This window comes from Megascapheus bottae, chromosome 17 (assembly GCF_031878675.1).
Source record: "Megascapheus bottae isolate mThoBot1 chromosome 17, mThoBot2.hap1, whole genome shotgun sequence".
Classification (NCBI taxonomy): Eukaryota; Metazoa; Chordata; class Mammalia; order Rodentia; family Geomyidae; genus Megascapheus; species Megascapheus bottae.
This window is the reverse complement of record NC_143525.1, coordinates 33,058,214-33,198,592: the sequence shown is the minus strand read 5'-3', so window position 1 is coordinate 33,198,592 and position 140,379 is coordinate 33,058,214. Positions and strand designations below refer to the sequence as shown.

The 140,379-nt window shown below is 53.0% G+C and overlaps 2 protein-coding genes across 7 annotated transcripts; one reads left to right on the top strand and one right to left on the bottom strand.

Annotated features, from left to right (window-relative positions):
• Positions 1 to 4,175: 4,175 nt before the first annotated feature.
• Srcin1 (SRC kinase signaling inhibitor 1) lies at positions 4,176 to 57,273 on the top strand. Its single transcript, XM_090350729.1, has 21 exons — positions 4,176 to 4,255; positions 15,642 to 15,943; positions 18,965 to 19,063; positions 25,286 to 25,309; positions 28,979 to 29,174; positions 29,717 to 29,915; positions 30,265 to 30,358; positions 30,769 to 31,643; positions 32,542 to 32,634; positions 32,886 to 32,929; positions 33,479 to 33,666; positions 34,709 to 34,884; positions 39,928 to 40,058; positions 40,205 to 40,352; positions 40,693 to 40,939; positions 42,546 to 42,780; positions 44,213 to 44,367; positions 44,652 to 44,804; positions 48,431 to 49,000; positions 50,106 to 50,252; positions 56,514 to 57,273. Exons 2-21 carry the CDS (start codon positions 15,665 to 15,667, stop codon positions 56,646 to 56,648), a joined length of 4,188 nt encoding a protein of 1,395 aa, XP_090206855.1. The 5' UTR covers positions 4,176 to 4,255; positions 15,642 to 15,664; the 3' UTR covers positions 56,649 to 57,273.
• A 4,733-nt stretch (positions 57,274 to 62,006) lies between these two features.
• Arhgap23 (Rho GTPase activating protein 23) lies at positions 62,007 to 137,323 on the bottom strand. Of its 6 annotated transcripts, none has more exons than XM_090350723.1 (24): positions 137,218 to 137,323; positions 111,962 to 112,123; positions 109,485 to 109,524; positions 108,179 to 108,274; positions 107,634 to 107,712; positions 107,474 to 107,558; positions 103,523 to 104,687; positions 101,599 to 101,754; positions 101,264 to 101,375; positions 101,058 to 101,115; positions 98,898 to 99,041; positions 90,556 to 90,876; positions 89,341 to 89,402; positions 88,977 to 89,107; positions 87,443 to 87,564; positions 86,902 to 87,057; positions 83,513 to 83,591; positions 79,919 to 79,992; positions 79,554 to 79,643; positions 78,908 to 79,033; positions 70,678 to 70,719; positions 70,093 to 70,189; positions 68,308 to 68,339; positions 62,007 to 64,283 (listed from the first exon to the last, which is right to left on the bottom strand). In XM_090350723.1, exons 1-24 carry the CDS (start codon positions 137,278 to 137,280, stop codon positions 63,288 to 63,290), a joined length of 4,488 nt encoding a protein of 1,495 aa, XP_090206849.1. In that variant the 5' UTR covers positions 137,281 to 137,323; the 3' UTR covers positions 62,007 to 63,287. The 6 variants fall into 6 exon arrangements, with proteins under 6 accessions (XP_090206849.1, XP_090206852.1, XP_090206848.1 ...); XM_090350726.1 differs by having other exon boundaries at positions 107,474 to 107,528; XM_090350722.1 differs by having other exon boundaries at positions 109,485 to 109,528; positions 111,963 to 112,123.
• Positions 137,324 to 140,379: the final 3,056 nt, after the last annotated feature.

Genomic DNA, 140,379 nt, shown 5'->3' with positions numbered 1-140,379 from the left:
CACTGACCTCCCAGAGTGGGTGACCTTTGATAGGGGAAGCAGGTGGTTCCTCTAACCTCTAAAGTGCTGTTATTTGAGGTCTTGCACGGGTGCCTCTGTTAAGAAATGGATTGCATTTCTGGGAGGACAAAGCCTGGCTTACTCTCTGTCCTGGGAATTTAGTTCTGGGGACCCCCCCACCCTGTTTCCTGTTTTGTCCTACTGTCTGTCCTTTGGTCTGTCACCTGTGAATGTCTCTGCCTCTTTGGTCCCTATTCTTCCTCCAACATCCAATCTCTACCCTGCCACCCCCAAGACTCTGGTGGGTCCCCAAGGGACAGCTCTTAAGGCTCAGCCTTGCTCTGTCCCTGACCCCCCTAATTCCCCTGGGCCCCACCCACCTATGTTGGGAGCACATGCCCAGTCCCCCCTTCTCTCCAGCTCCCTCCTCCCAGCCTATCTGGGCATTCATTCATTCATTTCCTCCTTTCCTGTCCCTCACCCAGGGCTCCAGCGTGCTTCCGGAGGGAAGTCTCCAGGACTCTGTTCCCTCTGTTTAAAGTCTCCAGGTTAGTAAGCCAGGAGGGGGCCTCCCACGTCCACCCCCCACCCCCTAGTCAGATGCCCTCCCCAGCCTAGAGGGTCAGCGTGGGGGAGGGGCTGTCCTTGAGGGGCTGGGAAGGGACAGCGGATGCCCAACTCTGGGAGGTCACCTTGCCTGGCAGAAAATGTGTTTGTGTGTACATGTGTGTGCATGTGTGTGTGTGTGTGTACAAGCACATGTGCATGTACATATATGTGCAGGCTGCAAAGCCTCTGTGTTATCTGGGCCTGAGGTGGGGAAGATGTTCCAGGGGTCCTCTGAGAGAGGCAGCCTGGGGAGAGAGGTCAGGTGCCAGTGGCATGCTGGGGGATGGCTGCTGTTCCTGGATGGCCAGAGGTGGGCGAGGAGATGCCCCATGTGATGTCAGGGCAGCGTGGTTTAGTTTATAGGCCATTGCAAATCTGTCCGTTCATTCATTTCATTTGTTCAGTCACTTCCTCCCTCCCTCCCTCCCTCCCCCATTCACTCAATGAAGATCTATTGAGCGCCTTTTCCTGGCCAGGCCAGCACCAGACTAGGTGCTGCTGGCATGCTGTGCCTCAGTGGGGAGCTAACATGGAGGGTACCATTTAGCAGCGGTCCAGGCCATGAGCTGTGGTGACGGTGTCCCTGATGCCCTGTGAGACCCTGTTCCTGCTATTATCTCTTTTCTACTTCATGCCCCTGTGGCGTGTCCCCTGACCCAAGGGTGCCTCCCTCCATCGTGGGAGCCTTCCATGAAAGCAGAGGGTCCAGATCCTGTGCCAGCGGGGGTGGCCTGGTTACTGGTTCCCTTTCTGTCCCACCCTTTGGGGTTCGCAGGGGGCTGTCTGGGGGAGGGAAGCTGCCCGCTGCCTTCTCCTAGGAAGAGGGGCCGCAGGAACTCCTGTCAGCAGTGCTCAGACCCCTTATCCTTCAGCCCCTCTCCAGGAGCTGACAGTCAGCCGCAATCCAGGTGGGCAGCTGGGGGAGGCTGCCCTCCTTGCCACTGTGGCTGCTGCCGCTGCCTTGATGGCTTTTTAATAACTTTGCTCTGAGACAATCTGCAAAGCACTCGTTTGTCTGCCTCTTAATTAAAATTACCATTTTCCTAAAAAAAGCAAGGATGTTTCCTGCTGCTCCCTCCCTCCGCCCCCCCCCCCCCCGCAGGGAGAAGGCAGAGCTCTGGAGACCCAGCCCTTCCCCCCTGGCCTTCCTGGTCACAGGGGCCACCCCCCCCTCCAGCAGCAACCCCAACAAAAACCAGGGGCTGGGGGCTGGGCAGGCTTTGGCAGGGACAGAGACAAGGCCAATAGCTGAGGTTTGGATGTTTTTCTTTCACCCACCCATCTTGGATACCCTCCGTGATGGAGCGCTCAGTACCTTCTGAGACTCATTGCCTTTCTAAAGAGGTGGAGCAGTCCAGGCCTGCTTTGTTACCTGAGTGGAATAACACCTGATGGCTTCAGAAGAGTGCCGTGAAGATCATGATCCCGCCTGTGGGGTGAGCGGCTTTGCCACTGTGGGTGGACGTGACTGCCCCCAGTGTCAGATCTACGAGCCCCATGCTCCCAGTGGGCCAGGAACGGGTGGGAGGGAAGCAGACAAGGGTGTGGGGTATATTCAGACATTGCTGAGCTTTCAAAGAAAAAAAAAAATCTCTGCTATTGAGCAAGCCCCATGGGCCAGCACTTATTGGGCCTGAACTGGGAGCCTTGTGCCAGCTTAGGCTCTGTTCTAAGTCTTTGGTTGTCTCCAGAGTGCTGTGCTAAAACTTCTGTGTTTTTTATAAGGGGGAAATGGTTCAGTAACCTTCCCCAAGGTTAGACAGATAACCCCAGGCTCCATTGGGCCTCTCCACTGGGCTCTCTCTGTTGGCCTTTCTCAGGTCTAGCTTTAATCCCTGGCTGTACATGAATAGCCTTCACCTTGTTTCTGTAGATGGAGTTCCTCTGTGGTCCGTCTCCTCCTGAGATGCCTTTTTTTCTTTCTTCTTCTTTTGGCGCTGGTTCTACATTCTCCCTTTGTCATGTATTCTTTATGCTCTTTCCTTGGCTAATTCTTTTCCTGACCATTTCTGATCTTTTGTTTTCCTGAGCCCTCAGATGCTGTCTCATGGCTCTCAGGATGTTCTGCCTTGAACAGTGTAGCTTTGTAGATCATCTCTGAGTCTGCTGGTCTGATTTCACTCAAGGGTACAGCAAATGCAGCACCCTCAGGAGCAGGACACAGCAGTGAAACAGTGGTGAGGACCATAGGGAATGGTGGAGATGGTGGTGAGGAGAAACACACACATGCTCCTCACAGGCAGTATAATTCAAAGAAACAACGATAACTATAAACCAGCCAGACAAAATGCCCAGACACCAGTGTGGCCTCAGTATGTATGACCCCCGCTAGACCATGTTACATTGCTCTTGTCACCCTCCTGTTGCCTAATACAGAGTGGATACTTATTGTTTGTTGAGTGGCTATGTGATTGTGCATGTACCAGGCACTGTGCTAGAGACTTTTTTTTTTGCCAGTCCTGGGGCTTGAACTCAGGGCTTAGGTGCTGTCCCTGAGTTTCTTTTGTTCAAGGAGAGTACTCTACCACTTGAGCCACAGTGCCACTTCTGGCTTTTTCTGTTTATGTGGTAGTGGGAATACAACCCAGAGCTTCACACATGCTAAGCAAGCACTCTGCCCCTAAGCCACATGCCCAGTTCCCCGAGCTCCTTTCATCCCCTCAAGGTTAGAATTATTTCCCCTGTTTTGCTACTGAGAAAACAGGTTTGGAAAGGTGAAAGGCCTTGTTCAAGGTCAGAGCCTTATGAGATTTGACCTTTGGCTTGCTGTATCACACAGAAATGGGTGTCCAGGTGACATATGACCCTGCATTCAGGGGCTATTGTGGATAACCGGGAGCCCGGGATGGGTAAAGGCCGCTTAGTTCACCATGGGAAGGGAGGGTTGGGGCTGAGAGTAGCAGAGACAGGAGGGAGCTAGAGCTCCTCACACAACTGCACCCCTCCCCTTCAGCTTCCGGCCCATCCCAGCGGTCTGGGATGGCGGCGTGGTGACAGGTGCCGAGCTATAGCGATGACAGCACTGCTCATCTCCCCCCATAATTACTGTCTGATGAGATGCCAGAATTAGCCACTGTGCGAGCATGGGATGCAGACACGGGCACGGTGTGGGAAGCGGCTGGGGGAAGGGCAGCCTCTCCTTCAGAGAGCCTGGGGCCCTCGGCAGCCAGGCTGGGGCCGCGCTGGGGAGGAGGAAGTAGGTTCGCAGGGAGGCAGCACTGTGTGGTTACTGTGCCTCAGCTATTGTCCTGTGGGCTGCGGTTTCTCAGCCCTCTGGGGAGGCTGAGCGTGCCTCCGAGATGGCAACTGGACAGGGCACCTAGGGCCCCAGCCCCCTAGCCAGAGAATGCCAGGCAGGGCAGCTGCTCCCTCAGACTTCTGGCACACCCTCTGGTGTCTGCATCTTAAGTGGACTTTGGTGGGGCTGCGACAGGCCAGCTGCTAGAGATCAGATGCAGAGCAAAGCCCTCAAGTCACTGGGCGAGGCTCATCACTGAGACAGATGGAAGAAAGTGTCCTGGAAGAGCAAGCCATTTTAGCCCACTCCATCAGGAGAGACGCCCAGCCAAGGCAGGAGCAGCAAGCTGGCCCCTAAGGTCCAAGGTTGGGGCGGCAGCCTGTGCCCCAGGAGCAGGCATCAGGGAAGGTATGTGCTGGGATTGGAGCAGGGGTGTTGTCCTCACAGGGGTGGAGGGAGGGCTGGTTAAGGCATTTAATAGCAGAAGTAAAAAGGGGTCATGCACTGCACTGCTGAGACCTTGTCAGGGCCATCGGAGCCAATCTGAAGGCCGCCAGCTAAGAGGGGTGATGACATGGTGGTGGGGGGGAAGCATCCAACCAAAGGCAGTACAGATGGCAGAGGCTGGAGGCCAGGCCACATAGGGAGGAGCTGGGCGTGGGAGAAGGTGTAGGGTGAAGAGGCTCTTGAAGGGACAGTCAAGACCTTCTTGTGGGCCCCTGGGAGGGCGCAGAGATGAGTGCTGTGGATCTAATGAGGTCTTCATTCTGGGAGGCTACTGCTGGGCTCAAAAATAGAAGGACTTGCCGTCTTGTCTTTATATGGGCTGAGGAGGCCAGCTGGATGGAGGCAACTTTGTGCCCACAAGGTGCCCACCAGGGGCTTGACGAAGGGGAGCCACAGGAGGCCTGCCGGGACGGTGAAGACCCTTCCAGCCTGGGCTCCATGCTTCTAGGTGGCTCCTTTGCTTGCTGACTTCTGCCCTTCTCTGTCCCGTCCTCACCCCATCCTGGGGACCAGGCCTCTGTTTGTGTATCTCTCCTTGAGGGAGACTTGGGAATTCTGGTCCTCATGAAACAAAGACAGGGGTGATAAGATGGCAAATCAGTGTGGGGGAGAAGAGGACAGCAGGAAAGATGGAGGCTGGGCTGAGAGCCTCGGTTACAATCAGGCTCCTCCAGTTTTACCCACTCCCACCTTGGACAACACCCTTTTCTGGGCCTCAGTTTTCTCACTTGCAGCCTCATGCAGTAACTATGAGAATTAAGGATTAGGTCCTGTTAGAGACTTGGACTATTTAGGGCCTGCTGGCCTAAATGAGTGCACAAAATTTTATAATTGTTCACCTGCATGCTTTTTCTTTACCCTAACTCATTCCTAACATGTAGGCTCCATTTTTTTCAGTATTGGGTTACTGGTTCCACAAAAGCCAGAAAAACAACTTTGTAGTAATCAGAATGTTACCCAACTGTATGTTGTTGTTTTTTTTTATTGTAAATAATGGTGAACAGTGGTCAATAAATAGTTTTATATTCCATTAAAAAAAAAACAAAAACCAGAATTAGGTCCTTCCGGCCGGGTGTGGTAGCTCATATCTGTAATCCTAACTACTCAGGAGACTGAGATCTGAGGATCGTGGTTCAAAGTTCAAAGCCAGCCTGGGCTTTGATGGACAGAGAGATTCCAATTAATCTCCAATTAATCACTAGAAAATGTGAAGTGGGGCTGTGGCTCAAGGGTAGGGGTGTAGCCTTGAGCTGAAGAGCTCAGGGACAGTGCCCAGGCCCAGAATTCAAGCCTTATGACCCACAAAGAAAAAAAAAAAGGTCCTGGGACAGGGCTATCAGAAGTCTCACTTTGCCACTACATTGTATTTTCCAGGGACCCAATAAGCCTGGCTGGATTGAGTCTTTCTCTCTCTCTCACTTTCTCTCTCTCTCTCTCTCTCTCTCTCTCTCTCTCTCTCCCTTTCTCTCTCTCTTTCCTGCCATTGCTGGAGCTTGAACTCAGGGCCTGTATCTTGAGCCTCAACACCACTTCCAACTTTTTCTGTGTATGTGGTGCCAAGGAATTGAACCCAGGGCTTTATGTATGCTGAGCGAACACTCTACCAGTAGGCCACGCTCCTGGCCCCTCTTCTTCTGGTTTTTATCTACCACTTCTTTTGTTTTTTTGGTGCTGGGGATCGATAGGCAAGCACTCTGTCACCAAATGCACCCCGAGCACTTGAAACCCTTCTGCCCAGGTTTTGGCCTCTTTACTCAAGATGGCATTGCAGATAGGAGAAAAGCGAGACTTGAATCTTCAGATGGAAGAGAGACTGACTGTTTTCCCTGCCCTTCAGCCTGGGCTCTGCCTTTCCAGTTCTCCAGGGATGGGTGATAGAAGGGTTTAGGTTAGAAATGGAAAGAACTTTCCCTGAGTTTCTCTGGACATAGTCGCCGGGCAAGGGAGTATCTTCTAACTCTGGGCACCCTTTCCCCCCATTTTAGGCTGCTAATTTGTGTACCCCTAGACAGAGGAAGTAATGGGGTACAGATCTGGTTGTTCTCAGTTGACTTACAGGGTGATAGAGGTGAGGGCTGAGAGCTCTTTTGCCTCTCCTTGGAAGCTGGAGTGATCACGTGCCCAGTGTCATGCCCTAGGGTGAGGCCCAAGCAGAGCTACGGTTCAGAGTACTCCAATCTCAGAAGAGAACTTCAGGCTTGCTGTTGCCTTACTGGTTAAGCATTGATCAGTCTGGTGGCCTGAGGTCTCCGGCCCCATCCCTCTAGTATATGAAATGGGATGGAAGCATCTTAGCAAGGAACCCCTGAACTTGAGGAGGTACCTGAGAGATCCCCAGGATGAGCAAATGCAGTTCTACACTATTTTTCACCCAAAGCTAGAGATGTGCCGGACTGACACATGAGGGAGCCCCAGACTCGTGTGTACCAATGTGTGCATATGGGTGTAGTGTGCCATTTATCCCAGGTGCAGGCAGGGAGTGGGGTGCTGTGTGAGCATTGACCTGGGTCCTGGCTGGGGACCCACCAGTGGGTCTCATTGAATGCTGGGACTGTGGACTGTGCAGGCAAGGCAGTCTTGGACTGGGCCTGTGCTGGCCACACAAGTATGACCACAGAAGTGAGAGCCACATGTAGATCTGAGCCATTGACTCTGTACTTAGAGCCTCTAGGAGCCCAGATTATGCTGGTGACTAAGGAACTGTCTGGGGTTGGGGCTGTGGGGCTGGGACAGGCCTTGGAGGAGAGCCTGGCCACAGAGAAGACAGTCTTTGGGGATAGAAAATGTTCTGGGCAAGGTGGGGTCTTCAGCTTAATCTGTATGAAGGTCTTTATGAATCCTTGATGTGGATGTCTGTTTGGTAGGCTAGAGTAGCCAGTGGGTCTTCACTGCTTGCAGCAGGTTGAGGTAAGCAAAGGTCCTCTGCCCATACCTGGGGCTCCAGGCCTGCACCCTGAGCTGGAGTGCTCCAGCCATCTCCCCCAAGCTAGGAGGGTAGACACCTTGCCTTGCTCTCCATCATCTCCTGTTCCTTCCCGCTTCCTCCCTCCCAGCCTGTGTTTCTCCCCACTGCCCCTCAGAGGAGCGGCTTTCAGGACACCTTCCCTGGGCGCGTGAGTGAGCGGTGGAGATGCCACACAGGGAGTCAGCTTGTTAACACAGCGTCACACGCCAGGGCTGTTCCCAGCTTTTCCAGCTCAGGCTCAGATTGGACACGCTCCTTCCTGGATCTCTACCCCCACTCCCTTCCAGGGAAGCCAATTAGGCAAAATTTTCATTAGATAAGAAAATGTAAAAGCCCACAGTCCCCATATGATGCAGCTCTGACAGCCCAGCGAAAGAAAATGAGGCTGTGGGGTAGATGGGAAGGAAGTGACCCCCACTCACCCCCTTGGCTGATGCCATTGTGTATAACCTACAGGGCTGTCTGAGATGGGCTTTGTTTGGTTTTGTTTAAACAGATGAGAGGACTGAGGCTCAGAGAGGCCTCTGACCTCCTCAAGGTCACACAACTAATCAGCGGCAGAGCTGAGTTTGAGCAGAGCTTTGTCATCCAGAAATTCAGTGACAATTTTGGCTAATGCCACAGCTTTGCCGGCTGTGTGTGGGAGGGGAGGAGCCGCGGGAAGAGGGAGGGCTGTGTAACTGAAATTCTGATTTGTGGGCCTTTTACAAAGAGGGGGTCTTGTCTGAGTGTGTGGTAGGGTTGTCATGTAGGGAGACCTTGACTTCAGTGCGGGGTACATCCCCCACCGGGCTGGACTGTGATCCCTGTACATACCTTTTGAGCCCCTATGCTTCTGCCTGTTTTCTGATTTGGAGGTTGTTCCTCTTGCTCTCCTGGGGCCTAAGGCCTGGCAGGGGTTCCCCTGGCAGTTGCTTTCTGGGAAGCGGCATAGTGAAATGGAAAAGTTCTTGTCTCCAGGGCCCAGGACACCTGGGTTTTGCTTCTGGCTCCACAGCCAGGGTCAGCATGGATGACCTGTCAGGTTTGTTCTGTGTGCCTTGGTTTCTCTATGGTGAAAGGCGTCTGCCTAGGTAAGAGCATGGAGTGGTTTTCTGATAGTAGGTCTGGTGATCTAGGAAGTTCTGGTGACATGTCTACCCAAGAGACGTGTCTCGGGCCACCAGGGTGAGAGAGCTGCCATGTGCTTGGGCTCCTGGGGAGTTGGATGGAGTCTGGGGAGAGTGCAGAGACTTCATAGCTACAGAACTAGGCAGTAAGTAGAGGTGGTAGCCAAGCCAGGGGCTGGCAACGAAGATGCCAGGCCCTCAATCCCCCCATTTCTATCCTTGGGACCACCTAATCTAGACTTCAGGGGTGTGCTCCGTCTAAGGTGGGCTGCCAGCCCATCCTGGGCCTGCCGCCACTCTGGGAGAGAGAACAGGGTAGGTAAGAAGGAAACGTCAGCAAGAGAGGCATCTGTTTCAGCCACCCCCAAGCCTAGCCCAAGTCTCCAAATGCTCTCTCCCTTTAGAAAGCTCTAGAAGCTCTGCTGGGAATAGCTGAAGCCCAGGCTGCACCCTCCCAGCTCCTAGGCAGGTGAGCTCTCCTTCTCCAGCCTTGATGAGGTCCTTTAATTAGATTCCAACTCGTTTACTAACTAAGTGGCCTTCGGTGGGTTTTAAATCTGCACAAATTGGTTTGTGTTTTTCTGCCTCCGTGAAGCTGTGACTGGCAGTGCCCTGCACCTTCCCTGCCTCCCTCCATGGCTCCAGTGCTCCTGGCTGCCTCCAGGGCTCTGTCATCTCCTGTGTCCTAAGTCCCCAATGCCCTAGCTCCTGGGGCTAGGAAGCAGGGGTCCTGGGCCTTGGTATGAAAACCCACAGGGACATAGGTCGCAGATTCACCAGTGCCCCACTACCTCTGGAGTAGGGAGTCCATATGGTGACTCAGGCTGTCAGCTCCCTGGCTGTGCCAGGAGGAGAGGCCTCCAGGTTCTGCAAACTTCTGGGGAAGGGGAAGGGACCTCAGGTGTGTCTTCTAGCAAGGATCCCCCAATGCCCTCTGACCTTGCCCACCTTCCCTTTACCACTGTCAGAGCCTGGGTATTGGGTAGGATCCACCTGCGTGGGGATGGGCTCGCCCTGGCCTCTTCTTTCTTCTCCATCTTCCCAATCATAGACCACAGCCAGAGAGAGGGGTCTTGACCTTCCTTGGGTACCCAATGATGATAGCTCATTTGGCCTTGCCTTGTCTCCTTAGCATCTCTGTCTCATGCCACCAGGAAGTCACCATTATTGTCTAATCTCCCTTAGGCTGTCAGTGTCTTTTCCTCCCAGACCTCCCCTCTGATGGCATCCCCTGCCTCTTTCTCCCCATTCTTGCTGCCAACTCAGACAAGCTGAGGTGGCTTGAACATTTTTGGGGGGGTTAGGGGGAGATAGTTGGGTTGGAAAAGTATGGGGGAATCCCAGGGGGTGCAGGTTTTGGGGACCCAGACTAGGGACTGAGAACCCCTTCTAAATCCTCAGTCCAGTTGCCAGCTCCCCTCAATCAGCTCTATCCTTTAGCCTCCCCCCCTCTCCAAGGCTTTTGTTAGAGTGACAGGGAGACTCAACAGGGTGCTGGGCCTTAGCAATTTGGGGGGATATTATACAGGAATGTTTACAGAAAGGCAATTGCCCGGAAAATGACTTTGGTTGCTGTGGTATGGGGCGGAAAAGCTGGTTCTAGAAAACAGACACAGATGATCTTCTGCTCCAAGGACTCACAGATAGCAAGGTGAGGGGCCTGGGCACAGGCCAGGCACCCAGAGGCAGAAACCGAGGCCTTCACTGGGTGGGTGCCGAGCTTGACTAAGAGCTAGTCCTGTGTAGCCTTTGGCCTTTGACCTCCAGCTTCCATGTTCAGCTTGCTTCCTGACCTGGTAGCAGGAAGGAGTTGTCAGGCACAATTGGTGGTGGCAGCGCCTCAGGGCTCCTCCTGGGTGACTCGGGCTCCTCTTGCTTCAGCTGTGGAAGGGGATGGAGGAGCCTCATGCTGTGTGTATGCATGTGCATGTGCATGTGCACGGACATGACACTGTGGAGTGTGAGGCCTTGTCCCCTTTTTAGCTACCTCCATGCACTCCTCACTCTGCCTAACGCCGGGTGCTCTGTGGATTCTCAAGTTGGTATCACTCTGAGAGCTTTCTGTCTTCCCTTCCTGCAATGGCTGCATCTCAGTCCCTACCTCTGCCCAGACAGGGGACAAGGGACACACTTGTGACAGACAGAGCCCTTGCTTGGCTTCTGATGTCCAGAGAGATGGAGACAGGGTTTTGAGCTTCGGGGTCCAGAGACTGCCTGCCAGCACCGTTCCTTCCCCAAAGTCCTTTCCTCTTTTCTGTAGCTGTGGCTCCTCTCCCTCTACTTTCTCTGTTTTGTCTCTCTCCTGCCTTCTCCCTCCTGCTCCCCTCTCCCCATTCTCTTCTCTGAAGATGATGTCATATACAAACATTGCCTGACTCTAGCTAGAGGACAGCAGAGTAGAGAGTGACATCTGGGGTAAAGATGCCAGGTGGGGAGAGCATGAGTGCTTATGACATGGTGTCACTAAGATGTTGGGATCTTGATTCTCATAATGAGCTTACAGTGATCTCATGTAAAAGAATGCGGTGGAGGATAAAAATAAGTCAGGCCCATAAATATACGTATAATTTGGAATCCGTGGAACAAATAACAATGTCGCTGTCTTCCCAAGCACCTGCACCTTTATCTGCTACTTTCCACTGGGGGGCACCCATTGCTTCCCACCTACCCCCACCTCAGCTGCTTTTACCTCCGTCGCCCAGGCTCAGTTTAGGATGACTGAGGGGCAGCCCCTGCCCTTCCCCACATTCAGATGCTCCAGTTTGTGAACGCCTGGTGACCAGGCATTATGCCCTCTGATCTTAGAGCTAGGTATGGTAACAAACAACTATAATCCCTGTCCTTGGGAGGTTGAGGCAGGAGGATTGGAGGTTCAAGGGTAGCCTGGGCTACATAGGAAGATCCTATATCAATCAATCAATCAATCACTGCAACATTAAACAAACAAAGCAAAAGTTTTTTAAAAAGACATGATAGTTGGCCTTGTATACTCCTTGGAGAGAAGGGAGACCCTATCACCCCTCCCTTATTTCTCTGGCTCTTAATCCCCACATTCCTGTCCCAGTATGCCCAGTTCTGCTCCCCCCCCACACCCCGAGTTCCCTGCTCCTGCCTCTCTACCACTGGGCCCTCAAGTTCAATCTCCTTCCCTCATGGAACACAGCCCAGATCCCTTAGCACCTCCTGAACACCGACGGGAAGCATTGATCTGCCCAGTGCCTGAGGCCTGGATCCTGCTGCTTGCTCTATTGGAATCAATCTCCCTGGCTTTTTCCCTGGGTTGCTCAGTTGGAAAAGGGTCAGGACAGCTTGAAGGACTGGTTGTTGGCTAAAATAGACTCTGAGGGAATAGGGAGCTCACCCTGCTGGGGGCCCAACATCCACAGGTCAGGAATGTCTTTCACTGAAAACAATGCACTTTCTCCTCCATTGTCAAAGCTTCTCACTCACCCTGGGGGCAGTGTTTTGGAGGTTAACCCCCCATTTTCCAGATTAGACCTGGGACTCAGTAGGGAAGAGGCTTATAGGTTGACCGAATGAATACCAAATCCTGAAAGGAAAGGCTGGCCTAGGCTCCCTGCAAGGAGGTACTGACTAAACTGCTGTCCCTGGCTGTGTGTCTCCCTCCCTGTTCTGACATCAGATATCCTCAGGCTCCAGAGCGATCCTCAGACCCAGGCTGTCCTAAGGACAACAGGACTGTTCCAACCAGAAACCTCTGCTAGGTATCCTAGCTCTACTTCCAGCAGTCTTTGCAGAGACAAGTTCAATGTGTAATCACAAGGGAGCCAGGGTGACCCAGGCTTCAGCCTTCTTGAGCCTCAGCTTCCCTCCTTTGTTTAATAAAGCCCAACATCTAAAAGGTTCTTAAACTGTAAAGCTTCTCAAATCTGCCTTTCTGAGACAGCTGCTTGTCTCTGACACCCTAGAGGCACCTCCTGTGTCTTGAGGGAGAAGTCCTGACCCACTAGAGGCATTGAGGGGTTCTTCCTTGCTCCACTCTTTGCCAAAGCCTACTCAACAGACCTCTCCCCCTGCCAGAAGGAAGGAGTCAATGAGACCTGAGTCAAGCGCTTCCATTTTGTTCTCCCCTGGACTGTTATCTACCCCCCCACCCAAGTCTCCCATAGTTACTGCCCACCTCAAACTTGCAAATCATCTCTCCCACCCCCCAGACACACTAAGATCTACAACCCCCTCCCCTCCAGGAAAGAGGACTGGCATGGAGAGAATATAGGGAAGCATGGAGTAGTGATAGGATAAGGAATTCTAGAACCAGAATGGAGGTATCCTGGTCCAACAAAGCCAGGGCTGGACCCAGAGCTAGGTCTAGCAAGGCCTGGGCAGAGAGGGCTCCTGGGATGTAGAGGTTTCCACTTGTTTATCAGTATGCAGTGGAGCTGCAGATTTCTATTCACTGGCCACCCCGGTTGCCACAAGCTATTAAGGATGAGATTGGGCTCTCGGCAAGATGGCCCTAGTATTCCTAGCCTCATTCAGTCCACAGTGGTCTTCCCCATTTCCTCTATGTTAGGGAATTCCATTTGCATCATATTAACTCATTGTTATTATCTTTCTTTCTTTTTTTTTGCCAGTCCTGGGCTTGAGCTCAGGGCCTGAGCACTGTCCTTGGACTTTCTCAAGGCTAGCGCTCTACCACTTGAGCCTCAGCACTACTTCTGGCTTTTTTCTATGTATGTGGTACCAAGGAATCGAACCTAGATCTTCGTGCATGCTAGGTGAGCACTCTACCACTAGGCCAAACTCCTGGCCCCTATTTTTCTTTGTTTTTGTGCTGGTACTGTGGCTTGAATTCAGAGCCTTGTGCTTTTTTTTTTTGGTCAGGGCTTGAATTCTGGGCCAGGGAAAGTTCCTGAGCTCTTCAGCTCAAGACTACCATCCTACCCCTTTAGCCACAGAGCCATTTCCGGTTTTCTAGTAGTTAATTGGAGATAAAGAGTCTCATGGACTTTAGTGCCCAGGCTGGCTCAGATCTCAGCCTCCTGAGTAGCTAGGATTACAGGTGTGAGCCACCACGCTTAGTGAGCCTTGTGCTCTTGCTTAGTATTTTCACTGAAGGCTGGTGCTTTTACCATTTGAGATACTTTCACTGATTAATTTTTTTTACTGATGGATTTGTCTGGGCTGGCTTTGAACCATGATCCTCAGATATCTATCTAGGATGACAGACATAAGCCACCCTGTCCAGTTGCAGGTTTTTTGTTTGTTTATTTGTTTGTTTTTGTTAATTCAACTCACTTTGAACTTAAAAACATTTGAGGGGAGACCTTATCTCACTGCCATCCCTAAGAACAATGAAGCCAGTGGTTTGACTTCTCATTGGGATTTGATCTAACCCTTATGAAAACACAGGTATGAATTGAAATTAAACACAATGGCTCTCTCAAAGTCAGCTCTGTATGTGGATCTCACTTTGGGGATGGTGACTAGGGAGAGAGCAGAGAACGGTGACTAGGGGAGAGAGAAGAATACTTGGGAAGAGAGGAGCAACTCCAGATTAGCAGATGTGATGGGGAGACCAGGAGCAGGTAAACAAGCAAGCCCACGCAGTGTGGTGCTGTGTGGTGCTGCTGGTCAGAGCCCGCTCCACTCAATAAACAATCGTCAATCGTCGTCTGTCAGAGGAAGCATGGCCATGCAAACCTAATGAGCACGAGGGTCAAAGCAGTTCTGCATCACTTGTGGCTTTGGGCTTGTCACTGGGCTTTGGAACCTCAGCAGCCATTTCTGAAAAGGGGGTTACACTAATACCCATACCACAGGAGAGTTGGGGGCTCTCAGGCCATGGAGGTGATAGAAAGGCTCTGGAGAGTAGTGTCCATGGTATCTACTCTCTATGGTCTTGGTGGAAGGTTCACGATCCTCTGTTCTCCAGATGTCAGATGTGCCTGCTCCAGCCTCAGCCCAGGGTACATGTGTGTGTGTGTGTGTGTGCTCGCGCGCGTGTGTGTGTGTGTGAGCGTGTGCGCGTGCGCGCGTGCGCGCACGTGCATGCACATGTGTGTCTGTCCTTGGAACCAAGCTGGCTCTTCTTTTCATCTGTGGTTGGGCAAGGGGTGATGACTATGACCTGATAGCAGGCCTGGCAAACCATGGCTTGTGGAGGAAAGAAGGTGCTGAGAACCCACTCTTCAAGGACCCCCTGGTGTCAGGTGGTAGAGGATATGCCTGGTTGGCAGAGCCTGATGCTCCAGTTCTAGGAGTTATTTGGGGTGTGCCACTCAGGTTGATGATGGTGGGGGAGACCCCAGCAGATTGTTTATTCCAGTGGGAGTGACAATTCTGAGAGAGAGCAAAGGCAAATCTATGCATCATGCCTAGAGATATGGTTAAGGTGGGCCCCCAGCCAGGCCTCCAGCCCCCAAGGGGTGAGGATTGGCTAGAGGGTGGAGAACAGCAGGGCTAGGCCTGGGAAAGCCTGGAGGGAGGGAAGTGGCTGGTTGGTATTTGGGTATTTCTGAAGGGGTTCAGAGCTTTGTATGGAGACCTCAACCCCCGGCCTTTTTAATTTTTCCTCATTTCGCACTGTCCTTTGTCCTCTGTGAGTCTCTTATGGGCCTGGAACCTGCCTGTGTTGGGAAGAAGAAGGGGAGGGGAGATGGGAGGGGCAGGGCTCAAGCTGTTCTGTCTGCTTTCTTCTGTAAGTTTGTCTTTAACCCATCTCTCACTGTTCTTTCTGTGACCAACCTCTCTTGTCCATCTGTCTGTCTGGGGAGAAGAGAGAGCTGTCCCTTGTCCTAGACCCTGGTCCTCCATCCCCTTGAGAAGTTCCCCAGAGGACTCTGGCCTCATTCCCTCCTGCCTCCTGATTCCTTTCCATGACCGCCTCAGTCTAAGGCTCCATGCACTGGACAGGCCAGTCTGAGGGAGGAGGCGAAGGCCACATTAGAGAATGTTCTGGAGAGGTGTCCGGGATGCCTTCCTGCGCCCTTTATTTACGCACCCCTTTCCCTGCTCTGAAGGACAGCACACCCGCAGTGACAGGCCCCAGACCCCCGGAGGAGGAGCAGGCTGCTTCCTGGCTTTGCTCCCCAGCCCTCCCCGGGGGGGCCCCAGGCGCACTTTCCACCTGGCAGCCCGGTTTAGGGTGACACCCCAGAAACCTCTGTGCTCCTTCAGGATCCCGGGTGGAGGCTGGGCCGCGCCAGGCCGGACGCGCCATGACCCACCGCGCCCCTCTCCCCTCTCGCAGATCCCGAGCGGAGCAGCCCCCCCATGCTGTCTGCGGACGATGCCGAGTACCCGAGGGAGTACCGGACCCTGGGGGGCGGGGGCGGCGGGGGCAGCGGGGGCCGGCGCTTCTCCAACGTGGGGCTGGTGCACACGTCTGAGCGGCGACACACGGTGATCGCTGCCCAGAGCCTGGAGGCGCTCAGCGGGCTCCAGAAGGCGGATGCCGACCGCAAGCGGGATGCCTTCATGGACCACCTGAAGAGCAAGTACCCGCAGCACGCCCTGGCCCTGCGGGGCCAGCAGGACCGCATGCGCGAGCAGGTGAGCGGGGGGGGGGGGGGGGGGGGGGGGGGGGGGGGGCTGGGGAGGCAGGTGGGGCTCAGGTTCCAAGCCTCTTGTGCTCACCTGGAATTTGGAGCACCTGGAGTTGGTCCCAGGCTGCTTGGGTACAAGTGCAGGAAGGTGTGTCTGTCCTAGAGGAGCCCTTGGCAGGGAGGGAAGGGGCAGCTTTGGGGGCCCGACCTGCTGCACCGAGGTTGTACCCAGTGGTGGGGTTGGGGAGCTTGGACCGGAGGCCTCAGGAGCCTGATTCGTTAGGCTGAGTCTGACCTGTTCCTAGTTCTTGCAAGGACAGAGTCCAGAATTGGGGTCTCTTAGAGCTCTTTCCTCTCTGATCTGGCCACCCCTCCTTCTCTATGCCCAGCGCCTTGGCTCTCTGGTGCCATCAGGAAGGTTGTGAGAGGGAGGGGGGCAGACCAGAACCTGTCTCTTCATATGGGTGCTTCCTGTTCGATCTTATCCACATGCTGATGTGCCCTGAATGTACCCCTCTACACAAGCGTGAGCTTCTCAGCTATGACTGCTAGTATTCTCAGCAGTGACCGCTAGTATTCTCAGCTATGACCACTAGTATTCTCAGCTATGACCGCTAGTATTCTCAGCTGTGACCGCTAGTATTCTCAGCTATGACCGCTAGTATTCTCAGCTGTGACTACTAGTATTCTGCCTTCAATCCTGTATCGGGGAAGGGTGGGGTGTGCCTTAATGGTTGCTGGTGTAGTGGCTGCTAGGACTCTGACATTGTCCCCTTTGGGAGACAGAACAAATGAATGGTAGTAAATCCCATCAGCATCTTTTCACTCACATTTTTGGGGTGTCGGATGCTGCTCCCTTTTCCAGGTAGTAGTGGATGTGACTGGGACATTGGTTCTTTTTTTTTTTTTTTTTTTTTCCTGTTCTGGAGCTTGAACTCAGGGCCTGGGCACTGTCCTTGGACACTTTTTGCTCAAGGCTAGCACTGTGCCACTTGAGCCACATCACCACTTCTGACTTTTTCTGTGTATGTGGTTCCAGGGAATTGAACCCAGGGCTTCGTGCATGCTAGGCAAGCACTCTACCACTAGGTCAGACTCCCAGCCATTGGCACATTTCTTGTATCCTGTCCATCCCCCTGATATCATCTCCTGTTCTGTCTGGCTTTTGCCTTTTCCTAGCCCCAGAGTCCTGGGAACATCGTCCAGGGTGGGACTAGGAGGAGTTGAGAGAGGAGAGTATCGCCTTGGTCCTCAGGGACCCCTTCAGGGGGTTCCTTCTGTGTGCTCTGGCTCAGGGGGAGGGTAGGACAGGGGAATTTGTCATCAAATGTCATCCTTTCTTCCCAGCTAAGGACATTTGCCATGAATACTACTAACTGGAGAGAAAGGATGCTTAAATTCTGTTATTAAGAGATGCAGCCCTTTGGGAGGGATTGAGGGGCGGGGACATCAGGTGAAAAGGCCTGCTCAGAAAGCTCCCAGAAGGGAAAGGTACCTACACAAACAAGGCCTAGAAAGACTGTGGGATTTGAACAGGCAGAGGAGGAGAATGTTTAGAAGGGGGTGGAGTCTTCATGAACCCAGACTTGGATGTTGGGAGTGTTACCCTCTGGCTGGTGCAGAACAGCGTGGGAGGGAGACTTGTGGGACCAGTTGACAAAGCAGGGCTGGAAGGTAGGGTCTGGAGATAGGCGAGGGGTCTGTGGTGCTTGGGGAGCTGGAAGCAGGAGGAGGGGAGAAAGAATCTCTAGGGGTTTGGGAGAAGAGGCTAAGCTTTAGGCAGCAATGATTGGGGAAAATATGGGGATGGGGACAGGGAGATGTCAGTGCCTTGGAGAAAAACAGAAGGGAAAGGATGCATATGGGAAGGCAAAGCAGAATGTAAGGAGTGGGTGGGGCTAGACACCAGATGTGCAGTGCTAGACTCCAGAGGGACCACTGCTGGGAGACCTGAGCATAGTTGAGGCAGATATGGACATGGGATGTGAGATCTGAGACTAAGCACCATCTAGGTCTAATGGAGTCTAAGAAGAGAAGGAAGCCTGTGATGATTAGGGAGCAGGAGAAAGGCCCCTGAAGGAGGAGCTGGCAGGAGAGTGATCTGGACTTCAGAAGTTGAAATGATGGGTCATTGGGCCTGGTAAGGAGCTGTGGGTCCAGTTGGTGCCGAGTGCTCATGTTGGGGTATAGTGAAGTAGAGGGTAATTTTCAGAGGGTAGACAGACTGGAGTGGTGAGGAACTGGAGCTGTCCAGGGAGGGGTAGCTGGAAAAAGCCGAAAATAGGTAGCAGCTTCAAAAGGTGGTAGGCTTGGAAGGGAAGATGTTTCCAGCCTCAAAGGCTGCTGGCATAAGGAGTTTGGCTGGTAAACATTCAGTAAGTACTCTGCAAATACTCAGGGAATGAACACAAGCACAACCCCATCACACGTTCATTCCTTTCCTCTGTCGTGAATCCATTCACTCCCTCAGAGGGTGAGTAGCAGACACCCACCAGGGCCTATTCAGTTGCCATGAAGTAACTGGTGCCAGAGCATGGCACTGGCTTGCCAAGTACTTGAGTGAGGAAAGGAGCAACGGAGAGGCAGGACAGAAGGCCACAGGGAACAAGCAAATTCTGGGGAAATCAGAGCAGATGGCCTTGGAGTAGAAGGAAGACACATCCACCAAGATGACATGGAAGAAGGATACGCTGTCTATACAGATAACTGGGGTGAGCCTGTCTTGCTCAGTGGTCCCCGTGTCTGTGAGGGTGAAGGGGACATACATAATGAGGAGTGAGAAGGCCCTTACCAGGGAGGAGCTGGTGATCAGGATGTCAGGGTCTTATATAGGGAAGACTCTACCCTGCCAGAGAGGAAGGACAGACACCCAGAAATGACCCAGGCTCTGGAGACCCAGCTCGTATGAGAGACCCATTGTCCCTCTATTGTGCCAAGGCTCAGGAATGCCCCTGCCTATCCTATCCCAGCCCCCCAGCGGCTCCTGCCCGCTCCCCCTAATGGGGTGTCCCTGGCTTCACACACACAGGTTGGTGGCTGGACCGTGGACCCTGTGTGCCTCCTCAGCTCCCTCTGCTCCCACCTCCATGGCGACTCCGCCCCCTCCGGGGCTGGCCAGCCGGCCCAGGTGAGTCACCCACCTCCACCCCGACCCCAAATCCATGCTGGAGCTTGGCTTTGGGAAGGCTTTTTTTTTTGGAAGGGGGACACTGAGAATTATTTTGCATCCCTTTCCTTTTATGTAGGAACCCCTATTTTCAGGAGACTTCCTATGCCCTCTACTCACATCCCCACCCCCTATTGTCTAATTGCTTACCTATGGCTACTTCCCCAAACCTAGTTGGTTTGAAGGAACAGACTTTTTGAGGGACAATTCCCTGGTTTAAAACATTTGCATATATACAAGAATCTCCTTTAAACAGGGGAACTTCTGTCTTGCTCCATGGCTTTTCGGGAGCTTCTTATTCTTTACTCTGCCCCTCCCCCCACACTGAGATCATCTTATCCCTCCCCACCCCCCATTCACATCCTACTCTTCCATTTCTGAACACACTCAACCTTCCCCTGTCTTCTGACCAGGAAGTGCTACATGATGTCTTTCTCCCTCTCTTCTTGCTATGTCAAGGTTTAATCTCCATTTAAAAAAAATTGGGGTATATAGCCTTTGGTTCTGAGTTGATTACCCAGTTCCTCACCAAACCTCAGTGTGCCTGATGGAAAGATAGATGTCAGCAGAGACAGTGGCATGCTTAGACAAGATGTAGGAGCTGAGTTTCTCAGGGTATTTATTGTCCAATCAGGGAGATGGGACCAGGGAGTGAGAGTTGCAATGGGAGAGGACAACCTGGGAAGGTCTCAGCTAGGGGAGGTTGATCTTGTACATGTGTGGGGAAGAGTGGGAGCAGCAAATCCAGTGTATGCTGTCCAGATCCTCATGCACCCAAGGGTGGCAAGGTTTGACTTTTTCAAGGACAAGTAAATGAATGGTCGTTGTGGCCACTCAGGAAATGACAAGCCTCTACAGTGCAGGCGTTTTGAATTGGGCATAACTCAACTCTAGTAATCTACTGACACATTTAGCATGACTTACAGGGCACAGAGCCCACTACAGCCCCAACTTGGCCCAACTCTGGAATAAGGATGTGTCTTTTCCCAAGACTGGAGGACAAGTGCAACACACTTGTCTTGAGTGAGAGCAAGTGTGCTGTGGAGACCAAAGTGGTTGGGACTAGGCTGTCAATGAGGCAGAAAACAGGGTGCAGTGTGTGAAGGTGTTTGGGGTTCCCCAGAGGAACAACCAAGGGAGGGGAAGGGTTGGGGTGACTGATGTGAGTGAGGCTGGACTCTGTGGTCTCAGTTATGGTCTGTCCACAGCTGTCTTCTGTTCTAATGGGGAGAGGAAACTTCGCTCAGGCTGTGTGCAGGATCTTGGTATTAACTTGATACTTGGAGCTTAACCCCCTCTTTGTCTCCGAGGATAACGCCGAGGTTTCTTTCTGTAAAGTCGGAGACATTTAGCAAGGGGCCACAGTCCCCCAGCAAGGCAAGATCAGAGCCATCCAGAAAACTTAAGCAGTCTCCGCCTTCCAGACTCAGCTGGGAATTCAGTCAGGGAAGAATGAAAAGGGCAAAGGTGCAGGGCCGAGACCCTGGCGAGGGGGGGTGGGTCGTGGGCTCTGAAGGTGCAGGCGGTGGATCCACCCGTGTGGGTGGAGGCAGTGAGGAGGACCCTGGGAAGAGATCCGGTGGTTCCAGCAAGCCACAGCCCCTCCCCCTGCCTTCCTCTGGGCTGTCTAACCTCCCTCCCTCCTGCTGCAACCCGAGTCCGGGCGGCGGGCCGGCGTATCGGGTGACCGCGGCGACGCAGCCACCAGCCTCGGCCGCCGCTCGGCGGGGCTGCGCCGGCGGGGCCGCGCCGGGGAGGGGGCCGGGGAGGGCGATGTGCACGGCGGCGGCGGGCGCGCCGCGCAGCGCCAGGTGGAGTCGTGGTTACCGGGGCGACCGGGGCCCGGGCCGGCTCGGTGGCGGTGGCGGCGGCCGCGGCGGCTCTCGCATTGCAGCAAAGGGCATCGGCGGTGGCGAAGGCTGCCGGGGAGGGGAGAGCCCGGGCGGTGGGCGTAGGGGGCCGCTCTCCCTTCCCCCGCCCGACGGGGGATCGGGGCTGGGGGCCCCGCGCTTACACCTGTAGCCGCAGGTAAGGTTGGGGGTGGGGTGGGGTGGGGAAGCAGCTCTGGGAGCCGGGTCTGCGCGGGGCGGGGACACGGACTTGGGGTTCGGCTTCGGAGCACCGAGGGGCGGTTCAGGGTTGGAGGGCGGGGGGCTGCGCCGTCATTGCGGGTCTCCCCGCAACGCCCCCCTCCCTTTCCCCCACCACATCAGGTGCTTTCCATGGGGGCCAGCCCCCACCCCCAAAATGCGGCATGCCCCTCCCCCCGTCGTAGCCCCCCCCCCCCGGCCTCAGAGAGTCATGACCTTCCCGGGGTGCACCCTCGCCCCCGCGCCGCTCCTGCAGCAAGCGCACCCCCTCTGCGCGCCGCGCCGGCGGGCGCGAACCGGGGTCGGCCTGGCGCGGGGGGCGGGGGGGCGAGGGAGGGAGGGTCGCGCGTGCGCGCGGGGCGGGGGCGCTGCGAACCCCCAAGCTTAGGGACGCCCGTTTTGGAGGGCTCGCGTTCACCGGAGCTGAGAGGTGGGTGTGTGCGCCCAGCTGGCGGAGTCGCATTAAGGAGCTGGGGGTGCGGACCCAATGGCTGTCTTTTTTTCCCTGGAGGGCGGGTGGTCGTGGGGCTCGGGGTCAAGGAGGGGTCACGCACTCACCTACCCCACGGAGGATGGTGGCCCTAGGGAGGTGCGGGGAGGACCCCCCCATTGGGCTAAGCTCACTGAAGGGGCTCGGTCCCGCCCCTCCCACTGCCTGGAGTGCAGGACTCGGCCCAGCTGTAGCAGGGGGAGGGACTGAAGCCCCAGGCCAGTGGCTGGGGAGGGGGAGAGGGTTGGGGCCCCTGCTCTTCAGGGAGTTAGTTCGCTTTCCCGGGTGGCTGCAGAAGTCCCCTCCCCCACGGATGACATCCCCATTCCGAGGCATGGCTGGCTTCCATATTCCCCTCCTCGTACCCTGTCAGTTCGCTCCAGCTCCTGTAAGACTCTTCTTTGCAGCTTTGCTCCAGGCATGGCCTTTACAGCCCTTTTCTTTTTTTACCTTCTCCCGTAGTTCTGGGAAGGCCAGACCCTTCCCCAGTGTAGGAGAAGGCATAGCTTGGCCTTGGTGTTACAGTTTTTGTGTTGTTGGTTTTGTTTCCCCCCCTCTTCCCCCTGGGGTGGTGAGCAAAAGGACCCCAGAGGCCCTCCTGCCCTCTGCCTTCCCTCCAGGGGCTTGTGCAGGGAGATTCCCAGGGAATGAGCCCAGAAGACTTGTGCCAGTAGATGGAGATGGAGGGAAGAGGGCCAGGCTGAGTATTCAGAACCACCCCTCCCCTGTGGGCTGATCTTATTTTGTTGGCATTTATTTCTTACCATCCATTTGTTCAGGGCCTGCAATATACCAGACTCTGTGTTGAGTACAGCAGGAGGAAGAGATAACCCAGAAAGGGGGGACTGGAACTTGGGTGAAGAATGACTGGGAGTGTCCCCTTGGAGAAGAGGGGAGAGGCCTCTGATCTCAGTCACCCAGGTTTGTCCCAAGGGTTGACTCCTGGAAAGAGACAAGAGGATGGTTGGTCTCAGAGGCCTCTTCCTTCTCCAAGGATAGTGGTTGCCAGGAAACTGTGCCTCATTTCTGGTGGGTCTGGTTGAAAGAGAATTCTTTTCCCCCGCTTTTTGGACACTGGGCAAAGGAAAGAGGAATTACTTCAAAGGCATTCTGAGGTTCGGAGACGCAAGTCCTGGGATGTCTTAGCATCACTCACTCATCCATCCATCCATCCATCATCCATCCATCCATCCATCCAGTTCACAGAGCACACTCCTCTTCCTTCTGTACCTTATCCTGGTGCTAGGCTGACTTGGAACACTGATGTGACCACAGCCTTTCCCTTGGGCCTATTTGTGACCTGTTCCTCCCAGGTGTCTACCCAGTGGGTGTAGGCAGGCTTAGGACTCCAAGCAAGGTCGTCATGGCCAGGGTTTGCCTCTGTCTCGAGGATCGCAGGGGATCCAGGTGATGGGTACAAGGTACCCTGAGTCCACTGTGCAGGACTGGGGATGGACCACCTGCCTCTTGATTCATGAGGTCACCTCTGTGAAACATCATGTCTTGGGACATAGTGGCTAAGGTGGTCAGAGGCTCCCTGGACAGCTAGTAGGGATTAAGAACTTTTTCTGTGAGGCCATGAGCTCATGTTATGTGTATGTGGTGGGGGGAGGGGAAGGTATCCATGTTTCTATCTGTGTTCAGCGACTTGGGAGTATCTGCCTGTGAGTCTGTGTGACTGAGTCACAGTCCTGGAGATCTTGGTGTGCATTGAGGTGGGGGAGTGGTTTCTGAATGGATGCCTCTGAGTTGCTGTTTGTTTCTAGGTCCGTTTCTCACAGCTTCTCTCTACATGCTGTGTGCCTTGGTGGGTTGGGTGTTCTTGCTCTCAATGTGTTTGTGATGTCCTTTTTGTAAGGATATATCCAAGAGTCCGTGTGTCCATGTGTGGAAAGCTCAGTGTTCCAGGGAGCTGTGCGTGGCCCCTGTGTCCCTTTCCTGAGCCTCAGGTGGTGGTAGGGATGGACGAGGGACAAGGCATACTCTCAGAGCCGTGTACCACTCCAGGTCTGCAGATGCTGGCTCTCATCATAAACCTTCCAGCGTCTTCCGCCCTTTTCTGCAGCCCCTTATGTGTCCACTCCCTTTGTTTCCCCTCCCTTCCAAGGCCACAAGCAACTCAGCCAGGGTCCACCATGGCCTCTCTCCTTGGGCTGAAGTCCTTGGTTAGTGCAGGCAATGGCTGGGGACATGCTTTGTGTCCCCTTCTTCTGCCTGGTGACTGCTTTTCTTCCATCTTTTAAAGTCAGCACTGTGGAGGAAATGCTAGCTGTGGCTTGGGGGCTGGGGAAGTCAACTTCTTTAGTTCACCACCAGCCCAGTGTCAGTGGGGTGCCTCTGCTAAGCCTGTATTTGGTGGTTCTGCAACTTCTTGCCACACAAGCATTCCAGTGGCACAGGCAACCCTAGCTTCATGTCCTTCCTCCTTCAGGGACGTCTCCTAATGTCCCTCTCCTCTGCCAGTGATGCTGAGGCCTAGGGAATCTTGTCTGTTTGTGCCAGGCACCCCAGGGCCAGGCCATCTGCTGCCTCTGTCCCGCTGAGGCTGGCACCGGTCAGCAGGATGCCCTCAGCTTTGCCAAGAACCAGCGTGCCCGCAGGACCGCTCCTTCCTTGTCCCTGGCCATCTGGAAGGGCCTTCTGGTCTCTAGGGAAGGCAGGGCAGCCCTGGGTGACTGTGAATGAGGGGGAGGAATCAGTTCCCTCCCCTCTTAGAACCCTCCTCCATTAGCTTGCCAGCTCCAGGCATTGCACTGTCTCCCAGGCACCTACCTCCTTTTGCTGCTCATTGCTCTCCATCCTTGCCCAGTGCAGGGAGGCCACTGGTATCCACTTTCTCCACAATCCAAACCCCTCCTGGCACACAGGCCTGCTTGCCCTGGGCAAAAACTCAGCCATTCTCTTCCACTCCCTGCCCTCAGGCCCAGTGTTGAGGTCCTGTTCTGATCCTACTCTGCCCCATTAGTGTGTCTCCCACCTAGTTAAATTAGGAACCTTGCATTTTTCTCAGTGTCCTGCCTCAGGGCCTTTGCATCCTCACCGGTCTGCAGACTATACTTCCTCCCTCTTTCTGCTGGCCTGCCCCAGGCTCCTCTCCTATGCTGTCCCTTTCCCTTCCAGTCTCCAGCTACTCCATTTTTAAGACCCAGCTCAAATGCTGTCTTTTCTGGAAAAATTTCCTTGGCATCCTCTAACCAGGTGCCATCTCTCTGGCCTCACAGCCCACATGAATTCTTCCCTTCTTTTAACTGTCTTGTGGGCTCCCTGCACTACAGTCATCTATGCTTTTTTTTCACCCTAGCTGTAGGTTTCCTACAACAGTTACTATAGCTAGAATGTGGCTTGAAAACATCTGGAATGTTCTTTCTTACCTTCCCTCTGCATCTGACATCCAGGAGACTAGGAACCTGTCCATCCTGAGAGCACCAGGATGTTGGGGTCTCAGTAGAGAATGAGACATACTTCCTAGAAAACGACATGGGCATTCCCTCCTTCCTGCTTTCGGGAGTGGGGCGGAGGGCCACGGAACAAGGCTGAGTTCTCCAAGGGTCTCTAACCTGCACCTTACCTCCTCATAACCATCTCTTCTCTTATTTCCATCAGCAGCCAAACTACTGGAGTTTCAAGGTCAGTGTGTGATGCTTCTGCTTCCATGACAATTGCATGTGCTGCCCCTCCCTGCCTCTCCCCTGCACATGCTTTGCACTGGGTGTGCATCTGCACGGGTCCCCTGTGATGTGGGAGGTGGACCCAGGGCTGTTGGCTGTGGCTGCTGCTTTGGGATAGTCTGGGTTCACCTGCCAGAGACTTGTGGATCCAGAATAAGGTCCTGGTGGACACCTGGACTGTAGAAGCTTAGCTCACTAGGGGCCTTTTGGAAGGAGAAAAGCTGAGAGAATGCTGGCTGGGATAGGGACTTAAATCCAGGATTTCATTTCATTTTCGATTTTAGGATCTGTTCCCAGCTAGGCCCTGGTGGCTCATGCCTGTAATCTTAGTTACTCAGGGAGGCTATGGTCTCAGGATCACAGTTCAAAACCAGCCTGGGCAGGAAGGCCTGTCAGACTCTTATCTCCAATTAATCACCAGAAAAACAGAAGTGGTGCCGTGGCTCAAAGTGGTAGAACACTAACCTTGAGCAAAAGAGCTCAGGGACAGCACCTGGACCCTGAGTTCAAGCCCTACAACTAACAACAACAACAAAATTCACTTCCCTGGGCAAAGTCCTGTGACTTCTTTATTTTGCTCTTTGTCATAGGGGAGCTGATTGGTTCCAGGAATGACCATTCCTAGTCTTGCACCCTTAAACCTTTGTCAACATAGAGGGCCAGACTTAGAGTTTGTGCCTAACCTTATCTCCTCCTGAAAAATTTATGTAATTCAGAGCTGGTGAGCTGGACATTCTGTTGACCCCCTGGGGGGGTCCCCTTAGACTCTTTATCTCTCTTTTCTGGTTAGACTGCTTTTTGTTTCCTGGAGTCTTTGGCTCTTAGAGTGCCAGGCCTCATGAGAGGGTGTGCGAGGCCTCCATTAAGACACACCAAGTGTCTTGTTTGCACATGTTCTTCCAGAACCATGCAAGGAGTGCTTGAGTCAGAGCCTCATGGACCCTAGAATCCTCGTGTCAGGCCAGCCTCTGGAGGAGGTGAAAGACAGTGATGTTAAATGCACAGGCCTGCAAGCTGGACAGTTTGATGGGGAATTCCATCTACTGTTAACTAGCTTGGTGATCTAGGGGGCAATTTACATAATTCCCTGGGCCTTGATTTTTCTTCCCTAAAGTGGATCAGTGTCTACATCATAGAATTATTGTAAAGACTGAAAAGATGACAAAATGTATGTCCTGGGCAGTGTCAACTCCTCTACAGCAAGCTTACCAGGACCTAAATACATCAGCTGTCAGGATCATGGATGCTGATCTAACACTTCGACACCAACATCATCTTAGGAATCTGCTTTTAAATAATCCTTAATCACAGGCTTCAGTCCACAGAGACTGATTTCATGAATGTGAAGTCCTGGAAGAGGGTGTTGAAAAGCACCTGGGTGCTTCTGCTCCAGTCCATAGACTATTCTTGGGAAGCTCAGGTCCTGGCAGTGCTCACTGCTGCCCAGGACAACCTCCTTCTTATCCTTGGAAGCTCTGCTTGGGACACTATTTCCTTCTCTTGCTTTCTCCCTATTGGTTGTGAAGTTTTTCTAACTTGTCTTACTTTCTTCTGCCTAGAGATGGAGAGCAGAGAGCAGAGCTCCCAGTCTCTGCCTCTCCTTGGGAGGGCTTTGTGTAGATGCTATGAGGATGGCAGTATGTCTGTGGGGCTTGGATGGAAGCAGGGACAAGCAGTAAAGGGGATGTAGCCCTCTGACCTCCTGGGGCTCCTTCTTCTGCAGCCAACCACCCGCAGAGACTCAGCCCCCTTCATTCTGCCTGTTCCAATTTTCCTGTTGTCTCACTTGTGCTCCTAACCTGGCCTGGTGGCCCCTCCTACTTTTTCTACTTGTGAGCTGCCTCATTCTGTAGTCCATCATCCACCCAGCCTGGCAAATGCTGACCTTTCAGTTGCCTGGCAACCTCATGCCCCTCAGCCCAGCCCTGACTCCCAACAACACTGTTACAGAGATCCCCAACTGTGGCTTCACTGGGGCTGAAGGTGAGAGAGAAAGAAGTGGGGGAGGGAGAGGAGGGAGGTGAAGGCATGGCCTAGTGGCCAGCTTAGAGCTGAGCCATGGGGTGTAAGTTTGGGCAAAGATCCCTCAAATGAGCCCAATTCTTACACTGCCTTGCTTCTTCCCAAGATCCATGCTCATCCACTGGTCAAGATACTGTGCTGGAGGCTGGAAGGCTCTTGCTAACCCTCGAATCTGACCTTCATGCCCCCAAGCCTTCAAGGACAGTTTCGAGACAGCTGGGCATACTGCCCATCTGAGGAAGATGCTTTCTCTTTTGAGAGTTATAATTTAATTGGAACAGTACACTGGGCTAATAGGAAAATGGAGATTAATTAGGGGTTAATCAGGATTTGAGGAAAGAGGGAGCTGAAGAGGAGAATAAATTATGCCTTTCTAGAGATACTTTTACTGTTGTCTTTTTTTAATTATGAAAGTAATATATTCTGATTGTGCAAAATCCACTTAATTTTGTATAGAAAATGTAGAAAATGAAAAAAAGAAAAGGGGAAGCTCTTTCTCATCCTGGATGTAATATAGCCAATGTTAGTGGTTTTTCTGGTATTGTTAAAAGTAATTTATTTTATAGAAAAATACTATTGGGTAGCATGCTCTTTTTTCTGACAGTAAATATATATATATACACATATATATAAAACATGTACATCATCTTACTGTTTAAGATATAATTCAGTTTATGTATAACAACTAGGTATTAGGGGGAGATATTGGGGCCTAAAGGCAGGTGCTGTGGTCTGAGTAACAGCCCCAGGCTTGAGTCAAAAATAGGCTCTTGGAAGTACAGTTGAGACTGTGGTGAGCGACATGGCCTCCTCCCATGAGACAGCAGTCAAGCTGTCCTGTGACACCCTTCCCAACCCTAGCCAGTGGCTACCCTCAGCTAAAGAGCAGGCAGGGTGTTGTCATGCTGGGCAGTGCTGGCTGTGTGAGCAAGCCTGGTCCCTGTGCATGTATTCATGTGTTCACTGTGTGTAGTCTGCAAGCTGTCTGCCTGATGCTGGGGCCCAGCTGGCTGGGGTTTAGGAAAGTTGTTCTAGCCACTCTAACTCAAGGACATTCTCACTACTCAGTTCTGTAAGGACCCTCAACTTCCACCACAGGGACCCTGGGGGCCTTCCATCACTCTGCTTTCTCCCTGGGCCCCAGCTTCCTAGCCCACCCCCAACCCTCTGAACTCTATGAAGAAAAATTTTCGCCGCTCACAAACCCGCCGTTTAATTAATGTCTGGAACTAATGTCCCAATTTGCTCAACGATTCTGCCGTTCACCTCGGTGACAAATTTGTGTTGTTGTTCTTTGCTGGCTTAAAATAGCAGGCATGCCCAGGGCTCCTGCTCAGGTGCTTCTTGTCTGGCTTCCCAGGGTACCTGACTCATTTGCCCATTGCTTTCCTGCTGGGGTGTCCTGGGGAGGCTAAGGCTCCAAGAGGTGGGGAAATTTACCTGCTGCTACCCCATGAGTCTGGAACCCCAGAGATTCTCCTGTGAATGTGTGTATGTGTGATGCTGGCAGGTGGGAGGGGGCTCCCTGAGCCTGGATGGATGGATGTGGTGATGGTGGCTAAGCAAAGCAGAGCTGATGCCATCTCACCCTGCCCTGCCCCTGCAGACCCGCAGCTCACGCCACACTCAGGGAGCCCAGCCAGGGCTGGCAGACCAGGCAGCCAAGCTGTCATACGCTTCGGCTGAGTCGCTGGAGACCATGTCGGAGGCAGAGTTACCCCTGGGTTTCAGCAGAATGAACCGCTTCCGACAGAGCCTGCCCCTCTCCCGCTCTGCCAGCCAGACCAAGCTTCGTTCACCAGGTACTGGCCAACCTGTCCATCTTCCCTCCAGGCCATAAGCTCCACCCTCCACTCTTCTCCCTAGCTCTCCTCTGGCCCTGAATCACTCAATTTCTCCTCCAGCACAGATCTACCTCCCCTACCAGCCCCCTGCTCTCTGGACCTCTGACTGTCTTTTCTCTCTCCTTTTCCTCTATTCCTTTCCTCCCCACTTCTTCCAGCCTTCCATCTTTTCCAAATACCTCTGTTTCTGCGGGGATCCTTTCCCTAAATCTATTTCCCAGGCTCTAGCTGCCTGGGGTTGCGCAGGCGTTGGTTTTTTTTGGGGGGGGGCGGTGACTGCCCGCTGACCCGGCGCCCCGACATGGACAGCGCTTGGGTGCACCTGCACTCGGGGGCGGCGTCCGGCCTGAGACCTTGCCACTGCGGGACCGGGACCAGCGCAGCTCAGGAGGCCCGCCCGGGCTCTCCCCGCGGCGGCGGCGGCGGCGGCGGCGGCGGGCGGCTCTCTCCCGGAGGGCGGCGTGGTGGCGTTGACCGCGGGGGCCGCGTCTCCTTTGCAGGGGTGCTGTTCCTGCAGTTCGGGGAGGAGACGCGGCGCGTGCACATCACGCACGAGGTCAGCAGCCTGGACACGCTGCACGCACTCATCGCGCACATGTTCCCGCAGAAGCTCACCATGGGCATGCTGAAGTCGCCCAACACCGCCATCCTCATCAAAGACGAGGCGCGCAACGTCTTCTACGAGCTGGAGGACGTCCGGTGGGCGTGGCCCCAGGCGGGATGGGTGGGAGACTTCCCCGGACTGCGACTGCGCAGTAGGACCTTAGACACCCTTCCCTGGCGTCTTCCTGACCCTCCTTCGGCCTGCATCCCCCTCCCTGCGAAACCCGCCACCCCTACTGGCCCACCAGGACCCGAGCTGAGCCGGAGGTGGCTCCTGGGGCTGAGGGAGAGGACGGGCGGAGGCTGCTGTGTGCGCCAGCGGCAGGCAGCCCCGCTGGTGAGGGACTTAGAAGGAGTTGGGTGTCCAGGTTCCCTCATCTCTTTCCTGCTCGAGTGCAGGGCGGATGGGCGGCACGGTGACCCTCTGCACCCCTTCCTCCCCCAGAGACATCCAGGACCGCAGTATTATCAAGATCTATAGGAAGGAGCCTCTGTACGCCGCCTTCCCCGGCTCTCACCTCACCAATGGAGACCTCCGGGTATGGCTGGGGGTGCCCAGGGCATCCGGGGAGAGGCCGGGCAGGTGGAGTCCAGACGGGCCAAGCGAGGGCAGTTGTCTGTCACCTGGGACCAGGGCCAACTCTGGAGATGGGAACCGGGGGACTGAAGCAAAGGGCCGCCGTCCTCCATTGTGGGGTGACGGCAGAGTCGCTCCCCTCATCTGCTACGGGGTAGGCCGAGGGTTGCTCTTCTGTTCTCCATCTGTCTCCCCCGCCCTGTGCTGGGAGCCCTGGCGGGAAGGGAGCCCAGATGCCGCGGGAGAGAAGGGAGGCAGAGTACAGGAGGGACTTCCTGAGAATCAGAGGAGAGGTGTGGGCTCCTCAGGCCGGGGGAGGGGGTCCCCTTCGTGATTAGCCCCCCTGGGGCTCCGGGGCTGTCTTCTGCGCAGAGAGAGATGGTGTACGCGTCGCGGGAGTCGTCGCCCACGCGGCGCCTCAACAACCTGTCTCCCGCCCCGCACCTGGCGTCGGGTTCACCGCCTCCCGGGCTGCCGTCGGGGCTGCCGTCGGGGCTGCCGTCGGGCTCGCCGTCCCGCTCCCGCCTCTCGTACGCGGGGGGGCGGCCGCCCTCCTACGCCGGCAGCCCGGTGCACCACGCGGCGGAGCGGCTGGGCGGCGCCCCGGCGGCGCAGGGCGTCAGCCCCAGCCCCAGCGCCATCCTGGAGCGGCGCGACGTGAAGCCGGACGAGGACCTGGCGGGCAAGGCGGGCGGCATGGTGCTGGTGAAGGGCGAGGGCCTCTACGCCGACCCGTACGGGCTGCTGCACGAGGGCCGCCTGAGCCTGGCGGCGGCGGCGGCCGCAGACCCGTTCGCCTACCCCGGCGCGGGCGGGCTGTACAAGCGCGGCTCGGTGCGCTCGCTCAGCACCTACTCGGCCGCGGCGCTGCAGTCCGACCTGGAGGACTCCCTGTACAAGGCGGCGGCGGCGGGCGGCGGGGGCCCGCTCTACGGCGACGGCTACGGCTTCCGCCTGCCGCCCTCCTCGCCGCAGAAGCTGGCCGACGTGGCGGCGCCCCCCGGGGGGGCCCCGCCGCCGCACAGCCCCTACTCGGGGCCCCCCAGCCGCGGCTCCCCGGTGCGCCAGTCCTTCCGCAAAGATTCGGGATCCTCCTCCGTCTTCGCCGAGAGTCCCGGAGGCAAGAGCCGCAGCGGCGCCGGGGGCGCCTCCACGGCGGGCGCCCCGCCCCCGGAGCTCTTCCCCGGGCCCGGGGAGCGCTCCCTGGTGGGGTTCGGACCACCGCCGGCCAAGGACGCGGAGACCAGGTGAGGCCCCCGGGAGGCCTCGGGGCTGGGTCCGTGCGTGGGAGAGGCACCCCCCGACGGCGGTGGACCCGACTCAGGGCCGCAGAGTCCAGCGGGGTCTTGGTGAGACGGGGGTCGGATCGTCTCCGAGGGGGCAGGGAAATGGCCTGCTATTTCCCTTCCATTTGCAAATCCCGAAGGGGCTGGTGAGAAGGCCCCGGATGGGGGACCCTGGAGCGCTAGCCTCAGTGTACCTTGCTGTAAAAAAATCAAAGAACTGGCCGAGCCCCCTTCGCTTAGTGCCTTCCGAATTTGTAGCTGGAGAGCTGTCCAGCATGGGCCCCGCTGAAGTCCACTGGGGTGAAGGTAGGAAGTGCTAGGAAGTTGTGTGGGGGAGAGAAATCCATCAGGTCGCCTAGCTTCCTGCTGGGGAGACCTGGCCCATCACTAAGTGCGGGACAGGGAGATACCCTGTGCCCTGGAACAGCACTGCGGAGAGGTGGGGAGAAGGCATGCGTTTTCACGCCGTTCTCTCCTGGCCTGTGCCAGCCCTGCACAGGGTTCTTGTTCTTATCAAGTTGGGAAAATCCAGCATCTGTTTTGGTCTATTAGGGAGACACACTTAAAACAAAACAAAACAACAACAACAAAAACCCCCAAAGCACTCCCTTTGGATGATTGGAAGTATTTCCTGGGTCTTTGGGATGGCTTCCTAGAGGAGGTAGAGAGAAAGAAGGTTAGAATGGCACCTCCTAGGAGGCAGTAGTGAGAATGGGGTGCTGTGGGCATTGAAGTGTGTGCTGGCTACCTGGAAGGGAATTGTGCTTCCTCTGGTGCCTCTGAGGGTCTGGGTGGAGGACTGAACAGAAGGTATGGCATGATCTGAGGTGGGGATGCTTAGAGCCATCTTTGTCCCCAGGGAGCGCATGGAGGCCATGGAGAAGCAGATCGCCAGCCTCACAGGCCTGGTGCAAAGTGCCCTACTACGAGGCTCAGAGCCCGAGACCCCAAGGTGAGTCCCCCCTTCCAACACCCCTGCCAGTGCCTGAGCTCGGGGCAAGAAGAAGGGCTAAGTCCTGGGCTCAGTTTTGCCGGTGTCTCACTGGGTGACCCTGGGTGAGTCCCTTTCCTGCTTTTCCTGCTCTGGGACTCTGTGCCAAGATCAGGGAGCTGGAGGTGATGACATCTAAGGCTCTACTCGGCTTTGATGGTCCAGCCTGGCCTGGCATCCTGATGGCCATCTTCTTTCCCCCTGTGCCACAGTGAGAAGATTGAAGGCTCTAATGGCGCAGCCACTCCCTCAGCAGGTGAGTGACTCCCCCCCCCCAGGTCCTTGATCTCTTCTCTGAGTCTCAGTTTCCGAATCTGTAAAGTGGAACTCAAGCAGTAGCTGTAGCTGCCTCATTGGGCTTTATTATCTTTAGTCCAAGATGTCATTGCTCTGTTTTTGTTTTTTATTTTTTTGCTTTTGTTTTTGTGGGTCATAGGGCTTGAACTCTGGCCCTGGTTCCTATCCCTAAGCTCTTCAGCCACAGTACCATTTAAGTTACAGTACCACTTCCGGTTTTCTGGTGGTTAAAAATTGAAGAGTCTCATGGACTTTTGTGCCTGGCCTGACTGAACTGAGATCCTTGGATCTCAGCCTCTTGTGTAGCTAGGATTACCGGCCCGAGCCACTGCCACCTGTCTGTTCTGGTGTTTTGCTCCCCCCACTAAGAAGGAACAGAGTCAGAGTTATGTGCCTCTCTACCTGCTGGAGGGAGGGGGCCTCAAGATTGAAGAAGGTGTTGCCCTAGCCCCCTCTCAGGCACACTTTTTTTGCTCCTTTCTCCCATTCTCCTGGTCCTTCTCTGTAGCATGTGGGTCTGGTAGCCGGAGCAGTGGGGCCACCCCAGTTTCTGGTCCTCCCCCACCCTCAGCCAGCAGCACTCCTGCAGGGCAGTCCACTGCTGTCAGCCGTTTGCAGATGCAGCTGCATCTACGGGGCCTGCAGAACAGCACCAGTGACCTGCGTGGTCAACTCCAGCAGTTACGAAAGCTCCAGGTACCTCCTCCATCCAGAGAGATTCCAGGGAGCCACACCTTGACACCTCTTTCTTAGAAGTCCTACCCCATCTCTACCCCTATGTCTTTCCAAACCAAGCTCCTTTGGGAGTCCCTCCAGATCACACACTGATCTTTCTTTGTGCCTCCCTCCTCCCACCCCTCTTCCCTCTGGGTGCCTGGTTAAAGTCCTGGCCCCTTGCTCAGGCCCTGCTCTCCAGCTCTGCTTCTTTCCACTGCCCTCCTGAGCTCCCAGCTACCCCCTCATCCTGTCTGTCTCCCAGGGCAGTTCCAGTTCCTCTGGCCCCAGAGTCCCTTTTCCCCAAGGCCCCTCCCTCTTTCTCCTATCTGAGCCCCGGACAGTCTCCCCTGTCCAGCCTGGCAGATGGTGCCTCCTGTCAGGAATCTGGCATCTTTGTGCCCCTTCCCCGAGAGGGGCCAAGGGTCCATCAGGTGATGATAATGAACAGAGACAGGCTGAGGAGGGGGCAGAGCGTTACCATCTGGGCCACTGCTAAGCTCTCGCCTATCCATCCCCACTGTTTGGGTTTGGGGCAGGGTCCCATCCTTAGTCTTTGTGTCTCAGCTTCGTAAACCACCGTGGGGCTTGAGTCTTTTATCCCAGGATAATCCCCCATGGAGGGTTCTCGAAGCTACCACCACGTGGCCACACTGTCCAGTCGGCCCTAGGGTAGGCCATTCCCTTCCCGAGCCCCACATTCCCTCCCCACTCCCTCCAGTATGGATACTTTTCCAGAGTGTAACCCTGCCTTCTGGCCCTCGTTGTCCCATCTCTTGTTGCTGCTCGGGGCCGCAGCCACGCAGTTGCGCCATCGGCACCACCCTATAGAAAACCCTGCCCACTCCGCGGTCCCCATGGAGCTCTGCAGCCTTTGTTTCTCCCCGAAATTTAGCCCATCGCCTCAACCCCTCCATTGTGCCACGCCTTCAATGGTGGAGTCTCACCCTTTGCCCGCCCTTCCCCGACCGTGCACCTCCCTCGTGCCCACGCGGGTCCACGAGTCCACCCTTGCACCCCGCAGCTCCAGAACCAGGAGTCGGTGCGCGCGCTGCTGAAGCGCACGGAGGCGGAGCTGAGCATGCGCGTGTCGGAGGCGGCGCGGCGGCAGGAGGACCCGCTGCAGCGGCAGCGCACCCTGGTGGAGGAGGAGCGGCTGCGCTACCTCAACGACGAGGAGCTCATCACCCAGCAGCTCAAGTGAGACTGGGCCTGGCGGCGGAGGGAGGGAGGGAGGGAGGGGGGGATGGGCTGGGGGGGGGGGCTCGGGCGCGACCTAGGTGACCCCACAGCCTGGTTTCCTTCGGAGCCCCAGGTGACGTTGGCCTGTTCCGAAGCCTAATTTCCTCCTGCTCTGTGACCTGTTTTTCTCAGTGACCCACAAATCTTTGACCATCTGGCATAAGTCCTGATTTCTTTCCATGTATTTATTTATTTGTTTGTTTATTTATTTATTTATTATTTTCCTGGCGTGGTCCCTGCTTTTACTATGGCCTTGCTTCCTGCGGCTTGCAGCTTTACTCTCCCGTGGTCAGCTGCCGGATTTCCCTCTGCTCTCTGCTTACGCTCCTTCTGGTACCCAAATAGAATGTTAGGGTGTTGTGACACCCCCTCCCCCCACACCCCATACCCAACCTGATGCTGATTGACTAATCACCATGGCTGCCACTTTCCCTTCCTTGATCTCTGAGATCAGGTGTCACCAAGGAAAACCCTCTTCCTTCCTTAGCACAGCCGATAATGGGTTCTAGAGTTCTCAGAGTAAGACTAGAGATCACCCCATCCCAAAGACTCAGCTATAGAAGGGTTAACAGAAGACAGTCTTTGGTACAAACTTAGCAAAAGGCTGCTTGGCCACAAATCAATCGTCTAGTACTTCTGAAGGGAGAAGCTGTTCTTCACTGCCCATTCAGGGACTAAGCAGCCTCACTTCCCCAGGTCTAGACTCTGCTCCTCCCTATGGTAGCACCCCCATAGGCCCTGGACAGCACTAGGAGGCCTGGGGTCCAGCTCTAGCACCAAGGAAGCTGTGAGATCAGGGATGCTCTAGCTGCCTCTGTGCCTCAGTCTTAGTTTGTGTCCAGTTTTGCAATTCTTTCCAGAGAAAGGCTGGATTGTTATAAGGGGTAGTCAGGGCTGACTGGAGACTTGAGTCAGAGTTACTCACAAGAGCTAGATTTCCTTTTCTAAGGTATATCTGGAGTCATTGCTTTCTTGAGAAGGAGCCTGGGGCCTTACACCTGTCAGAGGTAACAGAGCAAGGAGTCCCATGAGATGGAGGAAGGACCCCTCTTGTCATGGAAATAATCCAGAAGTAGCCATGCTCCTCCCTTGAGGTGTATAACTTAGTGACAGCTACAGCTAGATCTCCACATAGACTGCAGCTGCTATCCCCTCCATCCCCCGGGGAATTCCATTTATCCATCTTCTTTGTCCTTTCCTTGTCCTTTCCATTCTGCACAGAGAAGCTGGTGAGAGTTTTCAAAAGAAACTTTACTGAGACATTAAAGAGAAATTCAAAGGCATATCAAAGCGCAGAAGTGGCAAAGATAAAAGGCAGTTTTATGCTCTGATTATTAGGAGTGTCTGGTCCCTGGCTTCCTGGGAGTCTCAGTTCTCTAGGAACATAAAGGCTTCTCACCCTCATCTTTTATCAAGCCCATTACTCAGACTGCTCACTCGAGGGAGCCAATGCCCCAAACAACTGCCTCTGGCAGGATTATCCATCTTGGAATGGACTCCTTCCTCTTTTTCGAGGGTAGGCTGATCTAGCCTTGAAGGTCTTCTCTGCCTAGCTCCCATATCCTCCCTTGGCAGGAACTCTACACCTGTGCTGAGCCTTGCTCTTGCTTTATTTTGTGCTGCCCCTTCCTCTTTCCTGGCATCTTTCTCACAATCTTGCTACTTGGATCACTCAGCTATCCGTCTAGCCAAGCACTTGGGTTCTGTCTGGACATCTCCTTTTTGGGACTTCCTCTGCTGGCTAAGACCCATTGGTTCCTGGAGTCTGCCTTTTGCTAACCCAGGACTGGTTTTGGAGGCATGCCACCTGCATGCCTACACAGGGCTCTGAGTTCTGTGCTTTGTTAATGCTCAACTATCCTCTTGGAATGCTGAGTAATTCTTGAATTAGGGACAAAATTCTCATTTTGCATTTGTTCCTGAAAATGATTTAGCTGATTCTGCCCTGACCCATTCATCTTGACTCTTCCAGGATTAACTATGAATATGGAAAGTCGAGTCACAGCTGTTTTGTTGTTTGCAGTCCTGGGGATTGAATTTGGGATATTATACTTGCCTAGCTGAATAATGTTTCCAGCACCTTTTGACATTGGTTTGTGGGGGTGGGTTGGGTGTGTGTGTGTGTGTGTGTGTGTGTGTGTGTGTGCTAGTGCTGGATCTTGAATTCAGGGCCTAGACATTGTCCTTGAGCTTTTGCTCAAAGCTATCATTCTACCACTTGAGTCATAGCTCCATTACTGGCTTTTGTGGTAGTTTGGTAGAGATAAGAGTCTTAGAGTTTCCTGACTGGGTTGGCTTTGAGCCTTGATCTTGATTTATGCCCAACCCTGCCTGAGCTATGTTCCTCCTCTTTGACTTTCCAATGTCGCTGGGGATGACAGGTGTCTATGCCACTGAGCCCAATCATTGTGCCTCTGCTGTAGCAGGGGTAATATACTCATTACGGTCCCAGCCATTGGCTGTGATGGAGGCTCCCAAACTTCTCTTGTCTAGCTGGTCATCCCTCCAATCTGTGCCTCCCAAATTGCTAGGATTTCAGGCTTGTTCCACCCAAGCTAGAAGCTCTAAAACATTAGCAGATCAGATGACCAGAAAACCAAGGTGCTAATGGATTCTGGAGGTGGGTATAGGGCTAGTCCCTTCTTTGTGGTCCTTGCCTTCTGTCTCCCCATCACTATCCCTACCCCTTTGCTGTTACTCATGGCCACACCACTTGAGGTTGAATGTTATTTCCTCTTAAAGGCTTACCTGAGTCTTCCCTTAAGAAAGGGAGTACTTCTTCTCCCTTAGAATGATGCTTGGGAGTAACTATTTTATAAAGGTGGCCCAGCCTGGACCAGTCTAGTGTCCCAAACACAGCAGGAAAGAGATGTAAGTACACTACTTAGCCATAGAGTACAGTTGTATGATTTTGGGCTTGTGATTGTCTAAGTCTCCCTAGACTTCTTAACCAGAAGGAGGAAGCTCTCAGGGTGCAGATCTAAAAGCAGCATCTACCCCTTCTACTCATTCATTGAGTTAGCCTCAGTTGAATGATTACTTCTAACTGCAAGGGAGTCTGGGAAATGTAGTTCAGCATTGTAACTACTGTCTGTGTATAAAGAGGTACTGACTGTGCCCACCTCTGGGGTTTGTTTTAAAGTGAAAAGAAGGTAATGAATATCAATGGTGGGTATGACATAGGGCATGTAGTAAGTGCTTCATACAAGATAGTTTTTGATTTGGTAGAACCTGGTCCCAAGATTTTGCCCCGCTCTGTCTTTTCACCTTCTATTGGATGAAGATATCTCTGGCCTGCTGATGAGATTTGCTGTTAACACAGAGCTTTGACGCGAGCAATATTGTTAGGTGATAGGACAGATTCAAAAGTTGTTTGCACCTGATTGCTTAGTGGAAGTCAGCAGATGGGATCTGACAGGAATGTATGTAAAGTTGTGCATATGGGTCAGGGATGTCAACCTCTCAAGTACAAAGTTGAGATGACCTCCCGGTGGCATTTCTTCCTTTTACTTCTTTACTCATGTGGCAATTAGGTACCAGGCATCCACTCTATACCAGGAACTGTGCCAGGTGCTGGGGATTATAGATGAATCTGGAAGACAGACCTTGTCTGCCTGGGGCTAGAGGTCCAGAAGGTTGCACAATCCAGCAAGCAGGAGCATGAGTTTGCAGGGTGGGGGTTGCAAGAAGCAGACCCCGAAATCCCAAGTGGAGGGACTGGAGGAGAGCTTCCCATTGCAATCTGAGCATGGGTAGAAATTGTGTGTATATGTGTGTGTGTGTGTGTATGTATGTATGTATGTATGTATGTATGTATGTACGTGTATGGAAATTTCTAGGCAGAGAACATGGTATTATGAAGGACAGAGAGAGCCAGGCACTGGTTGCACATATCTGTAATTCTAGCTACTCTGGAGGCTGAGATCTGGGACTCAAGATTCAAAGCCAGCCTGGGCAGGAAAGTTCAAGTGACTTATCTCCAAGTAAGCACCAGAAAACTGGAAGGAGAGTTGTGGCTCAAACTGGTAGAGTGCTAGCTTTGAGTGAAAGAGTTCAGGGACAGTGCCCAGGCCCTGAGTTCAAGCCCCACGACTTAACAGCAACAACCCAAAAAGGACAGATTGAACCCAGAGAAGTTCAGAATGGTTTCAAGAGAAGTAAGCCAGGTAAGGAGCTGCTGCTGGAGGAAACACAAGCAGCTCCCAGGGACCAGCTTATTTGCATTAGCTCATTTAATCCTCACAGCGACACACAAGGGAGGGACACTTAGCATCCCCATTTCTTGAGTGAGACAATTGAGATCCAAATTTTAGGTAATTGCCCAAGATCTCTCTGCTGGGAAGGAAGATCTGTGATTGGATTGGAGTTTGTATCTGCTGACTCTAGAGCCACTTTTTCAACCATCTGAATGGCTACTCTGGAGAGTTCATGTTTTAGCCTCAGGGTGGTAAATTCATTTAGGGTTCAATTCAAGGGCTGGTGATGTGGTCTGTTTATATTATAGAAAGTTATAGAGTTTTAAATGGCACAAGCTTTGTATAAACCAGCTGAAAACCTCTAATTTGCAGCCCCCAGTTCTCCCGCCAAGGAGGCAGCAGAGGACCTGGTAGCTAAAGGTAGATTGGCCCAGAGGAGTCTCCCAGAAAGGATCCCTCATGGCCCATGAAGCTGCCTCTGGTACTCTGAAAGGCTGCCCTGGCAGCCTCTGCTCCTATCTTGACAGAATGAGAGTCATAGGCTACAGGTTACAGGGAGGGAGGTTTGGACTTATGTGGATAAAAATTAGAGCCTCCCACCATGGCTCCTGACACCTCTAAGTGGCTCCCAGCACCTCTAAGAAGCTCTTTGGAGGGCTTATCTATGAGATTTCACTTGGGCATGTGGCCTGGAAGATTGCTTTCAATTTTGATCTGACTAGTGGCTTGATTTCTTTCCAGCTGCCCAATTTCAGGGGGCTGGGCTGGGGCCAGAGGGGCTGAGAGGGTCTCTCTGTGGCTGCAGTGACTTGGAGAAGTCAGTGGAGAAGATCCAGAGGGATATATCTCACAACCATCGGCTGGTGCCCGGCCCTGAGCTGGAGGAGAAGGCACTGGTGCTGAAGCAGCTTGGAGAAACGCTGACAGAGCTTAAGGGTGAGCTTGTGTTGGAGACAGTGACCCCTGAGCCAGGGTGAAAGTCCCTGCTCTGATTCTAGCAACATCACCTGTTCCTTAGTCTTTCCAGCTTGCCCTCCTCCCTCTCTCCTTCCCTTCCAGCTTACTCCTCCCTATTCCCTCAGCTCACTTCCCAGGCTTACAGAGCAAGATGCGGGTAGTACTGCGTGTGGAGGTGGAGGCAGTGAAATTCCTGAAGGAGGAGCCACAACGCCTGGATGGGCTCCTCAAGCGCTGTCGTGGGGTCACGGACACACTGGCCCAGATTCGCAGGTCATTCTCTCCCTGTTTCTGATTTCCTGTGCCTGTGGTGTGTGTGGGTGGGTGGGGGAGGTGGTCCACACACTGGGTCCAGATCCATAAGGATGGATGGACTTTTGGCCTGACTCCCCCAAAGGTCCCTGATGTGCCAATGGGGGTAGGTACTTTAATTTTGACCTGTGACCCCTCAATGGTCAAGGGCAAGGTATGGCTTGCCCTCATGCTCCTCTCCAGGCCTCCCCATAGCTCCCCTGCAAGACTCCTCAGCCCTCCTCACACCCCAACTTCCTCCAAGGGGGGCCATCACCTCTCACCTCAGCCTCACAGCTGCTCCACACTCTCCCCACCCCAGGCAAGTGGATGAGGGTGTGTGGCCACCCCCCAACAACATCCTCAGTCAGTCTCCCAAGAAGGTGACTGCAGAGACGGATTTCAACAAGGGCTTGGACTTTGAAATGCCACCCCCGAGTCCTCCACTGAACCTCCATGAGCTGACTGGGCCGGTTGAAGGAGCCCCTCTCACCCCTAAGGGCAGCAATCCCTCCAAAGGCCTGGATACTCCCGGCAAGAGAAGCATGGACAAGGCTGTGTCCGTTGAGGTGCTGGGGCCTGGGAGTGGGGGTGAGGGGCACAAGCTGTGTTCTCAAGTTCAAGTGACAAGTGCCAAAACAGCATCATTTGGGAGGGGGAGGAGGAAGATCAGTTCTCCAATGAAAGTCTCAGAAGCACAATGAGGGTAACAATCCCAGACAGAATGCTGTAGTCATCAGAGCAGTAAGGGATAAAAAGTTGGTTAATTGGAGATAAGTATCTCATGGACTTTTCTGCCCAGGCTGGCTTTGAACTGTGATCCTCAGATCTCAGCCTCCTGAGAAGCTAGGATTACAGATGTGAGCCACTGGAATGAGATGTGTGTGTGTGTGTGTGTGTGTGTGTGTGTGTGTGTGTGTGTGTGTGTGTGTGTGTGTGATAGGGCTTGAACTTGGCCTGGGCGTTGTCCCTGAGTTCTTCAAGCTCCAAGCTACTGTCCCACCCTTGAGCTAGGCCCCACTTCCCATTTTCTAGAGGTTAGTTGGAGATAAGAGTCTCGGGTTCTTTTGTGCCCAGGCTGGCTTTGAACCTTGATCCTCAGATCTCTGCCTCCTAAGTAGCCACCTTTCCCTGCTGGGACTTCTTTTCTTGCCAGTCCTGGGGCTTGAACTCGGGGCCTAAGTACTTTCTGTGGGCTTTTTCCTCAAGGCTAGCTAGCAAGCACTCTGCTACTTGAGCCACACCACCACTTCTGGCTTTTTTATTTCCCCTATCTGTGGTAGTGAGGAATCAAACCCAGATCTTCATGCATGCTAGGCAAGCACTTTACCACTAAGCCAAACTCCCAGCCCCTAGCTGAGACTTTTTTTTGGCCAGTCCTGGGCTTGAGCTCAGGGCCTGAGCATTGTCCTTGAGCCTCAGCACCACTTCTAGATTTTTTCTATGTATGTAATACCCAGGAGTTGAACCTGGGTCTTCATGCATGCTGGGCAAGCACTTTACCACTAAGCCAAACTCCCAACCAAAGGCTGAGACTTCTTAATGAAGAACTGGACCCAGTGGTCCATGCCTATTATCCCAGCTACTGGGAAACTTCCCACAGGGGGACTGGATTGCACCTAGGTACTGGCAGGAAGTGAGAGTTATCTGAAAAATATAAGGAAAAAAATATACACAGAAAAAGCCATATACACAGAAAAGGCTAGAAGTGGCTCTGTGGTTCAAGTGGTAGAACACTGGGTTTGAGAAAGCCCAAGGACAGTGCTCAGGACCTGAGTTCAAGCTACAAGACTGGCAAAAATAATAATCAGAGCTTGAGGCATGGTTCAGTGGTAAGAGTCCCTGCTTGGCAAGCATGAGGCCATGAGTCCAAACTCTAGTACTGCCAAAAAACAAAAAAAATCAAAACAAAAACAAAATCCCAAAGTGAATAGGATAATGGCTAGTGAATCAGGCACAAAATAGAATGTCTGTAAACAAGGCTAATACAGATGGCATCCCTGACCCACAGGGCCAGTGTATAATATCCACATAGAAAGGCCCAGCGTCTGCTGGGATTGAGTCACAGTGAGGTACCCTGTCCGTCCCTTCACGTGGAGCTGGGGGAAGTCCCTGAGCCCTGGAGCTGGGGAGGAGCAAGGTCAGGAGTCCTGACCCTCAGCCCCTCCTGTCCAGGCTGCAGAGCGAGACTGGGAGGAGAAGAGGGCAGCTTTGACCCAGTACAGCGCCAAGGACATCAATCGGCTGCTGGAGGAGACACAGGCTGAGCTTCTCAAGGCCATCCCTGACCTGGACTGTGCCAGCAAAGCCCACCCGGGTCCCACCCCCACTCCAGACCACAAGCCTCCCAAGGTGCCCCACAGCCAGAAGGCAGCTCCTCGAACGGAGCCCAGTGGAAGGAGGGGCTCAGGTAAAGCAGAAGGGCTAGTGAGGAGCTCAGAGATGGGGAGCCCCATCCTCAGGGTTCTTGGTCATTGGGGAGGTATTGGATTATGAATGCCACAAGAGCCAGGCTGCCACAGTAGGGGACACTGGCCACCAGCAGCCCATCCTCAACTATTGAGGAAGATCAGGACTCAAAAGGAGAGTCCTTTTGACTGGACTCTCTTAAGGCTCTTCCACTGCCCTGAGAGCCACAGAGAGAGGACAAATACATTCCTGTCAGTTCCAGGCAGCACTGAGAGTGTGTGTCGTGGTGACCTGTGCTGACAATGGTTTTTGACTCCTAAGACTGAGGGATTGTGGGGAGGCAGAATCTGAGCAGACAGGGAAGTCGTAGTTCATTCATTTATTCATTCCAGCAACACATTTTATTAAAATACCTACTGTGTGCAAGATGATGGGGACAAAGAAGTCAGGGCCTGCTTTCAAGGAGCTCCTAAGCTCCTATTAAATCGGATTTAGCGGGCATAACATTCATGTCCATGTTTGCAAGCACGTATGACTCTGTGGTACAAACTGTCCAAATGCCTTCTAGTTTCATAACAACCCCAGCGGGAGCTAGTCAGTCACTCACTTGGTCACAATTCCCATTACACAATCAGGCATTACCACTCCACATGGCTAAGTGATATGCTCTCCCACCCCCGCTACAATGCAGTGTAATTAAGAAAGAACCCAGGGACCAAATGTGGCTGGTGAGGTGACCCATGCTGTATAGTCCTTGAGGAAGCACTGGACGGCCGGGGGGGTGGGGGCGCAGACATTCCCCAGCTGACCAGAAAATGGACACAGCCTGTATAGGGTTCCCCTCCCCAAGATTCATGTCCACCTTGGCAGTAACAAGCAGAGCAGAGACTAAAGGTTGGCAGGGACGAAGAGAAGGCACTGGGCTGGGGATCCCAGTCTAGTTTGGGGTGATGGGGAGCCACTGGGGGATCAAAAGTAGGGCAGTGTTATGATGGACGTGACCTTTCAGCAGATTTCCCCAGACACAAGGCTGGGGCATTGCACTGGGCTGGGGGGAAAGCTGGTGGGCTGGGCCAGGCTGCAGCTCTGAGCCTGGCAGGGGCTGAGGGGCCGTGGCAAGAGGATGGATGGGGGCTATGCTTCCCAAAGCTGACTGAGTGCGTGACTCACTGGGGAACTGTTCAAGTGCTGGTTTAGCAGCCCAAGGAAGGATCCTGAGCAGCAGTTTAGCAAGCTCTCGGATGCTGGGTAGGGCTAGATGGCGTAGAGAAGCCAGGGGAGCAGGCAGGCCCTGTGTCCTTTTCCTTGACCCTTCCTCTCTCAGTCCTCCTCGGGGGTGGGAACAAGGTTTATCAAACCCTTGCAGTGAGACACGGTGCTGAAGCTTCAGGACTGGGGTGGCCTTCTGACCCTAGCCTCTTGGCTGCCTGCAGATGAACTGACAGTGCCCCGATACCGCACGGAAAAGCCCTCCAAATCACCCCCGCCACCTCCTCCCCGTCGGAGCTTTCCCTCCTCCCATGGCCTGACCACCACACGCACGGGAGAGGTGGTGATCACCAGCAAGAAAGACTCGGCCTTCATCAAGGTGCTGCTCTAACCTGAGGGGGATCCCAGGGGTTCGAGGGAGGGAGAAGCCTGCCCTGACCTCTGGAAACCCTCGAGGTGGGAGGGACAGTGGGAGAGACAGGTAGATCCCAAGGTCGTGGTAGATCCTAAGAATGTGGATTTGCATGCGTTCTCCCCATGCCCCCTTCCTGGTGGGGGTATTTTGGTGAAGATGGAGGAAGTAGCAGGTGCTGAGCTGGCGCAAGTGGAAGATGGTCTGGGGCCCGGGAGGTAAGCTGATGCTGGAGCACCTGGATTTTGCAGAAAGCTGAATCTGAGGAGCTGGAGGTGCAGAAACCCCAGGTGAAGCTGCGCCGGGCTGTGTCTGAGGTGGCCCGACCTGCATCCACTCCACCCATCATGGCTTCTGCCATCAAAGATGAGGACGACGAGGACCGCATCATCGCTGAGCTGGAGGTGGGTTAGGGGGGTGCCTGGCCCCCAGGCCTCAGCCAAGCCTACTTCCCTGCCAGATTGGCTCTAGGGTGAGGCAATAGGACTAGGGCAGGCAGTGCGTGCTAAGCCTGGGATCCTTGCCCACATTCTTCGCTGTAAAATAGAGGAGTCAAAGCTGGATGCTGGTGACTCATACTTGAGCCAGCCCAAGCAGGGAAGGTCTGTGAGATGTCTATCTCCAATGAATCCCAAAAAGCTGGAAGTGGAGCTGTGGCTCAGTTGGTAGAGCATACTATCTTTGAGCAAAGAACCTCAGAGACATCTCCCTTCCAAGCTCCAGGACCAGCACACACACAGAAGAGTCAACAGTCCCTCTTTGCGCCAGGTGGTACACACCTGTAATTCTAGCACTTGGGAGAATCTTCCTGGGCCACTCTTTGGAAGTTTGAGGGTTTTTTAAAATATTTTTATTGTAATTTCTGAAATTCACTTCAGCATCCCCAAGACGCAGTGGAGTGTGGACGCTCCAGGCCTGCGTACTCTGAGATTGCATGTTCAGGAACAGCTAGTGTGCTGTGAGACTGCGCCCAGAGTATTCTGAGCATAGAGCCCTTCACATTCCATTCGTCCAAGGGCCCTGTGGCTCTCCAGTACCGTGGGAAACTGCACTTTAATGTGCTTAGCCCTCTGGTCCCCAACCCCTCTCCCCTAATGCTGGAGCCCTAAAGCATCAGGGACCCCTGAAAGAGGAGAGAAAATGGAGGGTAGAGCCTGTCAGCTGCGACAGTGATGGATTAAGGGGTGAGGCTGGGAACCCATGCCATCCCAGGCTATCCTCCCCATGGGTGCCTGGGCATCAACCAGCACCCTCATCCTCCCTGGAACCCCTCCTTCAAACCTGCCCCACCTTCTGCTCCCCAGGTGTTTGAAAGAAGCTCAGTGTCCTCCCTTCCCCCTACACCCCGCCGTCAGCCGATCCCCATCTTGCTGTCCCCTCAGGATCTGGGGGCCCCCGGGTTCACAGCCCCGGGCCCCACACGGAAGGTAACCGGGCTGCCCCACACCTCTCACAGCTTTCTCTCTGCCTGTGCCTCCACAGCTTCCTCTCTGCACCTCTCACGCTAACCTGCTAACATGCCCTCACGCCACGCCCTCCCATCACTGCCGCGCCCCCCCTGCTTCCTACACCAAGAGCCACACAGCTCAGCCTTCTTGTGACCTCATAGGTGGGTCCTCCCCACAGACTTCAGCAGCCTGGTGTGTGGTGACCCTTTGAGTCCTCGTTCTTTTACAGGCATGGTTCCCAGTCCGGCTTTCAGTGGCTTGAGTGTTTTGTTGTGGTTTGCAGCATGGGTTTAGATTCTGGCCTAAAGCCTGAAAGTTGTCTTAGGTCAGTGTGTACTTTGATTTTGGTTCACAAGATGATAGGGTCTAACTCAAAATACTTTGGCAGGGTGCTGGTGACTCATGGCTATAATCCTAGCTACTCAGGAGGCTAAGATTTAAGGATCAAGGTCCAAAGCCAGGTGGTCAAAAAAGTCTGTCTGTGAGACTTGTATCTCCAATTAATCACCAAAAAAAGAAAAAGAAAAGAAAGAAAAAGAAAAGCCAGAAATGGAATTGTGGCTCAGGGGATAGAGTGCTAGCCTTGAGCAAAAAGCTCAAGAACAGTGTTCAGGCCCTAAGTTCCAGCCCCAGGACTGGCAAAAACAACAACATGGGGGCCAGGAGTGTAGCCTAATGGTAGAGTACTCGCCTAGCATGCACGAAGCCCTAGCTTCGATTCCTCAGTACCACATACTCAGAAAAAGCCAGAAGTGGTGCTGTGTCTCAAGTGGCAAAGCAAAAAGTATCCAAGAACAGTGCACAGGACCTGAGTTCAAGTCCCACGACTAGCCAAACAAACAAAACAACAACAAAGGAAGTCTGGAGCCCTTTCTTAGTTTCCTCCCTCATACCTTGCTCTGCTGCTTGTTCCAGGGGAGGTGGTCTGCTTTTCCTACTAGAATCTTTGCCTTGCACTGTGGGAGCAAGATGGCTCCCCCCTACAGTCTTCCCTGTACCATGTCCCCATTGGTGGGGGAGCTTGCAATGGAAGACACCCATGCTACTTTCTTAGCTGCTGTCCTGTCTTTCAGCATTGGGCAGTTCTTCCTTTTCTCTAACTTGAGTCCTCTGTTATTGTCCTACCTCACTTATTTTCTCTTGGGAATTTGGGGGTGAACCTGCTTTGTGCTGCCTATGGGACTGTGACGGAGGAAGGGATGGGAGCGATTTCTGGTGCTTAGTGGGTTTGTGAGGGCAGCTGCCTGAATGCCGGTCTGAGGCTTTGGTGGTGCTTTGGTCTTGGGGCAGGGGAGCAGACAGATCAGACCCTGGGCAGTGCTGTGGGTCGACCTGGGGGTGACACAGAGAAATCTGAGGAGCTGTCGGGGGCTGAGAAGCATGGGAGGGGCACCTCCTGGGTGGCTGCGCCCTAGTACCAGCTCTGCTACTCTCCAGTTTTGGGGACCTTCTCTGAGAGGGTCCGATGGACAAAGCCCTTTCCCTAACCTTTTGGGCCTGACTGTCCCTCTGCACCCCAAGTGCCATCGGGCAGTGGAGCCGGGCAAGTGGGGACTTCCCTGCCTGCAGCACCCCACTTCCAGGTAAGCAGGTGCAGGGCTGGGGGTTGGCCTGGGAGGGGTGGTTGAAGTCTGTTTCCCTGCATACCCCGACACAGATCCTTTTAGTGGAAAGAGCACTGGACTTGGAGTCAGGCTGTCTGGGTTCAAATCATGGCTCTGCCACTATCTAAGAGTCTGTGACAGTCAGGGGCATTGAGGGGTGGTCCTTTCATGGGTGGCTGTAAGCATCGAAGATACAGATGTATAGATGCTTAGAACTAGGCCATGACCCACTCAGACTGGGAGCTCCTTGGGGTTCTCTGTGGATCCCAGTCAGGTTCAGAGTGGGGATGCTCACACAGGAGCAGGTGCCCAAGGGTGAAGAAGACGAGGACCGGCTGAGGCTGAGCCCCACCCTTTACTGTGAAGCCCCCTTGGGAGGTATTTACGTTGGCAGGAGGGACCAGGAGCCTCTGGCTGGAGATGCGGCTGGGCTGATACCTCCTCTCTGCCCTGGAAGGCAGATCATTCCATCCAATTCAGCAAATAGCTTGCATTAGCTCACCACATGCGAAGCATTATGCTCTGCACATTCCCGGGTGAACTCACTAAATGCACCCCAGCCTCACACTACTGCAGATGGGCAGACTTCTGGGGTTAACCCTGGAACTTGCTACCAGGTTCAGGCTGGGCAATGAGAAATTAAATATATATGTACCCTTATATATATTACATATACCCATGTTATATATTATATAATACATATGTGTGTCTGTATATACAGCGATATGTGTATGTCTCCATATAATATATCAATGAATATATATACATATATATATCCCTGAGCTTCCAGGTAAATTGTCTATCTGGAACTAGGCTGTGCCTCCAGTGACCTGGGTAACAGTAGTTACCCTTCCCCTGCTCAGTGTCCCCTAACTGCGAGTAGAAGGGTCTAGGCTTACCCATCTCAAACTTGCCATCTCAACTAGGACTGTAGCTTATTGGGAATCACCTCCTTCCTCACTTTTCTTCTCCCTCCAGGCAGCCCCAGGCCCCAGGGTATTCTGTGTCCCACAGATTATCTTGACAGAATGTCACCCCAGTTCTTCCCCACCAGAAGCCAACTTTGAGAAACCAGGTCCCAGGATAGCTCCCATGCCGAGACCCCGCACCCCAGCTGGCAGTAGGAGGGCCAGGAATGGTCCACAGGTCCTGCCAGGGCCAGCGACTGAGGCTCCCGGGCCCAGGAACAGCCTGATGCCCAAGGAGAAAGGGGAAGCTCTGAAGAACCTGGCCACAGGAAGTCGAAACTCAGAGGATTCAGGAGACAGAGTCACCTGTCCTTTGGGACCCGCTCTGGAGGAGACTCCACTTTGCATTACTGAGAAGCATTCAGAAGAGACCCCCAAGGATTCTGGACAAGCTTGTCAAACCTGCACTGCGGAGCAGCCTACAGCTGGCCCTGGCTCCTCAACAGGAAGCTCCACCCTGCAGCGGATGGACAGTCTAGAGGAGACGCTCTGGGAGCTGGAAGCCACCTTGAATGAGATGGGCACTGCCCCTACCATGAGGCACCCTGGAAGCACCCCGCTCCTTCCCCCCAGGCTGCAGGTGGATGCCTCCCCTCAGTCTTCTGCTGTCTTCCTGCTCCAGTCTCTGGGCCTTCAGAGTAGAGGGAACGGGGGCTGCTGGGGTCCCACACCAGCTCTCCTCCTACCCTTCTTTCAGTCTCCCACTTCCAGGGAGCCCACTGCCAGGCAGGGGCATGTGGTTGAGCCTGGGGAGGCTGGGAAGCTAGCCACTCCAGGACTCAGCCCTCTCAGCCTTGGCAAAAAACCTGGAAGGACCTCTCCCCCTCTACTCTGTATCTACATACCAACAAATAAAGATCTAACCCCCCCTCCACTTCATGCTCCCCACTCCTGTCTCCGATTCTGTCTCTGTCATTTCTCTGCTTGTGCTTTTGGGTCCCCAGAGCACCTCTGAGCAGGCCCGGTACATGACGGGGCCCAGGGGGCCAGACATGCACATGTTTGGGATGACCTTCTCTTCCCCTCCACTAAGGGGCCTAAGGTTGATACTTCTCTCTGTCTGTTCTTAGAGAATCCCTCTGCCCCCCATACCAAAAGAAGAGAAAAGAAAGAAAACAAAAAACCAAGAATGTTGCTCAGCAGTAGCATTATAAGGGCTGGGAGTTTGGCCTAGTGGTAAAGTGTTTGCCTAGCAGGCACAAAGACCCAGGTTCAATACCTCTGTACCACATTCATAGAAAAAGCTGGAAGTGGTGCTGTGGCTCAAGTGGTAGAGTACTAGCCTTGAAAAAGCTCAAGGACAGTGCTCAGGCCCTGAGTTCAAACCCCAGGACTGGCAAAAAAAAAAAAAAAAAGCATTGCAAGGTTCTAGGTTCAGTCCTCATTAGTGGGGGGGTGGGAGTGGGGGGAGAGCGCTTCCTGCCTAGCCCTGTGCTTCCAGGACCATTAGGGTGTGTCCCTTGCCAAGAGCAGACATGGTGCTAAGGACTGTCACCTCCTCAAAAGAGCACCAGCTGCCTCTAGGCCACACGAGGAAGCCCCAAGTCAGAGTGGGGCTGAGTGGAGCCAGGAAAGAACCTCTGGGGTGGGGGTGGGGCTCACTGAGGGTATCCCAGCCCGAGACCCCCTCTACCAAAGATTCCACATGAGACCCTCCAACCACAACTCTGTTTCTCTTCCTGCAGAGTGGAGGTGGCAGCGTGCCACCCATGAAGGTGGTGACTCCAGGGGCCTCTCGGCTGAAGACAGCCCAGAGCCAGGTGGGCAGCCCTGACAAAGGCAAGCACAGCAAGCAGAGGGCCGAGTACATGAGGATCCAGGCCCAGCAGCAGGTGAGGGCAGGGGTCTGAGTGTGAGGGCGGTGAGCCTCTGCTGTGAGTCGCTCTTCCTGTTCCTGCCCAGAAAACCTGTACCCTGTAAGGTGGTAGTCTTGAGCTGAAGTGCTCAGGGACAGTGCCCAGGCCGAGTTCAAGCCCTATGACCCACAAAAAAAAAAAAAAAAAACAAGCAAACAAACAAAAAAACCCCAACCCTGTGCCCTGGTGACATGTCACTTGCCCCTGAGGGAGGGGGCGAGGTGGATCTGTGACCATCAGCAGCCACCTCCCTGCTAAAGCCAACCTGTCCCAGGTGCCTCACTCTACTGCTTCCTTGCTGGCCTCCTCTATCCTTCCCATGCACTGGTCCCACTTGCTGTTTGGCCCTCTTGTCTTACTCAGCTGAGGAAGCAAAGCTAGGGTGGTGCTGAGGGGAGGTCATTTGGCCCCCAGACGAGAACAGGGGACTGCAGGGGTACAATGACCCTGCTCCCTCACCCATGAGGACTCATGGCCCATAGTCTGTAATGTGATCAGGCTGGATGATGACACATCTGCCAGGTACTTGGGTAGCACCCCCAGGATGTCAGGCCCATTCTGGTGTCAATGTGGGCCTTGATCTGTCCAGATGCTCTGATTTCCAGAAGGCACAGAGACAGGAGGTTAGATATGAAGCCTTGGGTTTGATTCCTTGGTACCACATACACAGAAAAAGCCAGTGGTAGAGGGTTAAGTAGTAGAGGGTTAGCCTTGAGAAAGCCCAAGGAGAGTGCCCAAACCCTGAGTTCAAGCCCTAGGACTGACAAAACAAACAAAAAACAAAACAACCATGCATCAGGTTCTGAAATCACAGATCCCTGTGGCATAAGGAAGAGCTTTGAAAAGCCACACAATGATCCAGCACTCCTCTAGGCTGGAGTATGTGTGTGCCAGGGATAACTCTGGTGTTCCTGCTTGGTGGTCAAAGCTGTGTTTCACTGTGATGAAATGGAGGAGAATAGGAAATAGAGGAAAGAGCCAGGCACTGGTGGCTCACATCTGTAATCCTAGCCATTCAGGAGGCTGAAATCTGAGGGTTAGGATTCAAAGCCAGTCAGGGCAGAAAAGTCTGTGAGACTCTTTTTTTTTTTTTTTTTTTTTTTGCCAGTCCTGGGCTTGAGCTCAGGGCCTGAGCACTGTCCTTGGACTTTCTCAAGGCTAGAGCTGTAGCTCTTGAGCCTCAGCACCACTTCTGGCTTTTTTCTATGTATGTGGTACCGAGGAATCGAACCCGGGCCTTCATGCATGCTAGGCAGGCACTTTAACCACTAGGCCAAACTCCCAGCCCAAGTCTGTGAGACTCTTAACTCTGGTTACTCACCAGAAGTGGTACTGTGGCTAAAAGTGGTAGGGCACTAGCTTTGAGCAAAATGAGCTCAGGGACAGTGCCCAGGCACTGAGTTCAGACTCTGCAGCTGAAAAAGAAAAGAAAAACAAATGCGGGAAGAGCATTTACAGGACGAGTGCATTGCAAAACAGTGCCTGCTGATACAGGGGCACTGAGGAGATGCTGTGCTTGGGATGAAAGAGTGGTGGAGATTTCTCACAGTGCAAGGATCAAAAGTGTGGTGTGAACCAGGCACAAGTCATGCCGGCAATCCTAGCTACTCCGGAGGCTTAGATCTGAGGATCGTGGTTCGAAGCCAGACCAGGCAGAAAAGTTTATAAGGCTTATCTCCAATTAACCAGCAAAAATCCAGAACTGGAGCTATAGCCCAAGTGGAGAGTGCCAGTCTTGAACAAAAAAGCTAAGGGTGCTGGGCGCGGTGGCTCATGCCTGTAATCCTAGCTACTCAGGAGGCTGAGATCTGACAACAAGGTTCAAAGCCAGTCAGGGCACAAAAGGACCTGAAACTCTTCAATTAACCTCTAGAAAATGGGAAGTGGGGCTTAGCTCATGGGTGGGAGCCTACCCTTGAGCTGAAGAGCTCAGGGCAGTAGTCTAAGCTGAAGAGTTTAGGGACAGCACCCAGGCCAAGTTCAAGGCCCCCCACCAAAAAAAAATGCTAAGGGACAGTACCTAGATGCAGAATTCAAGCCCCAGTACCAGCAGGTACACACACACACACACACACACACACACACACACACACACACACACACACACACACACAGAGCTTAATGTGGACACCCTGTTGCATTAACAGTAAGAGGCCTATAAATTACCCTGTCTCATGGCTCATCTGAGTCCCTCATATGAGGGATAAATGGATATATCAAGGCACCCAGGGCTGAGTGGGAGGAGTGGCCTACTTAGAGGAGATTGCAAGGGAGCATAGCAGAGCTTCCTGCTCTTCTTAGTTCCTGCGAGGCCCTGGCCGTGACCCAGGCAAGGCAGGCAGAGGGCTCTGCAGCAGCAGCGGGGCCATTCAGTCTTGTAGGAAACTCCATGTCAGACATGGGCTGGGCTGGGCACTGCCGCCCAGAGCGCACAGTGCGTTGTGATCCTCAGGTAGGCAGGGAAGGAGGCAGCTACATGTTCCCAACAAAAGCTGAATGTCTATGAGGTTTCTTCCTTGCTACAAAGGGGACAAAGTTCTGCTACTCTAGACAAAGTTGGGACCCAGAAGAAGACTGGCAACTAACAGAGAAGTGATGAGAAACCCCCCGCGATGGCCACATCACCCGAGCAGCACAGGATGGAGGTGTCGCAGGGCAGGGTGGGGCCTGCAGCCTCAGCTTCACAGCCATGAGTTTTGGATGGACCTGTGATCAGAGACTCCTGGGAGGGAAGATGGTCATGAGGACCTCATAAATCACATGCTACGGAGCAACCGCGAGTGGTCTCTGTGATGAGACAGGGACCCTGGAGGCAGCCACACAGGACTAAAGGCGATGTCCTGGCAGAGGAGAAAGGGCCCTCCAGCCAGAGGTGGCAAAAGCTTGAAGTCAGGTGTCCCCAAGATCAAAGCTTGTAATAGACCAAGGGGCTGAAAAGAGGCTAAAAGGAACAGAAAAAGCTTTTAACTAGAAAGGCCAGCTCTGAACAAAGAGGTTAGCAAGGAGGAAACCAGCCTCTTGCTTGGGTACATGGAGGGATATAAAGGGATGCCTGGGAGACAGGAGCTGTGCTTTCCTCCCATGGGGCTTTCAGGGAAAGGACTTGAACAGGGAAGGCTGGAATGGGGGGAGTAGTGAGGTAAAAGGCCCTGGGATGGGGGTTCATCTCGGGCTCTGGACTGCCCGTGTTGAGTGTGTCTCCAGCCCAGATACTGGAGCCCTAGGAGAGCTGAGTTTGACCCATAGCATTTGCTGGGGCTGGGGGTGGGGGGGAAGCTGGTTCTGAGGCTGCAGCCCTTGAATCCTGACTAAAGGAGGAGCAGCCAAGGTAGGGGGGACAGACTAGGTAGAGGGGACAGACTAGGTGGAGGAGACAGACTAGGTAAAGGGGACAGACTAGAAGATCTATGAAGAGCTATAATCTTTTTTTTGGCCAGCCTTGGAGCTTGAACTCAGGGCCTGAGCACTGTCCTTGGGTTTTCCTTAAGGCTAGCACTCTACCACAGCACCACTTCTGGCTTTCTCTGTATATGTGGTACCAAGGAATCAAACCCAGGGCTTCATGTATGCTATTCAAGCACTTTACCATTAGGCCACACTTCTGGCCTTGGAAGATCTGAATCTTACCTTGCCTTTGATAAAGGGGAAATGTCATTTGCAAAGGGCTGTGTCATCAAACCTGACTCTCATCCAGTAGGCTATTTATGCCACTGGGAAAGAAGAAGCCAGCTGAGACTTGCTGTCCCCCTGTCTCCCTGCAGCAGAAGGCAGGGCTTGCTTGAGATTTGAGCTTTCCCCTCTAAGACACCTGGGAGAGCCTGTGCAGAGCTAGCCCCAGAGAGCTATCTGGTCATATGCCAGAATACAGAAGGGAGGAGTCTTAACTTTTCAGTGTGTGTTTTGTGTTCTGTGTGTGTGTGTGTGTGTGTGTGTGTGTGTGTGTGTGTGCGTGCGCGCGTGAGTGTGTGCACTTGTCTGTCTGCCTGCCAGCCAGGACTGAAGCTTGAATTCAGGGCCTGGGTACTGATGCTCAAATTTTTCATTCAAGGCTGGTACTCTACCACTTGAGTCACTAAAGGTTTTTTTTGTTTTGTTTTGTTTTTGCCAGTCCTGGGCTTAAGCTCAGGCCTGAGCACTGTCCTTGGATTTTTCTCAAGGCTAGAATTCTACCACTTGAGCCTCAGCACCACTTCTGGCTTTTTCTATGTATGTGGTACCAAGGAATCAAACCTGGGTCTTCGTGCATGCTAGGCAAGCACTCTACCACTAGGCCAAACTCCAGGCCCGAGTCAGTTAATTTTACTTCTACGGTTTTTTTGTTTGTTTGTTTTTGTTTTTGTTGGGTTTTTTTTTTTTTTTTGGTTATTAACTGAAGATAAGAATCTCAGAAGAAATGGAATTGTGGCTTAAGTGGCAGAGTGCTAGCCTGCTAGCCTTGAACAAAAGAAGCTGAGTTCAAGCCCCAGGATGGTCAACAGGGAAAAAAAAAAAAAAAAAGAGGGCCAGGAGTTTGGCCTAGTGGTAGAGTGCTTGCCTAGCATGCATGAAGACCGGGTTTGGGTCTTTGGTACCACATACATAGAAAAGGCTGGAAATGGTGCTGTGGTTGAAGTGGTAGAGCTCTAGCCTTGAGAAAGCCCAAGGACAGTGCTCAGGCCCTGAGCTCAAGCCCCCAGGACTGGCGGGGGTGGGGTGGGGGACCAAAAAAACAATTTCACAGACTTCTGGGGCCAGTTGGCTTTGAATCACAATCTCCAGATTTCAGCCTCTTAAGTAGCTGTAATTACAGGTGTGAGCCACTGGTGCTTGCTTGCTTGTTTGCTTTTTGAGACCTATCCTTATAGCTCAGGCTGGCCGCAAACTCTGAGTTCTTCTACCACAGCCTTCTAAGGGCTAGGAGTATGGATGTGTCACACTGCCTAACTTCTTTTTTTTTTTTTTTTGCCAGTCCTGGGCTTGAGCTCAGGGCCTGAGCACTGTCCTTGGACTTTCTCTAGGCTAGAGCTCTACCACTTGAGCCACAGCACCACTTCTGGCTTTTTGCTATGTATGTGGTACCAAGGAATTGAACCCGGGTATTCGTGCATGCTAGGCAAGCACTCTACCACTAGGCCAAACTCCCAGCCCCACTGCCTAACTTCTTTTTTTTCTTTCTTCTTCTTCTTTTTTTTTTTTTTTAAATCAAGAGTATTCAATTGTCACACAAGGAGCTAAATAAGCCTAATAGACACAGTACATACATTTACCCAGAGAATTCAGCCTGGTTTGTTTTATCCAAACCCAGGGGTTCCCAAAGTTAAATGTGTAGCAGATTTACCTAGGGCATCTGCTTACAATGCACATTCCCCAGCTCACATCTGAGAAGCTTCTGGACACGAAGCTGGGCTCTTCATGTGACACATGCCACACGTGCCCCTCGGAGGTGATGCCCACAACTCTGGAACCATGCTTTGGAGAGCACTGCTCCAGAGAGCGGCTCTCCACAAGCAGCCTAGGCCCAGGGAGTGTCTGGGAGGTGGGAAGGAAGGTGGGCAGAAAGTTCTAGCGCTGAGAGCCAGCAGGGAGCACAGGATATGTCCTGGGGAGTGCCCCCCTGCTATCCGTAGGGGTGCTGAGAGTTGGGGGGACACTGCTGCAATGAGGCCTTTTGCACCTTGAGGGAAGGATGGATATCACAAGTATCTTTTCCCCCAGATCCTTAGCTGGGGCTTTTTGGGGTGCCCAGGAAGATAGGCTTACTCCTGCCTCTTCCAGAGACCTCCAGGTGAAGCCTGGATGTTTCCTGGTTGCTGGGCTGGGCTGCTGACCCCTCTGCTTCTGGCTCCAGATGCATCCCTGTCCCAGCTAACCTTTCATTCTTCTCCTTTCCTTCTCCCCATCCCCTCCCCCACCTTGTCCCCTCTGCCTGTCCTGGGTTGGGTCTCTCTTGTGCTCCTTGGTGTCTCTCTTCTGCCTTCTCTTTCCTATCAGTAACCTTGGGTGACCCCCTACTCTGGTTTTAGACCCTTTGATGGGAATCTCACACCCCTTCCCTACTTCCTTTCTGTCCTTGCCCAGTGCCCCATCTCCCCAGTTCAGGGGACCCCTCTCTCCCGATGCCCCTCTGGTTTCTCGCTATTGCAGTTAGCTCCGCCTTGGATTTATGGAGGTTTATCCATTTTTCAAAACTTCAGCTGGGAGCCAGTGCTGAGGCTCTCCCTTGCCCTCTCTCACCCCTGACCCCTGTTTTTGTTCCAGGCCACTAAACCATCTAAAGAGATGAGCGGGTCGAATGAGACCTCGAGCCCAGTCTCAGAAAAGCCCTCGGGTTCCAGAACCTCCATCCCTGTATTGACTTCCTTTGGGGCAAGGAATTCTTCCATCTCCTTCTAGAAGTCCCTCCCACCTCCATCCCAGCCCGTGCCCTCTCTCCTCCCCGTCATCACCCCCCCCTCCATCTCCACTCCACCTCCCCTTCACAGGGTTGCCACGTGCATGTGGCCCACCTCAGACCTCTGTATCCATTCCCATTGGTGTTTCTGGTTTTTAAAATGAATCACTTTAAATTATCTTTTTTTTTTAATTTTTAAAAGCAAAAGAATACAAGTAAAAACCAAACACACCACCTTCCTTTAATTTCCTCCTGTTCCCTAGTGGCCTGTCCCTGGCCCACATCCTATCATCCTCTCTCCCTCTTCTCTCTCACCTGCCTCCTCCCAAGTCCATCCTGAAGTTCCCACCTCCCAGCCCCCTCCTTCCCCCCTCCCCGATTTCCCAAGAATACCTGGAACAAACTCTGAGCCACGGAGACCTGGAGCAGCAAGAGACTCCTCCCCTTACTGCATCCCTTCTCGGAGAAGCAGTGGACATTGGACCAACCATCAGGCTGGACCATGGGACACGGGAGGCTCCGGCCCTGGAGATGCCCCACTCCCTGTCCAACCTCAGAAGAGACAGTGGACACCTCTGCTGCTCCGCTCCCTTCCTCTCCAGCCCCAGTGGGCAAGAAAGACAGATGCGACTCAGGCTGGGTGTGAGGCTGGAGGCTGTGTGGCTGGGGAGGAGCTGGCTTACTGGAGCCCAGTGTGGTGTGGCAGAGGCTGCTGGGCCGGTGCTATGGGCAGAAGGAGGCCCTGTGGAGGGTGGTCCTGCATGCACTCTGCCGCCGGGGCTCTGCCTTGGGAGAGGGCAGCCCGGGGAGGGGCATTTCAGTTTCCTAATTTAGCACTTTAAATGCCATTAACTTATTTAATGGGGGTGGGGTCGGCACAGTTAAAGGGCCTAGAGAATTAGATTTGGAGGCCTGGAGGGTGGGGAGGGTGTGGTGGTAGGGGAAAGGGGACAGACTGAGGGAAGTGGTGGGGTGCAGTGAGGATGAGCTCTTGACCCCACAGCTGGTGGCAATGTGACCTTCAGCTATCCTCCTGTGACTTGAGGGTTATCAGGGAATGGGGTGAGACCTGTGGGGATCCAGTGATCACTGGCGAGACGTCTGAGGGTCCCCAAGGCCTGAGCAGCCGGCCGAGTGCCCTCCCTTGCAGAAGCCCCTTGTAGGGTGAGAGCACTCAGCCCTGCTTCCTCCCAGGGGGCCACAGGGGCCAGCAGGGAGGTGATGTGGAGAAGTGGGAGAAGGATGGAATGGGCTCCCCGGGTTCCATTTGGAGCACAGGGTGTATTAAGCACAAGGAGTGGGCCTTGAGACTGGTCCCCCTCAAAGCACAGGACAAAGGAGCCATTGAAGGAGGTAGAACCCCAAGAGTCTGGGGTGTGGTAGAGGAGGCAGCGCTTGGGGACAGCCAGAGGAAGCTGCTGAGGGCTTGGGGAGGGGTGGGAAATGCGGTTGTGTTTCTTCATTTATTTGGTTTTGGTTTCTGTTGTTTCATCTTTCTTTTTTAGCTTTGGATCATTTTTGTACCAAGGCAAGCAAGCCTTTTTGAAAAATAATGAGAGGAAAAAGAAATCCCTCCTGGAAAAGAAAAAGAAAGGAAAAAAGAAAAAAAAAAACCCTAGAAAATAGGAGAAAAAAAAAGGACCTCATAAATGATGCAATTACTTTTAATTGCAGGCAACTCTTTACATTTAAGTGAAGTGTCTTAACATTTTATATTGTTTTAAAAATATATTTACATATTATATATATATGATATACGTAATATAAATATATATAAATATTTAAAAAAAGAAAAAAAAAGAAAACCATGGCATTCTCTCCCTAGCCGCTGTTTCGGCGGCGGGAGGGGGGCTGGGACAGGCACACGGCCTGGCTTTTGTGGTCCAGTGAAGCGGTTTGGTTTGATTTGGCTGTAGAGACCCCTGACTTGGGAGGGGAGGGGGAGAGATGCCCCCCTCCTCCCTTCACGCCATTACACTCTGCTTGCTGCTCTTTGCTTGTCCCCCACTCAGCCCTGTGTGATCTGAGTGTGTGCCCCACTGTCATTGTCTTGAGTTGAATGTCTCTTGGGGAGGAGGAGGAGGGAAAGGGGAGGAAAGTCCGTCCACAAGGGGCCATGGAGGGAGCCCTGCCCCACCCCAGCTTCTCAAGCATAAGTCAAGTCTTCTTCCCTTGGGCCAGGAGGCATTTGTGTGGGAGAATGTGCAGCCTGTGTGTGTGCATGCATGCGAGCACAGGCCCAATGACCATGTGTGCAGATGCATGGGACATGCGTGCACAGGCATGGCCGATCACATGCAGAGGCGTGTGCACCTAGGTGCGTGTGACCTGCTGGGGCATTAGCATGCAAATATGAGTATGAATGTGCATAATGCCTGGCTATTTGTGTAGGGACCCTGTGTGGATGGATAGGGGTGTGTCTGTGGAGGTGCATGTGACCTGGGTTTGCAGGTGTGTATGTTTGTACCTGTGTGCTGGTGCAGATAAGAGTGTGGGAGTCCTTCTTTGGGTGTGAGCACGCGTGTGTGTCCCATCATTCCTGCACTGCCCTCCTGGCTCTTTCCAAGCCCCCCATCCCCGGGCCTCTCCAAGCCCACAGCACGTCAATGACCCCAGCTGCATGCGCCTCACTGCTTCGTCCATCAGTGTGTGCTTGACCAAGAGAAACCATGACGTCCTGGGGACCCTGTGCCGGGTCCCCTGCCCCTGCCCACTGTGCTGTGTTATTCGCATGGGGGGTTTCCTCTCCTGCCCCTTCCACAATACACTGTTTCCCCAGGAGCCTCCGGGCCGAGGCTGAGTGGGGCCCCGGGAGGGGTCCCTGGGCCATCCTGGCTCCACACCCGCCCTGTCCACCCCGTAGGGCCCATGTTGATGTAGCAGTGATGGCTTCTGTGGATGTTCTGTGACCTCTGTCGGTGTAACTTGACAATTTCTAAATGGAAAAGGGTTGCTGTGTTTTTTCTGTCTCTTTTTTAATGTGTTCTTTTCTTCACCTCACCTTCCTGCTCTTTCCTTTTTGGTTTTTCTAGCCGAGTGTTTGGGGCTTTAATAAACCTTTCTTTTTCCTCTCCTGGATCTCCTTCCTGCCTGCTGCTGTCTGATTATTTCTCATCTTCACTGTTGAGGGCATGGCAGGAGCTGGGATGGATGGGTGGGGGTGGGTAATGGCTTCAACCTCAGAGAGCAGGGTATGGAGGAGGAGGGGGGAACAGGACCCAACACAAGGCTGGTGCTGTTGAAAAGCTCAGGAGAATCAACACCATTTCAGTTGCTGAAGAGGGACGCCAGGGGTTCTTAGGAGCCAGCTCCAGGGTGGGCACCCCAAGAGATGTATTTCCCATGCCTGCCCTGCCACTCTGTACACATGGAACTAAGGAAGTCTGCACTCAGAGATGTTTCACATTAGTCCAGAGTCACACAACCACAGAGCTAGGGGCTCTGGATCTGAATCTGCTCTGCCCAACCCCACAGCCAATGCTTTCCCCAAACCAAGGGTCAGGTGGCCTCCAGACTGGATTTCAGCCTCCTGCCTTCTGTGTGGGGTGACTATTCATAACGTCCCCATTTCCTCGACAGCAGTTGCTTTCATACTTCTGAAGCTGGGCACAAGCACAATCAGCCTCAAAGCTGTGCACACACATAAGGAAACAAGATGCAGTGGCTATACACCATGCACACAGAGCCAGCCAGAGGTCCTGTTGGATGCTCTCAGGAGTTCCTGGAATTTGAAGGCTGTGCCACTGTTCCAACATGTTTTAAGCTCCCTGGAGGGAGTTCCAGATGCCCTGCTTAGCTGAAGCTCGCCTAGAACACTTACCAGTTCCATCCCATAAGGTGATGACAATGTCCTGCATCCCATCTTCCAGCCATTGCTGGGGCCCCAGCTGCACTTTGTTCCAGTCCTTTGAAGTCACAGGTTGGGCTCCTGCTCACTGTCTGCTGAGAATGCTTACCACATGGGCCACTCTCCCACCGAGACCCCCAGAAGAGCCAGACCTCATTCTACCTGGAAGCCATCCACATCCTTTAAGATGTCAGCAGATCTTGGCTTCTCTTTCCCATTCTAGTCCCAGAAATGCAGAGTAGATAATACTACCTCCATCTCCCTGAATCATCAGCGACTGAAGACCAGGGAACAAACGGAATGGAGGGCTGTGTGGCAAGGCTTATGCCAGGCATGTCCTTCCCCCTTCCGACACTTACTGTCCACTGAAGAACAGTCCTTGCCAGTGTGTGCGTGTGCCATCCAAACTTACTGCTGTCTGGAGCAGGTGGCCCAGAGGGCAGGTCACCTAATCCCTATATCCTCTCCCTGGACTTTAGACATCCCCTGGCTCTTTACCACTTATTAGCAGAGTGACTTTGGGCAAGTTGTCACTTCTCTGTGCCTCAGTTTCTTCACATACAGAAAGGAGATGACTAATTCTGAATTCATGAATGCGGAGGATGCAATTAACACTCAAAGTCCCTGGGTGAGTGCTGAACCTGCATTAACACTAGCTTCTAGTTCACATGGACACAGGGAATTCAGAACTCTCTCCAGCCCCCAGCACGCTCACCTAAAATTCTCTCTGATGGATGTCATGTGCTCTTCCTTTAGTCACTGTGGGCTTATCAGAAGCACCTGGAAGCTGGAAGGGGCAGCCACAGTGCCACAATGTAGAGGAAAGCCCATGCCACATTGTAAGCAATCGTCTCCCTGTGACTAATATACATAAACCCCACAATGTCCTTTGGCAATATTATCTTGGCCAGGAGGGCCTAGACTGATAGCTGGCCAAGCATATTGGCCATACAGAAGGCTGGCAGACAAGAGAAGCAGGAGTCTTGCAGTTGCCTGGCCCCTGCAGGAGGTAAGAGCTGGTGTCTGAAGGCCCCTGCGGCGACTGTTCTCACAGCCTGCGTCCATGCCTGGGCCACTGGGACCAAATTCCTCACCACTTAGGAAAAGCCTTCTGAGCCAGGTAGGTGCCTGTGGCTCACGCCTGTAATCCTAACTACTCAGGAGGCTGAGATCTGAGGATTGTGGTTTGAAGCCAGCCCAGGCAGAAAAGTCCTTGCTATCTCCAACTAACTACTCAAGAATTATAAATGGCACTGTGGCTCAAGTGGTAGAGCACTAGCTCTGAGCACAATGAGGCTCAAGGGCAGCACCTAGGCCCTGAGTTCAAACCCTACAAGAGACAAAAAGCGGGGCAGGGAGAAAAAGCCTCCTGATGGAAGGTTTGCCTCCACCTGGCCAGTGGGTTGCCCTGCCCTCCTGGGGACTGGATACCTCACTTGGGTACTTCACTGGGTACCTAGACCTGCTCTGTCCCCTCCTCCCTCCCAAGCAAGTGAGACAGCTGACTCGTGCCTCCAGGAAGGCTGTTTATTACCATGATATAGACTGTACTTTGAAGACAGGACTTTTCAGAAGCAGGAAAATCTTAGTTGTCGCCTAGACAGGTGTGTCAAGGACACAGTGAAAGGAGCCATGCGGAAGTGGGGCGGGGGGAGCTTTATCCAACACTGTTACAACTTTACTTTAAAATGAGCAAAACATCTTTAAAAATCCTTATAAATTCTTTATAATATGTTACACATTTAGAGACAATATTTACAATAAAAGATGGGAGAGGGAGGACAGAGAAATCTACAGCAAATCTTTGCATAAAACAAGAGGGCTGACGGAAGTGGCAGGGCTTCCCTGGAATGGGTGAGGGGTCAGGGGTCTGGTGCTCTGAGGTCTATTTACAATGTGGGGTGGGAGGAGAAGGAGCTGGGCCCTGCCCATCCTGCAGGAACAGCCCAGCTGAGACCCCATAAATCAGTGTGTGTGAAGATACCAGGGTGTTCCTATCCCAGCCGAGGGGAAGAATGGGGAGGAGAGGGTCTGTGGGCTGAGGTGTGGACAGAGCAGGCCCAGCTGAAGTAAAAGACCGAACCTGGGTCCTCTCCAGACTGGGAAGCGGGCAGGATAGCTCCCCTTGGTCAAAGGGCTTCCTGGGATGACTTAGAGGCTGGCAAGGGGGCAGGAATGAAATTGGTGAGGGGTTTGGTCTGGCCTCTGGCAGTAACTCCAGCCTCTTCCTCTGAATCTAACAAGCACGGGGCCAGGGATCCTGGGTGCACCAAAGACTGTAAACTCGGAAGCAGGGGAGGGAAGGAAGGGGGCAGAAGCTTCTATTGCAAACACCTTTGGACAGTGACTTACACACACACACACATACGCACACGTACAAATTCTCTCCCCAGACACAGGCCCCTCCTCAGCGAGGGGCTGGCGGGGGAGGCAGCAGAAAGAAGCCAAACGCCAGTATCACCCAGTGTCTTTCTTCTAGCCTGGGTCTTGGGGCTCCCTCTCACTTTCCATGGCCAACAAAGGTCCCTAAGTACAGCCTTATAAAGGCCTTGTCACATATCCAGGGGACACAGACCCCAGCCGAGCTTCACCTTTGCCCGGCCCCTGGCTTCTCCTCTGCCTCCCCCCCACCCCCGCCCCACCAGCTCCTGCACGCAAATCCCAGCGGCCTGGGTCCTCTGGCTGGCACCCTGCTGCGCCCAGGTGCGGCAGAAGGGAGGGGGCTAGCCAGAGGAGACTCCCCGAGGGGCCCTGTGGAGGCGGGGTGGGAGTGGGGGTGATGGAGGAGAGGGCGTCACAGACACGGATGGAGGCGGGAGACAGCCTGGCGGCGCGGGGCCTGGCTCTGCAGGGCGCCCAGGTCCGCGGGCGGCAGCGAGGCGGCCGACGCCCGGGCCTTGGTGGACTCCAGGCTGCTGAGGCCCGAGTCCTTGGTGTCGCTGAGGGCGCGCGCGCCCGCCGGCTCCGGGGCGCCCCCTCCGCCCAGCTCCTTCCACTCGTTGAAGTTGAGATCGGTCAGCGGGCTCTGCACCACCACGGTGTGGCGGCGCCAGCTGCTCCGGCGGCGCCGCGTTTCGGGGGACAGCGGGCGCCGCAGCCGCACGGCCAGCATGTCGTCGGCCGTGCCCCGCAGCCGCAGCCGCAGGGCCTCCATGCGCGAGGGCCGCGCGCCCAGCGCCGTGGCCGCGGCCGCCGCGGGGCGCAGAGACTCCTGGCTGCTGGACGAGGCGGAGCCCGGCGGCTCCGGGGCGCCCGGGCTCTCGGCGGCGTCGGGGCGGCTGCGGGACAGGCGGCGGCGCGCCAGCGTGTCGCAGGGCATGAGGTGGTGCGAGCTGAACGAGGGCCGGCGCCCCAGCCGCGCGCCCGCGCCCGCGCCGCCCTCCGTGTCCGTCTCCGCCAGGCTCAGCTCGCTGCGCTCGTCGTCCGCCTCGTCCCCCGCGCCCGCGCGCCGGCCCTCGGCGCCCGAGCACACGCTGCGGTCCATGGTGGACAGGGTGGAGTAGCCCGACACGATGGAGCCCGTGTCCGCGGCCGGCCTCTCCTCGGGCGCCGCCGGGGGGCTGAGGAGGCCGGCGGCGGGGTCGGGCGGCTCCGGGGTCCCCGCGGCCCCGGGGGTCCCCGCCGCCGCCGCCGCGCCGGGCTTGAGCGCCTCCTGCTCCGAGTCGTCGTCGGTGCTGCTGCCCAGGCCCCGCGCCTCCCGCCGCTTCTTCCGCTTGCGGTTGACGGCCGAGATGAAGGAGATCGCCAGCATCTCCCGGGTGTACGGCTCCTTCTTGGGGGCCCACGAGCCCTGCGCGGGACGAGAGGGAGGAGGCGCGGTGAGCGGTGAGGAAGCCAGAAAGAAAGAGCGCCCCCCCCCCGCCGCGCCCCCCCACCCGCTGCAGGGCGGGCGGCACCCGTTGGTGGGGATGACTCTGGGAGTACAGAGAACCCCGACCATGGCTCCCCCGCTGGCAGTGCTGAGGGCCCCCAGCATCTGGTCCTGGCCCTTGGAAGCCAGGTAGGAGGACCAGGCCCTATGGTCAGGATGGGATGTGGCGAGCTCTGCTCCCTAGGTTCTGACACCCGGCAGCCACCATTCGACTACCAAGACCACCTGCCACGTGTGAGGACAGTCTCAGGCCTCTTTATTACTAATATACTGGCAGCCAGTCCTTGCCTCAGTACCTCTATCTCAGGGGTGTGTCTACTAGTTGAGGTTTATGCTAAGGACAGATCCAGTCCCTGCACCAGAAAAGCAACAAACACCCAGAATCAAGCTGGGAATGTGGCTTAGTGGTAGAGTGCTTGCCTAGCATGCATGAAGTCCTCAGTAAACATACACAGAAAAAGAAAAAGACAGAGGTGGCGCTGTGGCTCAAGTGGTAGCGTGCTAGCCTTGAGCAAAAGAAGTTTAGGGACAGGGCTCAGGTCCTGAGTTCAAGCCCCAGGAGTGGCAATACACACATACATACAAGGAAGGAAGGAAGGGAGGGAGGGAGGAAGGAAGGAAGGAAGGAAGGAAGGAAGGAAGGAAAAAGAAACACCTAGAGCCTGAAAGCAGAGGGTCAGAACTGACCTCAGAGCAGTCACTGTGGAAAGAAGCCTTCTGACTAGCCTCTGGGAATTCTAATTATCTGAACTATCTGAGCCTTGGTTTTCCCATTTGTAAAATAGAGACGGTAAAACAAAGATAAAAGCAAACAAAAAAATCCTCAAGGATCTTTTGTAAGACTAGCACGAAATAGGATGAAAAGTTCTCTGCACAGGCACTGGCACTGGCTGATGCTCCACAAGCATGAGCAAGCCTCTCTTCCTAGTTCACACCAGTAATTCAAAGTAGCTCACTAGGGCTATGGTGACGTCTGAGTGGGCTTACAGCAAAACTGCACTTTCTGAGACACATGCTCTGTGCATGGTCAAGGCACTGTGGCAAAGCCGAGGCCTCCGGAGGAGCTCCAGGCTAGTGCAGGAGTCAGGCAGGCTCAGAATCTGCTGGTCAGGGAAAGGGAGGTCAGGGAAACAGCAGCCTATGAACTGGGTGGAAGTCAGGGCCATGTCCACTGCAGGTAAGGGTGGCCAGAGTGGACAAAGAAGGAGCCAGGCCATCCGGGTAGGGTAGGACTGCTGGACAGAGAGCCGGCTATCAGTCACTATGGACTGTGGCCACAGTCATTTCTGAGCCCCCCTCCCCCCTTTACCCTCAGATACTTAACACTCCATGGCTCCTTTAGGGGTCATCTGCTTTCTTGAGACCCATTTTAGACTTTCTTTACTGCCTAACCTGTCCATTGTCCTTGACTGAGCTGAGGCCCTCACATCCTTCACAGGGGAAAGAGCTGTCAGCTGAAAGTTCTCCCACTATCCACCACCACCAGTGCCACCTGCCTTCTCTCTCATTGCAGGGCGTGGGTCCCAGCTCTTCTCCATCCATATGGCTTGGCTTTGCCTGAACAGCCAGACTTCTGCGCAAGCTCCCCTCTCTCCCTCACTGGGGAATGGGCTTAGCATCTTAGCTTCTGCCTCCCTGCATGGACACGGTCCTTATCTGCTCATTAGTTCAATGTCTGTTTTCCTCTTGAGAAGGCCAGTCTTGGGAGGCCAGGAACCTATCTGCTTTGCTTATTATGCTTTCAGAGCCCAGCGCAGAGCTGACATGTAGCAGATGTTCAGTAAGTATCCACAGTCTGACTAAATAAAGAAGCCTGCCCTCTGGAGACATTCTCAGATTAGGGTGTCAGGGCAGTGCTAGCCTTACAGAATGAGTTGAAAGTGTTCTATTTTCTAGAAGAGATTATAGAGAACTAGTATTATCTGAATGCATCCATGTTGTGTATCACTTAGCAGTGTGGATCCATTCCAGGAAGCACATGGTGGGGTGATCATGTGGTCGTGTGTCTATCGCAGTGTGTACTCACACAAATCTGCAGCTTAGTACACACCCAGGGGTTTCTGATATGTGTGCTACATTATGGACCAAAATGTTATTAGGTTGTGCACAACTATTTTAAAATAATACTATTTCCTAATTACAATAGTTTAAAGTTACTTAAATTGATTATCTAAAATAAAAATAATCTAGATATGGTAACAGTCTCAGCACTGAGGAGGCTGAGAACAAGGAATATAAGTTTGAGGCTGGCCTCAAACATAAGTGCTACACAGAAAGTTCCAGGCAACTTTGAAACCCTGTCTCAAAATTGTGTGTGGGTTGCCAGGCACAGTGGCTCACTCCCATAATCCTAGCTACTCTGGAGGCTGAGATCTGAGGATTGCGGTTCAAAGCCAGCCCACGCACTAAAGACCAAGAGACTCTTATCTTCAATTAACATCTAGAAAATGGGAAGTTGGGCTGTGGCTCCAAGGGTAGGGTGGTAGCCTTGATCTGAAGAACTCAGGGACTGTGCCCAAGCCCAGGGGTAGAGCAGTATCCTTGAGCTGAACAGCTCAGAGATAGCGCCCAGGCTCCAAGTTCAAGCCCCATGACCCACCAAAAAAAATGTGTGTGGCCCGTTGCCTGTGGTCCACACCTATAAACCTATGACTCCTCAGGAGGATGAGCTCTGAGGATCATCCGAGAGACTCATCTCCAATCAATTACCAAAAAAAGCCAGAAGTGGAGCTGTGTACAGTGCTAATGCCCAGCAAAAAAGCTCAGAAACAGCACCCAGGCCCTGCCCCAAGACCAGCAAAATAATAATAATAATAATAATGTGTGTGTATACTCCCAAAATATTTTGTAGAATTCATCAATGAAACTGTCTAAGCCTTAGATTTTCTTTGCTAGAAAGTTTTTAATTACAAATTCAATTTCTTTATATAGAATGATTTAAATTATCCCTTCATAAATAAGTTTTGATGATTTGAATCTTGAGTCTTGGAAGTCTTTCAACGACTAGATCCATTTTTTTCTAAAGCTACCGAGTTTATCAGCATAAAGTTGCTTATAGTATTCTCTGATTATACTTTTAGTGTCTGTGTGGTCTGTTGTGATGTCCCTCCCTATATTGGCAATTTGTGCCATCTGTTTTTATAATTAGTCTGGCTAGAGATCTATTAATTGTATTGATTTTTTTTCAAAGAAACAGCTTATTGTTTTATTGACTTTTTAACTGTTTCTAACTTCATTGATTTCTGATTTCATCTTTATTGGCCCCTCCTTTTGCTTGCTTTAGGCTCTCCAAAGACTTTAAAGAATGTTTACTTATTGGCTGGGAGTGTAGCCTAGTGGTAGAGTGTTTGCCTAGCATGCATGAAGCTCTAGGTTCAATTCCTTAGTATTACATACCCAGAAAAAGCTAGAAGTGGTGCTGTGGATCAAGTGGTAGAGCTCTAGCCTTGAGAAAGCCCAAGCCCTAAGTTTAAGCCCCAGGACTAACAAAATAAATAAACAAGTAAATAATTATAAATAATAAAAAATAAATGAAAAAAGAATATATGCTTATCATAGAATACACTGTTGTTTATCCCCATTTTACAGATGAAGAAACTGAGCATCAGAAAGAGATTAAATAACATGTCCAGTGTCCCAGACTACTAAGTGGCAGAGCCAGGACTGTCTGACTGCCTGTGCTTCTAACCCCTGAACCACACTGCCTCATGGCTGCCCAACTCCTCCTAAGCCAGGCCCTTTTACCATACCAGGTGTCTCACCAAGCACTGCCTACATGAGCCACTTCTCAGCTTACTTGAATACTCAAGATTTCCCACCTTCCTTCCCAGGGATCCTAACTTTCCTCATGATCCGACCATCACCCTCCCAATTCTCTTGACCGAAAACCAAGACGGGCTGGCGTAGACAGGGAGAAAGCCTTTAGAACTGCCTAGTTGCTTACCTTGGACTTGGCTGAACTACAGGTGGTGGAATCTGTTGGTAAGACAGAAAGAAAACAGAATTGGATCAGGGCAAGAGCAGGCGGAATCCCAGGAACACAATTCTCTTGCCTCAAAGGCTTCAGAAAGAGGACACTCTCCCTAGACCCTAGGAGTGTGATGGTATTTTCAAAGAGCTGAAAATGATGTCAGTCACCACTTCCTTTTCAGACAGGAAGTGACATCAAGCATGGGGGGGCCACTAGGCCATCCTCTACCCAGGGTTAAGAAGAAGGGGCACTTTTCTTTGAGCATGGTTCTTTCCCCTCCCCATTCTGTCCCAGTGACTAAAGCATTGGAGAGAAAACGCCAAATATCAGATGCAATCCACAAAAACCACAACAGTGCAACACAGCAAATCACAGATGCTCTGGAGAAATGGAGACCACACAGTGCATGGAGAGTGGGGCCTATCCCCCCACCTCCCCAGGCCATGAGACCAAATGAATGGTCCAGACAACAGCGGAAATGAAGTGAGTGGGTGGGACCTAGGAGTTACAATGGGCTGCTGACGGAGGGAGGTTAACCTCTGGTACAGCCAGTCACAAAAGAGGACAAAGCCTCCTCCTATCTGTGGGACCCGGAGTCCCACATCTGTGATAGCATTCATTAAGTGAAGGAACCAGAAACAAGTTCTGGCAACGTTCCCTCCAAGGCTGGAGAGGGGCAGGCTGATTCAGAGGCCTCCGGGGTAGCCAGCAGGTGGGGTTAATCCACACTCTCTCCTGGGCAGGCAGGTTAGAGGTTTCCCCGCCCCTCGCCCCCATACACATGGTGAGAACAGCAAGATGAGCTGACCACACACACTGGATGGCGGCAGCAGGTGATTAGAAGAGGCACAGGGATCCTCCTTGCTACCCCCAAACTATTACAAGTAGGCCTGCTGTGGGGAGCTCTGCCTGGGACAGAACTGGGCACACCACGGGGAGATGCCACTGTGGGGGAGGAGGCAATGGCTGGGGCCAAGAAGGGGGAGGCCATTCTTTTGCCCGTGGGGAAAAGGGTCAGCAGTCTCTGAAACAGGGGCGGAGCTGACGGCTGCTGGGGGAGCGTCACTGACGCCCTGCAGAAGCAGGCCCAGCCAAGCTTCTTGGATTTTAGAGGTCTAAAGTGAGTGAAGGCTGCCTTCGGGCTGGAGAGGGCAGCCACCCCTGTGCCAGGCTTCTGCTCCAGCTGGAGCCTGAGAAGGGGCCTGGAGATTGGAAGGGTTAGGTGGGGGTGAGGGGGTGCTGTGACCCCTGGTGTGTCCGGGGTGGGGTTCTCTGCCTGGCACCTTTCTACCTAGCTCTCGGGTCTGCCCAGCCTTCTTATAATCACCGGCTACTGTTAGTGACCGATCCGCAACACTGCACAGTACCCTTTAAATCTCCAACAGGTCCGCTGGAGGAGGGAGGCGGGAGAGGAAGAGGAGGGGTGGAGGGGATGGGGAGGGAGAGCAGGGGAGAAGAGGAGGGAGGGCAGGGTGCAAGGAGAAAAGGAAGAAAAATTTAAAAGAGGAACTCGCGTAGAAGGACACTGCCAGCCCCGGAGAAATTAGACTGAGGAAAGAAACCAGAGGCGGAGGCGGGGCCCGGGGCGGGGCTCAGCAGATGAGGTGGGATCCCCCGACACCAGGGGGCAGGTCCCACAACAGCCAGGCTGAGATCGCCACAGGGGAGGGGAAACTAGACCTGTGGCCAGGCACCCGGGACCCTTTCAGCCCACCCCGCTGCGCCAGTCCCCCCACCCCACCCTGCTCCTGACCTCACCTGAGCCTGGGTCGCCAGGGGGCACTGTCCTGCCGATGTTGGGCAGCAGGTACTCAATGTTGGGCACTGACTGGGGCTCCTTGTCATCCACAGGCGTCTGCGAACAGGAGGAGGGGTCAGCCAGAGGTGCCCAGAGGCTAGACCTTGGACATCTCAGAGCAGGGTGCCCTGACAATAGGGCAGGCAAAACCTGCCTCCCTCAGCAGACAGAGCCCAAGGGCAGGGCCTACGTATCTTCCACAGGTCTGTTCTGTGCCGTTCACAGCAGGACAGAATCCCAAAGGCTCCCTCAGCTGAGGATGAACAGACATGGGTCCCCCCCCCACCTCCATCAGACTAGAGCTCCCCACATGCTTCCTTCCCATAGGGTAGAGAGCAGGGTGGGTTGGGGGGGCACAGCCTGGGCTAGTGGACTGGGTTTCCTGGGAGCCAGGTCAGAACTTCCCTGTCAGACTGGGGACTCGTGAAGACAAGGCTGCATGTCCATGAGAACAGAGATGGGCTGGGACGCTGCCTTGCTTCAGTCTTTCCCACTCTGTCCCCAGCATGGGGGCCCACCTCAGAACAGACCCCCTTATCACTTACTCGCTCTCCCTTGTCTTCATCATCGCTGAAAAACCAGTCTGACTGCAGAGGAGACAAAAGGAAGGGGTGAAATTGGTACGGAGAGGACTGAGGGCAACCCGCTGGCTAAGGACCACAGGCACATCCTCGGAGACAGGAAGGAGGGCGCAGAGGAGATGGGAGCCCGCTCTACAGACTAAACAAACAGGGGGACAGGGGGCCCATTGTGGGAGGGAAACAGACCCCCTAGTGCAAGAAGGCTAATTATCAACTGGTGACAGTCTCCTTGAACTGCATGCAGAGGGCAGGCAGAAGGTTGGAGGCAGGAGTGCCCTCTAGTGCCAGCCACATGTACTAGCAGAAAAAGGTTACATGGTTACATGTAACACACACACACACACACACACACACACACACTAAGGATTGAAGTGTCACATTCCCTACCCCCAAAAACAGTGTTAGGACATTCTTTCACTGGTTGATGAGCAAGAATTTTCTCAAATTCCAACCAAACAGGATAGAAAATAAAATAAAAACTTCACACAGATATATTTATCTTAAGAAATGGAGAATCTTGAAGAAATATTTCTCAGTGTTTGCTGAAGTGTTTCTCAGGGCCAGGTGGGGTAGCACATATCTGTAATACTATTACTGGGAGACTGAGACAGGAGGAGCTAACCAGAACCACCTCGAGAATTATGCCACGCTAGACAACATTGCAAGACACTACCACAAACACCAAACCCATCCAAATGAAAAAACAAACAGCTTACAAATAATTATCACGTTCTTAAAACTTTCAGCCGCAATAGACTTGGTGAGCCTTTTTTTTTTTTTTTTTTTTTTGGTGCTAGTCCTGGAGCTTGAACTCAGGGCCTGAGCACTGTCCTTGGACTATTTCCTCAAAGCTAGTACTCTGCCACTTGAGCCACAGCACCACTTCTGGCTTTTTCTATGTATGTGGTACCGAGGAATCAAATCCGGGTCTTCGTGCATGCTAGGCAAGCACTCTACCACTAGGCCAAACTCCTGGCCCTCTAAGACTCTTATATCCAAGTAACCACCAGAAAACTGGAAGTGGCTCTGCGGCTCAGTGTGGTAGAGTGATAGCCTTGAGTTAAAGAGCTCAGGGACAGTGCTCAGGCCCAGAGTTCAAGCCCCACAACCAACAGAAAAATACAATTAAAAAAAGAAACCAAAAAGTAATGGGTGTTTTATTTTGCTTTGTTTGTGCTTCGATCGTGTGTGGATTTTTCATTCATGGCTGATATTATACCACTGGAAGCCGTCCTCAAGTTCCAGCTGCGTGTGCATGTGTGTGCACACACGCTGATGCCGGTGCTTGAACTCAGTGTCTTGATATTGTCCCACAGCTTTTTTGCTCAAAGCTAGTATTCTACCATTTGAGCCACACTCCCAGTTTTTTTGCTAGGTAACTGGAATAAGAGTCTCATAGCTTTTCCTGCCCAAACTGGCTTTGAACTGTGGTTCATTACAGGCATGAAGCACCAACACCCAGCAAGATTATACTTTTTCTTAATTAAAAGATATGTAGTCTAGCACTTTGGCCAGCAAATAAGTTGAAAGTTGTGAAAAAGGTCTGGCTCCTAAAGAGACTGCCATTAAAAGCTAAGCACTGCACTGGATACTGGTGGCTCACGTCTGTAATTCCAGCTTCTGAGGAGGCTGAGATCTGAGGATTACAGTTCAAAGCCAGCCAGCCCAGGCAGGAAAGTTGGTGAGAGTGTTTTTTTTTTTTTTTTTTTCCGGGGAGGGGGTGGGGAGGGTCATGGGGCTTGTACTCTGCCTGGGCGCTGTCCCTGAGCTTCAGTTCAAGGCTACCGCCCTACTCTTGAGCCAAGCCCCACTAGCTGTTTTCTAGTGGTTAATTGGAGATAAGAGTCTCAGGTCCTTTTGTGCCGGGGCTGGCTTTGAACCTTGATCCTCAGATCTCAGCCTCCTGAGTAGCTAGGATTACAGTCAGGAGCCACCATGCCCCAGCAGTTGGCAGTCAGCAGAGGTGACTCTTATCTCCAAAATTACTCAGAAAAAGCCAGTACATCAGTGACTCAAGGAGCTCTAGCCTAGACAAAAAGAAAAAGAATCTCAGGAACAGTGCCCAGGCCCTGAGTTTAAGGGCTGGGTCCATAGGCAAGGTACCTTGAGGGCATCTCAGGAATCGACTAACCCCAGTTATCGAGGCTCCATGGTATAAAGATGTAAGCTCATTTGAAAGATGTTTCTCTCAAGAAGAGAGCTCCAAGGCACTCTGCCCACACAGGGCTACACAGGGAGTGTTTCCTATGTTCAGCTACCCAAGTCCTCAGGGGGTACTGCAACCAGGTCCCAAGGGGCCCTGATACCTGCTCAAATTAGTGGCAGACTTGGCATCATCCATATGATACTAGCTTGGCAGTCATGTAGAATACAAGGTTTACAAAGCCATGAAGGCTTCCACCAGGATTCTGTGAGGCCCAGTGGTGTATGGCAGGGTTGGAGTTCCTGCAGGCAGCCTCCGTGTGAAGCGGTGAGGTGGAAGCCGAAGCTGTAATGGGAGGACTTTTGACCTGTCTACCTAGGAAAGCCACTGTTACTGAGGAGAGTTGGCCCTGAGAGAAAAAGCCATGGAGCCTGCAGATAGCAAGGCCAGAGAACAGGACTCCCTTTGCCCGTTTGAGCTCACATTACAATACTGCATGCCCTAAATGCTGGACATGGAGCTACATGATTTAATGTTTGCTCTGCTGGACTTTGATTTTGTCCGAATCCTCCTCCTGCGCCCTAATTCTTCCTTGTTGGAAGAAGAATGCTTACTCGGACACTGTCTGTTGGAAGTATGTAAACTATATTTTGATTCTACAAAGGTTTGCAGCTAAGAGTTTGTTTTGAGTATCAAACAGGAATTCTGGACTTGGATTTGTTTTTTTTCCACCAGTCATGGGGCTTGAACTCAGGGCCTGGGTGCTGTCCTTGAGCTTTTTCACTCAAGGCTAGTGTTCCACAACTTTGAGTCACAGCGTCACTTTGTTTTCTGGTGGTTAATTGGAGATAAGAGTCTCAGCTTTGGGCTGTGATCCTCAGATCTCAGCTCCTGAGTAGCTAGGATTACAGGCGTGTGTCACCACTGCCCCACTGGAATCAAGACTTTTGTATAATGTTAGACTGAGGAGACGGTGAGAACTCTTAGAGATGGCCTGGATGCATTTTGCATTATGAAATGGATTTTGAGGCTAGAGGTAGAATGTTATGGATTGGTTATAAATTACCTTCCACAGCTTATCTATTGGAGCTTAGCTCCCAGCTGGTGGTGTTATTTTGGGAGGATTGAGGCATTTTAGGAGGGAATACCTAGCTGGAGGAGGCAGGTCACTGGGGACACGTGTCTTGTCATTTGGTGAACCTTACGGTCTCTCCGCTTCCTGGTTTACTATTTCCTGTCTACCATGAGGTCAAGAGGGTCCTCCACAGACTCCCCTCACCACCATGTTTTGCTGGAGCCTAAGGATAAGCAGTCATGGATTGGGTCCTTGGAAACTGTGAGCCAAAATAAACCCTTTCTCTCCCCTTCGCCCCTCTTTTTGTGCCAATCCTGGGCTTGAATTCAGGGCTTGAGTAACTGTGAGCTTTTGTTGCTCAAGCTAATGCTCTATCATTTAAGCCACAGCTCCACTTCTGGATTTTTAGTAGAGATAAGAATCCATGAGCCCAGCGCAGTGGCTCACGCCTGTAATCCCAGCTACTCAGGAGGATGAGATCTGAGGATCAAAGTTCAAAGCCAAGCCGGGCACAAAAGGACCCTAGACTCTTATCTCCAATTAACCTCTAGAAAATGGGAAGTGGGACCTGGTTCAAGGGTAGGATGATAGCCTTGAGCTGAAGAGCTCAGGGACAGTGCCCAGGCAGAGTTCAAGCACCATGACCCACCAAAAAGAAAAAAAAGAGTCCATGAACTTTCTTGCCCTGGCAGCCTTCAATCACAATCCTGAAATCTAAGCCTCTTGAGTAGCTAGGAGTATAGATATGAGCCACTGGTGCCTGGCTTGACCCTGCTTGTCTATTTATTTCTTGGTTATGGGGTATGAACTCAGGGCCTAAGCACTATCCCTGAGCTCTTTTTTTTTTTCTTTTTTCTTTTTTTTGGAGAATCATGGTGCTTAAACTCAGGCCTGGGTGTTGTCCCTGAGCTCTTCAGCTCAAGGCTACCACCCAGCCCCTTGAGCCATAGCCCCACTTCTGGTTTTCTGGTGGTTAATTGGAGATAAGAGTCTCAGGTCCTTTTGCGCCCGGGTGGCTTGGAACCGTGATCCTCAGATCTCAGCCTGCTAGGATTACAGGTGTGGGACACCATGCTCGGTTCCCTTGCTGTGTCAGTTATCTCAGATACACACTAACAAAAAGCGGACACACATCTCCTTCAGAAGGAAAATGAATAAATAAGCCATGACATATCCAGACAATGAGAAATTATTCAGTTTCAAAAATAAATGAGCGGGGCCGGGAGTTTGGCCTAGGGTAGAGTGCTTGCCTAGCATGCATGAAGACCCGGGTTTGATTCCTTGGTACCAAATACATAGAAAAAGCCAGAAGTGATGCTGTGGCTCAAGCGGTAGAGCTCTAGCCTTGAGAAAGCCCAAGGACAGTGCTCAGGCCCTGAGTTCAAGCCTCAGAATTGGAAAATAACAAAATAAGAGTGGCATTGTCCAAAAAGAAATGTACTCATTACTTGACGTACATAATTGTAATCCCTCTGTACACCACCTTTCTAATGACAATAAAAGAAAATATAAAATGAAAAAAAAAAGAGCTAACAAGCCAGGAAAAGGCATGGAGGTCACTTTACTGTATATTACTAAATTAATTTATGCAGTAAAAAAATGCCCATACTGTATGATTCCAACTCTCCAACTATAAGACATTCTGGAAAATTCAAAACTCTAGACAGTACAGGGACCCAGGGTTACAGGCCTGGGGTAGGGAAGATGCTCAGGGAGAGTGGAGAGGAGCCCTTCTTACCACAGTGGAGATTCCCCGGCTGACACTATGATAGTAGACACATCCCTCATCTGTCCACTCCCATGGGAGATACAAAAGCGAACTCCTGATGTCAACCATGATCTTGGGTGATTATGATGTCAGGCTGTCAGGTCTTCCTTTTCTTTCTTTCTTTCTTTTTATTTTTTCAGCACTGTGGTTTTAAGCAGAGGGCCTTTACATTTGCTAAGTGGGCACTTAAGTTGAGCCATACCTCCAGTCCTTTCTGCTTTACTTTTTGTCAGAAAGCGTTTCAGCTCAGGGCTAGCTTTAGACTGCAATCCTCCCATCTCCAGAATGGCTGGGATTACAGGCATGACCTACCACACCCTACGGGTCTTATGTAATCCAGGGCTCGGGCCTTGCACATGCTAGGCACACCCCAGTCGTAAGCCGCTATGATTTGGTCTGAGTGAGCTCCCCAGTCACGACGAAGGAGGGGAGGTTGACAATGCAGAGGTATACATGGGCCCAGGGCACACAGGGATTGTCTCTTGATTTTGCTATGAACCTGGAAGTCCTCTAAACAAGGTTTTTGTTGTTGTTATTGTTGTTTTGGTTTTTTGTTTTTTGGGTCACAGGGCTTGAATTCCGGGCCTGGGTGCTGTCCCTGGAGCTCTTCAGCTCAAGGCTACTGCCCTACTCCTTGAGTCACAGCCCCACTTCCCGTTTTCTAGAGATTAATTGGAGATAAGAGCCTCATATTCTTTAGTTCTTTAGTGCCCGGGGTGGCTTTGAACCTTGATCCTCTGATCTCAACCTCCTGAGTAGCTAGGATTATAGCTAAACAAGTTTTTAAAAGTCAAAGTAAAGTGAAGTTAAACGTAAGTTAAACATAAGAAGTGATAACAAATGAACTAAGCAATTTACTTATAAAGAGAGGGGAAAATAAACCCAAACAAAGGAAAAGAAATATCCCTAAAAGGAGGGAAAATAACTAATAAGTCAATACAGTAGAAGGTTAAAGTATTTAAAATGATCAAAAATTAAAACTGAGGGGGGTGAGGTAGCTCACACCTGTAATCCTAGCTACTCAGAAGGCTGAGATCTGAGAATCACAGTTTAATGCCAGCCCAGGCACTATAGTCCCAGAGACTCTTATTAACTACTAGAAAACTGGAAGTGGTCCTCTGGCTCCAGGGGTAGGATGGTAGCCTTGAGCTGAAGACCTCAGGGACAGTGCCCAGGCCCAGAGTTCAAGCCCCACAACTGGAAAAAAAAAATTAAAACTGAGCTGGGCACCTGGTAGTTTGTGCCTGTAATCCTAGCTGCTCAGGAAGTGAATCTGAGGAACAATGTTTGAAGCCAGCCTAGGTAGGAAATCTGTGAGTCTTTTAGCCCCACTGAACTATCCAAAAAGCCAAAAGTGGTATTGTGGTTCAAGTGGGAGAGGCCTAGCCTTAAGCAAAAAGAAGCTTGGTAATAGTGCCCAGGCAGGCCCTGAGTTCAAGTCTCAAGACTGGTGCACGCATGCGCAAGTGTATGCACACGTACACACACAAATGCTTGTACTCAGAAAAAAAATGAGAAGAAAACAAATCTTTGATGAATCTGGTCAAGGTAAAGAGAAGACACAATACAGACGGAAAAGGAAAACTAATAGCTAGAATAGGTATTTGAAACATAATAAAAATATTAAAAAATAATGTGCTAATTCAGATAAAATGTTTATAATGCATTTCTAGAAAGCTGCCAAAATGACAAAAGGAAAATCAGACTACAAACAACCAAATTCATTTAAATAATCATTCAGACCTTCACTCCCAAAGCCTTGCAGACCTTGGCATTTTGTAGTTTTAATATATTCCTCCAATATTCCAAGGAATTTATAATCTCTGTCTTCATGAGCCATTCTAAAGATGGGGAATGAGGGAATACGAAGTCTAGGCATAGTGGCATACCTCTGCAATGCCAGCTACTCAGGAGGCAGAGGTAGAAGGATTGTGGTCTAAAGTAGGTCCTGGAACTCCTCTGGCCTAATGCCAATATTATTATTTCTTAGACCTAGGAGGGAACCTGGGTCTCAGATTTGGATTTGGAAATCTGATAACTCATAAACCCATCCTAAAGCTCCAGAAGAGGGTAGAGCTGCCTGTGTGTTAGAACACAAAGACCTCCTATGTCCTCTGCTGGGCAGGGAGGTGGCTGCAGTGTAGAGTCTGGAAGGAAGCATAGGACAATCTTAAGTGGACAACAGGTTAAGGGCTAGGTGTTGTTCTCAGTGTGAAGCCAGCTCAGGAAGAAAAGTTGCTGGGAGACATTTTTTTTGGTCACTTGTGGGGCCTCAGCTCTGTCTCTGAGCTCCACAGCTCAAGGCTACTCAAGCTCAAGGCTAATGTCCTACCATTTTGAGCCATAGCACCACTTCAGGTTTTCTGGTGGTTAAGTGGATGTAAGAGTCTCAAGGTCTGCCCCAGCTGGCTTTGAACCATGATCCTCAGATCTCAGCCTCCTGAGTAGCTAGGATTACAGGTGTGAGCCACTAGCACTCAGGCCATGAGAATCTTGAGCACAAGAGGCTCAGGGACAGCACCCAGGTACTGAGTTCAAGCCCCACAATCAACAAAAATACATACATACATACATGCATACATACTAAAGAAAATTTAAAAAAATATGATTTAGGGGGCCAGGAGTTTGGCCCAGTAGTGTAGTGCTTATCTAGCATGCATGAAGACCTGGGTTTGATTCCTCAGTACCACATACATAGAAAAAGCCAGAAGTGGTGCTGAGGCTCAAGTGGTAGAGCTCTAGCCTTGAAGAAAGCCCAAGGACAGTGCTCAGGCCCTGAGTTCAAGCCTTAGGACTGGCAAAAAAAAAAAAATAGGCTTTAGGAGGTGGGAGGGAGGGAAGCCTCTAGGTGCCTTCAGGAGCGAGGAGAAAGGAGCAGAACTGGCCCAAGACGGGCAAGAGAATGGAGGATCTGCCCTGGGGCCATGCTCTGTGCCGCCTGCCTGGCCTGGCCACCCAGTAGTCTACCCTCAGGCCCAGGCATCGTTCTTGCCTCCCTTCTCTGAGAGTCAGGCCAGCTTGAAGCTCAACGACCTCCTGTTATGCCTGGAAACGCAGCCAGCCTGTCACTTTGAACACACAGCCACCCCAGTTCTGCCAGTCTTGCCTCAGACACAACCCACACTTGCCAATCTCTCTCTTTCACACACACACACACACACACACACACACACACACACACACACACACACACACAGTGGGCACATACGTGCTGGATCAGCGTCTCCACGATCTTGTAGCGGTCAGGCATGTGGGTCACCATATCTGTCATGTTGTCCTCAGATGTCCTCACCAGTGTTGGCCCGAAGACCAGGGCCAGGTTCCGAGGCTCCATCTGGGCAGGGGAAGAGGGCAGGCCGGGGTCAGTGCTCAGAGCTCTCACCTCCAGTACTTCCCCATCCTCTCCCTGCCATGCCCTGACCCCATTCTGGGCTATCCCTAGCTTAGGGACAATGGAGGTGGGGAACAGAACAGACAGCCAGCAGTACCCTGAACACCTCCACAGGATGGGCCTGAGGGGCTGTGCCAGCTGTGGGGTCCCTGGTGTGGGATACATGGCGGAAGTCCCCAAGGTTTTAGACCCAGGAGAAAATCATCACTCCCCTCCTTTTCCTCACTAGGGAACCAAAGACTTGTGGGGCTGGAGCAGGAAAAGGTGCAGCTTAGACCGAGAGCTTGACTGGAGGACAGGTCTCCGTCACGCTGGGGCCACCTGCTTCTGGAGGCCCTCGGTGCTTAGCAAAAGCACTGGCTGACAGGCAGCAGGACTGGGGGCGGGGCAGGCATTGCTGGTGAGACCCCAGTGAGTTCTGGGATCCAACTCCCCACCCCAGACTGCGGCCCAGCCTACCCACCTTGTTCTTCTCCGAGTGGTCGGCGATCGTCTTGAGATGGCCCACAAGGAACTTGAGTGTCTCGTAGTAGTGTCCTGGGAGATCTCGGATCTGTGTGGGAGAGGACAGAAGAGATCAGGCTGTGGTAGACTCTCCTGCCCAGCCTCCAGTACGTCCCCAAGTGTGTCCCCGTGCCACTCCTCAGAGAGGCCAGAACCTACTCTCTGTCCCTGCTGTTTGGTACAGATGGGGAAACTGAGGCCCCAAGTGGAGAAGAAGGGCCCCTCCCAGGCCACTGGGGGACTGGCACTGGAACTCAGGGCCTCCGGGCATCGGGTGCATTTCTGCCACCCACCCCACCTCTGCCAACAGCGCCCCTTGCTCACCAGCTTCCGCAGTGTCTTCATCCGCTCCCTGGAGTCTTCAATGCGGTTAGCCTCGATGAAGTCGTTGTATTTGTCTAGAACACAGGAGGGGTTCCTTAGCAGGGTGGGGGCTCCCCTCCACATACCTGGGTGAACTGAGGATCCTCACACCAGGACACTGCTTTGGGCCCATGTCAGTTGAGTCTGGGGCCCCTGAGCCCTTGAGGGTCCATAGCCCAAGCCAGCACACCTGCTCATGCACCTGACCCGGGCAGCTCGGGGAGTCCACTGGGGAGGAAGTGAGACCTGAACTGCACACTGATCTTGAGAGGGTCCTGTCCCACTCTCCAGGACAAGAAGCCAAGGCTCAGCAGATCAGGACACAGAGAGGCTTTCAGACACTTCCACCTGCGTCTCCAAACTCTAGAAGTTCCCAATGAGCCACCATGGGGTTTTCTGACTTCTATCTGGGACTGGGTGGGGCTCAGTGGAACAGCTGTGTTTAGCACACATGAGGCTCTGGTTCTATCTCCAACACCAAAATACAAAATTTACCCAGATGCAGACATGCACACAGCCAGCCAGGAAGTTTGTTTGAGTTAGGGTCTTATTATATAACTCAAGCATTATATAACACAATCCTGACTCTGCTTTGTAAGTGCTGAGATTACAGGCAGTCATCACTATGGCCTGCTCATTTTCAGTTTCAAAACTGAAAAGTTAAGAGGAAAATGACAAGCCTGGCGTGGTGTCTCACGTCTGTAATCTTAGCTACTCAGGAGGCTTCAAGATCTGAGGATCAAGGTTCAAAGCCACCCTGAGCACTAAAGAATGTGAGGCTCTTATCTCTAATTAATCTCTAGAAAAGGAAAAGTGGGGCTATGGTTCAAGGAGTAGGGCAGTAGCTTTGAGCTGAAGAGCTCAGGGTCAGCACCCAGGCCCAGAGTTCAAGCCCCATGACCCACAAAAAAAAAAAAAAGACAAACCAGAGTAAATTTTTCCAAATATCAACAAAAGGTTCAAATCTACAACATTTGTTCTCACAAATTGTTTTCAGTAGTAACTGAAAACAATATGCCTGTAGAAAATGGAGTATGTACAAGCAATTGCAGAGGAAATAGAAAAGGCTAATAAATTGACACAAAGAGCTGAGTGTGGTGATGCATGCTTGTAATCTTACTACTCTGAGGGCTGAGGTAGGAGAATCTCAAGTTTAAGGCCAGCCAGGACTTCAGAGTGATTCTAGGACATGCTGGGTTACTAAGCAAGATCTTATCTTAAAACTAATCAGCAGGGGCTGGGAGTTTGGCCTAGTGGTAGAGTGCCCACCTAGCATGCACGAAGATCTGGGTTCGATTCCAGGGCACCACATACATAGAAAAAAGCCAGAAGTGGTGCTGAGGCTCAAGTGGTAGAGCTCTAGCCTTGAGAAAGTCCAAGGACAGTGCTCAGGCCCTGAGCTCAAGCCCAGGACTGGCAAAATAATAATAATAATAATAATAATAATAATAATAATAATAATAATAATAAGCAAAAAGGCAAGAGGAAATGAAGATAAAGAAGATGGGACACTGTCAAAATAGACTACTTGAGCACTGGTGGCTCACGCCTGTAATCCTAGTTACCCAGGAGGCTGAGATCTGAGGATGGCAGTTCAAAGCCAGCCCAGGCAGAAGAGCTGGTGCGACTATATACACTCAGCAAAACAGGTCTAGAGACATGGCTCAGTAGTAAAGTGCCTGCCTAGCAAGAAAAGGACCTGAGAGCAAACATCAGTACTATAAACAATAAGAACCTAATGTAGCCTGGCACTGGTAGCTCATGTCTATAATCCTGGCTACTCAGGAGCTGAGATCTGAGGATCATGGTTCAAAGCCAGCCAGGGCAGGAGAGTCTGTGAGACTCTTATCTCAGAAAACTGGAAGTGGAGCTGTGGCTCATAGTGCAGGAGTGCTAGCCTTGAAGAGAATAACTCAAAGACCTGGACCAGACCTTGAACTCAAGCCCCATGACTAACAAAAACAACAACAACAAAAAATTAATGCAAAGAGACCATCTCCCTGGTAATATGGGAATTCAGTGAAAACAATGAGATTCCATTTTCTTTACTGACTAGTCAAAGTTTAAAGTATTAATAACAGGGCCAGATGCCAGGGGATTATGCTTATAATTCTAGCCACTCAGAAGGATGAGATTTGAGGATTGAGGCTAAAAGCCACCCTGGGCAGGAAAGTTCATAAGACTTTTACCTCCAATTAACCACCAAATAGCCAGAAGTGGAGCTGACTCAAATATTAGTGTACTAGCCTTGAGTAAAAAACTGAGGGATAGCATCCAGGCCCTGGGTTCAAGTATTGGCACACATACACAAGAAGTATTAATAACATTAGTTTACGCAAGTTTCCAGTTCTGACCCCCAGTACCTCTAAGAAAATAATAAATAAAAGGTGAATTGCCTCCAGTGCTGGTTGTGAAGATGGGAGAGGAGCTGGCCGGGGGTGAGCCAGGGCCCCCTCAGCATGCAGGGGCAACAGAATACTGACTTGGCAATTCTATGCCTCCTAACCCAGGGAGCACAGAGCCAGGTGTGCAAGGACACCCTCTTAGGAAGCTACTGACTAAGGCAGGGTTTGTAATATCCAGTAGCTGAGACAATTTAAGCTAGGCGTCTATCAGGAGAGGCATGATTAGGCAATCCCACTTAGTGGATTAAGAAGAATAAAGTGGAGTGTTCTGTGGGGATGTGAATGAACCTCAAAATTACAACCTTGCTTTTGTTATGACCCAATCCAGTGGTATGCTGCAGCCTGCTCACACCAGCTCCTGAGAATGAATTATAATCATCTCTTCCCAGTTTCATGTTGGTAATTTTTTAGGGGTGGGGGGGAAAAAGCCATGAACTCAGGGCCTGAGCACTGTCTCTGATCTTTTTTTGCTCCGGGCTAGTGTTGTACCACTTAAAGATAAGAGTTTCATGGGCTTTTTTGCCCAGGCTGGCTTTGAACTGTACCTAGGATGCCACGTGTGAGCCACTGGTACCCAGCTAATGTTGATGACAACTTGGTGGTTTAAGATAAATCACAGTGGGAGTGTTTACACCATGGAAGCTGAAATATATTACAGATCAGGGCATTTCCCCTTGACAGCCAGATGTGAAGTACTTAGCAGCACACCACTGAATGCAGTCACAAAGCCCATGTAGGCACGGGTGCCACCCATGTGCACGAGGCAGGAAGGAAGCAACAATTGTTAACAATCAGCTCAGGACCTGGGCAAGGACTGGGCTCTGTGGTAGAATCCTGGCTGTGCCACATAGAGGCCGTGTGACCCCTGGGCGAGTCACTTGACCTCTCTGAGCTTCCTTTTCCTCTTCTTGCAAAGGACTGGTAGCTGCTTCCCACTCCCCTTTAGGGAGCTGCTTTCAGGAGCAGGACTTGGCACATAGCCAGTGTGCGGGAGGTGTGATGGGGTGCGGGACAGCGGGAGGAGGACAGTGACCTCTTCTTCTTGCTTCACATCTGTACCAGCTCAGTGTTTCATACAAATGTGGGTTTGTGTGTGTTAAACAAACCAGGGCTCCTCTCGCTTCACCTCCCACTTCCACCTCTCACTCACCATCAGTGAAGAGAGGCTCAGGCAGCTTCCGGAAGAAGGACTTGAGCAGGCTGCTGATTACATTGAGGTCTTGCCAGCGCTGGGGAAGGATAAGAGATGTCAGGCTACACGGAGGCCCATCTCGGGTATCCAAGTCTCCCCTCCAGGTACAGAACCAGCCAGGCCTGCTCCAGTGCCAGGCTTCCACACCAGCCCAGAAAACACACACCTGGCCCCAGAAGTTCATCACCCCAACATTTGCCCATTACAGAAAGGAGCCTTCTTTGGGCCAGGTCCTGTGGGTGTAAAAATGAGCAGGAGCTACCCACATGAACCAAGTACCAAGCTCAGTGCCTGTCTCCTCCAGCTCCCCACACAGCGAGAACCATCAGTCTACCCAACATCCATGTTGTCCACGGCAAGCAATTGTATGCCTGGATCTTCCTTGTCTCAGGCCTTTTGCACACACCATTCCCTGTACCTGAATTCTATTCCCCTACCCTTCACAAGACGGGCCCCTCAGCCGACCTGACTGCCACAGCCAGAGCAGCCGCCATTGCTGCTTCCCTGTCATCTACAGCATAGCCTGATTTTGTCTCTTGCATTGTGTTTACCCTTATTTCACCCTTTTTTCTTCCTTCCTTTTGCCAATCCTGAGGCTGAGGCTTGAACTCAGCACTATTCCTGAGCTTTTTTTTTTTTTTTTTGGTCAGTCATGGGGCTTGAACTATGGGCCTGGATGCTGTCCCTGAGCTCTTCAGCTCAAGGCTAGCCAGAATGCCACTTCCCTGGTTTTCTAGGGATTAATTGGAGATAAGAGTCTCATGGGGGGGGGGGGAAGGAGTTTGGCCTAGTGGTTAAAGTGCTTGCCTAGCATGCATGAAGACCCGGGTTCGATTCCTCGGTACCACATACATAGATAAAAGCCGGAAGTGGTGCTGAGGCTCAAGTGGTAGAGCCTTGAGAAAGTCCAAGGACAGTGCTCAGGCCCTGAGCTCAAGCCCAGGACTGGCAAAAAAAAAAAAAAAAAAGAGTCTCATGGACTTTCCTGCCTGGGCTGGCTTTGAACACCAATCCTCAGATCTCAGCCTCCTGAGTAGCTAGGATTACAGGCGTGAGCCACTGACACCCATCCCTGAACATCTTTTTGCTCAAGGCTAGTGGTCTACCATCTGAGCTACAGCCCCACTCAGCCTTTTCTGTTTACGTGTTACTAAGGAATCCAGCCCAGGGCTTCATGCATGCTAGGCAAGCACCCTACCACCAAGCCACATTTTCAGCCCCATCCTTTTGTTTTCTTGTTCATTATCATCCATGGAGAGTGGAGGGGAGGCACTCCTATGGAAGAATGAAGCCAGGAATATTGTTAAATTCTCTTCATTAGGATACACAATTACTTTCCCCCAAATGTCAACAGTGCCAAGGCAGAGAAACCCTAATCTAAATAAATGGCTGAATAGAATCAATGAACAGCGGGTCACTGCTCCATCCATCCACAAGGGGGCACCATCTGACCGTGCCATGGCAAAATCAGGCCCAAACACCCTGCTGTGAATAATGGTGAACTCCTGACCAGAAAGCAAATGGAAAATCCTCGGCAAAGAGACCCAGGGGACAATGTGCATACTCATCACAACTAGGCTGCAGCTTAATGCCAGACAAGTCCCAAATAACAGGCTCAACACGCAACTCTGAGGTCCGGCAAGCCCCACAGCAAATGATGTCTGTGACTGACAGCACCCGGGACCTGCCCTCACTGGGCTGGGCTCAAGCCCTCCAGTTCTAGATGCCCTTCTCCTGGAGCCAGGCCAGGCTGGGTTCTTCACTGAGTACTCACGCTGTGCCCAGCCTGGTTCCTGCCACCTCTCTCTACTCTTTCCTGCCAGCCCTCTGGGATGAGTCCTTCTCACCTCACAGCTGTTGAATGGATCCTGGCCCATCCTTCCAGCCTCTGCCCCTTCACCCAGCCTACTGGGTGCCCCTCTTCAGCCCCACAAGGAGCTGCCCTGTTCTGCCTGTGAGAGGTCCCCAGCCCCAGCTGCTCCTGCCTCTCCTTCCTCTCTGTAGCTGGCTCCTGGACTGGCTCCTGCCTGATGCATTCCTGATCCTTGGGGTATCCAGCACATCAGCCATCTCCTCACCCCTTCCCCAGTTACTGTCCCCTGGGGCGAGGTCAAAGGCTTTTTCCTCAATGCCTTGAAGCCCACAAAATGCATCAATTCTGTCCAGCCATCCAGTCCTCCTCTGGGCTCTGGCAATGCCATCATCCTTTACCTGGACTTCCCTCCTTTCCATCCTTAGAGGACTCAGCTGCTGTTGCCACCCTGACTCAGCCCTCACACATCTCTTTCTCCACTCACACACAAGTCTCAATACTCTTGTGCATGATGTCATTCATACCTACATGTTTTTCCTCCCCCTCTCTCAAGGGCAAAAAGGGCTTCATTTTGTGAGGTACCATCATCATGGTACCTCATGGCTCAGATTTATGGTTTTCTAAAACATCTTTTTCATCAGAGCCTTTCTGGTCATGAAAATACAAGATGGGCTGGGCACTGAGACTCTTATCCCAATGAACAACTTTAAAACTGGAAATATGCTATGGCTCAAAGTGGTAGTAAAAAAAACCCCAAAAAACCCAAAACATCTCAGGGACAGTACGAAGGCCCTGAGTTCAAGCCCCACAACTGATCAAACTCTTCCCCCACCCCCCAACCTCTGACACAAACCCAAGGGAAAAGGGAGGCAGCTCTAGTTGCAACAAGATGGAGGCCCTGATCTGTCCTTGACCTCCCTCAGCCTCTCTGAAGCCCTAGTACGCTGGGAATAAGCATTTGAGAACCCAAGGGCCTGCTGTGAAAAGGATGGCTGTCCACTCTCTCCAGAGCAGGGCCCGTCTGGCCCACCTCATTCCCCACACCATAAGCCCTTCAGCTCCTAGGGTATTCTTCTTCCTCTAAGCCAGGGGTCTGTAAACCCCATCTGGTTTTGTTTGCCCTCTGGGTTAAGTATGGCTTGCACATTGTTAAAGACTACAGTGGGAAGAGGGAGGGAGGGAGGGAGGGAGGGAGGCATGAAAGGAAGGGAGGGAGGGAACAGAGCAGACCCAAACCTAACATGTTTACAAGCTGGCCTTCTCCCAGAATTTGTTCATTCCTGGCAAGCATTCCATCTGCACTGTCACCAGGCTGTCCCTCTGCCTGGACCTCGAACCTGGCTCCCACTCACCGTGGTGGATCTGCTATCAAAGCTGCCATCTGCAAGCTGTGGCTGACCTGTGGCTACGACTGAATTTCTGGGTGTCCTCAGCCTTGGGAGATGGCCAACTGAGTGAGGAGGGCCCATGAACACACCCCACAGACCACGGAACTGTCCTGACAGTCCCCTCCCACCATCCCTGCCACACCCACCTCATCCTGCAGGTTGATGTCGCCAGGCCCGCGGTTGAGCTGCTCCTGTAGACTGGACACCACAGCATTGTTGCCAGGCACCCGGTAAATGCCGGTGGACTCCAGCCCCCGAGCCTCCACAATGCGACAGCAGGCAGCCACGATCAGTGGGACCCGCTGGGGACACAGGGAGGAGATTAGGGTTAAGGGTGGCCTAGGGAGCAGCACAGGACCCAGAGAGGCTGCGAGGGGACAAGAATTTCATCATGAAGGGTGGCGGAAGCAGCAGGAAAGCATGCACTGCACGCTCTGTGGACATCCGGACTGGGCTCCATGCCGCCTTCAGAGCTAATGCTGAAACCTCACCATGGACTACGAAGGGACAGAGTTGGGCCTCAGCTCTGGGCTGTGCCCTCCAGAGGACAGACAGCACAGGACAGGATCTGTACTCAGACCAGGCACAGATCAGGGCACAGGCCGTCTCCATGTTCCCCACAGCTCAGCCTCCAGGCCTTGGTCTCCCCTGCCCCGATGCTTTGGAACAAGATGGGAATGGACTCACCTGATTCTCTGTGGCGGGCTGGCACTCCTCCAGCCGGATCCCAAATGCCCTTGGGGTGACCTTCTTGTTCTTTTTGATGATATTGATACCCCAGGGGGTTTTAGGGGCAGCAGCATTTTCATCTGGAATGGAGGAGGCAGAGAGAGCCAGGATGAGCTGGGGAAGCTTGACGGGTCACCCATGCTCACTGTCACATTCACACATGTTGGCACACAGGGACTCTGCCTGAGAAGTATTCAGGATACCAAGACGGGGCGGTGGGGGGGACTGGGAAATTACAGCCCCCTTCCCAGAAGGGTCAGGACCATATAAGGACTGGACTGCCATCATATAAACTACCAAAAGAAGAGTCCTCTCTCCCACCCTCTCTCTCTCTCTTTCTCTCTCTCTCTCTCTCTCTCTCTCTCTCTCTCTCTCTCTCTCTCTCTCTCTCTCTCTCTGTTTTTCTCTCTCTCTCTCCCTCTCTCTCTCTGTCTCTCTCTTCCCTCCCCCCCAATGCCCTGCCTACCCCTCATTTTTCTGGAGCTTGAACCACACCTCTCATCTCTCCATATCTCTCCATTTTTGCTGGCTAACTGGAGATAAAGAGTCTCTTGAACTGGCTTCAATCCTCTGTCCTCAGATCTCAACCTCTTAAGTAGCCAGGGTTACAGGTATGATTCTGTAATCAAGCCAACGCCCAGCTTGGTTTTTTGTTTGTTTGTCAGTCCCAGAGTTTGAACTCAGGGCCTCACACTTGCTGGGCTTGCTTGCTCAGCTGGCATTCTACCACTTGAGCCACATCTGCAGCCCAGCATGTTGCTGGTTATTTTTAGAAGTGGAGTCTTGTGGGCATTTCTGTCTGGGCTAGCTTTGAACAGTAATCCTTTGTGCCTCCACAATTAGCTGGAGAGACAGACATGAGCCGCTGTTGCCTGCCTCTGGGTTGTTTTGTTTTATCGGTTGTGGGGCTTGACCTGTGGGTCTAGACACTGTCCCTGAGCAATTCAGCTCAAGCCTAGCACTCTACCACCTGAGCCACCCTACCACTTCTGGTTTTCTGGTGGGTAATTGACGATAAGAGTCTCAGGGGCTTTCCTGCCTGGGCTGGCTTTGGACCCAGGTCCTCCCATTTCAGACTCGTGAGTAGCTAGGATTACAGGCATGAAACACCAGTTGCCCGGCTTCCAGGCTGTTTTTGAGATAGAATCTGGTTAACTTTTCCCAGGCCTGGCTTTAACCTTTATCGTCCATGGCTGCAGGTAGCTGGGATTAAGGAAGACCTTTCTAATTATATAACAATGGAGACTAGGGTGAGCCTCCTGTCCCAAAGACACAGTGTAGGTCACTGGGCTGGGATGTCATGGAGGGGGAATTAGGCTCCCGGCCCTTCCAGCCTGAAAACCCTGAGTACCTTTCAGGCTCATATGTGTGGGTAGGCACCCTAAGAGCACCCTTGGCGCCTCCCCTCCTGATACACACACACACACACACACACACACACACACACACACACACACACACAGCCCACCCAGTCTCAGAGCCACCATCCTACCTTTGCTCCCTGCCGGCTGCTCCTGAGTTCTGAGGCTGCGGGCTGCGCTCTGCTTGAGGAACTCAGACTTGAGGCCCCCCAAACCCCGAGAGCCCTTTGGGGAGGAATCGGCTTTGGGCCCAGAGCTATGGCTGCAAGGAACAGGAAGAGAAGAGGAGGCTTCAACACTGCAGGCCTATCATGCCACCATACCAGTTTCCCACCCCTTGGCGCCTCCTTTCTTTCCAAGGCCATCTCCCATGCCTGTGTGGGGAACTGGAGCTGCTCCATGCCTGCCCCAGGCTGGACATGAGCTGGGATCACCCCTGCTGCCCAAATCCCCATAGCCCCCGCGGCAGGCTGCTCTGTGGAGGCTGAGCCTCACCTCACTTTGCGGTAATCGTTAAGCTTCTTGCTGATCAGAGCTTGGTTGGCACAGCCGGGGTCCTGGAGCAGGAGAGAAGAGAATAGCCCTATCAGCATCCACATCCTGTCCACCACACAGCTTGTTCCCGGCCCTTCCCTGGCCTTCCCTGGCCTCTCTTCCATTCCCAGGGTCTGTGAGCAGCACAGAGGCAGCTGTGTGACCTTGGATATGCCACTCTGCCTCTCTAAGCCTCAGTCACCTAGCAACAGAGCAATCTCAGGGTCGGGGTGCAGAACTGTGCAATCAGCACTTATTGCAATCTTGGTAGACATAAGGGCAGCTACTGTGGGTCAACAGCAAGGCCTCCAGAGCGGAAGCCGGGGTCTGGGAACTTCCGCCCCTGCAGTAAGGAAAGATGCCATCCCGAGGAGGCCAGGGCCTGGTCAGCCAGTCCTCAGCACAGGGGCCGTGGCCCAAGGGCTGGGCCTAAGTGCCCTTCCCCTGGGGCCAGGCAGGACCTGGGACCACATCCAGCCTCAACCCCAAGACCCGACCTGGCCGTGCACAGGTGGGCAAGGTACACTTGTGCAGATGCTGGCTGAGGGGAGATAGGAATTCAGCCTAGAGCTTTGGAGTGTGGCTGTAGCTCCCAGAAGGTCTACCATCCAATCCCTGCCAAAGCACTTGGCTCAGCCTGCTGCCAGAGCCCAGGCTTCCTGGCCTCCTCCCAAGGTCACTGCTGGCCCCTTGTGGCTGGGCCAGGCCTGCTGTAGCCTGGACAGGGCACCTCATTTTAGAATTTGCTCCATATGAGACTTTCCTGCCTACTCTGCTGGCCTGAAACTGACCTCGGTGTGCCAGGGCCCGCCCCAGGCTGTCCAGACAATAGCAGTAATCACGATCCTTACTGTCCTTGTTATTATTCCTGGTGGCCACTGAACCCCGGGATGCCAGGTGCTCAGGGAGAGGCCACGTATGTGCTTTTTCTCACACCTGAACTCAGGTGGAGAGTGGTAAGGAGAAGTCTTGCTAGCCTTTTCTACAAGAGGGAGTGAGGCTCAGAGAGGCAGCCCCGCCCCGCCCTGCCTGGCCCCGCCCCACCTGGCCCCGCCCCGCCCTGCCTGGCCCCGCCCCGCCCTGCCTGGCCCCGCCCCACCTGGCCCCGTCCCTCCCTGCCTGGCCCCGCCCCGGCCCCGCCCCGTGGCCCAGCCCGGCGCGCAGGCTCAGGCTCACCTCGCCCTCGGCCCTGCTGTTCTCCCGGATCGCTCTGATCCAGCCCAGCATGTCATCCCGGTCCTCAGCCTGAAAGAGATATTCACAGAAGTCAGCGGTGGTCAGCCGGAACACGTGCCTCCTCTTGGTCTCGCTGTAGGAGATGTCCACCAGGCAGGAGCCGATGCAGACGGGCGCCGCCGCCTCCTCCTCACCTGCGCCGGCCGCCGCAGCCCCCGCCGCCGCCGGCCCGGGCTCCCGCCGCTCCTTGCTCAGGGAGAGCGAGCGCGCCCGCAGCGCGGCGTACACCCGCTTCCACTGGCGCAGGCCGCCGCCCGCTTTCTGCAGGGAGACACGGGGTGGGGGAAGAGATGGGGCACAGGTGAGTCCCAGGCCTGCTGGTCCCAGGGCCCCCGGGCTGGGGGGCCAGGGACAGCAGGCCCCGGATGGCCGTGGAGACACCCCCTCCCAACCTGCTCTTCCCCAGGGTCAGCTCTGCCACCCGGCACCTCCCGGGGTCTCTGAAGGGGGGGCATAGGCCCCACCCAGCATGACCCTCTCTAAATAAAAGTTTAAAGCCGGTCCTGGTACGTGCCCCACCCCAGATTCACTGCCCTGCATGGAAAAACTGGTCAGGAGCTGCCCACACTCGGGCAGTCCCTCCCAACTCCACTTTGCACGCCCTGCTTGAAAACAGCTCTCAGGAGCATCTGAGGCCACCGTGTGACCACTACTAGTGTCCACTTCCTGCCTCTGTCCCTCCCTCCCAGGGCCTCTCTGGCATGAGGGGTGCCATGTTCCAGATTTCCTCTCCTGGCTCCTGCACTGCCCTCAGCTCATCCTCTGAGATGCAGTTCTCAACCGAAGAACCCGCCCCTTGGGGACATCTGTCTAGAGACACTAGTGGTAAAGGCCCACGCCCGCCATGCTTGGATGAGCCCCACAACAAACAGATCTGAAGGTAAAAGACCTGCCCTTCAGGATGAGGCCCCTGAGCTGGGCCCGCCCCCCTCTCCCCTTCCTGCTTGCCTCCCACAGCCCTGGCACACAAGATGCCCCCAGACCCATCCTGAACCTCAACTGCCGGCTCCCTCCGTGCCTCCACCTGCGGGTCCCAAAGGCGCTTCACTGCAAGGCCAGGATTCTCACCCCAAACCTGTTTTCCTTCCCCACCCCCTCTGCACTCAGTCAATCCACCCAGTTACCCTGAAACCTGGGAGTTGCCCTTGACTCCTCCCTTTTCCTTGCCCTTGATGTCTAACTCCTCGGGAAGCCACAGCTCTGTGGCCTGGCCGCCACCATCTTGCCCACATCTCCACTGGCACAACTCTTCCCAGGTCCCCTCACCTTGCTAGCCCTTTCTAAAGGTTAAGGAGAGCGTGCCTTTCTCCCTGGGCAGCATCTTCTCATGGTAGCCCATCCCCCTTGAGCCAAATCCAAGGTCCTCTCTCCCAATTTATCTCCTTCCTGCATTGTCAAGCTACCAGCCTTGCCAGTGAACTGCCGAAATCATCCTTTCCTCAGGACCTTTGCACTGGCTGCTATTTCTGGGGGGAAAGGATCCCAACTCCCCTCTTTCGCTGCAGGAATCAAACCCAGAAAGAGTTCTGTCGCTGACCTATATGTCCTTAGTCCTGGGGTATTTGAGGCAGTGTCTTAGGGCCTGGATTATAAATGATCCTCCTGCCTCTGCCTCTGCCTCTGCCTTGCTGGGCTCCTCTCACTTTTTATGTGGTTGCCTCCTCCTCACACTTTAGATCTGAGCTCCAAGGTTATTAACAGCTGGATGAAGCCTTCTCTGGGTTTTTGTTTTTGTTTTTTTGATCAGTCAGGGGGGGTTAAAACTTGGGGCCTGGGTGCTTTCCCTGAACTTTGCTCATGGCTAGCACTCTACCACTTTGAACCATAGTGTCAATTCCAGTTTTCTGGTGTTAATTGGAGGTAAGAGTCTCACAGACTTTCCTGCTCAGGCTTGGCTTTGAACCATGATGATCTTCACATCTCAGCCTCCTAAGTAGCTAGGATTACAGACATGAGCCACCAGCACCCAGCTTCTCTGGCTTATTATTATTTATTATTATTATCATTTTAGTTGTATTTATTTATTTATTTTAGCCACTGTCCCCGAGTCTTTTTTTTCTTGTCGGTCATAGGGCTTGAACTCTGGGCCTGGGCACTGTCCCTGAGCTATTCAGCTCAAGGCTATCACTCTACCATTTGAGCCACAGCACCACATCTAACCCGAGTCCTTTTGTTTAAGGCCAGTCTTCTGCCATTGGGCCACAACTCCAATTCCAGCCTTTTGTGGCTAGAGATAAGAGTTTCACGGAATTTCCTGCCCAAGTGAACTCAGAACTTTGTGTTTGCTAGCAGGTGTTCTACTTCTTGAGCCACACTGCTAGGCCTTATTTCAATTGTGTTTCTTTGTGTTGGTAGCAGGCCTTAAACTCAAGGTCTTGTTCAGCCTTCATGTTCATAAACGACTTTGCCATTTGAGCATGTATCTAGTCCAGCATTTTGCTGGTGAACTGGAAATGGATTCTCATAGAAGTTTTTCTTGGGTCTGGCTTCAAACATCTATTTTCCAGGTCTCAGACTCTTGAAAAGCTGGAATTACCATTGTGAACCACCAGTGCCTGACTGCCTATTAATTTTTGAATAAGGTCTCATTTTTTGCCTGAGCTACCTAGAATACAATCCTCCTGGCTACACCTGCTGTGTAGCTGGGGTGACAGACATGGGCCACGATGCCCAGACTTTAATGAATTGAATGATGAGGAGCCATGGATGCCTAGCTTATGCCTTGAGAATTTTTTGCCCAGTATGGCTTCTAATACCATTCTCCCAATCTCAGCCTCTTGAGGAGCTAGCCAGGACACTGATAAAATGATATAATCACCTTGGCCTGCTCTAGCCAATTTTCCCCTAAAGGCAGTTTCACAAATCTCATCCTGGTTGTAGATTTCACCAGTAAATGGCTGGTCAGCTATTGATGGTAAGAGACCCTGTCTTCTTTCCTCCAGAGGCCAAAGCCTAGAGCCCAGAGCAGGGTACATGTCTTGAGGACAGGGGATCCATCTCCCTAAAGACAGGGGACAGGTCGGACACAGTACTCATTTGGCCTCCTTTTGGGTTAATCTTGAGCAGTGAGCCCTGCTGGCCTTTATAGAACTCCTGGGATGGGACACCGATGCCCAGAACATGGACAGCAGCCCTTACAACAGAACAACTAGACTTTTCTGGAGAGTCCTAGAGGACCTGGAGACTCTTGGAGAACTCTTTGGGCTAAACCAGCTGGGCTGCCCTGGACACATTAGGCCTTTCCCTTCACTGGCGCTTCCTGCTGGTGAAATGGGATTCAGCTGGAAGTCTTTGTGGTGGCACCAGGCCCAGTGCTGCCTCTTCCTGCAGAAATGATGTCACATGCACACTCAAGTCCAGTGAGCGCTGTCTGAAGGAAGCTGAGGACTGGGAGGGAGCAGGGAGGCCAGAGGAGTGACACCAGGCTGCTGAACAGGACAAAAGACAGACTCAGGATACCCTTCCTCTAACCTGCAGAGCTTGGCTCCAAAAATGACATCAGTTTGGGCCAGCAAAGGAATGGATGCTCAAGCTGGGCGTCGGTGGCTCACGCCTGCAATCCTAGCTACTCAGAGGCTGAGATCTGAGGTTCGAAACCAGTCCAAGAACAAAAGCCCAAGGGACTCTTATCTCCAGTTAGCCACCAGAAAACTAGAAGTGGCACACTGTGGTTCGAAGTGGTAGGGCGTTAGCCTTGAGCTGAAGAGTTCAGGGACAGTGCCTAAGCCCACAGTTCAAGCCTCACAACCAACAACAAAAAAAAGGAATGGCTACTCCTTGTGCTCCCTCTGTGCTGGTAAGTGAGCAAACAGGGACGAGTGCCTATCCTGCCCAAGACACAGGGAAGCCAGGTGGCCAGGGCCACTCTCAGGGCATCCTGGGGGATGGAGCCAGCAGCTCCGGGAATATACCTCCCCACACCTCAGATCCCGGACTGGAAGGCATTGTCACATGTGGCTCCCTTGGCTGAACTCACTTAACTTCCTGCCCCCGTCCCAGTCCACCTAGTCGCTGATGAAAGCCTCTGCTCTTTTTTTTTTTTTTTGTCTCTTATGATTGGTCTCACCTTCTCATCCCCCACTTCTTCCCAAGGCCCTGACCTTCTCCCTGTACCAAGGATACCTGTGTACACCTCCCTGAGTGCCACCCCTCAGAGCATCTGTCCCTAGGACACCCCTCCCAGGGGATGCCCTTGGGTCCTCTGATTTCACAGAGCCCCACAGGAACACCATGGCTTCCTGTGGCTCAGAACTCATCAGCCTCTATCTGTCTGTCTCAGCCCCAGTCAGGAAGCCTGGCACCACCACACCTCCTCCACCTTCCTTAGTTCCTCTTGGTCCTCAGCAACCCTTTCCATAGAATCTCTCAATCTTGCTCCAGCTGGTCCCCAAACTTGATTGTGCCCTCCTACCCCACACCTGGACAAGAGTCTCAACACTATCTCTTCCTGTCTTTTGGGTCATACTCCCTCCACTCCCCCTCCCCACGAGCTTGTGGACAGGAAGGGGAAGGTCTCACATGTCCAGACCCATGTGCTTTGACCACCAGCAGCTCTCACGGATCCTCTACATTTTACCCTGGTGCTCCGGGTATCTCGGCCCTGGCGCACACACACCTCATATGCTTCCCCCGCCCTTTCCTTTCTGAGGGTGCCTTCCCTAGAAACTTTCTCTTTTCTTTATGCTAGTCCTGGGGCTTGAGGTCAGGGTCTGGGTGTTCTCCCTGGACATTTGTGCTCAAGGCTAGCACGCTACCATTTGAGCCACCGCTTCTGCCTTTTCTTTTTCCTTTTCCTTTTTTTTGGGGGGCGGGGGTTGCTTAATTGGAACTAGGTCTCATGAACTTTACTGCCTAGGCTGGCTTTGAACCATGATCTTCAGCTCTCAGCCTCCTGAGTAGCTAGAATTATAGGCATGAGACACCAACATCCAGCCCAGAAAATTTTCTTTTTTCTTCTTTTCTTTCTTTCTTTCCTTTTTTTTTTTTTTCCCAGTCCTGGGGCTTGAAATCTGAGCTTGGGCACTGTCCTTGAGAAAGCTCAAAGATAGCACTCTACCACTTGAGCCACAGCACCACTTTCGGCTTTTTCTGTGTATGTGGTACCAAGGAATCGAACCCAGGGCTTCATGCATGCTCGGCAAGCACTCTATCACTAGGCCAAACTCCCTGCTCCCCAAAACATTTCCTTTTCTTTTCTTTTCTTTTTTGGTCATGGGGCTTCAACTTGGCCTGGGGCACTGTCCTGAGCTCTTTAGTTCAAGGCTACCACCCTACCCTGGTCTGGGCCTGGGCATTGTCACTGAGCTCTTCAGCTCAAGGCTACTGCCCTACACTTGAGCCAAGCCTTACTTCCTGATTTCTAGAGTTAATTGGAGATAACAATCTCAGGTCCTTTTATGCCTGGGCTGACTTTGAACCTTGATCCTCATATCTCAGCCTCCTGAGTAGCTAAGATTACAAGCATGAGCCACGGCGCTCAGCCCCAGAACATTTTCTATACTCTCCCAGTCTTGGCTTTCTAGGTACCTGCTTCCCCTACCCTGGAACCCCTGAACCCCTATCCTGACAGTCTGTTGCACTTGTTCCTCTTGGGAAACCCATATTTTCTCTGTGATCGGGAGCCCAGAGGAAGGCCTGGCTGGTTCCCTCATCCTGTGGCCTTATAACCTGATTGGAGGCTGAGCAAGGAATCTTGGCATAGATTGGGGTGAGGACCAGTTCCACCTGGACTGCACACCTCACTCCATCCCTGCCACAGCACTTGGAAAAGGAGAATATTGTTCCATCTTACAGATCAGGAAAGGGAGGCTTAGGGAAGTTAATGAGGTCCCTGGAGCCCTGAACTTGAGACATAGCCTGGGCAAGAGCTTCAAAGTGCATTTCGTTAAAACACCTGCTCTTCCCAGGTTCCACAAACCCCCTAAGGACAGGGTGGGAAATTCAGATCAGAATATTCATGTCAGCCCCCTGGGTCACCAGGTTTCACATCTGTGGATTCAACCAACCATGGACCAAAAATATCAGAGGAAAAAGACTGAACATGGACATACATTTTCTTGCCATTATCCCATAGACAATACAGTACAATAGTTACTTACTTGGCATTTACCTTGTATTAGGCATTGTAAGTCATCTAGAAATGATTTAAAGTATATGGGAAGACAGACAAAATTGGAGGCAAGTACTGCCCCAATACGGAAGGAACTTGAGGGGGTCAGGAGTTTGGCCTAGTGGTAGAGTGCTTGTCTAGCAAGCACCAAGACATGGGTTCGATTCCTTGGTACCACATACACAAAAAAAGCCAGAAGTGGGGCTGTGACTCAAGTGGTAGAGTGCTAGCCTTGAGGAATGCCTAAGAAGTGTGCTCAGGCCCTGAGTCCAGTCCCCTGGACTGGCAAACAAACAAACAAACAAACAAAAAACTAGAAGGAGCTCAAGTGCCTGTGGACTTCTGATGTCCACAGAGAGACCTCAGAGATGATTCCCCCTTTGTTGTGTAGAGGCAAAAAAAAGCCTGGGAAAGCGTTTGCTCTGATAATTTCTCCTCTGCCCCTCCTCCCTCCCTCTCTACATTCCATCCTTTCATTCTGTGCCAGTCCTGGGACTTGAACTCAGGGCCTAGATGCTGTCCCTCAGCATTTTTGTTCAAGGCTAGTGCTATCAATTAAGACACAGCTCCACTTCTGGATATATTTTTGTTGTTGTTGTTGCTCTTGTAGTTAAGAGATAGTCTCAAGGACTTTCCTGTGTTCAAACTCTTCATCTTTCAGCCTCCTGAATAACTAGGATTATAAGCCACCAGCTCGATCATTTCTTTTCATCTCCAGCAACAGGTTGAGGAATAGGGATTCTTGTCAGCCCCACTTACAGATCGTTCGTTAAGTTCCAGGTGCTCAGAGCAAGAATATGACATGCCCTCAAAAGTCAAACCTAGGGCCAGGAGCGAAGCCTAGTGGTACATTGCTTGCCTAGCATGCATGAAGCCCTGGGTTCAATTCCTCAGTACCACATACACACAAAAAGCCAGAAGTGGTGCTGGGGCTCAAGTGGCAGAGGGCTAGCCTTGAGCAAAAAGTGTTCAAGGACAGTGCTCAGGCCCTGAGTTCAAGCCCCAGGCTGGCAAAAAAAAAAAAAAAAAAAAAAAGTCAAACCTAGGTTTTCCTGCTGGCTTTGTCTGGATGACTTAGAGATAAACAGAAGACGGCAGAGGAACGTAGAGGAACGGCTGCCTGAGGTTCACGCCCTACTCCCCATCTTATTTTAGGGGTCCTGCTTGCTCTCCCTCCCATGTCTTTCATCCCTTTCTTTTCCCTCCCCCTCCCTTCCTTCCTTTCTTTCTTTCTTCCTTTCTTTCCTTTCTTTCTTTCTTTCTTTCTTTCTTTCTTTCTTTCTTTCTTTCTTTCTTTCTTTCTTTCTTTCTGTGGTACTGGGGATAGAACTCAGGGTCTGGAGCTTTCTAGGGAAGTACTCTACTACCTGAGCCATACACCCAGTTCTTTTGGTCTCTTTTTACCTACTAGCCTGAATATAAGCCTCCTATCTCTGCCTTCCAAGTGGCTGCAATGACAAGCATATTTCACGATACCAGGCCTCTGTAGTAGTTTATAACCAGTTTTTGAGGTTTTGTTGTTGTTGTAGTCATTGTTGTTGTCTTGAACTCAGGGCTCTGAGCTCTTCTTTGGCTATTTTGTTCAGAGCTCACTTTCTACTAATTCAGCAACATCTGCAGCCTAGCTTTTTGCTGGCTGATTCAAGATAAGAGTCTCATGGACTTTTCTGCCTGAGCTGCTGGTTCAAAGCAACCTCCTGAGTAGCTAAGGTTACAGGTGTGAGACCCAGTACCTTATCTATCTGGGCTTCTTTCTAAGCCCAGAAGTGCTAGTGCTCTAAAAGGACCCCAAGGGTTTCAAATGCCTTTAGGATGGAGACTGGCCTCTGCTCTCTCGCTGGCCTCAGCTCCTGTGACTGCCTTAATCCAGTGGCCATTTTCAGAGAGGCCATCACTGTGCAATGGTTTGTCAGGATTCCAAAGACCACTTAATCAGACCCCACCATCTCCACAGCAAAGACCACCTCTCTTGTAAACCTTTCTGTGAGTTCTTCAATTCCTCCTTTCCTTCGAAGTTCTACCCAGTCTAATCTCTATCCATGCTCCAGGCTAAGCTCCAGGCTAAGCAGGTTCTTTGTTGCTTCACAGGTTACAGAGTAAGTGTACAAGTTGCTGGAGAGTTCTGCCAAAGCCAGCTTCCCTCCACCCCCACCTCATTCCTGGCCCACCTTACCTTCCCCTTCTTGGTGAGGATCTGTTTATAATACAACCAGCCTTCTCTCCTAGTATCACTGAAGGTCGCATCGGACAGGTCGGAGGTGGAGTGTCGCTTGGAGGGGGCTTCAGCATCTTCGGAGGTGCCCCAGCTATCCAGAGACTGTAGGGAGACAGCAGAGGGCAATTTAGGGTGGCTCCCACAAAACCAGCATCGCAGGAACCCCATGAACCACTGGCAGCCTCACAGTCCCGGCCTGTGTCTGTGCCACACTCCCATGCGCTGTGTGACCTCATGGGCCTTGCTTGTGCTGTGAGTCTCTGGGCCATTTGTGATAAGGTCATAAGATGTAATGGAGAAGCCAAAAAGAAGGAAGGGCCAGCAGACCAGAGGCCTCACCACGCTAGAAAAGCCAATCTGGAACCTCCTTTAACTTTATAGCCTGAAAGGAATGAAGGAAACAATTGTGTCAATAAGGAGTTAAATAAATAGGGGAAGTGGGAACAACAACAGAGACTGTGAATGCAGCAGGGAGTTGTGTGGTCCAGAGCACCACAAAGGAAGTGACAGAGTCAATGAGACGCTGCCACTGAGAGGATGCAGCCAGGGAGAGTTAAGTAAGCTGAGGAAGTGACAAACAAGCCAAGATCTTGGATGTGTTAAAACTCAAGATATGCAGAGTTTAAATCAAGATGTCTTTTGCAGTCCATGAATAATTCAAAAGAGGGATTCCAGGCGTGGCTCAATTGGTCAAGCACTAGCCAATGAGGAGTTCAAGTCCTTAGTCCTCAAGTCTCAGACCTAAAAAAAAAACAGGCCTGGGTTGGGGTTGATGTTCACGCCTCTAAATCTGAGCCACCACTCAGGAGTCTGAGATGTGAGGATCACAATTGAAAGCCATCCAGGGCAGATATATCTGTGAGATGGTTTTTCTCATTAACCAGTAAAAAGCTGCAAGGGGAAGCATGGATTAAGTGTTAGAACACCAGCAATGAGAGAAAAAGTCAAGCAAAGAGCATATGGCCTTGAGTTCAAGTTTTAGGTACTGGCGTATACACACACACACACACACACACACACACACACACACACACACACACACACGAGCTGTGGGGTATAGAGTGCATCTCAGTGATAGAGAGCTTACCTAGCATGTGTAAAGCTTTTAGTGCCATCCCCAGTACCACAAGGAAAAGGGAGGGGGAGAGAGGGAGGGAGGGAGGGAGGGAGAGAGTGTGCAAAGGCCATAGACACTCAGATCCTTTGCCCACTGCTGAGGTCCTGCCGCCAGGGCAGGATACCAGGGCTCTAGCAGGGAACTAAACAGAGGAAAGCCTATGTATTTGTCCTTTAGCTGGGGAGCCAGTGGGCAAGCAAAACAAAGTAGCAAAGGGAGAAATAAAGCATTGGGTGGAGCTACAAGTTGCAAAACAGGCCTAATAGCTGGGTGTGGTAGCTCACACCTATAATCTTAGCCACTCAAGAGGCTGAGATCTGAAGATCACAGTTCAAAGCCAGCCAGGGCACAAAAGACCTTGCAAGTCTTATCTCCAATTAATCACTAGAAAATGGGAAGTGGGGCTGTGGCTGCAGGGCTGGGCAGTAGCCTTGAGCTGAGGAGCTTAGGTACAATGCCCAGGCCCAGGGGTAGGGGCCTGAGCTCTGGGACAGTGCGCAGACTCTGAGCTCAAGCCATGACCCCCACACAAAAACAAAAAAAGCAGGCCTAAAATGTCCCACAGAGTGCTGGTGACTCACACCTGTCATTCTAGATGCTCAGGAGGAGGCTGAGACCGTGAGGATCTCACAACTCTTATCCCCAATGAACTACCAAAAATCAGAAGCTCAAGTGGTGGAATGCCAGCCTTGAGTAAATTAGTCTAGTAATAGTATGAGGCCCCGAGTTCAAGTCCCAGTATTGGCACCCAAAAGCAAAAAGGTGAGCCACGTGATTTGAGGGTGGGGCCTCTAGAAAGGGGTTTCTAGATGAGGGGAGGGACAGGTTCAGTGTCCTCAGGTGGAAGGTGCAGATGGAGCCTTCAGAAGCAAGGTGGGTCAGGAGGCTGATGGGAGGTGGGGGAGCCACCCATGGTGGGGTCCCAGGAGCTCACCCACGGCTGTGATCCCAGCCCTCCCTGCCCCCATCCTGCACATGCGCAGGTACACCCTTGTGCTTACCCCATCTGTGAAGAAGCTTCGAAGTATCCGCAGGCTGGGGACGCGGTTTGGCAGGCGCCTGGGGAGGAAGGGCTGAAGGTGAGGGCTGTGGGAAGCACAGTGAGACCCTCACTCTCTGGTCACCCACCCAATGCCAAAGCCAGCCTAGGGAGCAGCTGGCCCAGATGGCGGAGGCCGCCCCACCTCACATTCACACAGGGCCTCACCGAAGCACCCGGCCTTCATCCCGGAAAGTGTTGAGTCCGTCATCACAGGACTTGGAACGCTCTGTGGTTATGGCCAGTAGGTAGGAGGAGCGGCGACCGGTCTTGATGCTACCTGCAAAGCCACCCACAGCAGGCCTCAGGAGCTGTGGCATTGGAGGTCCGGGCTGCCTGGAGCCTCCCCTTCTGGGCAGGGCAACAAGGGGATTCTCTCCATAAGCCCCAGAGGAGCAAAACCCAGTTGGAAGAAAACAGATGATGGCCAGTGGAAAGCCCCATAGAGATCCCCAGGGAACAAAACAGTGAAGGAATGGGGGGGGGGGCAGGGAGACACTCACTGCAGTCCTGTGAGTAATGGCGGCCAAGGGCGAAGGTGAAGGTTGGAGAGGACGGGCTGGTGCCCAGGACAGGGGCGGAGTTCATGGCACTGGAGACTACTGCGGAGGCAGGGACGTGTTTGGCCTGGAGGTCGATGCTGGGGCTCGTGGGTTCATCTGGGAGCAGACGAGGGGAGGTGTAAAGATGGCTGGAGGCCACCCTGCCGGGCCTGCCCCAGCTGTCAGCCCTTGGGCCTTGCGCCCTGAGGCGCAAGTCCTGCTGGAAACACACACACTGCCCAGAGCAACGTACCCACCAGATGAGGGAGCATGGAGAGAACCCCCCCGCTTACAGCGAGGGGACCCAGGAATGGGTCTGAGCCACACTCCTTAAAGTGGGCTCTTGAGGCAGAGCCAACATTCTCCCATCAGTTTGGGAGGGTAAAGGTAGTCTTCCCCCTCGGCTGGGGACTTTCACTTCCATGGGTAGGGGCTGCAGCTCCCTCTCAGATAGGGAATGTCAGACAACACCCCAGTCTAAGGACGTCTAAAGCAGGATGTGCCTCCTTAGACTGAAAGCTACAGTCAATGTCTCTCTACCCTTGACAGACTTCTTCCTCACGTCTTATGTTGATCAAATGCAGCTATCTTCTCTGGACCTGTTCCCAGTGCAATTATCTAGCATCCCTTTCTCCTGAGCCCCTCTAGACCCAACTCAGTTTCTTCCCTCATAGATGGCTGCCTCATATCTACTAAGCCCTAAACTTACTTTTCCTCCTCTTGATCCCCCCATAGTGGGATGAGACACTGCTCTCTAATGAGGCCAGAAAACAGAATCATCCTGGCCTCTCTGCCTCCTTGTCTCCTCTTTATTCACCATCCAACCTATGGACTTTCCTTACAGCCCCCTCTACTCTTAAAGCAAAGTTCAAGGTCCTAGCAACTTGTGGCCACTGTAGACAGAAAGGGCCCTGGCGACTTGGAAGAGCATCCTGCATCTCCCACTGCAAGGTCTTTGCATAGTCCAGGCCCTCCCTGAACATTCTTCCCCTACAACCTTCTCATCCCCCAACTCTCAGCCAAAACGTCCTTTTCCCAAGATTCTCTCCATGGCTGCCACGCCCAATTGGAACCACACAATCCTTCTCTGTCCTGGAACTCCCTGTACCACTCCCACACCATCAGCTTATTCTGTCTTACTATCCCCCTGGACTGCCCAGTCAGCCTGTCGACAAGAATATTTCTTGGAAAATATGGAGAGAAGATGGAAAGAACAAAGAGGGGGAAAAAAAAACACAAAGGAAGGAGAGAAGAAAGAATGGAAGAAAGAATAAAAGAGTGGTGAATGAATGAATGAATGGAAGGAAGGAACAAATGGATGAATGAACTAAAGGAGGGAAGAAAGGCGGGTGCCAGGAGTTCATGCCTGTAATTCTAAATACTCAGGAAACTGGGATCTGAGGATCACAGTTCAAAGCCAGCCCAGGCAAGAAAGTCTGTGAGGCTTTTATCTCCAAACTAACTTTAAAAAAAAGCCAGAAAGCTGTGGCTCAATGGCTCAAGTGGTAAAGTGTTAGCCTCGAGCAAAATAAGCTCAGGAACAGCACCCAGGCCCTAAGTTCAAGCCCCAGGACCAACACACACACACACACACACACACACACACACACACAAAAGGAGGAGGAGGAGGAAGAGGAAGAGGAGGAGGAGCAGGAGCAGGAGGAGGGAGGAAAGAAAACTGATAGAACGATAGCTCAACAGATGAATGACTTAGAAAAGATGACAGAAGAATGCGTGGATGGATGGATGGGTGAGCAGGCTGACAGACAGAGAAACAAGATGACTCTGTCAGCATCCAGCCCAGAATCATGTGCATGGTGGGCAGATGGGTGGGATAACAGGGCACAACCAGTCTCCCAAGACAACCACCTGTGCCATTACTCACCAATGAAGGGAATGGAAGCCAGAGAGTCTTCGGTATTGGTCAAAGGAGCCACCTTCTTGCCCAGGCGTTCTCCTCGCCCACTGGCCTCTGGCTCTGAGGATTCATCACTAAAGCCTAGGTTCATCTGTCTTGCCGGGGTCAGCTGAACCTTGCGGCCAGTTGGTGGCTTCTGCCTCAGGACCACCTCATCGCGGCGGTCCTCGCCAGGAGGTTCCGTGGCCTGGGTGCTGGGTTCGGGCCTGACAACTCTGGATGGTTCGGAGGCCTCTGGTGGGAATGATGCAGGGGACTGAGCCAAGTTGAAGGTGGGTAGCCCCCCAAAGGGAGAGTCCCGGAAAGACAGTGCGTGCAGGAGGCCAGTCCGTCGCTGGAATGATGGGCTGTAGCTCCGGTACCCGATATAACCAATGTCATCCAAGCCCTGTAGGCCACTTGGGGCTGGGGCCTGGGATCCAGGCAGGTCCCGAGGTGGACAGGCAGAGGTGCGTGCAGATGGACGCTGAGAAGCCCAGCCACAGCGCTCAAGGCGAGGTGACACCAGTGTTCCTGGCCCCAGTGCTTCGGCAGAGCGGGTTGCCCGGCTCAGGTAATCGTCTGAGCGAGCTCGGTGCCAGCCCTCCTGACCTAGCTGGCTCAAGGCATCCTGGGAGGTGGAGCAGGGCCATGGATGGTGGGCAGTTACATCCTCTAGCCGGTCCTGGGAGGCACTGCGGGCCCGGGGTGGCATGGCTGGGCACCGTCTTTCCCCCAACCTGCGGGGTACCTGGTTGGACAGCCAGTGTGACAAGGCCTGCTGGCACTCCAGTCTGCTGGGGAGCACCCGGCTGCCAGGCTCTGGGAAGGCACGGGGGGTCCGCGGCTCAGAGGAGAGGTGGGGGAAGGCACCAGGGCTGGGGCGGGAGTGGCTCATCCCCAAGGAAGAGTTGTCCAGATGGGCACGGGTAGCAGGTAGGACACGGGGTCCTGGGTCACTCCAGGTAGCAGGACTCCGAGGGTCACTGGGCAGAGCTGAGACGGGCTCAGGCACCATAGTGGCCCAGGCGGAGACCCGGGCTGGTGGTGCGTAAGTCTTTCGGGGATAGCAGAGTGGGGGTGGCTCTGGGATGCTGTGTGCCTCTCCAGAATATGGCTCGTTCCCCTTCAGGTAGGCATCCTGGGAGTAAGCCTGGCCGGAGACACAGAGGGAAGTGAGCAGAGCCCAGCAGAAACCGTGGGGCAAAGCTATTCAGACACCCCTAGGACTAAACGGGCAGGTCCTAGCAGTGGAGAGTGGCAGGGTAGGTTCCAGAGAGTCCAGGGGAAGACAAAGAAGCAGCTTTACATACCCACACACAGGCTCAAGACTTGGGGTGGCTGGAGGGTGGCTTTAGCCACAAACATTTCTATATGTTTCCTGGGGTCCTCCCCTAATCCTGGCCTATGCTGTATCCCTGGTCTCTGAAGTCCAAAGATGCCCGCAGCCCTGGAGTAGAGCTAGAAAACTCCTGCAGAGCCCAGGCTAGGTGGCAGAGGACAGGGAAGAAAGGCAGTCGAGGGGCGTGTCCAGGATGGGGTGGGCTGGGACTGGGCAGAAGCTGGGAGAGAGAGGCTGGGATGGGGAGCTGTAGCCTGGCTTCTGAATGGAGGGGAGAGGAAGTAGCCAGCCCTGAATCTTGAGAGGCCAACTTGGAGGAGGAGCAAGACGGCTGAGGGGCCTTGGCCACCTTCTGCCACCCTTGGGCCTGGAATTTGGCACTGGCTGCTGAGGCTGACGCTGCATTGCTGAGGAGTGACAGGGCCTGTGCCAAGCCCAGCCAAAAAAGGAGGCAGCCCCTAGGGACAGCGGCCTGTGGCCTGGCCCAGCTGGGCACTGGATGAGCTATAGGGTGGGGAGGAGAAGGGGAGACACTGTTTCAGGGTAAATTATCAAAGGGCGGAGGAAGGAGGAGCCCAAATACACACATACACCACACCACTGGAGCCACGGAAGATACATACTGACCTGACGAAGGAAGACACACACACACACACACACACACACACACACACACAGAGCAAACACAATGAGACACACACACAAATAACTACTCCTCCAGCCCCAGGCACAAACATCATGTGATGAGCTAACCACACCCCCATACTCAGCCCCTCCAGCAGGGCACACAGATACAGGCAGGCCGGCCGCTGGGGCCGGGACACACATACCTCTCCCTCCTGCCATCCTGCTGGCTCCTGGAGCTCCCTGAATCACGGTGGCGGCGGCACCATCCCTCCCACCTCCAAGCCCCCACCTCCAACTGACCGGCTGCCCCCCTCCCAGTCTGGGCTTGCCCCTCCCACGGCGTCGCCCCGGCTGGCCTTGGGTCCCTCACGAGGTCCTCCCTGCGACTCCCCCTCGCCCCCTCTCTAGGCTGGCTGGCGGGAGGAGGAGGGAGGATGGGTGTGGAGAGGCCTCACTGCGTCGGTGGTGGCGTCAGCAGCTACTGCCATCCGATTGGCCTCCAGCTTTGGCTCCCAACCACAGGAATGCCTGGGCCCCACCCTCTGGCTGCTCAGAGATGGGGAGTGGAGGGTTTTAGAGGCCCCCAGATGCTGACATCTGGGGCTGCCCATCCACTCTGGCTGGGCAACAGAACTCAAAGTGACTGCCTTTTCTGCCTTCTTGTCCCTATCAGCTGGAAAAAGCTAGGGAAAGGGGGACAAGGGCGGGGACTCTGGGCTCCACCCTGTCTCCCCCTCATAACTGGTTTCTCCACAGGGGAGGTGTACACTCAGAGCCGTTGAGGTTTGAGATGAGCTACCCACTTCTCTAAGTCCCCTTTTTTCCCTTCCTATTCCCAGGAAGAGCAAGGGGACAATTGAGGTTGGGGATGGAGGTTCCCAGAGGGGCACGGTGCCAAGTGTGGCCCATGATTCCAGTGATTAGGAGAGAACATCCAGGGCCTAAGCCAGCACGGCAGCTCCCAGGCCTCTGGGGCTTGGCCCTCAGCCGTCCCTGGCTGGACAGTGACCTCAGGGCCAAGCAAGCTGACATCTGGCTGGGAGCCAATGAGGCCAGGGAAATGGGTAGTGAGCAGGGAAGTGGCCTGAGCTCTGGCACAGGGCTCTGGGGGTGCCTCAGATAGCCTCTGTGGGTTATGTTCTTGATCTACACATTCCATGGTCCACCTAAGTGAGCTGGGGTTGGTGTATAAACCAGATCCTGTGACGACCTTGCTGAAACGGGGCCTGAGCTGGGCCGGAGCACACTCCAGTGTTTGGGACGGGAGTGGGGTGGGGGCACATCAATGGGTGTTTGTGTCCCAGTGGTATGGAGTTGTGATAGATTTTGGGGTGGGCACTGGGGGAAATGTTGCTGCTGGTGAGCAGGCTATGCCGTCGTGCTGTTTGAGGGCAGGGATTTGGTAGCGTGCAGTGGCATTCTGAGGAGAGACTATGGTGGTACTGAGGAGGTCACCTGTCTTATAGCTTAGGTCTGATGTGGTACACATGATATGGCACACTGTGGTGAGTGGTGTACCATGTGAAGGGAGTTCTATGGGTTGGGTATCTGGTGTTTTACTGAGTAGCCTCCAGGAAGTGGAGTGCAGAAGGGCCTGCGGGGGTGGAGGGGGGGAAGGATAACATATTTGATGTGTATGCATGTATGCACCTCCAGAGACAGTCCTTAAGGTCAAAGATGAGTTGGGGGGGTACAGGAAGCAGACATTTTTCACAAAAGCAACAAGAACATGCCAGTCTGGCAGGGCCCGCTGGGCCACTCTCCTTCCAGATCTCCTGGCAGGAATCCTGCCTGCCGAAGCACAGAGCGCAGAACAGCCCTGAATGAAGCAACCATCAGCCCCAGCCCAGGGATGGGCCTGGCAGCCCATGTTGGGCAATATCAGTTCTGTGCTTCCTTCTCTGTCCCCCACAAAGGCCCATGCAGGAGAGAGGGGCTTCTGCTACGCCTGGGTGCAAGGCTGAACTCACCAACTGGAGGATGTCCTCGTCCTTGGGCATGATGGAGAGTTCCAGTGTGTCATCACTGCAAATACAGGAAGAAGGTTGAGCCAGGCTGAGGGGACCCAGGATCAAGGGTGTGGGGTGGACTGGAAGCTCTGGGAGGAGGAGGGAGGCAGGGGGAGCTCACCTGTTCTGGATGAGAGCTATGACCTGCGAGTAGGTTTTCCCAACGACACTTTCCCCATTCACTTTCACCAGCCGGTCTCCTAGGGACAGATGGCAGGGCCTACATGTGAGAGGCCAAGGGGGGGTCTACAGCTTCTATGGGTATCCCTGTGCCAGGTAGTAGTGACACCAGGATTCAAGAATTCCATCCTAGGCTGGGCGTGGTGGCTCACACCTATAATCCTAGCTACTCAGGAGGCTGAGAGCTTAAGATCCAGGTTCAAAGCCAGCCCAGGCTGGAAAGTCCGGGAGCCCCTTTACTCCAATAAATCACCAGAAAACCAGAAGTAGAGCTGTGGCTCAAAGTGGTAGGGTGCTAGTGTTGAATGAAAGAGCTCAAGGACAACATCCAGGTCCAGACCCCTAGTTCAGACCCCACAACTGACTAAATCTATCTATCTATCTATCTATCTATCTATCTATCTATCTATATTTTTTTCCATCTTATCTTGAAGGTAGGGATGGGGGGGTATATGTGCAGTAAACAAGGTAACTGGGACAACTCACCTGTGCGAAGCCCTGCCCTATGGGCAGGGCCACCCTCTTTCACATTCTTGACAAAGATGGTGTCCATGGGCTCCAGACGGTGCCGGGGGGAGGGTCCTGGTGGTGACAGCCAGGTTAGCTGGGGTAGCTACTGCGAAAGGTCAGCCACACCCATCAACCCAGCTATACTCTCTCCCTCTCCCTCCCTCTCTCTCTCTCTCTCTCTCTCTCTCTCTCTCTCTCTCTCTCTCTCCCTCCCTCCCTCCCTCTCTCCCTCCCTCCCTCCCCCTCTCTCTCTCTCTCTCTCCCCGTCTCTCTCTCTCTCTCATGCAGGATGATCACACTATCAAAAGACACAATCACACATAGCCACACACCCACACTGGGGCACAGGGAACAGAACCACAGAGCCAGATAAGAGGCCATACCTGGGAAAAAGACTACCTTCCTGGACACAGAAAGAAGTATGTCAATGAATGTGCCAGAAACCAAGCTAAATAGGACATGTATACGCAGTCCCTTCCCTCTCTGTCTACTGAGGAAACAGAGTCACTGACACTAGCCACAAGACCAAGAGGCCATATCAAGTCCTCAAGACACCAGGCAGGGGAGACACACACATCCAAAGAAATGTCTGCAGCACAGACCCAGAGGCACCGGACCCTCACAACCCCACATGCTCCCTTCTCCAAGGTCCAAGGTAGGGGAAGGGCTTCACAAACAGCCCCGAGCACCCTGGGAGGGGCATGAATCCCATTACACCCCAACTATCTACATCTCTCCTGTCCTCAAGAGAGTGGTCTCCCCACCTGCAACACAGCTTGTGGTACTGGGACTCAAGAGGTCAGGGGCAAGAAGGCTGCCCATTTAGGAGTTCGGATTCAAGTGCTCCAGCAGGCCCTTGGGATAGCAAAGCTGACAGCCAGGGGAGTTAAGTTTGCATCTTAAAAGACCTCAGGGCCCACCTATTTCCATCAGGAGAACCTTTATCCATCAGAGAACCTTTCCTCAGAGCATCCCGCCACTGTTCCCCAAGCCCTGCAGCCTTGGGCAGAGAGAAACTGGAGGGAGGCCATGGACCACAAGTGTCAAAGAGATACCCATTTGTGCAAGGAACAGAGCCTTCAAGGAGATAAACATGAGGACAGAGAGGGAGGAGGAAAACCCAGAGTGAGCTAGACCAGGACACAGAGGGAAGAAAGACAGGAGCAGAAAGTCGGGCTGAGTGGAGAGCTGGAAGCCAGAGTGTGCAGCCACCACCACGCCCCCCTAACCCCTGGAGGCACTGCCGGCTCCATCCACCCTTACCTCCCCCATCCACCCTTACCTCCTCCGGGGCCCCTGGCTCTGCCTCCATTCTCTTCCTCCTGCGGGAGAACAGAAAGGTGGGTGTGGTTCCAGGTCCTGCCCTCAGCAGCATCTACAGCTTTGGGAGGCCCAACTCCAACCTCTCTAGGGCCTGCGAGGCCCCTCCAAACTCCCACCACCCCTTATCTCCTTCCAGCCTGCCTGCAGGGAGTGACAGGACTGTCAGAACCCCAGGCCACATTCCCCATCAACATGCGTTCCCCACCCCTCACACATGCCAATCCCACCATTTTAGCATCACCAGCCACGTTGGAACCCCCAATCTACCAGGGACCCACCCCTCCTTCCCTTGGGGTGCTCCCAGGAAAAGGGGAAGGTTCCACACTCTCCTCACACACAGAAGACTAAGGCAGACACAGATAAGCAGTCAGACAAGGGTGCACAGTGCTATCTCAGAAGGGGACAGGAAGGGCTGATTAGCAGTCCTGGAGGAGGGGACCGTAAGGCACGTGTGAGATTGGCTGGCGCAGGCACTCTGGGGAGGGGGAGGGGTGTCAGCTGCTCTGTGCAGAAAAAAGTGCATAGGGCTTGATGCTTCTGAGCTGAAGCCAAAGATCAGTACCAACAAGTGACAGAGGTCAGGTTTGGGAGGAGAGGAGCCAAGGAGAGAGTAGACACCAGTCAGGGGTCAGGATCCTCGTAGCTAGATTTAGAGAGCCACAAGACCTTGTAGGAGGCTCTAGAGATCATTCTGCTGAAGTAGAGGAGGCAGAAGGTGGTCAAAGACAGCCAAGCCAGCAGGACCCAGCATTTCAGAGCTTCAGTGTTATCTTGCCTAGCCCTCTCCACAGGGACATGCATTTTACAGAGGATAAGCATGCCTTATCCAAAGCTCAGGGGTAGAGAGCCAAAGTCTGGATCCCAAGATTTACTACCAACCTAGTCAGACCAGAGTGGAGCAAGGAAAGCTGACAGATGCTGCTGGAACCCAGACCCTCTGCCCTGTCTTCTGTGTGTGGTGTGTGCCTCCTGATAGGAGCTGACAGCAGGGAGAGCGGGTGGCAGAGGCAGATAGATGCATTAGGACGGCTCAGTTCCCTGAAGGCTCCGAGGCTGCAGAACTGGGCCTCTGCCTGCCTCTAGGCCAAGAGCCCCTCCCAATCCTGGGCAGGTTTTGGAATTGGAATGGAACCACTCCTGACTTGCCCTGCCCCAGACTTTGCCAGTGCCCATGGGAGAGAAAGCTCACCACCCTAGACCATTGCAAGCAGTTTCTGCAACCATCTCCTTTGGCAGGGTCCCCAGAGAGAAGATGGATGGGGTCAGGGAGAAGGAGCATTCTGGGGAAGGAGAGGTGGAAGGACTGGGTTTCAGGAGACTATATCCTGGGGCATCCAGGGGCAGGCAATGCTATCAGCCCTCACTTTGGTTCTAAGCACAGCTGCAGCCAATGACAACAGTCATTGTGGGTGCCTCTGATTCAGACACATCCAGGAGAGCTGTAGTGACATATACATGTGACATAAATTTGCAGATAACCTGCATACATATAGATACACATGTGCATGTCCAAGCCCAGCTTAGGAGACACGCAAGCACACAGACACAGTGACATGGGACATCCAGGTTCTCTGGTAGGGTGGGGCCAGGGTCCCTTGGGTTATCATCACAGTCTGGGGGAAGGGAAGAGGGGCTTCACTGACTCCAATATAAATCAGCTTTTGTAGAAGATATGTGGAGGAGAGGGCATAGCCCTCACAGGGAGCCCTAGCAACCATCTATCTTCTTCCCATACTCCTCCTCTTCCCTTGGGGACCCCTACCCTCAGCCTGCAATGTTGGATTGGGCTGAGGAACCCTGATTTCCTGACACTGGAGAACTTGATGTTCATATGAGGCTGAAAACTTCCCTTAAGCTATAGCAGAAAGGGAACCAGAAAGGGATGGAAGGGTCCTCAGTCCTCAGGGAGTTAGCTGTGGTATAAGGAGGGCAGCCCAGGGCTCTTTTACCCCATCCTGGTGCTCTTTCCAGCACACAGAACTGTGGCCAGCATAACAAGCATGGGGCACGCTGGGAGTGCCTCAGAAGCACACTGATCTCTCAGGCTAGGGGCCAGGAGGGCAGACCCCGCTTAAAGGCCTCCAGGGAATAAGGAGTCCCAGGAACTCCATCTTTCTTTTCCAGGATGGGAGTTCCCTTTCTAGAGACCAAATGTGGTGTACGGCCTCCTGAGTTCCCACCTCTGGATCCACTGTCCTCAGCCAACCATCACTTTGCTCCTCCAGAATAGTGAGGGGGTTTGTTTATGGTCTCATGGCCCAACGTTCCAGCCCCACTAGCTCCACCTCCTTGAAGCCTTCCTTTTAGGCTGCGGCAAAAGTCAGGCAGGGCCCTGGGAAGGACTGTTTCTCTGAGAAGGTTCTAGCAAAAAGGAGTTACATTTCCCCTACCCCCCAAACCAAGCTTCCTCCACTGAGGAAGGTGAGCTGGGTGTACCTTCACGCTGCAGTGCACAGCCGACTCAGGTGGGTACACGATGAAGTGGCGCAGGGTGAAACCAAAGCCATCCTGGAGACTTTTGTGCAGCAGCAGTGTCCTTGGCCCCTGCCAGGGGAGGAGGTGCCCAGGAGGGAAGCCATCTCTTGGGCCCAGTGGCAGCTGCAGAATACAGGGATATAGGGTAAGTGCTGTGTTACCATCACTCACAATTCCTGCTGCCAGGACCTGAAAGGGATTACCAGGGGTCTGTGACTCCAGAAAGCCAGGCACCCTAATCTGCCCTGGACTTCCAGTTCCTTCCTCCCCATCCTTATCAGCCTACCAGCTTTTTCTTTCCTTGTTTTCCTTTCAGACCCCTCCAGAATCCTTTGAAGAACTTGCTGCAAGCCAGGCATTCATTCAATATTCACTATACAGCTACTATGCACTGGGCACTGAGTTTTGCTGACTGAGCACATCCATAGACAGATACAGACATGTGTACACACACATACCGAGATGGAACATGCCACAGACAGGCACACATGCAAACATGTGCATGGATGAGTAAACACATGCACACTTATGCAGACAGACATGTTAACATGGCAAACAGTTGCACATACCCAGTCTGGCATACACGTGCACATACACACATCTGTACACAGACTTGAACACACATCCTTCAGGAACAGCAGTAGGAACACACCTGAGACCAAGAGCTATGAAGGAGCAGACTAGACACAAATAACTGAGAAGACTTCCTGAGGTCCCAGAGCCCAGCTCAGCCCAGAGGCCTAAATGGTTCACAGGAAAGGGAGTGTGGGGGACCTTTTGCCCTCTCTCCCACCTGCCTGCAGGAAAACTTGAGATTTCTCTAGATGACATGGCAAGGGATATCTGAAAACAAGGTTAAGGGGGTCACACAGAAGGCAAAAGAAGACAATCAGTGCCTAAGAAAAGTCTGCTTTTAGGTCTTCTTAGACACCAAGAATGGCAGGTGACAGGAAAGTGTCAGAGAGGCTATGCAGAAAAGGGCAAGAGATAGGAGAAGATAGGAGTGGAGGGAAAGCAATTAGGTGGGGGAGGGCAGGAGGCATCTCTGGAGTGCTGGGGGGAATGGGAGAGGTGGCCACAGGCAAATCTGGGAGGCCTCCTTCTCTTAAGGACTCTACAAACCTTCCAACCCCCCAGGGGCAGCCTGAGAGAACTGATGCCTCTAATCCAAACCATCAAGGGGCAGACACTTTCTAACCCACACAAGCTCACAAGCCCTGGACAGGTCACCATGCCTGGTTGCTCAGCTCAGCCTGAGCCTGCAGCTGTAGAGAAAAGTACACAGAGGCCAGGAGTGTGGCCTAGTGGTAGAGTGCTTCCCTAACATGCATGAAGACCCAGGTTTGATTCCTTAGGACCACATACATAGAAAAATGCTGGAAGCTGTGCTGTGGCTCAAGTGGTAGAAGGCTAGGGACCAGGGGAAGAAGCCTGCCAGATCTGGGCTAAGGAGCTGCCATATCAATCTAAATTATTCTAGTGGCTGGAGGAAACAGGAAGACTCCAGTATTCTAATGCATGGATGCTGAGAAGTCCACGTCTAGCATAGTCCAGCTAGCCAGCCAGGACCTTTGCTAGGGGTTTGTGCATGGGCTAGGAGGATGAGTTCCAGTGGAACATGCTTAGAGGAGAGGCTAGATCCCCAAATCCCAGAAGATGAAAGAAAAACGGGACAGAGGCAACAGGCTTGCTGGTAATAATACTAGAGGACAGACCTAGGAGAAAGACACCGGGAGGCTAAGGGAAGCTCCAGGGAAGAGAGATCTCATCATACACAGGGTGGAAAAAAACAGCAATGAGGTTGGAAGCTCGCATCCCTAGAAGGGTCCAAAACTGGAGTGCTCCTAGTCTGGGAAGCCTTAGCAGGGATTCCAGCATCAGGCTGGAAATCGAGTGGTGTCCCTCTGCTCTTCCCACTTACAGCTACATCCCATGGGGGTCGAGGGAACCCAGAGAACATTCCCTGGAAATTCTGCTGAGGTCTGAAATACCCTGGCTTTCCTATCTCTGCTGACCTGGCAAGGAACTGATCAAGAAGAGAAGAGGACCTAGGGACTCCCCCCACCCTCAGCCCTACCTCCCCAAACACACTGGTCTTCCTGTAGAAGCTCCTGCTCCTCTCTAGCGTGGGCTGCCTCCCCTGCCCTACCCCACCCCCATCACCCCTGTCATACACACCAGGGCTCTGAGCTGAGGCTGTTTGCAGGGCTCATTGTTTTGGTGTCCTGGATTAAGGTTTAAGCCACAGCTGCCCCAGTGCTGAGAAGTGGCTGGGACAGGTTCCCACACGCCCCCTCCCCCCATATCCTGCCTGGAGCTGCCAGCTATCTGGGGGTGCCACTCCCTGAGGAGACCTACCTAATAATCCAGGACAGCGGGCCAGCCTTCCTTCAGCAGGTCCACCCCCTCCTAAATCTACTTATGCCCCCTGCCTTATCTCTGCTCTTCCCTTCATTTGTTCCTTCTTCCAGGTTCTCTTCCCTTATCCCTTCAAACTAGGCTCCGGAGAACATCAGTAATCTCCTACTACCCAGCTGTTTCCATTCCCTCCGTGCAAAGTTCTTCCTCTGCCTTCACCTGGGGCCTTCAGGCTGTTATACATGTAGGTTTTCTCTCCTCCCCTCTGACCTGGTACAACCCTGAGTCTTATTCTTGTCTGGAGGGAAAGGGAGGTGACAGGCACAAAACTAGAGAACAGAAATGTGATTAGACTGGGAAGCTCTGCTTTTCTCTGATATAAGAAAAGACAAGGAAACGATCAGGAGGGACCAGGAACACTGCTAATTAAACTTTCCCGGGCCAGATCTATGTGCATTCTCACCGGCAAGCCAGGAAAGAGACAGCCACAACTAGGAACTGGTGTGAGAGGAGAACAGGCCCGTAGACAGAAGTGGGTATACTGCATGTTGGGGATACCAGAAACTAGAACCCAGGAGTCCTGCTCCTCCCCCTAGGAGCATAAAGAGGTCATTACAGAGAGTACAGCATTTGAGCTGGGCATGGAGCCCAGTGACTCATGCCTACCAGCCTGGTAGATCCCGGACATCAGAGCCAGCCCTGGGGCTCCCGAGATCACTCACTACCTTTGAGAGCTCATTCTGCCACCTTAGCCTCCTTTGCCCACTAAGCCCTTGTGGGCCCCTAAATCCAGGTCCTATTCCGGAAGGGTACAGTGGTACCCACTGCTCAGGTTAGTGGTATCGGTGCCCAGCTCTGGCTCCTGTTCCTGCCAGTCTAAACCCTTCAAGGTTCCTAGACGCCTGGTCTCTTCCTGCAGTCCCTTCCATCCCTCCACACCAAGAAGCCTGAACCCCAAGGAGAGCCACCACCCAGACTGGGGAGGGGTGGGAGTGGCAGTTATTCTTCAGCACCCGGAGGAAAGTGCCAAGCCACCAACCCTGCCACCCTCACCCTCATCTCAGCCTCCGCGTTCACTCCCCATGCCAGGACAAATGTCCTGAGATGCCAGGCGCACAGAGCTCGAAAGTCTCAGGAAGTTGGTGACCTGGGCGCCCCCAGCCCCGGCCGACACTTGCTGCACCCCCACCAGTCCCGTGTGGCTCACCCTGGCACGGTGCAGCCCGGGCGCCCAGCGGTCGCTGTGGCTGAGGTAGGGCAACCAGACGCAGCGTGGCTCCGGGGCGCTGCAGTCCACGCCAACGGCGCGCTCCCAACGCCAGCCCCCGGTCCCCGCGCGCTCCACGCGCCACACGGCACTGCCCACCAGCGCCGCAGCCGGCGGGGGCCTCCGGGCGCGACCACCGCCCCGGCCCCGGGGCGCCCCCGGCCTGGCTTCGGGAGCGAGGCGCCCCGCACCGGGGCCCGGGGCCACTGCTCGGCGCGCGGCGGGAGGCGTCCTTGACCCCACCGGCAGCAGGTGGACCCCGAGGGTCCCCGCCCGCCCCCCGGAGCCGCGGGCCCGGGGCCCAGGCGCCCCGAGGGGACGAACGGCTCGAGCAGACGGAGGCAGGACGGCGGGAGCAGCGCCGCGCCTCCTGCGCCGCCCCACTGAAGGCACTGGGACGGGGACAGCCCAGGCAGTTGCATCGGGCAGACGCCTCCCCCTCCGGGGCGGCCCCTGAGCCTGGCCTCCCCACCGGCCCGCGCCTGCACACACACACACACTCACTCACACACACACACTCACACACACACACTCACACACTCACACACACACTCACACACACACACACACTCACACTCTCACACACACACACACACACTCCTGTGAATATACAGCCCATCTATCTCCCAAAGACACACTTTCAAGCACCCAGAGACCCCTACAGATTCCTATAAACACCCACAAACTCCCCACAGAGTGATGTCAGGTACCCCCTGCAGGTCTCTCACCACCAGCACAGACTACTGTACCTACTCTGACCACCCACACAGATACACCCAGAGGGGGCCTCTGCCAAGCTAACAGCTCCAAGCTTTGTGATGGCCCCACTCCTAAACCACTGACTGTTCACAGTGTGCTTGTTGCTACAGCCATGGCCCAAGTTTGTAGTGAGGTAAACTAAGGCCCAACAGCTCATCGTGGTGGCAGTGAGACACCAAACGCCACAGCCCCACACTCCAGCTTTGGAGCTTGTCCCCAGATCCAGGGGAAGAGGCTGGGCCCTGGGGGTGGGCAGGATCAAGGGAGGGAAGAGAGAGAGGAGGAAGGGTGAGGGCCAGGGTGAGGCCCAGGCAGCCTGTGTCAGCCAGGGAGCGGTTTTGTTCTCCTGTTTCCTGTTTGCTGCTTGTGGGCCCCCTGTCCAAGAGCTGGACCCCCACCCCCACCCTGCGGAAGCCCCACGGGAAGAGCAAGGCTGCCACGGCTGAGTCAGGGACAGGGGGCTGGGTCTCTGTACCTCCACTGTCCCCTCTCCCCTCCAGTCCTTACGAAACCAAGAACTCTGGCTCTGACTAATCCTGCCTTGCCCCTCTTTGGTATCCCAACTCCAAAGTCCTCATAGACCTCATGGCTGGCTAGAAGTATTGGTAAGTTTTGCTCAGTAAGGAGTGGGGAACACTGAGGGGAAGGCAGAGGCTGCTAGGATGTCTCCCAGCAAGCAGTGAGTAAGTCCTAGCTGCTTAACTGCCTTTCCTCAGGCTTCAAGTCCAGGGTCAACAGGTAGTCTGCCTGGGATCAAAGCTTCAGAGGATCCTGGGGTCGGCAGGGAGGGAAGTAGAGATGTGGCCTGGGGTTCCTGTCTCAGACCTTGAAAAGGACCAGCCATCTCCAACGTGAACTCCCAACCTGGCATGGGCAGCAAGGTCGGGCAGAGAAGGTAAGGCCCCTTTCAGTCCTCCCTCCCTTGACTCTGCTGCCTCCACTGGGAAGAGTGTGCCCAGGAGGGCCTCAGAGGTGTACATAGCTTGAACAGATGATTCTGAAGGCCTGGGGAGCCTGTTCCCTCCCCTGTTTCCTCTGGGAAAGGAATGTGGGGTGGGCCCCAGAGGCAGTGGGGGAGGGGGCCGAAGGCTGGGAAATACCAGGCGTTGCTGAGATTCTATTCCAAGCCTTCCTGCCCAGAGGATCCTCCCCCAACACACAACCTGCCCAGCTTCCTCTCCCCCCCCCCCGCGCTCCCCCATGGCAGGAATTACCCCATAAGCAATCCTTTCCAGTCCCCTCTACTTTGCCCAGCTTGCAAAAATCCACTCAACCTATCTTTCTGAGGGTCCCTGGGAATACAGGAGTGGACTCCCAAAGGAAGGCCATGCAGTCTTCCTTCTCCAGAGATAACAGCCCCGAATGCTTGTAAGTACTTTCACTAGTTCTTACAGGGACCCTAAGCACTGGGTATCCAGAGATTGCTCTTAATACCCCCTCCATTTGTTGTTGTTGTTGGCTATGGGTTCAAAGAGAACAGTGGTCTGCTTTAAGGTATCATGGCTTTTAAGCTGCGACCAGAACCTAGGGTTCTGAGCTCTCACCCGGATCTTTTGCAGCACTCGATCCATACAATCACCACATCTGGTAGAGTGCTGGGAGGAGCAGGGAGGGCCCCAAGCCAGGAGCTGAAACCTTTTGAAGACATAGACACCCTCCTTCTCTACCTGCCACCAGAGCCCTTGCGATTCTTTCAGGACTATCACCCAGCTCCTGAAGCTGTTGGGGGTCCTGACAGATTCAGCTAGTGTCTTCACCACCAACAGAGACCACATCAGGTACCAAGAGAGCCTGGTATGCCATCAGAGGCCTGGGCCCCAAAGAGGAGGGGTAGGAAAGGTTAGAGGCTCCCCAGTTAGAACCTTGGGCTGCAAGAGCAAGCGGAAACCTGCAGGGCCAGAGCCTGGTCATCAGGAACTGGGGAAGGGGAGGAGATCGTGCTGAAGCCCAGGGGTCAGGGACATGAGACAGAGGGACACTGATACTGCTGCAGAGCCTGGGGCTCAGGAAGTGAGAAGAAAGGCCTCAGGGTCAATCAGCCTGTTTTTCCTTCCTCTAGCTTGCTCAACATCTCTTCCCAGAATGCAGTTCCCAAACTACAAGGTGACCAGCAATGCCCCCACCCCTAAAAGAACGATCCATGGAAAGCTCACCTGATTCCACCACACACCACCACATAACCATCCCACAATCTCACACAGCCAGGGAAAATCCGCCTGACAGCATGCCAACCCAGACAAGCAGGTGATGTGATTTCCCCAAAATGCCCTCCAGCGCAGGCCTTTTACCCCTGTCCCAGTCTCCTCTCTCATGGGCAGCCACCTCCTGGGCCTCCTCCACCCTTTAGCCCCGTTTGGATGCCTGGTTCCCAGCATTGCTGGTGCCGAGGCCCCCACCTGACATGCTCCAACAGGCCAAGTTGATAGGCCGGTCAAGCAAGCCCGAGCTTCCTGCACCATCCACATGCACACAACTTGTATCATCCGGGGCTTGGGGACACAGCACTGAGTCTGACAAAGGGTTCCTCCAGATCCCGTGTCACAGTCTCCCCTCCTAGGGCCACTCTGCCCTGGGTTAGGGTGAGTGGTAACAGGTCATTCTCCCACTAATTGAGCCAGAGGTATTGAAGGCTGGGGCACTTCTGATGCCAGATACCCCAGCACCATCTTGGAGAGGAGCCAGTACAGGAGCTCTGAAATCCTCTGAAAGCCAAGACCTCCTGGTCCCTGTCTCATGTCCACCCCTCTTGGGCTGAGAGACCCTGGCCAGTTCAGTTACCCAAGCTCCTTGAGGCTTGGCTCCTCACCAATAAATGAGGAAGCCTGTAACTTTCACCTCAAAGGTCTTTGGGAGGATTAAGTCAATTAATTCTTACATAACTGGGCACTAGTGGCCCATGCCTGTAATCTTAGCGACTCGGGTAACTGAGAGCTGAAGATCACGCTTTGAAGCCAGCCTAGACAGGGAAGTCTGTAAGATGCCTAGCTCCAACTAACCACCAGAAAGCCAGAAGTGAGGCTATGGCTGAAGTGGCAGAACATCAACTTTGAGCAAAAAAGGTAAAAGGTAGTGCCCAGATTCTAAGTTCAAGCCCCAATACTAGATGTGTGTGTGTGTGTGTGTGTGTGTGTGTGTGTGTGTGTGTGTGTGTGGTTTTTGTTGTTGTTGTTAGTGCTGGTGGTAGTCATGGGGCTTGAACGCTAGGCCTGGGCACTGTCCTGAGTGCTTCCTCTCAAGGCTAGTACTCTACCACAGTGCGCCACTTCTGTTTTTCTGGTGGTGAATTGGAGTCTCATGGACTTTAATGCCTGGGATGGCTTTGAACCGTGATCCTCAGATCTCAGCCTCTGGAGTAGCTAGGATAATAGGCCTGAACCACCAGGGTCTGGTTCCAGTTGTTGTTGTTTTTGCCAGTTGTGGGGCTTGAACTCAGGGCATGGACACTGTCCCTGAGCCTCTCTGTGCTAAAGGCTAGTGCTCTACCACTTGAGCCACAGCACCACTTCTGGCTTTTTCTGTGTATGCAATACTGAGGAACTGAACCCAGAGCTTCATGCATACTAAGCAAGCACTCTACCACTAAGACATAGTCCCAGCCCAGATTTTCTTTTAATTAATTAAGTTTTGCTAGTCCTGGTGATTAAAAATCGGCATTAGAGCCATCCTTGGGTTTTCTCAAGGCTAGTGCTCTACCACTTGAGCCCCAGCACCAGTTCCAGCTTTTCTATATAGGTAGTACTGAGACATAGAACCTGGGTCTTTGTGGATGGTAGGCAAGCACTCTACCACTAGGCCACACTCTTGGCCCGTCCAAGCCCAGATTTTTTTTTAACATAAATAAAAAGTTATCTTTTTAAAGAGGTCATAGGTGAGCACTGGTGGTTCATACCTGTAATCCTAGCTACTCAGGAGACTGAGATCTGAGGATCAGGGTTCAAAGCCAGCCCAGTCAGGAAAGTTGGTAAGACTCTGATCTCCACTTAATCACCAGAAAACCAGAAGTGGAGCTGTAGCTCAAAGTGGTAGAGTGCTAGCCTTGAGCAAAATTGCTCAGCTACAGTGCCCAGGCCTTGAGTTTAAGCCCATGACTAACCAAAAAAAAAAAAAAAAAAAAAAGTCTTAGCACAGACCCAGAGCACACAGATGGGGTTTTTATAGATATAAGCTCCTTGGATTGCAGTCTCTCATACCCAGTCACTTCATTCAGAAAGGCCAACTAGGCCTAATGTGCATAAGGCCTGGTGACACATACAGACACCTAGGCAAACTCATTTGCACAGAGATGACCCCTTCCCCTCCCACTATCAGTTCCAGGTAGAAATCTGGCAAGCCCATAGCCCTAGCTAGTCAGCTGTTTGGGAGTGGGGACAGGGTAGGTGACATGACACCCCAGTGCCAGGCTGGCAGGACCTCCACCCAGCAGGAGGGCTGGGGCCCGCCTCAGGGACGCCAAGGGAGGGGAGACCAAAGGAGAGTATCTTTGCTCATGGTGGGAAATGAGTACTTGCAGAAGAGGGCAAGCTTGAAACCAGCCACAAAGTAAACACCAGGCAGGGCCATGGCCCAGGCCACCACAGGCAGAGTGGGCCAGGGAATACCACAGACCCCCTCCACCCGGACCCACTCCACCCAGCAGTCAATCCCTGACTGTCTGAGACCTTCCAGTCTCCAGGCCTGCCAGAAGACCCCTGAAGGGGAAGAGGTTAAGGCCTCTCCATCAGATTGGGAGCTCGGCCCCTCCACCCCCAGTCGAGGGTTTCCTGGCAGCTGTAGTCTCTGTTTTTCTCCCAGATGCTAGAGGGTACGACCTCAGTCTCCCCCCATTTGATGGATGGCTCCCTGAGTTTTCGGTGTGGATTCACCCCATTCATGTCACTTGTCCCAAGCTAGGCTTTAAGAAATGAGAGCCTGGAGGTTCGTGCCTACAATCCCAGCTACTCAGGAGGCTGAGATCTGAGGATCGAAGTTCAAAGCCAGCCTAGGCAGAGATGTCCAAGAAACTCTTATTTCCAATTAACCAGCAAAAACCCAGATGTGGAGGTTGTCATTCAAAAAGCAGAGTGCCAATCATGAGGGAAAAGATGAGCAAGAACACAAGACCCTGAGTTCAATCCCCAGTCTGGCACAAAACAAACAAATTAACCTCCCCACCCCTTGCAACACACACACATCAGAACAAAAGGTTTTATGGATGGTGACAATGTGGAGAAATTAGAGACCTTGTGTCTTATTGATGGGAATGTATGGGGGTGCAGGTTCTGTAGAAAATAGTAGGGAGGTTCTGTAAAAAAGTAACCATAAAATTCTTTATTAGTTTTTCTTTTTTCTTTTTATGGTCAATCATGGGATTTGAACTCTGGGCCTGTCCTAGAGCCTGGGCACTGTCCCGGAGCCCTTCAGCTCAAGGCTAGTGCTCTACCACATAGAGCCACAGCTCCATTTCCAGTTTTCTGGTGGTTAACTGGAGAAAATCTAGGCTGGCTTTGAACCTCGATCCTCAGATCTCAGCCTCCTGCGTAGTTAGGATTACAAGCGTGAGCCACCAGCACCTGGTTAAAATTCTTGTATAATCCAGCAATTCTAAATATATATGTAAAAGAACTGAAACTCATGCTCACACACATTTATTCACAATAAGAGGGGTTAGCAACCCATCTATGCTTGGGATAAATAACATGTAGCCTACACATATGTCCATATAGTGGAATACTATTCAGCCTTAAAAAGAAATGAAATTCTTACCATGCCTCAATATCAAGAAGCCTTAAAGATACCATGCTAAGTAACAAAAAGGCACCCAAAAGAGGAAAGATGGTACTATTCCACCTATATGACACACTTAGATTCATCGAGACAAATTAGAAAGAGCAGAGTTGCCAGGGAATGGAGGAGGGGAATGAATGGGGAATTCCTATGTAATGCATATGGACCATCATCTGAGGAGAATACCGAAGTTCTGGAGGTCAGGATTGCATAATATGCCACTTGTGCCTGTAATCCTAGTTACTCAGGAGGCTGAGATCTGAGGGGAATGAATGGGGAATTCCTACTTAATGGGTCTAGACCATCATCTGAGGAGGATACAGAAGTTCTGGAGACGAAGGGTAATGAGGAGTGTACGATGTGACACAGAGCTGTATGTTTAAAAATAAAGCTGGGCGCCAGTGACTCATGCCTATAATCCTACTGCTCCGGAAGCTGTGCTCTGACGATCACTATTCAAAACCAGCTGGGTAGGAAAGTCTGTGAGACTCTTATCTTGAATTTAACCACCAAGCAGCTAGAAGTAAAGGTGTGACTCAAGTGGTAGAGTGCTAGCCTTGAGCACAAGAGCTTCAGTGCTCAGGCCCTGTGTTCAGGACACACACACACACACACACACACACACACACACACACAATACATAAGTAAATCTCCCTGCCCACAGAGGTTGCCCAGAAGGCCTATGCATCTACTGTGCACTGGAGGACCCAGATCGATTTGGTTGCTCTGCTTTTCAGGACTCCAGTTACTCTTTTGTTGTTATTGTTTTGTGCTGGTCCTGGGGCTTGAACTCAGGGCCTGGGCCCTGTCCCTGAGCTTCCTTTTACTCAAGGTTAGTGCTCTACCACTTGAGCCACGGTGTGACTAGAGGACTTTTCTGTATAGTTTATCAGAGATGGGAATCTCATTGACTTTTCTTTCCTGAGTTGGTTTCAAACTGGGATCCTCCGATCTCAGCCGCCTGAGGAGCTGGGATTACAGGTGTGAACCATCTGCGCCTGGCTATTCCAGTCGCCCTTGGTGGAGATGACCACCCTCGGAAGCTGGACAGCAGGTGCCACTTGCTGGGCTGGCAGGATAGTGGAAGTTTTCTTGGCAGAAGCTTGGCTCATCGTGGAGCTCCTGCCCCGCCAACCTCACAAATCTGTTCCAAGCCTCTCATGAGCTTTCCACGCCTGTAACACTCATCACCTGTGTGTCTACAGGCATCTATGCTTAAAAAATAAAAATAAAAATAAAAACTACCTAGGCCCTGCAAGGTATCCTGTGGTCAGGCTGTCAGGGCAGACAGACTATCTGGCCCGACTGTGGGCAGCAGAGCCCCCTGCTGGCCCAGCCCGAGCATGCCCGCCTCTCCCTTAGAACTGAGGGGCAGGCAGGGTATGCTGCTCCCTGCTGGCTGGGAATCTACAGGCTCTTGAGCTCTGTGGTTCAGCCTGAAGCACCCCTTCCCCATCACTACAGAGAACAGACCCCTTGTGGGTCCCAAGGTCTTCCTTTGGCCCAGGAGAACTAGAGAGGACAGAGCCTCCTGTAGAGCAGATGGAGTGACGGCCAGGGGAAGTCATTCCTGGAGACAGGAAATACCTGCAGTGACTGCTCCCAAGCCACCACCTCCATTGCCCCACTGGAGAGCTCATGTCAGAGAAGTAGGCGCTAGGTGTGAGTCACCTCATGGTCCCCTTCCTACAAAAGTTCTTCTGTTGTCTGACCACCTGCTCAGAGACAACAGGTGCATCCACTGCTTTCTTTCAGAGGAGAACTCACACCTAGTCAATCAGAGCCCACATTCCCTCCCCCCAACGAGTTTCAGCAGGTTTCTCCCCAAGGGCCCAGAGGGCTCTTTGCTGGGAGCTCTCAGCCCCACCCCTGAAACTACCCACCCCCTCATCCTGGCCCTGCCCAACCTGCCCAGGTTACCTCTGCACTCAGCTTCACACATGGCTCTGCCTGAGCACAACTCTGGAGAGGTAGAGGAGATATTGTAGCTGTGTGGGAACAAACTGCCTCCCTGGGCTCCAGCCCATGAGGGAGCTGGGATGGCTTCTAGGCTGGGCATGGCTGTGGTCAGAAGAGGACAGATGGTGTCACTCTGGGCCAGACTTTCCCCTCAGTGGGCCTGGCCCACATGGGGAAATGTGACAACAGTGGTGGCTATTTGTTGAGTGCCGGTGATGGGCCAGGCACTTCTGTGTGGTGGCACCATGGCTAACAGCAGAGTGACCTCTTTTTTTCTTTTGGTTAGTCATAGGGCTCGAACTCAGGGCCTAGGAGCTGTCACTGAGCTCTACCACTTTGAGCCACAGCACCACTTCCAGTTTTCTGGCAGCTAATTGGAGAAAAGAGTCTCAAGCCTTTCTGGTCTGGCCTGGCCTGGCTTTGAACCTCAATCCTCATTCAGTCTCCTGAGTGGCTAAGATTACAGGTGTGAGCCACCAGAGCCTGGCTCAGAGTGGTCTCTGGCCACCTTGCTACCACTCTAGCTTCTCTCCTACACTCCAGGCCTGAGCTAGGGAGGGAATGCACAGAGGAGTAGGAAATAGGCAGCTGGTAAGAGGCATCCTGTCCCTAGGGCTGGCCTAACAATTGCAAGGCCAAGTTCAAACCTTGCCAGTCATAGGGGGAATGGGGGCAAAAGGGCATGAAAAAGGGCCAAGCTAACCATTGTGGCTGTGCTCCATTCTGTCTACCTAACCTTCAAAGTCATCATTCAAGGTCACAAAGGTTTTCTTACTTGGGATAGAAGGCTAGCAAAACTTCTTAGCATTCATCCAGGAGGAGCAGCCGGGCCCACACTTGTCATCCTAGCTACTCAGGAGGCTAACATCTGAGGACTGAGGTAGGAAGACAAATCCAATTGGTTATTTCCAATTAACCACTAAAAAAGCCAGAGGAGTGGCTCAAATGGTACAGCAGCAACCTTGAGTTAAAAAAAAAATGTTAAAGGAAAGCATGAGGCACAGAGTTCAGACCCCCAGTACCTGCACAACAGAATTCTTCTAGGACCGATAAATGCGCAGTGTCATGGGCCCCGTCTCCATCCCGTCTTCTGGAATACTCTTCCTCCCCCCAAACGCCACCGGGTCATCCCCTCACATCCACCACCCTCACCAAACTGCCCTGTTCCCCTCTGACCCCTGAGAGTCCAGGCTGATTGTTTTAAGGTTCTGACCAGCAGGCTTCCAGCCTCCACACCCACTGCACCCCTTTCTTCTCTGCTCCGGTCATTCTGACCTCCTTCCAGTTCCTAAAGGACCAGATAGCTTCCAGCCTAGGGTCCTTTGCGCATGCTGTTTCTGGAATGTTTTTCTCTTCCTGGATTCCGTGCCTCAGTCATCTACACCCTAATTAACTCCTACCCACCTAGAGCCCTCAGCAAAGCCTTCCTTCCCTAAAGCACCCTCTAGCTGGTGCTGGCACGCATGAGGCTCTGTGGACCGGTAACTCGGCTGCTCTGAGTCCTCCTCAGAGCTCCTGAGCCTGCAGGGGAGGGGCATGAGGCCCAGCTTGGGTATTCAACATACCGATTTGAATGTGGGGGGTGCAGGAGCCTCTGGGCACAGGCCCACCCCTGGGGGGTCTGCCGAAGCTGCAGCTGCTTCAATTCTTGAGTTCGTATATTTATACCCTCACTGGAACGAGAGCATAAGAGAAAAGGGATGCCGCTTCCATTGTTTCTACAGCTGTCTTCCCCTTGCAAGCCTTCCTCAAAGGGTCTCAAGCATGCCAAGCCCTTGCCCCAAAGCATAGGGCTGCCTATGGGGTCCACAGTGTACTCCTATAGCTACAGGGTAGATGCCTCTTCTCCTGTGTCCTGCCTTGATTGACCCCTGTACATCAGGTTTCAGCTTAACAGTTTCCAAACAGCTTTCCTAGCTGGCAAGCTGAGAAATGTGCCGGGCTCTCCAGCAGCATTAGCTCAGATTCTAGCCCAGGTGTAGCCTCCCATCTGCCAACAGAGCCTGACTGACTTCCAGCCACCTCATCTCATGCCTCATTACTACCAGCTTCTCCTTTTAGGCCCAGCCCAAAGACCTATCACTTCTCTGGGGCCTCAGTTTCCTTGTATGCACTCAGTCACAAGGAAGCAGCTTGGGGGTGAAATTTCAGGAAGAATGGCTCAGTGGAAGAGCTAGGACAGTGGGAGAGCAAGTGGAAAGACAAGGGAAGAGGGGAAAGCAGGAAAAGGAGAGGGGGAAGGGAAGAATGGCCAGCCAGCAGTGAGGAGCGCCAAGTATGTGAAATACGCCAGCTCCTGAGCTATGAATAGTGTAGCTTGGGCTGGCAGCCCAGGTGAGCCCTTCCTACAGCAGCTCCCACTCCACCCTTCCCAGCCCAGTTTTGCCAAGGGGCCTGAAATGGGACATGGTCTGAGAAGGTGTATTTCTAGAAATCAAAGCTGAGCAGTAGATATGAAGGATGTGGCCATGCAAATGAGATGTAAACAAATAGCAGCAGGCATCTCTTGATTGGTGAATCCCTGCCCAACTGGAACTCTGGCTGAATGGACACTCAACAAAAGGCAGTCCCCAACCGCCAGCCACTGCATAAGGCTCCTGCCCACAACTTGCTGGGGCTGCATTGTCCAAGCAGCCAGTCCTGGCTGTCCCATAGCTGAAACTCCACCTCCAGATCAACCTCTCCTCCCAGTTCATGGGTCCGATAGACAGCTGGAAATAGGAAGTGACCACTGTGCCAGCCTGCCTGCCTGCCTGCCTGCCTTCCTTCCTTCCTTTGCCAGGAATGAGGCCTGAACGAAGCCTCATGCTCTTACTTTGCGTCTTTGTTCAAGGCTGATGCTCCATCATGTGAGCCACACCCCCACTTCTGGCATTTATACCGGTGGTTGAGATAAGAGTCACATAGACTCTCCTGTCTGGGATGGCCTTGAACCACAAGTCTCAGATCTTAGCCTCTTGAGTAACAAGTATAGGTATGAGGCACTTGTGCCTGGCTCCTCAGGCACTTTCTTGTCAGGGAATGTAGTAGTGACCACAAAGATAGTAGAGCTGGGTGTGGTGGCTCCCGCCTGTAATCCTAGCTATACTAAGGAGGCTGAGATCTGAGACTCAAAGTTCAAAGCCAGCCCAGGCACAGAAAGACTTGAGACTCTAATCTCCAGCTAGCCTCTAGAAAACAGGAAGTGGGGCTTGGTTCAAGGGGTGGGGTGGTAGCCTTGAGCTGAAGAGCTCAGGGACAGTGCCCAGTCCCAGAATCCAAGCCCCATGACCCCCACACACACAAAAAAGCCCAATTTTCAATGTGGATACTGGGTTAGATTATTTACCATCTCAAGGTCTCAGTTCTTGCATCTGTAAATACACTGGCACCTTGCCATGGCCTTTGAACCACCAGCAGAAGGCCTTCACAGAAGTCCTCTCAACTTGAGGGCAGGAGTTTTGCCTAGTGGTAGAGTGCTTGCCTAGTATGTATGAGGACCCAGGTTTGATTCCTGGGTACCACATACATAGAAAAAGCTGGAAGTGGTGGTGCTGTGGGTCAAGTGGTAGAGGTCTAGCCTTAAGAAAGCTTAAGGACAGTGCTCAGGCCTTGAGTTTAAGCCCCAGGACTGGCCAAAAAAAAACCAAAAAGACTTGGGTGCTGCAGCTGTGCTCCATGGTCTAGTGCTTGTCTAGACTATATGAAACCCTAGGTCCACAGCAAGGAAAAGGTGGAGGAGAGTAGAGAATCCTCAGCATCACCAAGTGGTCAATAGTCTTTCTCTTTTTATTTATTTATTTATTTATTTGTTTGTTTTGTTTTGTGTATTTCTGGGAATTGAACCTAAGTCCTTTTAATGCTAGGCAAGCTTCATTTGTATCTTTTTTGGTAGTGTATTAGAGATAGGAGGTTCATGGACTTTCTTGCCCTACTGGCTCCAAACCTCAATCCTCAGATCTCAACCTCCTGAGTAGCTAGGATGACAGGCCTGAGCCACCAACACCCAGCTGCTTTGTACTACTTTTGAGATGAGTATTTTGTTATTGTCGTGGCTTTTTTTGTTTGTTTGTTTGTTTGTTTGTTTGTTTTGCCAGTCCTGGGCTTAAGCTCAGGGCCTGAGCACTGTCCTTGGATTTTTCTCAAGGCTAGAGCTCTACCACTTGAACCTCAGCACCACTTCCGGCTTTTTCTAAGTGTGTGGTACCAAGGAATCGAACCCGGGTCTTCATGCTAGGCAAGCACTCGACCACTAGGCCAAACTCCCGGCCCTGTTGTCGTTTTTTTGTTTTTAACTCTGGGCCTGGGCACTGTCCTTAAGCCCTTCAGCTCAAGGCTACTGCCCTACCCCTTGAACCTCAGCACCACTTCCAGCTTCTTCTGGTGGTTAATTGGAGATAAGATTCTCATGGACTTTAGTGCCCAGGGTTGTTTTGAATTGTGATCTTCAGAGTAGCTAGGATTATAGGTGTGAGCCATCAGTGCCCTGCCTACCCCGCTTTGAGTATTGTTAACTTTGTCCGGCCTTGGCCTTAAACCTGAGATCCTCCTGCCTCTGGTATGATCCGGGGAGCTCCACCTGAGGAGTTGGGATTATAGGTATAGGTCATTTTCTAGGTTATGGCAGGACTGGCTATGGCAATTCTATCCAGCTACTGTCTCCATCTTTAAACTTTCACCGTTACCTCTGTGACATTTGCACTCACATGATGTCACAGTTAAGTATCTGTGTCTGTGCTGGGTTCAGGTCTTAGGTTATGGTCACAAAATCTTGGGGGAGGGGACCATAGTTGTATTCCGGACTAGCAAGTAGTAGAGATGCAAATGTCACAAGCTATGTTCCTAAAGTCATAATGGAGATTTCCATTTGTCTTTTGGACAGTGGGAAAAGCAGACAAGGAACTTCTAGCGGGGGTCAGGGCTGTGTTTAACTTATCCGGGTCTCAAGAACACCCAGAACACAGACAGCATCTTGTAATGACCACCCACAAAACCATGGCTGGTTTGCTTTCATATTCTGGCCACTGCCTGCCTGCTTTTTCCCCATGCCCCAGCCTCCCATGCTGCTCTGGGCTCAATTAGAGAGAGGGCAGGAAGGACACTGCCTGCCAGCCTCGCCTGAGAAAGGACTCAGCAGCCCCAGGCCATGCCTGATTTCTCAGAAAGTCTTTTCACCACGAGAAGACCACAACCTCTGGGAGCCAATGGAAGAGACAGAGGTGACAGGGTGGGGGGGTGGGGGGGGAGAAAGGGGCTGCGTTCCCTCTCACCAGCTTCCCCAACCTGTCATGGGGCCCCTATTTCCTGCCTCCTCTCCCCCTGAGGTTCTCCCTCTCTGGGCTCCTAGCCCACACCAGCTGCCCCTACAGATCTCCCAGGTGCCGCAGGGAGGAGGGGCCCCGGCCAAGGCTTCATTAGAACTAATGAGGGCTCCACTCTGCAGATGCCAGCCCAAGATACAGCCAGCACCAACGTGGCACAGGGGCCCTCAGCTCCCTCCTCCTATCTTGGGGAAGAACCAGGCCACACCTCCGGAGACTTCCCAAATACAGCAAGGACAGTGGCGGGCACTTAATGATGGCCTGTATTCTGAGAAAGGCTCAGGGGGTGATTTCACCACCGTGAGAACCCTGAGGTGCACTTACACAGGCTGAAACAGCCACAATTTCACTAGACCGAGATCATCTCATGGGACCACTGACACAGGCTGCATCCAGCGGTGGCTGACATGTCACGTAAGCGGGGTAGGGCGGGACTGTGCTTGAACTAGACAATAGCATCAGGGTGGGACAGGGGTCCCCTTGTCCCCTGCTCAGTCCAAATCCAAACACACAGAGCCCACTTCCTCCTCAAAACTCTGGAAACCCACCAGGAGAAACCTGCTCTTTCCTCTCCCTCTTCCTGGCCTCTTAGCAGGTCAAAGCGCCGGCTCTTCTACCAGCTTCCTTCAGTCTTCTCCCTTCCTTCCTTCTTGCCTATCCTCTATCCTCTGCCTCATCCCCTTGGCCTGGTCTTTCTGTAGGCCTCAGTTTCCCCAAGGGGAAAATGGAGAGACAGGAGAAGAGGTGGCTTCCAATATTCCTTTATCGGAAACAGACAAAGGTGTATCCTTTCTGGTGGGCTTTCTTCTCCCTCCTTTCCTCCCAGTCTCTCTCCTTCCTTCTCTTCTTTTCTACCTTTCCAAAATCATGCCATCTCCTCCATATTAAAGGTAAGGGAAACCAGGTGCCGGTGGCTCATGTCTATAATCCTAGCTACTCAGGAGGCTCAGATCTGAGGATCACAGTTCAAAGCCAGACTAGACAGGAAAGTCTGTGAGACTCTTATCTCCAATGAACCACCAGAAAAAACCAGAAGTGGCATTGTGGCTCAAGGGGTAAGGCAGTAGCCTTGAGCTGAAAAGCTTAGGGACAGTGCTCCACTGACCGACGACATATATATATATATATATGGTTCTCAACTCAGCCCCTTCTAACCTTCTAAGGGCTCCTCAGAGCAGGGAAAGCCCAGATGGCCCAGATACCCACTTCCCTCCCCCTGGCTCTGAGACCTGCATATCTTTACCCAATGATGCCAAAGAGGAAAAGCCGCTGGTTTAGGAGAAATCAAACTGGAGACATAGAACCCAGGCACCTGGCCAAAAGGAACTCTGCCTTTCCCTACACTGACCCCCACCTGGCACCAAGACCCCGGGTGGCTGTCCTCCCACATGGGTGCCACGTGCTCCCCCAGGCTGTCCCGTTCTTCTAGGCCCCAGGCCTCTCCCTGCCTGCCCACCCTGCGGAGGCAGCAGCATGGGCTCTCCTTCGTCTCACTGTCTCCTCCTGGCCTTTGAAAGGGTCACTTCAAAGACAACCTGGCTGCAGAGGGCTCAGCCAGACCCAGGGCCAGCTCCTGGGCCAGATTCCAGGGCAGCAAGGGACAAAGGCCCCACTATTCCCCGACCCTTATATGCCCCCAAATGCATTGGGCATAAGAAGTCTTTCTTTCCTCAGTTCCGCTCCTTACAGGCTCCTTGTCACAGGGAGTAGCCCTGAAGAGACCAAGTGGGGGGACGGGAGTTCCTCATTTCCCACCCCCACCCACCCACTCAGATTCCTCAGGCATGCCAGATGACCAGACAGCCCTGGGGTGGGCTTTGGGATCAGTGACTTCTGGGCTAGTGGTGCAGGCTTCTCTCCACCTCTCAGCCTCCAGGCCATTCAGCACTGTCTCGGCCTCCTGCTTCCTTCCACCCCCAGATCCATGCCCATCCTTCCAGGCCTCCTCCAGGCAGCCTCTTAGGTTCCCAAGAGGCCAAGAGTCTGACTCACCCTCCGTTTCTCACATAGCAGGAGCCAGGAGGTAGGTGTCTGATGGCTTTTCCCACAGCTGGTCCTAAAGCAGGGCCCCAGGGTTTCCTGGACTGACCTCTCCTCCAGTGACGGAGTTCTCTGTGGTCCATATTTCTATCCAATCTGGTCTGGTCCACCTCTGATGATGGAGGCTTCGTTGCCTCCAGGAGCAGCTCACACCTTTTTCACATTACTCTTACTTTCAAAGGTTCTTTTTATTGAGCTAAGAGTGTGCTCTCTGGGCTGGGGCTATAGCTCAGTGATAAAGCACTTGCTTGCCTAGCATGTGCAGGGGATGAGGGGCCACTCCCAGATCGAAACAAACAAAAATGCTTTCTCATTTCCATCTACCTATTGTTATTTGTGTAGTATTCGTTGCTGCTAATAGCTGAGATTATCAAGTGATAGTCACTTTGTCCGTGTTACCTCATTCAGTCCTTTTGATCATTTTAAGGTATTATTTCAGACATAAGAGCACTGAGGCTGAAGCTAGGTGCTTGTGGCTCGTGCCAGTAATCCGAGCTAGTCAGGAGACTGAGATCTGAGGATTGTTGTGTGAAGCCAGCCTGGGAAGGAAAGTCTGTGAGACACTCAAGTTAACCATTAAACATCCAGGAATAAGAGCTGTGGCTCAAGTGGTAGAACACTAGTCTTGAGCAAAAAAAGCGAAGGGACGGTGCCCAGAGCCTGAATTCAAGCCACAGCACCAACACACACACAAAAAAAAAACAAAAACATTGAGGCTGAAACAAGTTGTCCAATGCCACACATCGAATCATGGAAACAGAATCCAGAACCTCAGCAGGCTGAAGCCAGGAGGAAGTATACTTAACCACAGGGGGCCCTGGGCCTGGCCCAGGCTGCTCCTCTCCCACACTGGCTGCTATGTGAGAAGGTAAACCATGTCTCCTACACCTTCTATCCTGTCCTAGCATACCATGTCCTCCAACCCCCACTCCACCTCTGCATCACCCACTGGTAGCACAGGTTGAAGTGATTTGCAACTCTGGAACAGTGGCTAATATTAATTCAAACCACAGAATGAAGAACAATGAGGGGAGAGAGGTCACCTGCCCAGGTGTATAAAGGTTGAAGGAGATGTGAGATGTCCCTGGACTGGTTGGAAATCCAATACCTTTTCTCATGAGAGATGAAGAGTTGATCGTTATGATTTGGAGGTACCAGTCAATAGTTGAGTGCCCAACATTAGGGTTGCTTAAAGACTGAATTATGACTGGACACTGGTGGCTCACACCTGCAATCCTAACTACTTAGGAGGCTGAGTTCTGAGGCTCTCTAGTAAGTTACTCAGAAAAGGCTGGAGCGGTACTGGGGATCAAGCGATAGAGCACGAGCCTTGAGCAAAAAGAAGCTTAGGGATAGTACCCAGGCCTGAGTTCAAGCTCCAGGACTATCAGAAAAAAATTTAGGACAGGTAGGGCCTGTCATAATTAAACTAGACTCGGGTCACCCTCCCATGTGACAGGGACAGTCAGTCTTTCCACGAGGTGATACATTGAGAGCCAGAGGGATGATCTAACCCACATGCTCATCCCTCAGCATTGTCGCCTTAACATTCTCAGGGTAGAAGATGAGTGAGAATAAGAGAGAAGCAGAAGCCTCAGAGCCCCCAGAGACCCAGGGCAACCTAGGAGGGAAGTGGCCACAGAGGCAGCTGAATGAGCGCTCCCTCCCGCTAGCTTCAACTCAGCACTCTTGATGCAGGAAATACAGCAAAGCAGCTCCAGGCTCCCTTCCCAAATCCCCAACCCCACCTTCTTCTAAAGGATTAGCTTACAGGAGTCTGTGGTATGCCATATCCTGTCCCATCATTCATGAATTTTAGTCAGTCATCCAACAAACATTCTTAGAGTACCAGATGCATGCCACGTGCTGTGGGTGACCAGGCAAACATGACACCTCTGGGTTGCTTGGAATGAGGTTACAAGCATGCTCAACTCCTCAGCTCTGCCACTTTGTGGTTGTGTGAGACTTTTGTGTCAGTTTCCCCATCTGTCAAAAGGGACTAGGATAATGTACTACTCAGTGGTAAGCACTGTGGAAATGGTTCTATTATTTTTCTTACTCTTGAGCAATTCCTTGTGATGGGGAGACTGACCTGTGAAGGGACCATTACACTACCAGGGAAGAGCTGTTCACAGGGCAGCCCGGGGACCAGGGCCCAGCAGTTCCCCTGGCTTGCATTTCACAAACATTTATGGAGAACTGCTCAGTGCCAGGCACTGGGGACACAGAGATGAACAAGACACATTGTCCCCTCAGTCCTGCCCCTCTCTGCCCTCCCCTCTCACTCTCAGAGCCCAGTCCTGGTGGCAGGGTGGGGGTTGGGAGGCCCCCAGAACAGAATGATGGAGGGCAAAACTTGATGTGGCCATCAGGGGGTCACGGCTGTGGCGCTGTGGCATTAGCCTCGCTCTATAGCCCGCAACGCTGGACAAGATAGCACCTTTAGTCTCGACTGTTGTGACAGGTGAAATACACTCTACTCTCAAAGGGCTTTAGACTTCTCCCAAAGTCACAAGGCCACCTGAGCCTGATGTCCTACTGAGGCTACTGGGGAAGAGATCCCCGCCTGGTACAGCCTGGCACTGCTCTGCTCACAAGCTGGCACAATTTCACAAGGAACAGGGGCCTGGATCTGAAGGCAGGTTGTGTGCAGGGATGGGAGTGCCTGGGGGAAGGCAGTGCCAGTTCCCACAGGCGCTATTCATGGCACCATATGGGGAGGGTGACAGAGCAGGATAATTAAAATCAGGCTTTGTCCAAACCCCTGAGCAAGCCGATACCCCACCTTAGAATGCCAGCAGCCAACAGAGCAGAGCTGATACGCCTTCGGAAAGAGAGCTCCAACCGGCTAACCCAGGACCCTGGTGTGTGTGGCGGATGTGTGGCAGAAGGAGCAACTGGACAGATACCCTACCTGCCCCATGGCTGGACACGTGGCCTCACCACCACTGAGGACAAGAACAAGACAAACGTCCAAACTCCAGCCCAGAAAGAGGCTGACTTCATCTGGGGCTGTGTCCAAGATAGACACCGTTTTGGGATTGGGGGGGAGGCAAACAGGATGGGGAGGTACTGCAAAGTCCAGTAGGGAGGGTCATGTGAATGGTTGCTTCCACAGGGGCTCTGCGACTTACTAGAGTTGAGACTTAGAGTCCTTCACTCCAGCACAGGGGCTGTAATGATACCCACCTTATGGTACTACTGTGAGGACGAAACAGGTAATCGAGGAATTGCCATCTATGTCTTAGCCAAATTATTACAGCAACTCTCCTTAAAGTACTAAGTACTTCTTGAAGTACTAAGCCAGGTGCTGGTGGCTCATACCTGTAATCCTAGGTACTCAGGAGACTGAGATATGAGGATCTTAGCTCAAATCCTAGGTAGAAAGTTTGTGAGACTCTTATTTCCAATTAATCATCAAAAAGTTAGAAGTGGAGTTGTGGTTCAAATGGTAGAATGCCGGTCTTGAGCAAAGCTCTGAGTCAGTAGCCAGGCCCTGAGTTCAAGCTGCAGCACTGGTCCATACACACACACACACACACACACACACACACACACACACACCACACACACAGCCTTCATGTACGTGCTCATTTGAATTATTTACATATGTGCTCTGGCTGTCTGCAGTGGAATCAGTTGAAGGAAAATGCACGCTGCTCCACACTGCTCTGGACTGGTACCTGACCTTGGAAGTTCTTCTGCATAACACAGTCCCTCACATCGTCAGTTCAGTCTCTCGCTTCGTAGTGTCTTTGAACATGACACATGAAGAAGTCCTTCAAAGCAGCCCTGCAATGACCATGAAGCAATATGCTGCCCACTCCCACACTGCCCTGCTCTGCCACCCACACCCTCTTGCACCCCCGCTCCTATTTATGTCACCGATGTTTCACCACTTCACCATGAGTTCAGGGTTGGCCTGAGGAGGAAAAAGCCCCCAAGCAGGCTGCCCTCACACAAGGCCCATTCCCTAGATCCAGTGTCTTCTACTTCAGCTGGGAGCTTTGCAAAGCCATCTTCTAATCACTTCTCTCTCAGTGCCCTGGCTGCCATCAGGAGACCCAGCCTTGAGCCCAGCAATATCACCAGCAATGTCAGACTCAACCTGTATAAAACGCTACAGAGACACTCACACCTCCCCTGCCTTGCAAGGCTCTGAGGCCCTGGAATCCAGCATGATCCATCATCAGCCTGGGGGGGGGGGGGTTCACTGTTCTTTTCCTTCCCAAGGGCGAGGCAGGGCCTGGGACCTAAGACCCTGGAGTTCTCAGTCACCTGGGGGAGAGCGGTTACAACTACCTAGCCAGTAAGTGGTGAAACCAGCTAGGGCTGGGGGACTTCAGGCCAGTGTTTGGAGGTAAAACGACTGGTTACATAATGGGTATTTGAAATGGCATGCCAATGAACACATCTCAGCAGAGCTGGCCACTTTTGAAAACTGGGGCTGTTTGCCCTGGCAGAGGGAAGTGGAACCATGTGGGATCAAGCACACCATTCACCCCGAGCTGGGCCACCCAGAGGGTGGAGATGGAGGGAATAGAGATGAAGTGTGTGTTGTTTCTGTGTCTGTGTGTGTGTGTGTGTGTGTGTGTGTGTGTGTGTGTGCGTGCGCGCGCGTGCGCGTGTGTGGTGGGGGGGAGAATCCCAGGGACTCATGCTTAATGACCTCCGCCCCCACCCCCTGTCCATCCTGAATTTCAAGTTCATAATGAGGAAACATAGTTTGGCTGCAGGGATGGGAGAGAGAGATGCAAACTGAGACGGAACTGAGCAAAGCAGCTCCAGAGAAACATTTCAGTCCCAGAAAGTTTGCAAAGCACATGTCTCCAGGGCCACGCCTGGAGAGGGCTGAGAAGAAGAGAGGGGCACGGCTGCCCTGCCACCCCATCCAAAGAGAAAGAGGTTTCAGCTCGACTGACGCCAACTTGGACCCCAGGGAACTTCCTTTCCAGACTCAGGAAAACTACTGGCCTGACAGTGCTCACTCCTTCAACTGGAGAAGCAGCTGTGCGGGGCGCGTGCCTAAGCCAGGCCTGGGGCAGGGGCGGGGGGCCGGGACTGGCCTCGTGGCGGGAGGAGGAATGAGGGCCACGAGGCCCTTGCCCGTCCCTCCCCAGCCTCGGCAGCTGGCAGATGAAAGAACCCAAGCAAAGCAGCCCAGCGCTGAGTAATGCCCCTGGCACCCCGCGCGCCCAGACCCACCCACAGCCCGCCTGAGGGGGCAGGAGGGGGGGCAGTGCGGCCTGCAGGGCTGGGGGTCTTCTTCAGCATCCAGGGGAGCGGTGGGCCACCCGAGCCTGGTAGGCAGCGCGTCGTCGCGAGGGTGGACCCGGCGGCAGGGGCCGAGTGTGGCCCGGGCACGGGGACGCGGACGGACGCGGTGCCCGGGCCCTGCCCGCTCGGCCGCCGCCGCCGCCGTCCCGCCCGGGACCCCCTCCCCCACGGCCTCTCCCTCCAGCTGTGCCGGGGCCAACGGAAAACGAAAACTCGGACAGAGGAAACGGCGGCGGGCGGGGGCCCCGCCTGAACAACCCGGACAAAAGGCGCGGGGCCCCCTCGCTCCCCGCGGCCTCGCCACAGGGGGCCTGGCACCGCCACCCCTTGGGTGGCCCCGGCCCTCCTTCCTGCCCCTGTGCGGGGCAGTTCTCTCTTCTGCCCCCTCCCCAGCCCGGGCCTCCTGGTGCCCGGGCCCGCGCCCACAGCGCGGAGGGGCAGCGACCCCGGCCCGGCCGCGCCCGGACCCGCCCCTCCCAGCCCAGCGCCCTCACCTGGTGGGGCCGGGGCTCCGAGCGCGGCGGGATCCCGACCAGGCAGAAGGCGACTCCATTCATCGGGTGGCAGCGACGGCTCTGCCGCCCGGGCACTGCTGGGGGCGCGGGCGAGGGACCCGGGGGGGGGGGGCGGGCCGGGGCGGGGCCGGCGCAGGGTGCCCCGGACACGCCCCTCGCCCCGCCCCTGACACCCCAGCGCGGGCGGCCGGGCCAGCGCACCTGCGGCCTCCCTCCACTCTCCCTCCACCCGGGGCAGCTGGGTCAAGGAGGGCTGAGGCCTGGGTCTCCACCCAGCCTGGCGCAGAGAGGAGATCTCAGCTAAGGAAGCTTGTGTCGGCCATCGGGGGACTGGCCCGGACAGACGGCGACCCAGGACAAGGACACAGAACCCAGGGAACAGCACCCGGCCCAAAGAGGGACAGACACAGCTGCAGAGAGCCAGGAAGCATGAGAGGCAAAGTCAGAGACCAGCTGATGCAACCCGGATCTGAGTGAAGAAAAGACAAGACCTAGCCGTAGAGACTCTGGGAAGTTGAGGCAGGAGGGCAGATCTGGTGTGGGGATGCCCAGGTGCTCACAGTAGACTCAAGGCTGGAAGATACTGGTCTGGGCAGATGCCCAGCCTTTTGGAGCCCACCTTCACTGAGGCCTGTGGCTCAGACACAGGCCCCTCACGGTCACAGGTCCTTCCTGGCTTCACTCTGAACTGGGCCCCAAAAGACAACCCTGGCCTGAGCCAACTTCTCAATTCTCTGCACTCAGCTCATCCTCTAATAATCCAAGAATGGGCCGTTCTTCCTGTCTTACATTGTGCTACGAAGTTCTTTCTGCTAAGTCCTATTCTTCCTACTTCTTACTTCCTACAGAGTCCATGATAACCTCCTCCTATGTGTTTGTTGCTGGTTTTATGGTTTTATTTTTATTTTGTTATACTGAGACTTAAGCACTCACCCACACACTCCCAGCCCCCTCCCACTTTTTTTTTTTTTTTTTTTGGCCTGCTTGCTTTTTCCGGGTCTAACTTAGGACTGAGATCCTCCTATCCCTTCCTCCCGGTCGTAGGAATTATACATGTGAACTTCCACAACTGGCTTGTTCCTTGAGACAGGTTCTTGCCCAGGCTGGCCTCCAACTTTGATCCTCCAAACTCTGTCTCCTAAGTAGGCCTTCTTGCAGTTTTAAAGGTTCCTGCATCCTGGGTTATGAGGAAAAGTAGAAGCCATAAAGAAATAGGAGATTTGGAGAGGCCAAGGAGTCCTTTTTTTCTCCTCTTCGCCCTTCCCCCAAAGCTGTTGCTCTACCACTTGAGTCACATCTCCACTTCTGGCTTTTTGTTGGTTGGTAGGATTTAAGAGTCTCTGGATTTGTGTCACCCTGGGCTGACTTTACACTGGGATTGCCTGAACTCAGCCTCCTGAATTACTAGGATTATATATGTGAGCCACTATTGTCCAGCCCAAGAGTTCTCTTAACCTCTGTCTTTGTTGCCATCAACAGCACCTGAACACTGGTCAGTCTCAAGTCCCATGTTTGCACCCTTGACAAAGGGTCAGGAGCTCAGGTCCTGGGAAGAGAGTGAAGTGACCCAGTCCCTAATTACATCATCTCTACTCCTGTGAGCCTCTAGGAGATAAGGACTGTTTGTTTTCTTTTTAAATTATATGGCTTTGTTTGTTTTTGTGCTGGTCCTGGGGCTTGAACTCAGAGCTTCACATTCTTTTTTTTTTTTTTTTTTTTGCCAGTCCTGGGCTTGAGCTCAGGGCCTGAGCACTGTCCTTGGATTTTCTCAAGGCTAGAGCTCTACCACTTGAGCCTCAGCACCACTTCCAGCTTTTTTTATGTATGTGGTACCAAGGAATCGAACCCGGGTCTTCACACATGCTAGGCAAGCACTTTAACCACTAGGCCAAACTCCCGGCCCCTAGAGCTTCACATTCTTGCTTTTTTTTTTTTTTTCATTCAAGACTCAGTACTCTACCACTTGAGCCACACCTCTACTTCAAGATTGTTCTTTGTGTATTTGGTGACAATCCTGGGGCTGGAACTCAGGGCCTAGGCACTGTCCCTGAGTTTTTGTACTCAAGGCTAGTACTCTAGCACCTGAGCCACAACACTTCTTTCTTTCTTTCTTTCTTTCTTTCTTTCTTTCTTTCTTTCTTTCTTTCTTTCTTTCTTTCTGCTGGTTGGAGATGACAGTCTCACAAACTTTCCTGCCAGGGCTGTCTTTGAACCTCTTTCCTCAGATCTCAGCCTCCTGAGTAGCTAGGATTACAGCCTTGAGCCACTGGTGTCCAAGCTTTCTTTCTGGTTAAGTGGAGATAAGGATCTCACACATTTGTCTGCCCAGATTGGCTTCGAACTGTGACCCATAGATCTTAGCTTGCTAAGCAGTAGGTTTACAAGTGTGAGCCACCACAACTTGACTGGGAGCTATATGCCTTATTTAAGTCCCCTGAAGTCAACAGAAAAGAATCCTCTTTTACAATGATGCAGGGCAGTTAACCACTGCTCTTCCTTCTCCACCCCCTTTCATCAAGGTCTTGTGCAGCCATAAGGGATCTCCTCCTTCTAGAAAGTCCTTCCTGTTCTCTAATTGCAATCCATCCTAATGCCTTGATCTTGCTCCTTAATCCAGTCTCTGTGCTGCCTCTTTCTGCCCTGTACCTCCAGTGTGCCCATTGTCCTCTGGGCACAGAGGCCCTTGCCTCCTAGAACAAAGGGGAATGAAGGGTTGGCATCTGAAATCCAGGCTGAACTAAAACTGTGGGGGTCAGGAGAAGGGTGGTGGCCCCTAGGGTACCCCTGGCTCATTTTTTCCAAAGCCTGATGCCCTCAGCCCCTGTAGGAGGTGGTGAGAGGAAATGAGCTCACACAGACCGGCGAGCAAATTCCTCCCTCCACAATGCACTCACACGCCTCCCCCACCCAGTCCCACTTCCCAGAAAGTACCGCTCTCCCCCACCCTGCTGCCCTCCCCACCTCTTCCTGCACCTTGACCTGTACCCCCATCCTGCCCAGCCCTTCCCATCCATCTTCTCTAGGCCCTCTTCCCCCTCTCTTTCCGGTCCCTCCAGCCCCTCCCTGCCCCCTCCCAACCCTTCTGACTCTGTGTCTCATTCTCTGAATCCTGCCTATACCTCCATTTTTCTCCATGGATGC

Bases quoted from the DNA above. Each gene is read 5' to 3' on its own strand.
- Arhgap23 (XM_090350722.1), bottom strand. From the start codon at position 137,280: ATGAATGGAGTCGCCTTCTGCCTGGTCGGGATCCCGCCGCGCTCGGAG. The intron at 104,688-107,473 runs GTGAGTTCAGCC...GTCTCCGGCCAG, and splicing joins ACGAGGACATCCTCCAGTTG to GCTTACTCCCAGGATGCCTA. The intron at 64,284-68,307 runs GTAAGCAACTAG...CGTCCCGCGCAG, and splicing joins GTAGTTCAGCCAAGTCCAAG to GGCTCGTGGGCCCCCAAGAA.
- Srcin1 (XM_090350729.1), top strand. From the start codon at position 15,665: ATGCTGTCTGCGGACGATGCCGAGTACCCGAGGGAGTACCGGACCCTG. The intron at 19,064-25,285 runs GTGAGTCACCCA...TATTTCCATCAG, and splicing joins GGGCTGGCCAGCCGGCCCAG to CAGCCAAACTACTGGAGTTT. The intron at 50,253-56,513 runs GTGAGGGCAGGG...TTTTTGTTCCAG, and splicing joins GGATCCAGGCCCAGCAGCAG to GCCACTAAACCATCTAAAGA.